This window comes from Salmo salar, chromosome 15, assembly GCF_965601325.2.
Source record: "Salmo salar chromosome 15, fSalSal1, whole genome shotgun sequence".
NCBI classification, from domain to species: domain Eukaryota; kingdom Metazoa; phylum Chordata; class Actinopteri; order Salmoniformes; family Salmonidae; genus Salmo; species Salmo salar.
The window spans coordinates 23,828,850-23,971,090 of NC_138305.1; the positions used below are offsets into that span (position 1 = coordinate 23,828,850).

Below are 142,241 nucleotides of genomic sequence, written 5' to 3' on the forward strand. Positions count from 1 at the left end.
ATTTGAGATTCATCAAAGTAGCTACTCTTTGCCTTGATGACAGTTTTGCACAACCTAGGCATTCTCTCAGGTAGTCACCTGGAATGCATTTCAATTAACAGGTGTGCCTTGTTAAAAGTTAATTTGTGGAATTTCTTTCCTTCTTAATGCGTTTGAGACAATCAGTTGTGTTGTGACAAGGTAGTGGTGGTATACAGACGATAGCCCTATTTGGACCAAGTCCACATTATGGCAAGAACAGCTCAAATAAGCAAAGAGAAACAACAGTCCCTCATTACTTTAAGATATGAAGGTCAGTCAATCTAGAACATTTCAATAACTTTGAAAGTTTCTCCAAGTGCAGTCGCAAAAACCATTAAGCGCTTTGATGAAACTGGCTCTCATGAGGACCACCACAGGAAAGGAAGACACAGAGTTACCTCTGCTGCAGAGGATAAGTTCATTAGATTTACCAGCCTTAGAAATTACAGCCCAAATAAATGCTTCACAGAGTTCAAGTAACAGACACATCTCAACATCAACTGTTCAGAGGAATCAGGCCTTTGTGGTCGAATTGCTGCAAAGAAACCACTACTCAAGGACACTAATAAGAAGAAGAGACTTGCTTGGGCCAAGAAACATGAGCAATGGACATTAGACCGGTGGAAATCTGGCCTTTGGTCTGATTTGTCCAAATTTGAGATTTTTGGTTCCAACCGCCGTGTCTTTGAGAGACGCAGAGTAGGTGTACGGATGATCTCCGCATGTGTGGTTCCCACCGTTAAGGATGGAGGAGTTGTGATGGTGTGGGGGTGCTTTGCTGGTGACACTGTATGTGATTTATTTAGAATTCAAGGCACACTTAACCAGCATGGCTACCACAGCATTCTGCAGCGATACACCATCCCATCTGGATTGCGCTTAGTGGGACTATCATTTGTTCTTCAACAGGACAATGATCCAAAACACACCTCTAGGCTGTGTAAGGGTTATTTGACCAAGGAGAGTGCTGCATCAGATGACCTGGCCTCCACAATCACCCGACCTCAACCCAATAGAGATGGTTTGGGATGAGTTGGACCGCAGAGTGAAGGAAAAGCAGCCAACAAGTGCTCAGCATATGTGGGAACTCCTTCAAGACTGTTGGAAAATCATTCCTCATGAAGCTGGTTGAGAGAATACCAAGAGTGTGCAAAGCTGTCGTCAAGGCAAAGGGTGGCTACTTTGAAGAATCTAAAATATAATTTGATTTGTTTAACACTTTTTGTTGGTTACTACATGATTCCATGTGTGTTATTTCATAGTGTTGATGACTTCACTATTGTTCTACAATGTAGAAAATAGTAAAAAAAATAAAAAATAAAAAACCCTTGAATGAGTAGGTGTGTCCAAACTATACAGTGACTGGTACTGTATATCTGAAGCATGTTTCTTCTATTTTGAAACAGGTTATATGAGTTAAAATAACTATTATTCATATCTTCTTACAGTGTCTAAAACATACTGTACCACCACCAGCCACCAGAAGGGGATTGCAGTCCAACTTGTGAGTAAGTTGCCTATTCCATTATCATCATCTTTATGAAAATGATCCGTCTGCTCCTTGTGAGATAACCAGTGTGTTATTACAGTCTGTTATTAGAGTTTACATCGCCTGGTTTCTCAATGTTTTACATGGTTGTTGGTGTTCCATCAGTGAAAGAAACAGTGTCATGAAGTTAATGTTGTCCTGGAAATGGCCTCAGTCACTGGATGCGTCTGAAATGGCACCCTATTCCCTATATTGGCACCCAATTCCCTATATAGCACCCTATTCCCTATATAGCACCCTATTCCCTATATAGCACCCTATTCCCTATATAGCACCCTATTCCCTATATAATAACCTATTCCCTATATAGCACCCTATTCCCTATATTGGCACCCAATTCCCTATATAGCACCCTATTCCCTATATAGCACCCAATTCCCTATATAGCACCCTATACCCTATATAGGACCCTATACCCTATATATAGCACCCTATTCCCTATATAGCACCCTATTCCCTATATAGCACCCAATTCCCTATATAGCACCTATTCCCTATATAGCACCTATTCCCTATATATAGCACCCAATTCCCTATATAGCACCCAATTCCCTATATAGCACCCAATTCCCTATATAGCACCCAATTCCCTATATAGCACCCAATTCCCTATATAGCACCCAATTCCCTATATAGCACCCTATTCCCTATTTATAGCACCCTATTCCCTATTTATAGCACCCTATTCCCTATTTATAGCACCCTATTCCCTATTTATAGCACCCAATTCCCTATTTATAGCACCCTATTCCCTATATAGCACCCCATACCCGATATAATAACCTATACCCTAATATAACACCCTAAATAACACCCTATACCCTAATATAGCACCCTATACCCTAATATAGCACCATATACCCTAATATAGCACCCTATACCCTAATATAACAGCCTATACCCTAATATAACAGCCTATACCCTAATATAGCACCCTATACCCTAATATAGCACCCTATACCCTAATATAGCATCCTATACCCTAATATAGCATCCTATACCCTAATATAGCACCCTATACCCTTAGTCTGGTTAGGTTTACATTAATACCCCGGCCTAACAGCCCCAGACTCTTCTACCATTAATACCCCGGCCTAACAGCCCCAGACTCTTCTCCCATCAATACCCCGGCCTAACAGCCCCAGACTCTTCTACCATCAATACCCGGCCTAACAGCCCCAGACTCTTCTACCATCAATACCCCGGCCTAACAGCCCCAGACTCTTCTACCATCAATACCCCGGCCTAACAGCCCCAGACTCTTCTACCATCAATACCCCGGCCTAACAGCCCCAGACTCTTCTACCATTAATACCCCGGCCTAACAGCCCCAGACTCTTCTACCATCAATACCCCGGCCTAACAGCCCCAGACCCTTCTACCATTAATACCCCGGCCTAACAGCCCCAGACTCTTCTACCATCAATACCCCGACCTAACAGCCCCAGACTCTTCTACCATCAATACCCCGGCCTAACAGCCCCAGACTCTTCTACCATCAATACCCCGGCCTAACAGCCCCAGACTCTTCTACCATTAATACCCCGGCCTAACAGCCCCAGACTCTTCTACCATCAATACCCCGGCCTAACAGCCCCAGACCCTTCTACCATTAATACCCCGGCCTAACAGCCCCAGACTCTTCTACCATCAATACCCCGACCTAACAGCCCCAGACTCTTCTACCATCAATACCCCGGCCTAACAGCTCCAACTTAACCCCTGCTCATTCTAACAGTATATATTAATTAGTGTGTTTGTGTGTTCCTATGAGTGTTTGTCTATGTGCATGCCTATGAGTGTGTGTTGAGGGGTTTAAATGCCCCAGTGCCTGGCTGCCTGCCCGGGCACATCCGTGGGATGGTTTCTGCGTATATTGAACACTGCTGTGGATTAATGGGGAGGGTTGGCGAGCCGACAGGCTACTAGGGCCGACGGGACCCGGACTGAACATCTCTCTCTGTCTCTCTCGCTCTCTGTCTCTCGCTCTCTGTCTCTCGCTCTCTCTGTCTCTCGCTCTCGCTCTCTGTCTCTCGCTCTCTCTGTCTCTCGCTCTCTCTGTCTCTCGCTCTCTCTGTCTCTCGCTCTCTGTCTCTCGCTCTGTCTCTCGCTCTCTGTCTCTCGCTCTCTATCTCTGTCTCTCGCTGTCTCTCGCTCTCTCTCTCTCTCTCTCTCTCTGTCTCTCTGGGTTTATTTTAAGTAGAAATGCCTTCCAGTGCCTTTCTCTTGGGAGAGATGGTAGCCAGGCTGCCTGCCTCGTTCCTCCCCTACATTAATGCATTGCAGCTATCCACACAACAACTGGATCTAGTTAACAGCTATCCACACAACAACTAGACCTAGTTAACAGCTATCCACACAACAACTGGACCTAGTTAACAGCTATCCACACAACAACTGGATCTAGTTAACAGCTATCCACACAACAACTGGACCTAGTTAACAGCTATCCACACAACAACTAGACCTAGTTAACAGCTATCCACACAACAACTAGACCTAGTTAACAGCTATCCACACAACAACTAGACCTAGTTAACAGCTATCCACACAACAACTAGACCTAGTTAACAGCTATCCACACAACAACTAGACCTAGTTAACAGCTATCCACACAACAACTAGACCTAGTTAACAGCTATCCACACAACAACTAGACCTAGTTAACAGCTATCCACACAACAACTAGACCTAGTTAACAGCTATCCACACAACAAGTAGACCTAGTTAACAGCTATCCACACAACAACTAGACCTAGTTAACAGCTATCCACACAACAACTGGACCTAGTTAACCGCTATCCACACAACTAGACCTAGTTAACAACTATCCACACAACTAGACCTAGTTAACAACTATCCACACAACAACTAGACCTAGTTAACAACTATCCACACAACAACTAGACCTAGTTAACAACTATCCACACAACAACTAGACCTAGTTAACAACTATCCACACAACAACTAGACCTAGTTAACAACTATCCACACAACTAGACCTAGTTAACAGCTATCCACACAACAACTAGACCTAGTTAACAGCTATCTACACAACAACTAGACCTAGTTAACAGCTATCCACACAACAACTAGACCTAGTTAACAGCTATCCACACAACAATTCGACCTAGCTAACCGCTATCCACACAACAACTAAACCTAGTTAACAGCTATCCACACAACTAGATCTAGTTAACAGCTATCCACACAACTAGACCTAGTTAACAGCTATCCACACAACAACTAGACCTAGTTAACAGCTATCCACACAACAACTGGACCTAGTTAACAGCTATCCACACAACAATTCGACCTAGCTAACCGCTATCCACACAACAACTAAACCTAGTTAACAGCTATCCACACAACCAGATCTAGTTAACAGCTATCCACACAACTGGACCTAGTTAACAGCTATCCACACAACAACTGGACCTAGTTAACAGCTATCCACACAACAACTGGACCTAGTTAACAGCTATCCACACAACAACTAGACCTAGTTAACAGCTATCCACACAACAACTAGACCTAGTTAACAGCTATCCACACAACAACTGGACCTAGTTAACAGCTATCCACACAACTAGACCTAGTTAACAGCTATCCACACAACAACTGGACCTAGTTAACAGCTATCCACACAACAACTAGACCTAGTTAACAACTATCCACACAACAACTAGACCTAGTTAACAACTATCCACACAACTAGACCTAGTTAACAGCTATCCACACAACAACTAGACCTAGTTAACAGCTATCCACACAACAACTAGACCTAGTTAACAGCTATCCACACAACAACTAGACCTAGTTAACAGCTATCCACACAACAATTCGACCTAGCTAACCGCTATCCACACAACAACTAAACCTAGTTAACAGCTATCCACACAACTAGATCTAGTTAACAGCTATCCACACAACTAGACCTAGTTAACAGCTATCCACACAACAACTAGACCTAGTTAACAGCTATCCACACAACAACTAGACCTAGTTAACAGCTATCCACACAACAATTCGACCTAGCTAACCGCTATCCACACAACAACTAAACCTAGTTAACAGCTATCCACACAACTAGATCTAGTTAACAGCTATCCACACAACTGGACCTAGTTAACAGCTATCCACACAACAACTGGACCTAGTTAACAGCTATCCACACAACAACTGGACCTAGTTAACAGCTATCCACACAACAACTAGACCTAGTTAACAGCTATCCACACAACAACTAGACCTAGTTAACAGCTATCCACACAACAACTAGACCTACTTAACAGCTATCCACACAACAACTGGACCTAGTTAACAGCTATCCACACAACTAGACCTAGTTAACAGCTATCCACACAACAACTGGACCTAGTTAACAGCTATCCACACAACAACTGGACCTAGTTAACCGCTATCCACACAACAACTAGACCTAGTTAACAGCTATCCACACAACAACTGGACCTAGTTAACCGCTATCCACACAACTAGACCTAGTTAACAACTATCCACACAACTAGACCTAGTTAACAACTATCCACACAACTAGACCTAGTTAACAACTATCCACACAACAACTAGACCTAGTTAACAACTATCCACACAACAACTAGACCTAGTTAACAACTATCCACACAACTAGACCTAGTCAACAGCTATCCACACAACAACTGGACCTAGTTAACAGCTATCCACACAACAAGTAGACCTAGTTAACAGCTATCCACACAACAACTAGACCTAGTTAACAGCTATCCACACAACAGCTGGAGTAGGAGCAGATCCTTGCCTAGTGCTATGGGCACATGGCAGTGTGTTTTCTTTGTCTCTAAGTCAATCCACATGGCATGTATAAACATTGGACAGAGGCTGAGACGGCCTAACCTAGATGGACAGTATGGAAGTGAACACCCAGAAGTGGAAGGGTGAAACCTATTTAAAACAAAAAAAAAATGTATGTAGTCTCTGGAACAACATATTTTATAGAAAAAGAAAAAGACAGAAAGCCATTGAGAGGTCATGAAACACCCTGAGACAGAAGCAACAGCTATAGAACTATATCACTTCCAGATGTCACCGTTCTTTTGTGAAGCGAAATAATTATATATATACACATGCTGCTATTGTGTTGTGACATTGCCTGATGTGTGACTATGGCTGTGTCCCAATTGGCACCCTATTCCCTACATATTGCACTACAGGTCACATAGGGCTGGTCAAAGAAAGGCCCCATAGGGCCCTGGTAAAAAAATAAAATCCCCATTAAGGCCCTAGTCAAGAAAAGTTCCCATAGGGCCCTGGTTAAGACACGTCCTGGTTAATTAAGAAAAGTTCCCATAGGGCCCTGGTTAAGACACGTCCTGGTTAATTAAGAAAAGTTCCCATAGGGCCCTGGTTAAGACACGTCCTGGTTAATTAAGAAAAGTTCCCATAGGGCCCTGGTTAAGACACGTCCTGGTTAATTAAGAAAAGTTCCCATAGGGCCCTGGTTAAGACACGTCCTGGTTAATTAAGAAAAGTTCCCATAGGGCCCTGGTTAAGACACATCCTGGTTAATTAAGAAAAGTTCCCATAGGGCCCTGGTTAAGACACGTCCTGGTTAATTAAGAAAAGTTCCCATAGGGCCCTGGTTAAGACACATCCTGGTTAATTAAGAAAAGTTCCCATAGGGCCCTGGTTAAGACACGTCCTGGTTAATTAAGAAAAGTTCCCATAGGGCCCTGGTTAAGACACGTCCTGGTTAATTAAGAAAAGTTCCCATAGGGCCCTGGTTAAGACACGTCCTGGTTAATTAAGAAAAGTTCCCATAGGGCCCTGGTTAAGACACGTCCTGGTTAATTAAGAAAAGTTCCCATAGGGCCCTGGTTAAGACACGTCCTGGTTAATTAAGAAAAGTTCCCATAGGGCCCTGGTTAAGACACGTCCTGGTTAATTAAGAAAAGTTCCCATAGGGCCCTGGTTAAGACACGTCCTGGTTAATTAAGAAAAGTTCCCATAGGGCCCTGGTTAAGACACGTCCTGGTTAATTAAGAAAAGTTCCCATAGGGCCCTGGTTAAGACACGTCCTGGTTAATTAAGAAAAGTTCCCATAGGGCCCTGGTTAGAAAAAGGTTAAATAGAAAATACAGACAGAACCACTGTGATTAATCAACATTGAAACTAGTTCATCTTGAATAATAGTTTAACAATTAAAACAAGTTTAAACACTTCACTTCAATGAATCAACACTTCACTACAAAATGTACAAATATGACAACGTGTATGTAAAGACTAGACATCCAGGTGTAAACAACGTTATAAATTGGGTCGTTCGAGTCCTGAATGGTATATATATATATTTGTGAGTATGACACAAATGGCTTGTTTACTGCTCTTATTACTTTGGTAACCAGTTTATAACAGCAATAAGGCACCTTGGGGGTTGTTGGTATATGACCAATATACCACAGCTAAGAGCTGTACTCCACGTTGCATTGTGCCTAACAGCCCTTAGCCATGGTATATTGGTCATATACCACCACCCCCTCGGACCTTATTGGTTAAATAGATCATTGAGTAGTAACAAATAGGGCTCTGTGGTGTAGGACAGTGTAGTGTAGGGCAGTGTAGTGAGGTGTAGTGTAGGACAGTGTAGTTTAGGCCAGTGTAGTGTAGGCCAGTGTAGTTTAGTGAGGTGTAGTGTAGGACAGTGTAGTGTAGGACAGTGTAGTTTAGGACAGTGGAGTGTAGGATAGTGTAGTGTAGGCCAGTGTAGTGTATTGTAGGCCAGTGTAGTGTAGTGAGGTATAGTGTAGGACAGTGTAGTGATGCGTAGTGTAGTGTAGGCCAGTGTAGTGTAGTGTAGTGTAGGACAGTGTAGTGTAGGACAGTGTAGTGTAGAACAGTGTAGTGTAGTGTAGGACAGTGTAGTGTAGTGTGGGACAGCGTAGTGCTGTTCTGTGCTCTTCTCTGCTCTGTTGTGGTTCATCTTGAGTCATTCAACTCATAGAAACGTGTGAGAAAAGAATACAGGATCTCAGCCCACAGCTTTCATTTCTCCTTCTTCTAACGGCCTCATCAGGCTTGATGTGCACGCAGCATGCATCCTTCCTCTGGCAGGCCCAGCGTTGAGAAACAAGCCTCTCAAAACCGTGTTCACTATGACTAAACCTTTCCATAATATTCATTACCAAATTTAAGCCTGGTCCCAGACCTGTTTGTATTGTCATGTATGAGTTGTCTGAGGCTATGACAGTCGCTATCATTAGCTATCATTAATAGATATCATTAGCCAAATGGTAGCCTGTCTGTGTGGTAGGGCGGTAGAAGGGATTGGTATTATTCATATTAGTGGAAATGTCTGGAACAGATCATGAGGACATTATGTAAGAGACTTCAGGATGGGTTAATATCCAAGATAGGTACTTCATTCATCTAGGGTGATCCTCCATCATTCATCCAGGGTGATCATTCATCATTCATCCAGGGTGATCATCCATCATTCATCCAGGGTGATCATCCAGGGTGATCATTCATCATTTGTCATCCAGGGTGATCATCCATCATCATCCAGGGTGATCATCCATCATTCACCCAGGGTGATTATCCATCATTCATCCAGGGTGACCATCCATCATTCATCCAGGGTGACCATCCATCATTCATCCAGGGTGACCATCCATCATTCATCCAGGGTGATCATCCATCATTCATCCAGGGTGATCATCCATCATTCATCCAGGGTGATCATCCATCATTCATCCAGGGTGATCATCCATCATTTGTCATCCAGGGTGATTATCCATCATTCATCCAGGGTGATCATCCATCATTCATCCAGGGTGATCATCCATCATCCAGGATGCGTGCTAAATGGTGCTCTATCTCCTATATAGTGCGCTACTGGGAATAGTATACCTTTTGGAACGCAGGCCGAGGATCATTGCAATTCACGTTTCAGTCAAATCCTGACTAAGTCGAGGCACCTGCAATGGGATCAGAAGCATCTAGACCAGCTGACTACTGCCACAAGCATTAGGTCATGAGTGGGTTAAATAACCACGGAGGAGCTGCATTCAAGTACGGACTAACCAGAACCCAGCCGCTGCAGTACAAGAATTCATGGAGTTCCCTGTACGCCTATACCACATAACCTTGGCTTTTCAAGCAATGCTAGAAATTAACACATTGGCCAACAGCCAGCGAAACATTGGCCAACAGCCTCTCCTCTCCTCTCCTCTCCTCTCCTCTCCTCTCCTCTCCTCTCCTCTCCTCTCCTCTCCTCTCCTCTCCTCTCCTCTCCTCTCCTCTCCTCTCCTCTCCTCTCCTCTCCTCTCCTCTCCTCTCCTCTCCTCTCCTCCCGTCAGTAGATGATGTAACACTGGCCAATAGCCTCTCCCCTCTCCTCTCCTCTCCTCTCCTCTCCTCTCCTCTCCTCTCCTCTCCTCTCCTCTCCTCTCCTCTCCTCTCCTCTCCTCTCCTCTCCTCTCCTCTCCTCTCCTCTCCTCTCCTCTCCTCTCCTCTCCATGTCAAACACACTATCTCTCTCTCTGACCAGAGTGGTGTGGTCAGTTGCAGCAAACATAAGTCAATGTCTAAGTCCAAAATGGCACTCTGTTCTCACATAGTGAACTACTCTTAACTAGGCAAGTCAGTTAAGAACAAATTCTTATTTACAATGACAGCATAGGAACACTGGGTTAACTGCCTTGTTCAGGGGCAGAACGACAGATTATTACCTTATCAGCTCGAGGATTCGATCCAGAAACCTTTTGGTTACTGGTCCAACACTCTAACCACTAGGTTCCCTGCCACTCTAAAAGACAGATAGTGTTTCTGTGTTGGTATTCTCAAATCAACATTTTCATTTTGTCTAGTTGTAAAATCTGAAATCTATTTTATTTGATTGTCACTCTTTGTCAGTATATCAGCTATCTGAACCCATTCTGTAGCTTATCCTATAGCATGCATCACCAATGCAGCCATAGGCCTACAGTGTGATGGCATTATTGGCCTAATGGTCATCTGTCATCTGAAGCAGAGAATAGCTAAACTCAGACATTGTTTACATGTTGAGCTCTATGTTGTCAATTTAAAATTATAACAGTAGACAATGTATGAGGCAAACCATATACCAGATTTTGTACATTCCTTTTAAGTTCTGACATATAAAATTGTTTAGTACAAATGCAACCCTTGTAATTTAGGTCCAGTATGAAAATAAGGAGATGACAATTAGGAAACAGGAAATGAGCATTCCAGTTAACATATATTATGAGGTAAATGTTATTTTATTCATTTTTTGCAATGTTGCTTGCAAAAAGGTTGCAGTTGTTCCCATAGTAGATAGACCAGGGGTATTCAACTCTTACCCTACCAGGTCCGGAGCCTGCTGGTTCTCTGTTCTACCTGATCATTAATTACACCCACCTGATGTCCCAGGTCTAAATCAGTCCCTGATTAGAGGGGGAATCACCCACCTGGTGTCCCAGGTCTAAATCAGTCCCTGATTAGAGGGGGAATCACCCACCTGGTGTCCCAGGTCGAAATCAGTCCCTGATTAGAGGGGAACAATAAAACAATTTAAAAAGCAGTGGAACTGACTTCGAGGTCCAGAGTTGAGTTTGGGGGAGACAGTGTATGGTTGCTCTATGTAGGCCTATCACTAAGTTTGAAGGTTGCTCTATGTAGGCCTACTGCTGACCCTGTATAAGCTAGATACTAGGCTAACAGTTTCCCGGATGTATCAAGAAAGGCCCACCACCCAAAGGACATCCAGCCAATTTCACACAACTTTGGGAAGCATTGGAGTCACCATGGGCCAGAATCCCTGTGGAACGCTTTCCACACCTTTTAGAGTTCATGTCCTGACGACTTGAGGCTTTTCTGAGGGTAAAAGGGGTGGGGTGTTCCTAATGTTTTGTACACTCAGTATGTGTATATATATATTTATATACACTGAGTGTACATGTGCCTGAGTGCACACACATACTTATGTACACAGACAGACAGACAGACAGACAGACAGACAGACAGACAGACAGACAGACAGACAGACAGACAGACAGACAGACAGACAGACAGACAGACAGACATGCTCACGCACCCACCTACACACACCCACGTGTCATATTTGATTGATCCTGGGCGTGTGCTTGCAGGACAGGACTTGCCTTGAGTGCAGTTCTATTTCCTAACTAATACATGCCATTTCCTCTCCCACCCAGACTGTGCTGTGTGTTTGGCTTCTCCTGAGGCCCCTTCCACTAGGCAGTGCTCTGCTCTGTTCTACTCTGCTCTGCTCTGTCCTACCCTGCTCTGCTCAGCTCTACCCTACTCTGCTCTGCTCTGTTCTACCCTGCTCTGTTCTACCCTGCTCGGCTCTACCCTGCTCTGCTCAGCTCTACCCTGCTCTGTTCTGTACTACCCTGCTATGCTCTGTTCTGTTCTACCCTGCTCTTCTCTACCCTGCTCTACTCTGCTCTGCTCTGTTCTACCCTGCTCTGCTCTGTTCTGCTCTACCCTGCTCTGCTCTACCCTGCTCTGCTCTACCCTGCTCAGCTCTACCCTGCTCAGCTCTACCCTGCTCTGCTCAGCTCTACCCTGCTCTGCTCTACCCTGCTCTGCTCAGCTCTACTCTGTTCTTCTCTACCCTGCTCTGCTCTGCTCTGTTCTACCCTGCTCTGCTCTGCTCTGTTCTACCCTGCTCTACTCTGCTCTGCTCAGCTCTACCCTGCTCTACTCTGCTCTGCTCTGTGCTACCCTACTCTGCTCTGTTCTGCTCTACCCTGCTCTGTTCTGCTCTGCTCTGTCCTACCCTGCTCTACTCTGCTCTGTTCTACATTGCTCTACTCTGCTCAGCTCTACCCTGCTCTACTCTGCTCTGTTCTGTTCTACCCTGCTCCTCTCTACCCTGCTCTGCTCTGTTCTACCCTGCTCTGCTCTACCCTGCTCTGCTCTGTTCTACCCTGCTATACTCTGCTCTTCCCTTGCTCTGTTATACCCTCTTCTGCTCTACCCTATTCATCCCTACCCTGCTCTGCTCTACCCTGTTCTGCTCTGCCTTGTTCTGCTCTAATTTCTCTACCCTGCTCTGCTCTACCCTGTTCTGCTCTACCCTGCTCTGCTCTGTTCTACCCTGTTCTGCTCTGTTTGGTTCTACCCTGTTCTGCTCTTCTATACCCTGCTCTGCTCTACCCTGTTCTGCTCTACCCTATTCTGCTCTGCTCTACCCTGTTCTGCTCTGCCCTGTTCTGCTCTGCCCTGTTCTTCTCTGCCCTATTCTGCTCTACCCTGCTCTGCTCTACCCTGTTCTGCTCTGCCCTATTCTTCTCTACCCGCACTACCCTGTTCGGTACTACCCTGATATACCCTGTTATTTTCTACCCTGTTTCGTTCTACCGTGTTCCGTTCTACCCTGCTATACCCTGTTCTACCCTGCTATACCCTGTTCTACCCTGCTCTTCTCTACCCTGTTATGCTCTGTTCTCCCCTGTTCTCCTCTGTTCTCCCCTGCCCTACCCTGTTCTACCCTGTTCTACCCTGCTATACCCTGTTCTACCCTGCTCTTCTCTACCCTGTTATGCTCTGTTCTCCCCTGTTCTCCTCTGTTCTCCCCTTCCCTACCCTGTTCTACCCTGTTCTACCCTGTTATGCTCTGTTCTCCCCTGTTCTCCTCTGTTCTACCCTGTTCTACCCTGTTCTACCCTGCTCTACCCTGTTATGCTCTGTTCTCCCCTGTTCTCCCCTGCCCTACCCTGTTATATCCTGTTGTGTTCTACCCTGTTCTGTGTGGCTGTCTTTGTCTGTCTGGTCTGGGTACAGTGCGGTGTGTGTGTGTGTGTGTGTGTGTGTGTGTGTGTGTGGTGTGTGTGTGTGTGTGTGTGTGTGTGTGTGTGTGTGTGTGTGTGTGTGTGTGTGTGTGTGTGTGTGTGTGTGTGTGTGTGTGTGTGTGTGTGTGTGTGTGTGTGTGTGTGTGTGTGTGTGTGTGCCAGCTGGCTGTTCTGCTTGACTGCAAGAACACAGAGAGGGTGTTGCATCATCAAACACTGATCCTGGGTAGCAGCCTGAGAAAGAGGAGAAAATATGGTAGTCTGTCAGACTACAGTAGGCCAGCTGGTCTAGGTAGCTGTATGTCTGGGGGTGATAGTCTGTCAGACTACAGTAGGCCAGCTGGTCTAGGTAGCTGTATGTCTGGGGGTGGTAGTCTGTCAGACTACAGTAGGCCAGCTGGTCTAGGTAGCTGTATGTCTGGGGGTGGTAGTCTGTCAGACTACAGTAGGCCAGCTGGTCTAGGTAGCTGTATGTCTGGGGGTGGTAGTCTGTCAGACTACAGTAGGCCAGCTGGTCTAGGTAGCTGTATGTCTGGGGGTGATAGTCTGTCAGACTACAGTAGGCCAGCTGGTCTAGGTAGCTGTATGTCTGGGGGTGGTAGTCTGTCAGACTACAGTAGGCCAGCTGGTCTAGGTAGCTGTATGTCTGGGGGTGGTAGTCTGTCAGACTACAGTAGGCCAGCTGGTCTAGGTAGCTGTATGTCTGGGGGTGGTAGTCTGTCAGACTACAGTTGGCCAGCTGGTCTAGGTAGCTGTTTGTCTGGGGGTGGTAGTCTGTCAGACTACAGTAGGCCAGCTGGTCTAGGTAGCTGTATGTCTGGGGGTGATAGTCTGTCAGACTACAGTAGGCCAGCTGGTCTAGGTAGCTGTATGTCTGGGGGTGGTAGTCTGTCAGACTACAGTAGGCCAGCTGGTCTAGGTAGCTGTATGTCTGGGGGTGGTAGTCTGTCAGACTACAGTAGGCCAGCTGGTCTAGGTAGCTGTATGTCTGGGGGTGGTAGTCTGTCAGACTACAGTAGGCCAGCTGGTCTAGGTAGCTGTATGTCTGGGGGTGGTAGTCTGTCAGACTACAGTAGGCCAGCTGGTCTAGGTAGCTGTATGTCTGGGGGTGATAGTCTGTCAGACTACAGTAGGCCAGCTGGTCTAGGTAGCTGTATGTCTGGGGGTGGTAGTCTGTCAGACTACAGTAGGCCAGCTGGTCTAGGTAGCTGTATGTCTGGGGGTGGTAGTCTGTCAGACTACAGTAGGCCAGCTGGTCTAGGTAGCTGTATGTCTGGGGGTGGTAGTCTGTCAGACTACAGTAGGCCAGCTGGTCTAGGTAGCTGTATGTCTGGGGGTGGTAGTCTGTCAGACTACAGTAGGCCAGCTGGTCTAGGTAGCTGTATGTCTGGGGGTGGTAGTCTGTCAGACTACAGTAGGCCAGCTGGTCTAGGTAGCTGTATGTCTGGGGGTGATAGTCTGTCAGACTACAGTAGGCCAGCTGGTCTAGGTAGCTGTATGTCTGGGGGTGGTAGTCTGTCAGACTACAGTAGGCCAGCTGGTCTAGGTAGCTGTATGTCTGGGGGTGGTAGTCTGTCAGACTACAGTAGGCCAGCTGGTCTAGGTAGCTGTATGTCTGGGGGTGGTAGTCTGTCAGACTACAGTAGGCCAGCTGGTCTAGGTAGCTGTATGTCTGGGGGTGATAGTCTGTCAGACTACAGTAGGCCAGCTGGTCTAGGTAGCTGTATGTCTGGGGGTGGTAGTCTGTCAGACTACAGTAGGCCAGCTGGTCTAGGTAGCTGTATGTCTGGGGGTGGTAGTCTGTCAGACTACTCTCTCTCTGTCTCTCTTTCTGGCTTTTTTTTATTTAGCTGAGAAAGGAACTACAGTCTTCCAGTGTCGTCAGTAAGGAACAGGGTACTGAGTCCCAAATGGCACCCTATTCTCTATATAGTGCACTATTTGACCAGGGCCTTATGGTCCCTACATCTGACCAGGGCTCTATGGTCCCTACATCTGACCAGGGCTCTATGGTTCCTATTTCGATATGGAATAGGGTTCCTTTTGGGACCCAGACAGGGAGTCAGCTGGTCAGCTCCACAAGCAGCACACAGTCAGCTGTCCTGTCCTGCTCACCTCACAATACACATCTTTGTTGGGTCTAGGCTGAGATGAGGGCTTTGTACAGAGAGGCCATAACCTTTTGATTCACTGCTTGATACTGAAAATACTGGTGTGTATTGGAGCCGAGGTGCATGTGAACTAGACATACGCCCATTGTATGGGAATTAAATACAGACAGTAGGGTTCAGATGCACCGTTCCATGAGCAACATTTGTTTTCTATTTGGCCATCAGGAGTTTTGGTTTTAACATGTTATTAGAGAAATGTCTTAACTGTGGGGCTGCTTTGTACAGCCTTTATTTCTCTCACAGAGGACTGTGACTGCATGTTTCTCTGAGACTCTCTCTCTCTGTCTCTCACTCTCTGTCTCTGTCTCTCTCACTGTCTCTCACTCTCTGTCTCTGTCTCTCTCACTGTCTCTCACTCTCTCTCTGTCTCTCACTCTCTGTCTCTCTCACTGTCTCTCACTCTCTCTCTGTCTCTCTCACTCTCTCTCTGTCTCTCTGCCTCTCTCTCTCTCTCTGCCTCTCACTCTCTCTCTGCCTCTCACTCTGTCTCTCTCACTCTCTCTCTCTCTCTGCCTCTCTCTCTCTGTCTCTCTCTCTCTCTCTCACTCTCTCTCTCTCTGTCTCTGTCTCTCACTCTCTGTCTCTCACTCTCTCTCTGTCTCTCTCACTCTTTCTCTCACTCTCTCTCTGCCTCTCACTCTCTCTGTCTCTCTCTCTCTCTCTCTCTCTCTCTCTCTCTCTCTCTCTCTCTGTCTCTCACTCTCTCTCTGCCTCTCACTCTCTCTCTCACTCTCTCTCACTCTCTCTGTCTCTGTCTCTCACTCTCTGTCTCTGTCTCTCTCTCGCTGTCTCTCTCTCTCGCTGTCTCTCTCTCTCGCTGTCTCTCTCTCTCTGTCTCTCTCTGTCCCTCACTGTCTCTCTCTCTCTCTCACACTCTCTCTCTCTCTCTCTCTCTCTCTCACTCTCTCTCTCACTCTCTCTCTCACTCTCTCTCACTCTCTCTCTGTCTCTCTCTGTCTGTCTCTCACTCTCTCTCTCTCTGTCTCTCACTCTCTCTCTCTCTCTCTCTCTCTCTCTGTCTCTCTCTCTCTCTCGCTCTCTCTCTCTGTCTCGCTCTCTCTCTGTCTCTCTCTCTCTGTCTCTCTCTCTCTCTCACTGTCCCTCTCTCACTGTCTCTCTCTCACTGTCTCTCTCTCTCTCTGTCGCTCTCTCTCTCTGTCTCTCTCTCTCTGTCTCGCTCTCTCTGATTGCAATAAGAAGTCCTGTGGTCAAACTCTTGATTTTTTTTTATTGCATACCACCCCTCTCTTTTTTTGTTCAGTGATTGTGGGCAAATCAATGCAATACATGATTAATCACAGGCTGAACATGGAGCCAAGATACTAGTGTAGATTAACATTCCAGTGTAGAATTCAGCTAAATCCAGTCTGCCAATTCCGTTAAATGGCTGTCTGTGGAGGATATTGGACAATAGCTTTTAAACTGGGTGGGAAAGGAAAATATCCTATGGTTGAAATTAAATTAACCTCCTTTTTCTTCTTCTTCTCCCTGTGTGGTTGGTTCTGATGTGACAAATAATGTTATTACATCAGTCATTGACAGGATGATTTTAATCTTAACCTCTCTCTCTCTCCCTCTCCCTTCCTCTCCTCTCTCTCCCTCTCCCTTCCTCTCCTCTCTCTCCCTCTCCCTTCCTCTCCTCTCTCTCCCTCTCCCTTCCTCTCCTCGCTCTCCCTCTCCCTTCCTTTCCCTTCTCTCTCTCTCTCTCTCTCTCCCTTCCTTTCCCTCCTCTCTCCCTCTCCCTTCATCTCGTTACTCTCCCTCTCCTCTCTCCCTCTCCCTTCCTCTCTCCTCTCTCTCTCCCTTCCTTTCCCTTCTCTCTCTCTCCCTCTCCCTTCCTCTCTCTCCCTCTCCCTTCCTCTCCTCTCTCTCTCTCTCTCCCTTCCTTTCCCTTCTCTCTCTCTTTCCCTTCCTTTCCCTTCTCTCTCCCTCTCTCTCTCCCTCTCCCTTCCTCTCCTCCCTCTCTCCCTCTCCCTTCCTCTCCTCGCTCTACCTCTCCTCTCTCCCTCTCTCTCCTTCCACAGCAGTGGTGTATGGTAGCTGGGTCTGACATGATGCCCGGTCAGATTCCTGACCCCTCCCTGACGGCTGGGTCCTTGCCCAGCCTGGGCCTTCTGGCCGGCATATCTGCCACCACGCTCACCGACCAGCTCAAACTGGCACAGGACTTTAGGAACCTGGGTGCCATGTTGTCACCGCTGCATATCCTGGGACGGCTGGGCAAGAGGCCGCTCACCGCTATCAAGGGAGAGGTGAGGAGGAGGAGGTGGAGGAAGAGGAGGATGAAGAGGAGGAATGGTGGTGGATGTTGATTTTTTCGAGGGATGCCAGGATCTGTTATTTTATGATCGACTGATTTTTAGATATTGTCAGCCTGTCTAACTTTTAGCTCCACCAAGTGGGCAATTTCAGAAGTAGTTTAGATGTTACACAACTTAAAGCGTCAATGCAGCCATTTTTATCTTTATATCAAATCCTTTCTGGGGAGCAATTAAGTACCTTACTGTGATTGTTTTCAATTAAAATGGTAAAACAAAACAGAACTTGCTTCTTAGCGTAGAGCAATTTCTCAAGCAAGATTTTTGCTCGGACTGTCTGGGAGTGGTCTGAGTGGGGAGGGGACAACTGAAAACTAGCTGTTATTGGAAGAGAGGTTTGGAACTATCTTTCTTATTGGTCTATTAACTAATTTACGGCCTGGAGATGAGGCAGGCCAAAACTCCATCCCACCAAAACAGGCTGAAATTTCAGGCGGTCTTTTCAAACAGCTCTTACTGTAAAAGGGCCTTTTACACAATTTCACAGTATTAATCCAACCTCATAGTGTGGAAATATATATATATATAAAACACAGGAAAATCATGTTTTTGACTCAGCCTTTAATCATTTCAATCTGGGTTCTCTGAAACTATTCACTTTTGCCTCCAAGATGGCAAGCACAGGTATCAAACTGAGACGTAGTAACTTGAAATTCCCAATAAAACAAAACTAGGAGTGAAACACTATTGTGTCAGGAGTATAAAATGCAGGAAAGATAGAACCCAAGGTTGGAATAACTATATTTAATAATATGTAGGCCTTGAATAAGGTCACCATTAGCTAATCACAATACTTCTTCTCCCTGCAGATGGACGAGGACGATGAGAGGAGGAGACGGAGGAGAGATAAGAACAAAGTGGCAGCAGCACGATGTCGGAACAAGAAGAAGGAGAGAACAGACTTCCTCCAAAGGGTCAGTCTCTTTTCTTTTTCAAAATGGCGGCTGAGTTCTTTATGTATACTCTGGTGTTCTTTATGTATACTCTGGTGTTCTTTATGTATACTCTGGTGTTCTTTATGTATACTCTGGTGTTCTTTATATATTCTCTGGTGTTCTTTATGTATACTCTGGTGTTCTTTATGTATACTCTGGTGTTCTTTATGTATACTCTGGTGTTCTTTATGTATACTCTGGTGTTCTTTATGTATACTCTGGTGTTCTTTATGTATACTCTGGTGTTCTTTATATATAGTCAGGGTTGGGTAGGTTCCTTTCTAAATGTAATCCATTAGTTACTAGTTACCCGTCCAAAATTACAATCGGTAACATAACTTTTGGATTACCCAAAGTAATCTGATTACTTCCAGTTACTTTTTAATAACTTTCAAGAAACATTAGAAGAAGACAAAAAATGTATATTACCAATTGAACAACATTTATTGCAGGATAAATCAACGTTAGCGTGTACATAGCTGGCCATAAATGTATGTCGCATTTTACTTTATGGGTTATGTAGGCTTATTCTAACCCATCGCTTTCTACTACATATAATAATATGATTAGGCTATATCTTTACATTAATAAACAAAGTCTGTCAGATTTCTAGTCATTCTAATTAGTTTAATACTCCTTGATCTTCAAGAATAGGACTTGGAAATATGGAAATATAGATTAGACTGAGCATAATTAGCCTACTCTGTTTATGATTTTGTTGTCATGGAGGACTGATTCGGCTCATTGCTTCCAGTTGAAAAATCAACTCTGGTCATGGAATGGCATATTTTGAGCACTACTGAAAAGTGCTATTTGCATGTTGCATTTGCTATAGTTTGCTATTGTTTAAGTTTTTGTTGGTGACACTTTAAATATCTTGATAATTTGCAGCTGTTTAAGTCTGTCAAAAGTGTGCATGTCTCTGTTAGGCGTATGGATTTTCAATAAATGTCCCACTTGTGGTCTTCTCAAATGAAACTTGTTTTTGACAGTATGGAGCCCAACACCACGGTGGGGTTTAGAAGGGAGGAACTCTCCTCAAACTTCTATTCCATAGGCTGGGATCCTCACTATGCAGCTGTTGCAAGAGAACATTTTTCACTGGCTGTCCACTGGTCGCAAAAACAATGAGCGATAGGCAGCTTAAACTTCTTCAATTCAACTATTACTGGCTTAAAATACACATATACTTTTGTGAACAGCCATCCACAACAACCACAACCCGTAAGGCGCAAAAAGTTAAATGACAGCGCAGCAGAGTGATTCACATCAATGTAGTTATCAATAATAATAGTTACATGACAGAGCAGCAGAGTGATTCACATCAATGTAGTTATCAATAATAATAGTTACATGACAGAGCAGCAGAGTGATTCACATCAATGTAGTTATCAATAATAATAGTTACATGACAGAGCAGCAGAGTGATTCACATCAATGTAGTTATCAATAATAATAGTTACATGACAGAGCAGCAGAGTGATTCACATCAATGTAGTTATCAATAATAATAGTTACATGACAGAGCAGCAGAGTGATTCACATCAATGTAGTTATCAATAATAATAGTTACATGACAGAGCAGCAGTGTGATTCACATCAATGCGCTACAGAGATTATCAATAATAAGTGATATCCGTATCGCCTGTAGACTACACCACTGCTGTCATCCTTACCTCCAAGCGTTTAATCAAGTTGGATCATCTCTGGATGTCGACAGCAGTCGCACCATTATAAGATATAGCTTGGACTGTAGTCTATAACAGCCTATTCCCGCTTTTTCCCCACAATCCAAACGCATTTGGTGTGTCATCATAGTGGTCTCTGATTGGTGGTCATCATTTGGTGTGTCATCATAGTGGTCTCTGATTGGTGGTCATCATTTGGTGTGTCATCATAGTGGTCTCTGATTGGTGGTCAGACTCGTTCAGGAAATAACAAATTTAAATTTGATACTTTTTTTTCAACACTGATTTGAATGAGAAAACAGAAAAGTGTCAAAGGTTTTTTTTTCGCAAACATCCTTTTTTTCTGAATTTAAAAGTAATCATTGGAGGTAATCATCCCGTTTTTCAAAAGTATATTTTTAATGCTGGTAAAGTAACGGATTACAGTTTTAATGCTGGTAAAGTAACAGATTACAGTTTTAATGCTGGTAAAGTAACGGATTACCGTTTTAATGCTGGTAAAGTAACGGATTACAGTTTTAATGCTGGTAAAGTAACGGATTACAGTTTTAATGCTGGTAAAGTAACAGATTACAGTTTTAATGCTGGTAAAGTAACGGATTACCGTTTTAATGCTGGTAAAGTAACGGATTACAGTTTTAATGCTGGTAAAGTAACGGATTACAGTTTTAATGCTGGTAAAGTAACGGATTACCGTTTTAATGCTGGTAAAGTAACAGATTACCGTTTTAATGCTGGTAAAGTAACGGATTACAGTTTTAATGCTGGTAAAGTAACGGATTACCGTTTTAATGCTGGTAAAGTAACGGATTACAGTTCATTTAAAAAAAGATCTGTTACATGTAATCCATTACATCCCAGTCCTGCTTATAGTTTGTTTAAAGTGGGACCTCAGGTCATTATTGTAAAAGAGAAAGTGTTCTCGATGACTTACCTGGTTAAATAAAGGCTAAATCAATGACCTTACAGTATACCCCCCTCCCCTCTCTGTCCTCCCTGTAGGAGTCGGAGCGTCTGGAGGTGGTGAACTCTGACCTAAAGGCCCAAATCGAGGAGCTGAGGATGGAGAGACAGACGCTAATGGTAATGCTCAACCTCCACCGCCCCACCTGCATCGTCCGCACCGACAGCGTCAAGACCCCTGAGAGCGAGGCCAACCCCCTGCTCGAACACCTGGCCGCTGAAAAGATGGAGGCCTCTAAGTGAAACCACAGACGGAAAAGTGAAACCCAAGGGTGGGAAGGAAGGAATCCACCGAGAGAGAGAGAGAGAAAAAACTGTCATCAATGATGACGAAATATTATTTTTTTTTTAAATCACCTGATGCATTTGTTGTTGAAGCACTTATGTACTGTCTCGAGCGCCAAGCTGGAGACTTTTGGAGACTCTTGTCTCTGTCTTTTCCCAAAAGACCACCGGAGGGTTGTTAGGGTTCCGTTGCCTCGGTAACACCTTGGTAACGTTACCTGATTGGGTTCTGAGGGAAGAGGGCGGAGCCTAATGCCCAACCCAGTTATCTCTGCATCATAATAAGTGTTTTGTTTTGAAACCCAAGTCAGTGCCACAACGTTTACTTACTGCAACCAACCACCATTACAATAAGGGACAGATGGAAGACGGTAGTGGAAACTATAATGTTGAAGAGGAAACACTAAGATCAATCACGATGGTGATCTGTTACCGACACTTCTTAACGACACTTCTTACCGACACTTCTTACCGGCACTTACCGACTCTGAGACAAACAAAGAGGTTGTTATTGTGATATTCTATAACGGTAGAGGCACACAGATGTAGCCAGCCAGTGTACTGTATACCATGTTGAAATACACAGCTGTAGCCAGCCAGTGTACTGTATACCATGTTGAAATACACAGGTGTAGCCAGCCAGTGTACTGTATACCATGTTGAAATACACAGCTGTAGCCAGCCAGTGTACTGTATATCATGTTGAAATACACAGGTGTAGCCAGCCAGTGTACTGTATACCATGTTGAAATACACAGGTGTAGCCAGCCAGTGTACTGTATACCATGTTGAAATACACAGGTGTAGCCAGCCAGTGTACTGTATACCATGTTGAAATATACAGGTGTAGTCAGCCAGTGTACTGTATACCATGTTGAAATACACAGGTGTAGCCAGCCAGTGTACTGTATACCATGTTGAAATATACAGGTGTAGTCAGCCAGTGTACTGTATACCATGTTGAAATACACAGGTGTAGCCAGCCAGTGTACTGTATACCATGTTGAAATTCACAGGTGTAGCCAGCCAGTGTACTGTATACCATGTTGAAATATACAGGTGTAGTCAGCCAGTGTACTGTATACCATGTTGAAATATACAGGTGTAGCCAGCCAGTGTACTGTATACCATGTTGAAATACACAGGTGTAGTCAGCCAGTGTACTGTATACCATGTTGAAATATACAGGTGTAGTCAGCCAGTGTACTGTATACCATGTTGAAATATACAGGTGTAGTAGTATTCTAGGATTTGTCCATTACATGCAAGTCCATTACCAAGTTGGAACATATTTTTATTTCATATTATAATGCTATTTTTTGTTGTTGTATATCCTCTGCCTTGACGATGGAAGTATCCGGTTGATCCGATTTGAGGTGACGCTGGCGTCATAAAGTAAAAGCACATATATATACTATATGAAATAATGTTTACACTCCTGTTGTTTATAAAAAAGGCATTGTTAATTCAAATGTCTGTATTTCAATATACTTATTTTATACTGCTTTATAATGTGTATGAAATGTGTATGAAGTGCCCTGTATTGTTGTAATCACTTGATGTGATTTTTTGCATTTGACATTAGTGTCCCGTTGTATTTTTCAATATTAAAAGGCCCAGAGCAGTCAAAAAAGTTATTTACCTGTGTTTTATATATATTTCCACACTATGAGGTTGGAATAATGTTGTTCCAAATCTCTCTGACAATAACAGCTAATTTTCCGTTTTCCCCTCCCCAACTCAAACCACTCCCAGACAGTCCTAGCAAAATTAATGCTTGAGAAATTGCTCTTTGCTAAGAAGCAATTTTTTTGTTATTTATTTTTGGACCACAGTAAGGTCCTTAAATTGTTACCCAGAAATGTTCACATGCCCCCTACTTTCATTTCAACACACCCACTCCTTTCCACATGCCCACTACTTTCACCTACTCGCCAATACTCCGGTCGCCATATTGGGAGGTAGCTACCCCCTTCTCTAAAAAGTTGAGCTCTACTGGATATTTGGACATAATGACGAGATACTCTACATGGCCAAAAGTATGTGGACACCTGCTAGTATAACATCTCATTTCAAAATCATGGGCATTAATATGGAATATCCAATTCATCCCAAAGGTGTTCAATGGGTTTGAGGTCAAGGCTCTGTGCAGGCCAGTCAAGTTCTTCCACACCGATCATGACAAAGCATTTCTGTCTGGACCTTGCTTTGTGCACAGGAAACAGGAATGGGCCTTCCTCAAACTGTTGACACATAGTTGGAAGCACCGAATCGTTAAGGTTTCCCTTCACTGGAACTAAGAGGCGGAGCCCAAACCGTGAACACTATTCCCAGATCATTATTCCTCCTCCACCAAACTTTACAGTTGACACTATGCATTCAGGTAGGTAGCGTCACTCCTGAGAAAGCGTTTCCACTGCTCCATAGTCCAATGGCGGCGAGCTTTACACCACTCCAGCCGACACTTGGTATTGTGCATGGTGATCTTAGGCTTGTGTGCGGCTGCTCGGCCATGGAAACCCATTTCATGAAGCTCCGTTCGAACAGTTATTGTGCTGACGTTGCTTCCACAGGCAGTTTGGAACTTGGTAGTGAGTGTTGCGACCGAGGACAAACTATTTTAAACGCGATACGTTCTTCAGCACTCGGCGGTCCCGTTCTGTGAGCTTGTGTGGCCTACCACTTTGTGGCTGAACCGTTGTTGCTCCTAGACGTTGCCACTGGTGGCATCCTATCACGGTGCCACGTTGAAATTCACTGAGCTCTTCAGTAAGGCCATTCTACAGCCAATGTTTGTCTATGGAGATTGCATGGCTGTGTGCAAAAGGTGAGGCTGAAATAGACAAATCCACTAATTTGAAGGGGTGTCCACATACTTTTGTAAATATAGTGTACCTATATCTCCACCCTAACAATGGGATTCGTTGTCCACTGAGCGGAATCGCGGGCTGCCAAGCTCCCGACTATTCCTCTCTTTGGATTGGTGGATACATCTCGTTATTTGAATAATGTTTTGAATATTCGTGTTTTGAATATTCGATGAGGGGTGTTGACATTAACCGCTTGTATTCAATGGAGAGAAACGCTGCACTACAAGCCTCATGTCATGAATATGCATAGCCATCTCGAGACAAGTACCATGTCGGTTTTTTTTCCTCCAAAGTTACCGGGATGTCACGTGACCTACGTATATCGGTAAACTTGTAACAACATAAGCATAGAGATAAATAGTTATGAGGTATTTTTGTAGGGACTAACTCCACCCTGGTTCTTTGGACAAAGCCTACGGAGAAAATGAATGGCGTTTTTTGTAAGGTTTTTGGATAAACGCCGATCTGATACGTTTTGTTCTATGAGAAAATCTTCATTAGCTAACGTCACTTTTTGTGAATTATTTATGTAATTATAAAAGCATGTAAAGTCTTCATAATTCATGAAGGTCATGTTAACTGACTGCTATTATCTCATTGAACAAAACGTATAAGATCTCCTAAACCTGTGTTAACCTTATTTTCGGCGTTTATTCCAAAACCCTATTTTTTCGCCATTCATTTTCCAAAAGGGATGGCTGAACATACCAGAGGTAGCTCAGCTATTACGAAACTTCTGATTTCTTCAAAACAACTCGGAACTCGTAAATCTCCGAACTCCGATTTTAGTTCGTCCAACTGTGAACTCGGAAAAACACGAGCTCCGACTCGGGAAAAATCATTTAGAACGGTCATCCAACTCGGGAACTTAGCCCCTTTCCAGAGCTTCGACTTTCCGACCTGAAATCAATGACATCATGATTTGACCTCGTATTTTTTTTCTTCTTCGAGTTAGCAGTTGTCTTGAATGCACCATTTTATTCGCTCAAATAAACCTCACGAAGCAAATAAGCCATTACATGTTTTGTTGTTGTTGACCAAATTCGACACTCATTGACCTCCATACAAAAACTCATTGCTCGGTGAGCACTGGATAATACATATATTTGTCCCGAGTTATGCCTCGCTTCTTCTTCTTCCTCCAGGTTTTATTGGCAGACTACATCCAAAAAGGTGTATTGCCACCACCCGCTGGGTGGGGTAAAAACAGAGACACTTAAATTTTTTTTTTTAAATACATATATTACAAATAAACCCCACTTCTAATATTCTCAAAAAGAAAAAAGTCAATGTACTCCTTCACTTACTCCCTACAGATCCTTACACAGGCTGGGGCCTGAGATGGGGAAGCATCTTCTGACAGAATTCCCTGCAATATTCCAGCCTGAAATCCTGGAGATCCAATCACCTGTTTTTAGTCTCTTTCACAATGATTTCCATGTACTTCTATTGTTTGTTAGTTTGTCCCGTACAATGAATCACCTGCGCAATAAACGCAAATAAAATCAACCTTTTTTTCACCGATTAGTGTTTCATGATCTCCCAACTGACTGACATCCACAGACTGTTTTGGGCATCCACTGCCATAGCTTCATCATCTCTACTCGCTGCTTCAATCATTCTCACTGCCTCTGTGTAACTGATGTGAAATGGCTAGTTAGTTAGCGGTGGTGCGCGCTAATAGCGTTTCAGTCAGTGACATCACTCGCTCTGAGACTTGAAGTAGGGTTTCCCCTTGCGTTGCAAGGGCCGTGGCTTTTGTGGTGCGATGGGTAACGATGCTTCGTGGGGTGTCAGTAGTTGATGTGTGCAAGGGTCCCTGGTTCGAGCCCAGGTTGGGGCGAAGAGAGGGACGGAACCTACACTGTTACACCAACAGTGCTATTCCGTTTGCAAACACTTGACACGTGACCAAACGTTTTTTACGTTTATGATATTTGAAGTGGCTTTTTGTACATACAATGCCATAAGTGACGTAAATCAACTATTCCTGGCCTATTTATCTTAATAAACCATGAAACCTCAATCTCTACCGAGACGTCAGATATGACACCCTTTTTATCAATGCCCTAGTCCGATATAATCATAGCATTCCACTTCATAAATGGATCATTTGTCCATCCGCTGTGCTTTCTCCTTTTGTTCTTTTGACACATGTGAAATCAACATCATACCACTCCTGGTCACTCGGACACACTCCACTTCTCCCAATGCATTCTTCACCATCTTTGTGACCGCAAATGGGTCCCCCCCCCCTCTTATGTCATGACATTGAAGATTAAAGCTCACTTCCTGTAAAATACATAGGCCTTCCTGTAAAATACATAGGCCTTCATGTAAAAATACATAGGCCTTCCTGTAAAATACATAGGCCTTCTTGTAAAATACATAGGCCTTCATGTAAAATACATAGGCCTTCATGTAAAATGCACCTGAATGGGTACTTTGGAGAAAGGAAATTGTGGCTTTGACTTGCAAACATTGCTGTGCAAATCTCTCTTCACCCACCATCAACACCAACAATCTTTGCAATCCTCCTCCGTGCTATTGACCTTCATTGACCTTCTGACCCCTCCTGTCTCAGCCTCCAGTATTTATGCTGCAGTAGCTTATGTGTCGGGGGGCTAGGGTCAGTCTGTTATATCTGGAGTATTTCTCCTGTCTTATCCGGTGTCCTGTGTGAATTTAAGTATGCTCTCTCTAATTCTCTCTTTCTCTCTTTCTTTCTTTCTTTCTCTCTCTTGGAGGACCTGAGCCATAGGACCATGCCTCAGGACTACCTGGCCTGATGACTCCTTACTGTCCCCAGTCCACCTGGCCGTGCTGCTGCTCCAGTTTCAACTGTTCTGCCTGCGGCTATGGAACCCTGACCTATTCACTGGACGTGCTACCTGTCCCAGACCTGCTGTTTTCAACTCTCTAGAGACAGCAGGAGTGGTAGAGATACTCTCAATGATCGGCTATGAAAAGCCAACTGACATTTACTCCTGAGGTGCTGACCTGTTGCACCCACGACAACTACTGTGATTATTATTATTTGACCATGCCGGTCATTTATGAACATTTTAACATCTTGGCCATGTTCTGTTATAATATCCACCCTGCACAGCCAAAAGAGGACTGGCCACTCCTCATAGCCTGGTTCTTCTCTAGGTTTCTTCCTAGGTTCTGGCCTTTCTAGGGAGTTTTTCTAGGGAGTTTTTCCTAGCCACTGTGCTTCTACACCTGCATTGCTTGCTGTTTGGGGTTTGAGGCTGGGTTTTTGTACAGCACTTTGAGATATCAGCTGATGTAAGAAGGGCTTTATAAATACATTTGATTGATTGATTGATTTTGTCTCTGTATTCTACAATAATTCTCAGCAAATAAACAAGGTCAAATGTTTTATTTAACTAGGCAAGTCAGTTAAGAACAAATTCTTATTTACAATGACGTCCTACCCCTGCCAAACCCTAACCACAGTGGGCCAATTGTGCCTATGGGACTCCCAATGGAATCAAACCAGGGTCTGTAGTGACACCTCTAGCACTGAGATGAAGTGATTTATACCACTGTGATACAGATGGAATCAAACCAGGGTCTGTAGTGACACCTCTAGCACAGAGATGAAGTGATTTAGACCACTGTGATACAAATGGAATCAAACCAGGGTCTCAAATTCCTGAAATTCATCCCCATTTCCATGTCCAGTTCGGTACCTAGAATACAAGGGTTGGATTTGCTTACTAATCAATTTCAAGTCAGAAAAATCATGTAGCAAATCTGTCTTACGGTTAGCCTCATATACATGATGTACTGCCATCAAACCCCAGCAACTTTGTCCAGAATGCTGCAGGCCGCCTGGTGTTTAACCATCCCAAGTTCTCCCATGTCACCCCGCTCCTCCACACTCTCCACTGGCTTCCACAAGAAGCTCACATCCACTACAAGACCATAGTGTTTACCTATGGAACAGCAAGAGGAACTACCCCTCCCTACCTTCAGGCTATGCTCAAACCCTACACCCCAACCCGAGCACGCCGTTCTGCCACCTCTCGTCTCTTGGCCCTCCCCCTCCTGACGTCATTAATCCCATGATGTCAGTAATCTTCAGGTCGGAAAGTTGGAGCTCTAGAAAGATGACCCAGTTTCCAACTTGGAATTCTGAGTAGGATGACCGTTCCAACAAACCAAAAAAAAAAATCCCAGTCGACCTCCTTTCTTTTCCTAGTTCCCAGTCGTCTTGAATGCACTGAAGTCAGAAGTCAGAGATTTCCGAGTTCCCAGTTGTCTTGAATGCGGCAATACAGTACATACCATACTGGTTCACCCATAACAAGTGTTCAGCATGGAAGAGACAAAACGAAATTTGAACACCGCTGTATTTCCATATGCCACCACAAGAGACCGCTGTACAATAATATATACCGTGTAATGCGTGGTGTGACGTCACGAATTTAACTTGAAATGCTTTAAAAATCCCCTCGTCTCTCGCCGGGTGCAGTGGCGTGCGCCTGTAATCCAAGTTGCTGGGAGGCTTAGGCTGGCGGATCGTTTGAGCTCAGGAGTTCTGAGCTCCAGTGGACTATGCCGATCGGGTGTCCGCACTAAGTTCGGTATCGATATGGTGCTCCTGGGGGAGCCCGGGACCACCAGGTCGTCTAAGGAGGGGTGCACCGGCCCAGGTCGGAAACGGAGCAGGCCAAAGCCCCCGTGCCGCTCAGTAGTGGGATCGCGCCTGTGAATAGACGCTGTAGTGCAGCCTGAGCAATACAGCGGGACACAGTCTTTTTGAGATGGATTTTTTGGTTTTTAAAAATGACATGTTCATTTTCCTCTTGTAAATCCGTTCGATGTTTTTTTCTTCTTCTAGCTTGAACACGTGTAAAGGAAATATATATATATATATATATATATATATATATATATATATATGTCCAGAACTGTCCATATAATGTGTGTGAAACGTTGGTGATATTACTTAATGTCTGTAGTATAATCAATGAACTGTAATTGTTTTCTGTTCGTTTCAGCTCACGAAACTACGGAAATAAATAAATGTTTCTTTATGGAAAGACGCCTCAAACACTGACTTCTATATCGCCTCCTACTGGAATAAAGGTGAAATAATCAGTATTATTAGAAAGCGTTACTTAAAATATCCAACAGGGGCCGCTGTTTGACCGTCGACTGGTAGAGACTTCTATGTGTGGGTTTGGCGGCTGGTGGTGTATCACAACAGGTTTTTTGATTGGTTATTGAGCTATTCACCCCTATATTTCATGATGCGCGTTTTGCACCTTATATCTTATTCTCATTAAAACGTTTTGTTTTAATAGTTTTTTATGTATGATGTGCCATTTTAGTGCTTTAAATTCAGCACAAGCAGTCATATACATTGTTTTTCTTAATTTATGCTGCAGTAGTCTGTTATATCTGGGGTATTTCTTCTGTCTTATCCGGTGTCCTGTGTGAATTTAAGTATGCTCTCTCTATTTCTTTCTTTCTTTCTTTCTTTCTTTCTTTCTTTCTTTCTTTCTTTCTTTCTTTCTTTCTTTCTTTCTTTCTTTCTTTCTCGGAGGACCTGAGCCATAGGACAATGCCTCAGGCCACGCTGCTGTATGAGCCAGGTGCCCCATTCAAAACCCTAAGGCTTAGTCAGCTCAAAACAAAAGTGACAGAGTGACTAGTTTGAAAATTTTAAAAATATATATTGTAAGTATTTTTATCTGGACAATGCATCATGCTTCCTTGACAACATGGCCGAGCGTCGCAGATTACTGTTCCGGTGGAGAGGGCGCTCCTCCGTTGCGGCTTTTTCCCGGTGGTTCAACCATGTCACGGGTGAAAATGTATTGGTTGCAGGGTTTTTTTGGGGCTACTTCTGAATTGCTCCGCGACCATTGTGGCGTTTCAACAACAAAACCATCTATTTCACTGTGAGTACCAGGCTGTTGCTGAGTACCAGGCTGTTGCTGAGTACCAGGCTGTTGCTGAGTATCAGGCTGTTGCTGAGTACCAGGCTGTTGCTGAGTACCAGGCTGTTGCTGAGTATCAGGCTGAGTACCAGGCTGTTGCTGAGTACCAGGCTGTTGCTGAGTACCAGGCTGCTGCTGAGTACCAGGCTGTTGCTGAGTATCAGGCTGCTGCTGAGTACCAGGCTGTTGCTGAGTATCAGGCTGAGTATCAGGCTGCTGCTGAGTACGCGCAGGAATTGACAACTTTTCACCAGTTGTAGGTTATTTTAGATTGTCTTTATGGAGACACGAATTAAAGTCGAACCCTTTTCCCATAAAACATTACCACGATAGAACTGATGTGCGTCAAGAAATAACCACAACAAAGTACTGGAAAACGACTTTAGTTTAAACCGCATTCTAATGTGGACTTTACTTCTGGAAAACGACTTTAGTTTAAACCGCATTCTAATGTGGACTTTACTTCTGGAAAACCACTTTAGTTTAAACCGCATTCTAATGTGGACTTTGCTTCTGGAAACCCACTTTAGTTTAAACTGCATTCTAATGTGGACTTTACTTCTGGAAACCCACTTTAGTTTAAACCGCATTCTAATGTGGACTTCTGTAAAACGTCTTTAGTTTAAACCGTCTGTTATGGGGCGAAAAGTTCAGAATAAAACTGACATTAAATGTGGAGAAAGATAGGCTACATTTGCATCTGTTGGCCATTAAGTAGCATATTCATTTCTATGCCAGTGTAGGCTACTGTAGCCTAAAATGTTATGCAATAAATGTGTTGAAATGACGATATGACTAGTCATTGCAAATCAATTTGTGCCACTTGCAAACGGATTAAATTAATAGGCTATATCTTCAGTTTATTGTTGTTGTGTAAATTGTGTAAATTATACAATAATTAATGACCATGTTTAGTTAATTCAATTGGAAGTTTATTAATTGTGATCATGCATGGCCACAGCTCTATCACGATTGCTGATCAGCTGTTGTTTGAAGGCATTAGATAGAAGGTGTCAGTCGGATTAGGCTAGAGGTAAAACAAATACAAAAATAACCTGGCTATTGTTGACACATTTATTCAGAATATCCATATTATATACAGTACCAGTCAAAGGTTTGGACACACCTACATTGTAGAACAATAGCGAAGACATCAAGTCTATGAAATAAAAAAAAGTGTTAAACAAATCAAAATATATTTTATATTTGAGATTCTTCAAAGTAGCCACCCTTTGCCAAGATGACAGCTTTGCACACTCTTGGAATTATCTCAACCAGCTTCATGAGTTAGTCACCTGGAATGCGTTTCAATTAACAGGTGTGCCTTGTTAAAAGTTAATTTGTGGAATTTGTGTTGTGACAAGGTAGGGTTGGTTTACAGAAGATAGCCCTATTTGGTAAAAGACCAAGTCCATATTATGGCAAGAACAGCTCAAATAAGCAAAGAGAAACGACAGTCCATCATTACTTTAAGACATGAAGGTCAGTCAATCTGGAAAATTTCAATAACTTTGAAAGTTTCTTCAAGTGCAGTTGCAAAAACCATTAAGCGCTATGATGAAACTGGCTCACATGAGGACCGCTACAGGAAAGGAAGACCCAGAGTTACCTCTGCTGCAGAGGACAAGTTCATTAGTTAACTGCACTTCAGATTTCAGCCCAAATAAAATCTTCATAGAGTTCAAGTAACGGACACATCTCAAAATCAACTGTTCAGAGGAGACTGCGTGAATCAGGCCTTCATGGTCGAATTTCCGCAAAGAAATCACTACTAAAGGACACCAATAAGACAAAGAGACTTGCTTGGGCCAAGAAACACGATCAGTGGACATTAGACCAGTGGAAATCTGTCCTTTGGTCTGATGAGTCCAAATGAGAGATTTTTGGTTCCAACCGCTGTGTCTTAGTGAGACGCAGAGTAGGTGAATGGATGATCTCCGCATGTGAAGCATGGAGAAGGTGGTGTTATGGTGTGGGGGTGCTTTTCTGGTGACACTGTGATTTATTTAGAATTCAAGGCACACTTAACCAGCATGGCTACTACAGCGATACGCTATCCCATCTGGTTTGGGCTTAGTGGGACTTTGTTTTTCATCATTTGTTTTTCAACAGTGACCTAACACACCTCTAGGCTGTGTAAAGGCTATTTAACCAAGGAGAGTGATGGAGTGCTGCATCAGATGACCTGGCCTCCACAATCACCCGACCACAACCCAATTGAGATGGTTTGGGACGAGTTTTTATTTATTTATTTATTTTATTTATTTATCTCACCTTTATTTAACCAGGTAGGCCAGTTCTCTTTACAACTGCGACATGGCCAAGATAAAGCAAATCAGTGCGACAAAAACAACACAGAGTTACACATAAACAAATGTACAGTCAATAACACAATAGAAAAATCTATGTACAGTGTGCAAATGTAGAAGATTAGGGAGGTAAGGCAATAAATAGACCACAGAGGCGAAATAATTACAATATAGCATTAACACTGGAGTGATAGATGTGCAGATGATGATGTGCAAGTAGAGATACTGGGGTGCAAAAGAGCAAGAGGATAAATAACAATATGAGGATGAGGTAGTTGGATGGGCTATTTACAGATGGGCTGTGTACAGGTACAGTGATCGGTAAGCTGCTCTGACAGCTGATGCTTAAAGTTAGAGGGAGATATAAGACTCCAGCTTCAGTGATTTTTGCAATTCGTCCCAGTCTTTGGCAGCAGAGAACTGGAAGGAAAGGCGGCCAAAGGAAGTGTTGGCTTTGGGGATGACCAGTGAAAGATACCTGCTGGAGCATGTTCTACGGGTGGATGTTGCTATGGTGACCAGTGAGCTGAGATAAGGCAGGGCTTTACCTAGCAAAGACTTATAGATGACCTGGAGCTAGTGGGTTTGGCGACGAATATGTAGTGAGGGCCAGCCAACGAGAGCATACAGGTCGCAATGGTGGGTAGTAAGAAGGGCCAGATGTATACATAATGGTGTCGTCTGCGTAGAGGTGGATCAGAGAATCACCAGCAGCAAGAGCGACATCATTGATAAATAAAGAGAAAAGAGCCGGCCTGAGAATTGAACCCTGTGGTACCCCCATAGAGACTGCCAGAGGTCCGGACAACAGGTCCTCCGATTTGACACACTGAACTCTATCTGAGAAGTAGTTGGTGAACCAGGCGAGGCAGTCATTTGAGAAGCCAAGGCTATTGAGTCTGCCGATAAGAATACGGTGATTGACAGAGTCGAAAGCCTTGGCCAGGTCGATGAAAACGGCTGCACAGTACTGTCTTTTATCGATGGCGGTTATAATATCGTTTAGGACCTTGAGCGTGGCTGAGGTGCACCCATGACCAGCTCTGAAACCAGATTGCATAGCGGAGAAGGTACGGTGGGATTCGAAATGGTTGGTGATCTGTTTGTTAACTTGGCTTTTGAAGACTTTAGAAAGGCAGGGCAGGATGGATATAGGTCTATAACAGTTTGGGTCTAGAGTGTCTCTCCCTTCGAAGAGGGGGATGACTGTGGCAGCTTTCCAATCTTTGTGGATTTTAGATGATACGAAAGAGAGGTTGAATAGGCTAGTAATAGGGGTTGTAACAATTTCGGCGGATAATTTTAGAAAGAGAGCATCCAGATTGTCTAGCCCAGCTGATTTGTAGGGATCCAGATTTTGCAGCTCTTTCAGAACATCAGCTGTCTGGATTTGTGGATGTGTGTGTGGGGGGGGGGGGGGGGGGGGGGGGGGGGGGGGGCAAGTTTCTGCAAGGGGTGCTGAGACGTTGGCCGGGGTAGGGGTAGCCAGGTGGAAAGCATGAGCAGCCGTAGAAAAATGCTTATTGAAATGATCGATTATCGTAGATTTATCAGTGGTGACAGTGTTTCCTAGTGCAGTGGGCAGCTGGGAGGAGATGCTCTAATTCTCCATGGACTTTACAGTTGGACCGCAGAGTGAAGGAAAAGTGCTCAGCATATGTGGGAACTCCCTCAAGACTGTTGGAAAAGCATTCCAGGTGAAGCTGGTTGAGAGAATGCCAAGAGTGTGCAAAGCTGTCATCAAAGCAAAGGGTGGCAACTTTGAAGAATCTAATATCTAAAATCTATTTTGGTTTGTTTAACACTTTTTTTCGGTTACTATATGATTCCATATGTGTTATTTCATAGTTTTGATGTCTACACTTTTATTCTACATTGTAGAAAATAGTAAAAATAATGAAAAACCCTTGAATGAGTAGGTGTTCTAAAACTTTTGACCGGTACTGTACACATATATACACATACTTACATACATACATATACATACATATATATTTATATATATTTTAAATATATTTTCCTTTATTACCCTCAAACCCTACCACCCCTCCCCCAATTGGAGCAAACTAGTGAACAACAACACTTAGGCCTGTATTTCCAGCATATTCATACTATATACATTTTACAGACAGTCTATTTTACAGTAGTTCTATTTTGTTTGTTTTTACTCCTGTACTTCTTCTACCCTCAACCTCTCCCATCTATTTCTGAAGTCCTTCCTCTACCCTCAACCTCTCCCATCTATTACTCCTGTCCTTCCTCTACCCTCAACCTCTCCCATCTATTACTGATGTCCTTCCTCTACCCTCAACCTCTCCCATCTATTACTGATGTCCTTCCTCTACCCTCAACCTCTCCATCTATTACTGATGTCCTTCCTCTACCCTCAACCTCTCCCATCTATTACTGATGTCCTTCCTCTAGCCTCAACCTCTCCCATCTATTACTGATGTCCTTCCTCTACCCTCAACCTCTCCCATCTATTACTGATGTCCTTCCTCTACCCTCAACCTCTCCCATCTATTACTGATGTCCTTCCTCTACCCTCAACCTCTCCATCTATTACTGATGTCCTTCCTCTACCCTCAACCTCTCCATCTATTTCTGATGTCCTTCCTCTACCCTCAACCTCTCCCATCTATTACTGATGTCCTTCCTCTACCCTCAACCTCTCCCATCTATTACTGATGTCCTTCCTCTACCCTCAACCTCTCCATCTATTTCTGATGTCCATCCGGTTTGATTTCTATTTGCCATATCTTTCAAACTGTGCTCTTTCACCAAAGTTCTTAACCTGTACACGTTTTACAGACACAGTATGTTTTACATTAGTACATCTTGTTATTATTAGTTGTTATTAGTCCCAACTTTCAGCTCCATTCAACCTCTCTCATATATCTCTTAACACCATCCATATTGGATTTCTATTTGCCATATATTTTTCAACTGTGATGTTTCACAAAAGTTCTGAACCTTTCTATTCTCATTGCTTCTACAGATTGTACATTGAAATGTTGTTGTTGTTGCTAAAAGTATTATTATATTATAGATTGATTGACTAGGACTTTTCAGATCACCCAGTATTGCTATCTGCAGGGTTAGCTCCAGGTAAATATTGCAATTCTTCAGCCGTTGCTGTACCTGTGACCAAAAACAAGCTAAATATGGACAGCACCAAAACAAATGATCTAATGATTCTGCCTCTTCGCTGCAAAATCTGCAGAGCTGAGAAGGTTGTATTCCCCATATAAACAACATTCTATTGGGTTGCAGGAATTTTGTCGAATAATTTAAATTGAAAAATTCTAAATTTGGAATCCGGCATCGTTTTGCGTATCAGTTCATAAACCATGTGCCATGGAATCGGTACGTCAAAAATCTCTTCCCGACTTTTTTGCAATATATATGTTACGGCTGTCAATTTTTTTGGTCCTTAAATTAAACTGGTTACCTTTTTTATTTATCACAATTTTGTTAGTATTAATGCATGTATTGATGTCTACATTCGTTTTTGCCACGTCTATTCTATTACAGACACCTTACAGACTTTAATTATATCATGAAAGCTTAACTGCTCCTTCTGGGGAGTGCCAAAATAGCTGACCGGTGGCTTTGAAGCCTCTCAATGGCCAATACATAGCATCATCAATCCAGGGCTTAAATACATCATTGATTGGGATGCATTCTGGTCTTGTCCTTGAAGCTCTTCAGAACATGTTTCTGTGTTGGAGGCTCTTCTGCCAGGCAGAAGGTGTTTAGGTCTGCCCTTTCTTCAGGCGTACAATGATTATTTTCTTGATCTTATGACACCAAATGCAACAAAAACAACAACAATAACTTCAAAATGGTGGCTACATTATGAAGAGAAACCTTCCATGTAAAGTTACATGTTGCCTATGTACTAGACTAGAGGACATAGACAAATATTTCATGGTTTCTGATGAAATACACAGGAACAGCGAGCGCCATCTTCACAAAATAAAACGATCAGAAAACCCTGAAAGACAGGAGACATACACAAGGCTATTTCTGTATTCACCAATATAGTCTGTACACTCCCCTCTACACTAACTGGAAAAGTGATACATAAAATCAAAACAAATTTAAATAATGTCCTGACTTTCATGTTGATGTTCACTACATGACCAATGATGTGGACACCTGCTCGTCAAACATCTCATTCCAAAATCATGGGCATTAATATGGAGTTGGACCCCCCCTTTGCTGCTAGGCTTTTCACTACATGTTGGAACATTGCTGCAGGGACTTGCTCCATTCAGCCACAAGAGCATTAGTGAGGTCGGGCACTGATGTTGGGCGATTAGGCCTGGCTCGCAGTCGGCATTCCAATTCATCCCAAAGGTACTCGATGTGGTTGAGGTCAGGGCTCTGTGCAGGCCAGTCAAGTTCTTCCACACTGAACTCGACAAACCATTTCTGTATGGACTTCGCTTTGTGCACGGGGGCCTTGTCATGCTGAAATAGAAAAGGGCCTTCTCAAAACTGTTGCCACGAAGTTGGAAGCCCAGAATCGTCTAGAATGTAATTGTATGCTGTAGCGTTAAGATTTCCCTTCATTGGAACAAAGGGGCCCGAACCATGAAAAACAGCCCCAGACCATTATTCCTCCTCCACCAAACTTTACAGTTGGCACTATGCATTCGGGTAGGTAGCGTTCTCTCCAAACCCAGATTCTTCCGTCGGACTGCCAGATGGTGAATCGTGATTCATCACTCCAGAAAGTGTGTTTCCACTGCTCCAGAGTCCAATGGCGGCGAGTTTTATATCACTCCAACCAACGCTTGGCATTGCACATGGTGAACTTAGGCTTGTGTGCGGCTGCTCGGCCATGGAAACCCATTTCATGAAGCTCCCTGCGAACAGTGCTTGTGCTGACGTTGCTTCCAGAGACAGTCAGCACTCAGCGATCCCGTTCTGTGATCTTGTATGGCCTACCACTTCGTGGCTGAGCCGTTGTTGCTCCTAGTTGACCAGGGGCAGCTCTAGCAGGGCAGAAATTTGATGAACTGACTTGTTGGAAAGGTGGCATCCTGTGACGGTGCCACATTGAAAGTCACTGAGCTCTTCAGTAAGGCCATTCTATTGCCAATGTTTGTCTATGGAGATTGCATGGCTGTGTGCTCGATTTTATACACCTGTCAGCAACAGGTTTGGCCGAAATAGCCAAATTCACTAATTTGAAGGGGTGTCCACATACTTTTGTATATATAGTGTAACTTCCAGTTACCTTACACATCGCCCATTATAGTAAAGCTGAGTGGAGTTTTTGACCGGGATGGTTGACTGGGTGGTTGATTGGATGGTTGACTGGATGTTTGACTGGGTACTTCTGACAGGGAGCAATAGGTCTCACCCCCTGTGACTATCCCCCTGAGGCTGGTGAGGTGCTGAGATGGGAGTAGTGTAGGCTGGTAGAAACCACAAAGCTATGTGCTAATGTGTGAGACTCAGTCATCCGTTAAGAGTTTCTGTCTAAACTGCAGTACGGTAGATCCTCTGCCCCAGTCATCCATTAACCTCTACGGCATCGGTGTCCCCCCCCCTCCCCTGTAGTCAGATGAAAATAAATCTAATTTCATAATCACCATCTCTCTCTATGAAACTGTGTGTAACAGTGTCTCATTTTACCTCCAGTACAAAAAAAAAAAAGAATGCATGAAATGAAATGTATGAAATGCATGAAATGTATGCATTCACTACTGTAAGTCGCTCTGGATAAGAGCGTCTGCTAAATGACTAAAATGTAAATGTCTAATATACCAATCAGGCTAATTCCAGGATCAGCGTATGATATATACTGCTCAAAAAAAATAAAGGGAACACTTAAACAACACATCCTAGATCTGAATGAAAGAAATAATCTTATTAAATACTTTTTTCTTTACATAGTTGAATGTGCTGACAACAAAATCACACAAAAATAATCAATGGAAATCCAATTTATCAACCCATAGAGGTCTGGATTTGGAGTCACACTCAAAATTAAAGTGGAAAACCACACTACAGGCTGATCCAACTTTGATGTAATGTCCTTAAAACAAGTCAAAATGAGGCTCAGTAGTGTGTGTGGCCTCCACGTGCCTGTATGACCTCCCTACAACGCCTGGTCATGCTCCTAATGAGGTGGCGGATGGTCTCCTGAGGGATCTCCTCCCAGACCTGGACTAAAGCATCCGCCAACTCCTGGACAGTCTGTGGTGCAACGTGGCGTTGGTGGATGGAGCGAGACATGATGTCCCAGATGTGCTCAATTTGATTCAGGTCTGGGGAACGGGCGGGCCAGTCCATAGCATCAATGCCTTCCTCTTGCAGGAACTGCTGACACACTCCAGCCACATGAGGTCTAACATTGTCTTGCATTAGGAGGAACCCAGGGCCAACCGCACCAGCATATGGTCTCACAAGGGCTCTGAGGATCTCATCTCGGTACCTAATGGCAGTCAGGCTACCTCTGGCGAACACATGGAGGCCCCCCAAAGAAATGCCACCCCACACCATGACTGACCCACTGCCAAACCGGTCATGCTGGAGGATGTTGCTGGCAGCAGAACGTTCTCCACGGCGTCTCCAGACTCTGTCACGTCTGTCACATGTGCTCAGTGTGAACCTGCTTTCATCTGTGAAGAGCACAGGGCGCCAGTGGCGAATTTGCCAATCTTGGTGTTCTCTGGCAAATGCCAAACGTCCTGCACGGTGTTGGGCTGTAAGCACAACCCCCACCTGTGGACGTCGGGCCCTCATACCAGCCTCATGGAGTCTGTTTCTGACCGTTTGAGCAGACACATGCACATTTGTGGCCTGCTGGAGGTCATTTTGCAGGGCTCTGGCAGTGCTTCTCCTGCTCCTCCTTGCACAAAGGCGGAGGTAGCGGTCCTGCTGCTGGGTTGTTGCCCTCCTACGGCCTCCTCCACGTCTCCTGATGTACTGGCCTGTCTCCTGGTAGCGCCTCCATGCTCTGGACACTACGCTGACAGACACAGCAAACCTTCTTGCCACAGCTCGCGTTGATGTGCCATCCTGGATGAGCTGCACTACCTGAGCCACTTGTGTGGGTTGTAGACTCCGTCTCATGCTACCACTAGAGTGAAAGCACCGCCAGCATTCAAAAGTGACCAAAACATCAGCCAGGAAGCATAGGAACTGAGAAGTGGTCTGTGGTCCCCACCTGCAGAACCACTCCTTTATTGGGGGTGTCTTGCTAATTGCCTATAATTTCCACCTGTTGTCTATTCCATTTGCACAACAGCATGTGAAATTTATTGTCAATCAGTGTTGCTTCCTAAGTGGACAGTTTGATTTCACAGTGTGATTGACTTGGAGTTACATTGTGTTGTTTAAGTGTTCCCTTTATTTTTTTGAGCAGTGTATATTCCCCCTGTAAATAGAAGAATGGACTTACTGTGGGGTTTACTTGGTAGTAGATATGCCCCCTATAGGTTGATACCGCTATGCAAACTTTCCAAGGGTCATGTGACTTCCAGTTCTGTGTCACTAACCCAGTTTTACCAGAAACCACATCAAACACTGGCTGCTAATTAGACAGTGTGTGTGTGTGTGTGTGTGTGTGTCAGTGAGTAAGAGAGGAAAGGAGGGCGGGAGAGTAATAGAAGAGAGAGAGAGAGAAAGAGTTCTTACTCATTAAGCGATCGACCAAGTTCAGCTAAGCCCACACTTTCTCTCTCTCTGCTGCACACACACACACACGCTCGCTCACACAGCGGTACACACACATCGATACAGACACAAACAGAAAGCAGAAGTGGAGAGAGGCTCTGGATTTGGGGCGACGTGGTTGGTTATGGCTCATGGTCCTGACAGTAATGATTCCAGTTATGCCAAGTCCCCTTCGCCAGCGAGCAGCAGGCAGGTACGGAGATCCTCTCTCTCTCTCCCCACCTTTCCTTTTCTCCCTTATTATTTTGTATTTTCTTTCACTGTTGTTGCAGTGTGTATTCAGTCAGGAAGTGTTATCATTAGGATATTAACACATAGACAGGTATCCTCTTCTGTCTGTCTGTCTGTCTGTCTGTCTGTCTGTCTGTCTGTCTGTCTGTCTGTCTGTCTGTCTGTCTGTCTGTCTGTCTGTCTGTCTGTCTGTCTCTGTGTCTCTGTCTGTCTGTCTCTGTGTCTCTGTCTAGACTGTCTGTCTCTGTGTCTCTGTCTCTCTCTCATAACATGTATTCGGTCATGAAGTGTTATCATTGGTATGTTGAGACATGGTAGATGATTGTTATTGTTTTGTACATCAGCTCGGATGGGGCATTATAATCACCTTTTCAATAACATATTGTTGAGGTTTCATACATCACCATCGCACGACTGGTCATTTAAGACAGGTTTGGGGTGCACGTTTTGTTTTTTGTCCCTGGCATTACACAGCTGATTCAAATAATGAACTCATCGTCAAGCTTTGATTATTTGATTCAGCTGTGTAGTGCTAGAGCAAAAAAACAAAAGGTGCATCCCTTGGGTTCCCCAGGACAGAGTCTGTGTTCTTCCATAGTGTTTAGATTTGGATTGGAATGTAGAATCATGTAGAATCACGTAGAATCATGGAGAATCATGTAGAATCATGTAGAATCACGCAGAATCGTGTAGAATCACATAGAATCACGTAGAATTGTGTAGAATCACGTAGAATCGTGTAGAATCATGTAGAATCACGTAGAATCACGTAGAATCACATTGAATCACGTAGAATCATGTAGAATCATGCATGACAACACTGAAGAGTTTTCTTGATGACAATGACTTGTGTAGTTAGGTGTGGCCTGGGAATCAAGGCCGTTTGATGAGCTGATAGACACCTGCTGAGAAAGGATGGGTCGGGTGGGTCTGACTCGTCAGTTAACACATCACCTCAGATCACGCCTTGTTTCATGTCCTGATCGAGGTATCAGAACAGCTTTGTAGAAATGATGCGTCAGTCAAGTCATACATCAAAGAGATGTCTCATCCTAGAACTGTCTCAATATTGTTAAGCATGATTATACATTTTCAATCTACAATATCTACTGTATATATTGGAATGAACCTTAATACTCCACCCATTAGTGTAAGTTAGTTAAGGTGAGCAACAGTTAGCGTCCTGTCAGGAAGATGACTTCCCCGTGTCTCTCCCCAGGGCTCCTCAGACAACATAAAGAAAGTAATGAGAAGAGAAAAGAACCGTATCGCTGCCCAGAAGAGCAGGATGAGACAGACCCAGAAGGCAGACAGTCTACACCTGGTGAGGATGACTACCCACAATGCAACACACCGATGCATGCACCATGTCTGGCTATGAGTTAGGCTGACTACCCACAATGCAACACACCGATGCATGCACCATGTCTGGCTATGAGTTAGACTGACTACCCACAATGCAACACACCGATGCATGCACCATGTCTGTCTATGAGTTAGGCATGGCATGAGCAGTGAATCAATTGAGGATGATTATCCACAAGGCCTAATGTATGATATCATATCCCAGCACGACTGGATCTGGCATGAGCAATTTAGCAGTGAGTCAGTTGTGGCCTGAATGATAACAAATAAACATTTCACCCATACAGGAATCTTATAGTGTTTCAAAAAAGACTGTCTCCTTCTATAGCCTGGTCCCAGATCTGTTATATCCTCCTATAGTCTGGTCCCAGATCTGTTGTCTCCTTCTATAGCCTGGTCCCAGATCTGTTGTCTCATTCTATAGCCTGGTCCCAGATCGGTTGTCTCCTTCTATAGCCTGGTCCCAGATCTGTTGTCTCCTTCTATAGCCTGGTCCCAGATCTGTTTGTGCTCTTGCCAACTCCATTGCTCATGGTCAAGCAAAACAAGGAGTGGGCATGATAGCACAAACAGACTGGTACTCAGGCTACAAGTCAGTAACCGACTGGTTATGTAGTAATCAAACATTTTCAAGTCCTTCAAATCGCGGGGACCATTTCTCCAGTGAACTACCACGATAAGGCTGTGTTGTTGGGAATCTGTGTTGGTCTGTGTTGGTCTGTGTGAGATGATATTGACACGGTGCTGCTGATGGACCATGTGGCGATGTGTCATCATGGCTTCTGTTGGGCTCAACACTTGGGCTTGAGTCCCAGATAGCTCCTTACTCCCTATATGGTGCACTACTTATGATTCTGATAGCTACGAACTCTGGTCAAAAAATACGTGCACTGAATAGGGAATAGGGTGTCATTTGAGACGCCGCCGTGGCCAGATCTCTGCCTATGTGTTTGCTGTAGTGCTGAGAGTATTCATTATCACGTGTGGGCGTCAGCAACCCAGAGACCAGCACTAATGATTATTGCACTGAATATTAACATCAGAAATGGGTGTTTTTCCTCCTGTTTTTACCTAGAATTCTCCACCGTGACAGTAGTTCTCTGTAGTGGTAGGCTGGTAGGCTGGTAGCAATACGGCTCTACTCCAGTAGTTCTCTGTAGTGGTAGGCTGGTAGGCTGGTAGCAATACGGCTCTACTCCAGTAGTTCTCTGTAGTGGTAGGCTGGTAGGCTGGTAGCAATACGGCTCTACTCCAGTAGTTCTCTGTAGTGGTAGGCTGGTAGGCTGGTAGCAATACGGCTCTACTCCAGTAGTTCTCTGTAGTGGTAGGCTGGTAGGCTGGTAGCAATACGGCTCTACTCCAGTAGTTCTCTGTAGTGGTAGGCTGGTAGGCTGGTAGCAATACGGCTCTACTCCAGTAGTTCTCTGTAGTGGTAGGCTGGTAGGCTGGTAGCAATACGGCTCTACTCCAGTAGTTCTCTGTAGTGGTAGGCTGGTAGGCTGGTAGCAATACGGCTCTACTCCAGTAGTTCTCTGTAGTGGTAGGCTGGTAGGCTGGTTGCAATACGGCTCTACTCCAGTAGTTTTCTGCACCAGAGTAGCAGTAGCGATGTGGCACGTGACTGGAGGTACTTGAGGTATAGTCAAAGTGAAAAAGCACAGTCACTTTCATTTCAACGTCTCTTTCTGTTGATCGACTGGCTGGCTGCAGAGTCGAGGTTTTAGTCACTGCCTTTCACTACTGTCGCTTGGTACAGTCTAGTAGAGAACACCTATTTCCGTTTTTAGATGCTACAAATAAATGTAGCTTTAGCGGTTAGTGTTGCAGAAGAGAGGAGAGATTATAAATGGGATGCCATGCAGTTCAGCTGGGGACACTTTCTTCATAAGGTCTAGGGTGTCATGTCAAAATCAATGCATTTACAGTTGATAGAAGACACCCATTCAACTCTAACTATCGACAAAATATGTCTGTCATTTAATAGAATGTGGGTCGGATATAGTTTTTTACATTTTTCAGTGGTTTAGAAAGACAATAACATTGTCTGAGGTCCTCATGTACGTATGTAGATGTTCCATTACAGTGTGGGCCTGCACAGGGCCAGATGAGCTTTGCGTGTTCGTGGGTGACGATGGCCTTTTGCTCCCAGAGGTGTAGGAAGCTAAACAGGTTAGACAGAAATGTTCCACTTATTGGTTCCTCTAAAGGTCGAGAGAGGGCCAGGCTTAGAGGAGGGAAGATAGACAGTGTTAGACTGTGTAGTATTACTGTCAGAGACAGGTATTACTGTCAGAGAGACAGGCATTACTGTCAGAGACAGGCATTACTGTCAGAGACAGGCCTGGGTAAATCCCAGTGCTCACGTCACTTAGGCTATCAACCCACTGACACGGGTCCTTTACCAGAAATGACTGCCGTTCTCTCCCCTCCTGCCCACGGATTTCTACTATAGCTAATTTGAGAGAGAGAGAGAGAGAGAGAGAGAGAGAGAGAGAGAGAGAGAGAGAGAGAGAGAGAGAGAGAGAGAGAGAGAGAGACACAGAAAGAGAGAGAGAGACTTCTGAATGACTTCTACTAAGGAAACCTGTCACAGTGAGGGAAATTGAACTTCCTGTTTATCAAGCAAGTTGAAGTAACCATACAACCACAGAATACGCTGAGCCAACACTGGCGTGTCCCCCCCCCCTCATGCTCTAGTAAGGCCTTGGGCTGAGCCAATACTGGTCTGTCCCCCATCATGCTCTGGTGAGGTCTGGGCTGAGCCAACACTGGTCTGTCACCCCTCATGCTCTAGTGAGGTCTGGGCTGAGCCAACACTGGTCTGTCCCCCATCATGCTCTAGTGAGGTCTGGGCTGAGCCAACACTGGTCTGTCACCCCTCATGCTCTGGTGAGGTCTGGGCTGAGCCAACACTGGTCTGTCACCCCTCATGCTCTGGTGAGGCCTTGGGCTGAGCCAACACATGGATAAGGCTCACAGAACTAGACCAGGTGGGATGGTTTACAGATAATGTAATCACACAGACTGGACACAGACCAACCACCATCACCCACTTCAATCACACAGACCAACCACCATCACCCACATCCTAGGTTTCCACATTGACACTGAAATGCCATTTCTGTGAAAAGAAATTGGAAGATCTCTTTTAAAAAATTGGGGATCTCTTTTACAGTTTTAAACTTGTTTTAAAACGCTAAGAAAACAAATGTCATGTTTTTTTCTAGGTCTAAACTCTCAGTTATAAACACTTTTGTAATCACTAGCTTGGATGGTACTCAAATCAAACAGGTCTCTGCATATACATATTTAGGGGTATGGTTAGATGATAGGCTTTCTTTAAAAAAACATGTTACTGAATTGGGAAAAAAGCTCAAATTCAAGATAGGGTTCCTTTACAGAAACAGGGCTTGTCTGTCCTCCGTAAATAGAAAACAAATTGTGCAGGCTACTTTTATGTCCGTTTTAGATTATGGTGATATTATCTATATGCATTCATCAGCAAACACAGTAAAACCACTGGATGCTATTGACCATTGTACCATTTACCACTCAGGTTTATCACGGGTGATAGTTACAAAACTCATCACTGTGTCCTATATCAACATGTGGGTTGGGCCTCTCTATCTGTGAGGCGAGAGCAACATGCTCTCTTGTTTATTTATAAAGCGCTTCTTTTAAAACTACCTCCATATATATCATCATTCATTTCCACTAGATATACTAATTTTAAAACCAGATCACAGATGTGGATTACATTAGAGACTCCTGCGGTCTCCACAGAGTTGGGTAGGACTGCCTTTAGTTCCTTTGCACCTTATTTATGGAACAAACTGCAGATCCAACTTAAGTTAAACACTCTGGTGTCCCTTGCCCATTTCAAAAATGTTATGGAGGATCAATATGATGTTGTCTGTGATTGTTTCTGTTGAATTGTGTCTTTGTTTTGTATGTTTGAAATGTTCTTGTCTGTATGCCTAAAACTGTACATGTCAACATGTTTACACAGGGCACAGCCGTAAAAGAGAGCCAGGTCTCAGTCTGTTTTCCCTGTTAAAATAAAGATTTAAAAATAGATAATTTGTTGACAAATGAATGAAATTGTCTGGGGATTTCTTTTCTTTGAAGTTACAGAGCTACAGACTGATGATGCATCGGTTGTTTAAAAAAAAACAAGGTCGATGTCCGTGCCCCCGCGGAAATCTAATTAGCATAATACAAAAATCCCCATAAAAATCTGTCAGTTTAAACTAGAGGTATCTTTTTTGTTGTTGTTGTATTGGAATCGTTTCAATCCACCACATCCGCCTATGTCGCACTTCCACATCTGCAGTGAAAGGTGACGGAGCTAGAGCAATGTTTGTCAGACCATGAGACATCCAGAAAATTGGTCTTCTCACAAAATCGTATGTAGCGTTTCGAATGGAAAGATGAGACTCTCACGAACACAATGGTGTTCTCTGTTTTGCTCTACGTCTCGGGTCCCGTCTGAAGTCGGTACAGCCGATCTGCCAACTTCTGTCTGTAGCGTCCCAACACTTTGAGCTACCACGCTCATATGACCCCTCTGTGGAAAGGTGAGGCTCTCAGGAACACGTACATGTTGGTTTTGCTCTAAGACATCCTCAGGCCTCACCAGACTTGTCTGAAGGTCCCTTGGTACCAGTAGAAAAAAATGAATGGAAGTATATATGGAAACTGGTCCCTGTAATAAAAAATAAAAAAGGGGGGTTAAATACATGTAAAAAGGACAAATAAATGTTTTTATCAAATCGGTTTTTCTATATTTTTGGGGGATACTTTCAGGGGTCTTAAAATTCTAAATCAAATAGCAAAATGATCCTTGGTGTGACCTTCTTAAAACATCTTATGGCTTGAATCCCGTTAGCGGGATCGATATGAGGACAGCCAGTGAAAGTGCACGGCGGCAAATTCCAAACAAAACAAATCTCATAATTAAAATTTCTCAAACATACAAGTATTATACACCATTTTAAAGATAAGATTCTCGTTAATCTAACCACAGTGTCCGATTTCAAAAAGGCTTTACGGCGAAAGCAAAACATTAGATTATGTTAGGACAGCACCTAAACAAGAAAAACCACACAGACCATTTTCCAAGCAAGGAGAGGCGTCACAAAAACCAGAAATACAGCTAAAATTAATTACTAACCTTTGATGATCTTCATCAGATGACACTCCCAGGACACAATGTTACAAAATACATGTATGTTTTGTTCGATAAAGTTCATATTTATAACCATAAACCCCATTTTACATTGGCGCGTGATGTTCAGAAAATGAATTCCCACCAAAACCTCCAGTGAATGAGCACATCAATTTACAAAAATACTCATCATAAACGTTGACAAAATTTACAACAGTTATTGAAAGAATTATAGATATACTACTCCTTAATTTAATGCAACCGCTGTGTCAGATTTTAAAATAGCTTTTCGGCGAAAGCACATTTTTCAATATTCTGAGTACAGAGCTCAGCCATCAAAGCAAGCTATACAGTTACCCGCCAAGTTCTGGAGTCAACTAAACTCAGAATTAGTATTATAAATCTTCCCTTACTTTGCTGATCTTCGTCGGAATGCACTCCCAGGACTCCTACTTCCACAAGAAATGTTATTTTTGTTCGAAATACTCCATATTTATGTCCAAATACCTCCGTTTTGTTCGCACATTCAGTTCACTATCTAAAGGCATAATGCGTGAGCGTAAAACCAGAGACAAAAAGTAAAATAGTTCCATTACCGTTCGTAGAAACATGTCAAACGATGTTTACAATCAATCCTTAGGGTCTTTTTAACATAAAACGTCGATAATATTCCAACCGGACAATAGCGTATTCATTACAGAATAAAAAGAAGGAACGGCGCGCCAAATGTGCCTGCGCAGTAAACAACTCACTGCTCCCAGGCAGTCCACTGATTGACTGAACTCCTATTCTCTGCCCAGTAATAGTAGACGGATGAAACAAGTTTCTAAAGGCTGTTGACAGCCAATGGAAGCCTTAGGAAGTGCAAAATGACCACACAGACACTGTAGTTTGAACAGGGATTAGATAGAAAAACTACAAGTCACTTCCTGGTTGGATTTTTTCTCAGGTTTTTGCCTGCCATATGAGTTCTGTTATACTCACAGACATCATTCAAGCACGTTTAGAATCTTCAGAGTGTTTTCTATCCAAATATACTAATAATATGCATATCTTAGTTTCTGGGAGTGAGTAGCAGGCTGTTTACTCTGGGCACGTCAGTCATCCAAGCGACTCAATACTGCCATCATCCATAAGAAGTTAAAACCATTATATATAGCTTACTAGAACACCCCTCTGACTGTTTAGTTCCAAAAAGAAGGGCTTAAATACATGTATAAAAAAACATGTTTCCTGATCTTATATTTTTGGAGGTGACTTACTGTAAAGCAGGCTGAGTTACTGTAAAGCAGGCTGGGTTACTGTAAAGCACTTTTGATACCTAGTGATGTAAAGCAGCATTTCTACATACATTTGATTGATTGATTCGTTTCTGTGGTTTCAGGAGAGTGAGAACCTAGAGAAGGAGAACGCAGCTCTGAGGAAGGAGGTGAAGAGACTAACAGAAGAGGCCAAGTATCTCTCCTCCGTCCTGACTACCCATGAGCCTCTCTGCACCGGCCTGGCCCCTCAGACGACCCATGACCTTCTGTACTCCCCCCACCACCACGGGAGCAGTGCCTTCCACCACCAGCACAGTATTGCTGTGTCTCACTACCAGCACTGATAACCACAGATCAACAAGGGGGACTGGAGAGAAGCTGGAGAAGTTTAGTGACCTTGGTACACTATGGCACCCTATTTCCTTAGTAGTGCACTACTTTTTACCAGATGTGTCAAAAAGTCGTGTACTATATAGAGCCACTTGAACAGAATGGGTAGAGTATGGAGTAAAGACTGGCGTTTGAAACGGCACAGAACAAGCAGCAATTAGGAATGGTTTCTTGGTGTAAAATAACAGATTTTCTTATTTTGAAAAGATGACAAAAGGCAGTTTGATATAAAATGACTTCCAAACCCATCTCTATGACGTGACTGTAGAATCAATCAATGCATGGACAATGCAAATAGTCCATATCTAACTGTAGGACAGAAAACCAACATGATCGCGATACCAGACCAGTTTTTGGAAATGTTTCTTGTCCTCTATTCATACAATGATGAATGATAAAAATGATTCAGTTTTATGTTTTTTTTTTTTTATTTATTTTTTTATCTTTCGTATATAACCTTTGATCCCTTCAATCTTGGAGGTTACAGTGTTTTTGTGCATTGCTCTTGTGTCAGTTGTAGATTTTACCTTTTTAAATATTTGAAGTAACGCTGAACTGTATCACTGTTCCTACATTTTTCAACAGTTTTGTTATTTTAGTGTTTATTGGCCTAAAAAAGAAAAAGTGTAATAGTGCAATTGTTTTACTGGAAATACTCAGGATACAATCCCACATCGTAGACGATAACAACAGGCTATTTGTGATGGAGGTCGAAGGGTATTTGATAAATTGTGCTTTAATGACTCCAGTAATGTTGAAAATATTCTTGTCGAAAAACAAACAATGCTGCTTTTCTATTTTGATACCAACAAAAAATGTATTATCTGCATCATGTAAAGTGCTATATCTCTGACAACCAGACAATCACTTTGATAACGAAATCATCATGTTAATCTATCTGGTCGCTAGGTGGCGCTGTGTACCTATAAGTAACCTATAAGTAACGGTAAGGTACGGTAAAGCATTGTCTCTATTGTTAATCTATGTGGTCGCTAGGTGGCGCTGTGTACCTATAAGTAACGGTAAGGTACGGTAAAGCATTGTCTCTATTGTTAATCTATGTGGTCGCTAGGTGGCGCTGTGTACCTATAAGGTACTCTATTGTTAATCTATGTGGTCGCTAGGTGGCGCTGTGTACCTATAAGGTACTCTATTGTTAATCTATATGGTCGCTAGGTGGCGCTGTGTACCTATAAGTAAAGGTAAGGTACGGTAAAGCATCGTATGCTCCAATATGAATGTTTCTCTAATTGCACTGAGACAGGACAGCACTGAGACAGGACTTACACTGTCTTTAGTTTACCATAAGTAGTATTGTGATTGTACTTTTAAAAATATATATATTTTCTGTTTTATTGAAACGTTTTTTTTTTTATTTGTTTTAATAAATATATATATATGTTGTCTTACTGTACATTTAGAAATAAAGTTAACGGAAGAAAAAAAAACAAATAGTGAAGTTGAGATGTGAGCCTCATGTTTTTAGGCCAAGGCTTACATTTTCATGTGAAATGTTTTGTTGTTGCATTGTGGAGAAGGAACCTGGAAGTCAGCATTTCGTTGGACGTGTAAACCACGTGTATGCTGTGCGTACGAGTCGACTAATGAAACGTGAAAGTAACACGATCAATTATATTGTAATTCCAGAACCATATTCTATTATATTCTCGGGTCAGTGCTTTGAATATGTGTGTTGTGTAACTTATGCCACCAACAACAAAAACAGCATTTTGGCATTGATAGTGGAATAATTTAGTCTGTAATTTTAGTTTGTAGAATATATATATATATATAAAATATTACAGACTAAATGATTCCACTATCAATGCCAAAATTGTATTTTTCTATGTATATATGAGGGCGGGGGAGCCAGTGCCACATTTCAACACAGACGGCGGTGAGGGGGGTCAGTGTGAAGGGGGTCACTGTGAAGGGGGGCTGTATGAGGGTGTCACTATGAGGGGGTCGGCACCACGTGGTGACGTAAAACCGGCCTTTACATTGGACAATTGATACTTCGCGCGTCAATACGCGTTATTTTCAGCCATTTTTCGGTGTAAATAGTTGTGTATGTTGAGTTTGAAGTGCTTGTGAAAGCAGGCTAGTGTTTTGTCAACTCCAGCCCACTAGGAAGTGAAGCTGTGTAGGCTAACTCGTAATGTAGCTAGGCTGTCTTCAAAAAAAACCTTTACACGAATTTCGAATCATTTCCTGGTTTCTCTAACTAACTTTCATTTTTATCTCAGGGAATGTATTTTCTTTAAACGACTTTTTTGTTTGTTATACTAACGTGGCAATAATAAGTAGAAGCTGGTGTGATTTTTGTAGTTTTATCCGCGAGCTTGGTTTTCTATCTTGGCGCTGTCACAGATAAAGTTAGTCAGGCTACTCTGACCTCTCACTAAAATGTAACACAAATACGTGTCCTGTATCGTAGTCACCAGCACGTCGTTGAATCAACGTCAACTACATTATGAGCAGCGGAAAACCCTCCTTGGTTATTAATGGCGAAATCAACGATAATGAAAATGTGTCGGATTTGGAAAAAAATAAAATGATGTTGTCTCCCGGTGACGGAGAGGAGACGCGCACCGATAACAATATACATCTCAACCGGAACGGAGACGATACAACCCAAACCATCAAACTATATAAACGGCGATGGTTCATCGTGTTGCTATTCAGCTCGTATTCTCTCTGTAACTCTTTCCAATGGATCCAGTACGGAAGCATCAACAACATTTTCATGAGGTTTTACGGTGTCGAGTCTTTCACTATAGATTGGATGTCTATGATATACATGTTGACTTACATTCCCTTCATATTCCCGGTCACCTGGTTACTGGATAAGAAAGGTCTCCGTATTATTGCGCTGGTGGCTACGGCCATGAATTGTACGGGGACTTGGATCAAGGTGACAAGCGTGAGACCGGATTTGTTTGCGGTGACCATGCTCGGACAGTTCTGCTGTTCCCTTGCGCAGGTATTTATCCTCGGGATGCCGTCGAAGATCGCCTCGGTGTGGTTCGGATCGGAGGAAGTGTCCACCGCTTGTTCCATCGGGGTCTTTGGAAACCAGGTATGTTATCTAGTCCAAGGTCCAATAAGTTTAAAAAAAAAGAAGAAAAAAAAAGTAATTGCTAATATAGCCATTTGATTATGCAATTACAATTTGATGTGTTATTGATTTTGTCAGTTATCTGAATGTCTATTTGACCCAGTTGCGTAATTACGCATGACTCCCAAGCCACTGGTCAGTTGGTTATCTCTCATCCTCGGCCCTCAAAGGTGAAAGGTCAGTGTCATCATACATAGTGTCTTCAGAGAGTCTTCACACCCCTTCGACTTTTTCCACATTTTGTTGTGTTTTACAGCCTGAATTTAAAATGGATTAAATTGAGATCTTGTGTTACTGGTTTACACACAATAACCTCATAATGTCAAAGTGGAATTATGTTTTTAGAAATGTTTACAAATTAATTGAAAATGAAAAACTGAAATGTCTTGACTTAATAGGTATTCAACCCCTTTTTTATGGCAAACCTAAATAAATTCAGGAGTAAAAATGTGCTTAACAATTTCACATAATAAGTTGCATGGACTCACTGTGTGCAATAATAGTGTTTAATATGATTTTGTAATGACTACCTCATCTCTGTACCCCACACATACAATTTATCTGTAAGGTCCTTCTGTCCAGCGATGACTTCTGTCGAGCAGTGAATTTCAAACACAGATTCAACCACAAAGACCAGGGAGGTTTTCCAATGCCTCGCAAAGAAGGGCACCTATTGGCACCTATTGGTAGATGGGTAAAAATAAAAAAGCAGACATTGAATATCCCTTTGAAGGTATTTTTTTATATATATATTTTTTAACCCCTTTTTCTCCCCAATTTCGTGGTATCCAATTGGTAGTTACAGTCAGTGGTGTAAAGTACTTAAGTAAAAATACTTTAAAGTACTACTTAAGTAGTTTTTGTGGTATCTGTACTTTACTATTTATATTTTTGACTACTTTTACTTCACTACATTCCTAAAGAAAATAAGGTAGTTTTTACTCCATACATTTTCCATGACACCCAACGTACTGTTGGGTGTCATGGAAAATGTATGGAGTAAAAACTACCTTATTTTCTTTAGGAATGTAGTGAAGTAAAAGTAGTCAAAAATATACATTTCTAATGCTTAGCAGGACAGGAAAATTGTCCAATTCACCCACTTATCAAGATAACACGCGGTCATCCCTACTGCCTCTGCTCTGGCAGACTCACTAAACACATGCATCATTTGTAAATGAGGACTGAGTGTTGGAGTGTGTCCCTCTGACTATCTGTAAATTAAAAACACAAAAACAAGAGAATGGTGCCATCTGGTTTGCTTAATATAAGGACTTTGAAATTATTTATACTTTTGATACTTAAGTATATTTAGAACCAAATACTTTGACTTTTACTCAAGTAGTATTTTACTGGGTGACTTACTTGAGTAACTTTCTATTAAGGTGTCTATACTTTTACTCAAGTATGAAAAATTGGGTACTTTTTCCACCATTGGTTAGTCTTGTCTCAGCTCTGCAACTCCCGTACGGACTCGGGAGAGGCGAAGTTCGAGAGCCGTGCATCCTCCGAAACACAACCCAGCCAAGCCGCACTGCTTCTTGACACAATGCCCGCTTAACCCGGAAGCCAGCCACACCAATGTGTCGGAGGAAACACCGTACACCTGGCGACCGTGTCCGCGTGCATTGCGCCCGGCCCATCACAGGAGTCGCTAGTGCGCGACGGGACAAGAACATCCCTGTCGGCCAAACCCTCCCCTAACCCGGACGATGCTGGGCCAATTGTGCGCCGCCCCATGGGTCTTCCGAACGCGGCCAGCTGAAACAGTGCCTGGACTCGAACCAGGATCTCTAGTGGCACAGCTAAACTAAGGATGGATCAACAACATTGTAGTTACTCCACAATACTAACCTAACTGACAGGGTGAAAGTTAAAATAAAAATATTCCAAAACATGCATCCTGTTTGCAAGAAGGCACACCACTAGGCTACCTGGGGTGGCGTTGGACTAGTAACTGAAAGGTTGCAAGATCGAATCCCCGAACTGACAAGGTAAAAATGTCGTTCTGCCCCTGAACAAGGCTGTTCCTAGGCCGTCATTGAAAATAAGAATTTGTTCTTAACTGACTTGCCCAGTTAAATAAAGCTTAAATAAATAAATAAAACTGCAAAAATGTGGCAATAAATTAACTTTATGTCCTGAAATCAAAGTGTTCTGTTTGGGGCAAATCCAACACATCACTGAGTACCACTCTTCATATTTTCAAGCATGGTGTTGGCTGCATCATGTTATGGGTATTCTTGTCATCGGAAGGGACTTGTGAGTTTTTTTAATGATAAGAAACGGAATAGAGCTAAGCACAGGCAAAACTCTAGACGGAAACCTGGTTCAGTCTGCTTTCCATCAGACCCTGGGAGATGAATTCACCTTTCAGCAGGATAATAACCTAAAACACAAGGCCAAATCTACACTGAAGTTGATTGCCAAGACAACATTGAATGTTCCTGAGTTGCCTAGTTACAGTTTTGACTTAAAATCACCTTGTAAATCTATGGCAAGATTTGAAAATGGCTGCCTAGAAATGATCAAAAACCAACTTCACATAGCTTGAAATCGTCGGCAACATTTTCATGCGTTTCTACAACATCGATGAGCTAGCCCTCGATTGGTTATGATCTACTCCCTGTCTTACATCAAATCTAACTTTATTTGTCGCATGCGCTGAGTACAACAATTGTAGACCTTACTGTGAAATGCTTACTTACAAGCCCTTAACTCTTCTTGAATTGCACTGTTGGTTAAGAAAATATTTACCAAGTAGACTAAAGTAAAAAGTAATAGTAAAAAGTAACACAATAAGAATAACAATAACGTGGATATATACAGGGTTTACCGGTACTGAGTCAGCGTGCAGGGGTACAGGCTAGTTGAGGTACATGTAGGTAGGGGTGAAGTGACTATGCATAGATAATAAACGAGTAGCAGCAGTGTACAAAGGGGGTTGGGGGGGGCAAATGTAAATAGTCCGGTGACGATTGTATTAATTGTTCAGCAGTCTTATGGCTTGGGGGTAGAAGCTGTTGAGGAGCCTTTTGGTCCTAGACTTGGCGCTCCGGTACCACTTGCCGCACGGTAGCAGAGAACACAGTCTATAACTTGGGTGACTGAAGTCTCTGACAATTTTATGTCTTTCCTGTGACATCACCTATTATATAGGTCCTGGATGGCAGGAAGCTTGGCTCCAGTGATGCACTATGCCGTACACACTACCCTCTGTAGCGCCTTACGGTCAGATGCCGTACAGTTGCCATACTAGCTGGTGTTGCAACCGGTCAGGATGATCTCGATTAGAGGTCGACCGTCTATGATTTTTCAATGCCGATACCGATTATTGGAGGACCAAAAAAAGCCGATACCGATTAATCGGCCGATCGGCTAAATTGATTTTGTTCATGTATTATATTAAGTTAAAATAAGTGTTCATTCAGTATTGTTGTAATTGTCATTATTACAAAAAAAAAAAATAATAATAATAATGTAAAAAAAAATAGACCGATTTAATCGGTATCGGCTTTTTTGGCCCTCCAATAATCGGTATCGATAACGGCGCTGAAAAATCATAATCGGTCGACCTCTAGTCAGAACATAGAGATTTGTAGAGGAATACAAATATCTGGGTGTCCTCTTGGACAATAAGCTTCAGTGGACTAAATGTACAGACCTGATCTACAAAAAGAGCCAACAGAGACTGTACTTTTCAAAAAGCTGGGATCTTTTAATGTTGACTGTACAAATCTTTCATTGAGAGTATTTGAACTTGTTGTATTGTTTGTGGGTTTGGCAATGCCACTTTCAGCCAGACAAGCATTCTGAGAAGGATTATCACCACAGCAAGCAAGGTAAATGTGACTCCGGCTGCGTTTACTTTTGACCAATCACATCAGATCTTTTGACATCAGATTTTTTTTTCAGAGCTCATTCATCTGATTGGTCAAAATACCAATTTAGTGAAAACAAATATCAGATTTGGGCTGCCTGTCTAAATGCAGCATTAGTATCCCTGGCAGTCTGCTACTCTAGTTGACATATTCCTGTTTTCTCTGAAGCCTCCGGTCCGTGAGGCTGGGCAGGTGTTCCTCTGAAGCAGCCTCCAGTTCGTGAGGTTGGGCAGGTGTTTTCTCTGAAGCCTCCGGTTCGTGAGGCTGGGCAGGTGTTCGTCTGAAGCCTCCTCCGGTCCGTCAGGTTGGGCAGGTGTTCCTCTGAAGCCTCCTCCGGTCCGTGAGGTTGGGCAGGTGTTCCTCTGAAGCCTCCGGTCCGTGAGGCTGGGCAGGTGTTTTCTCTGAAGCCTCCGGTCCGTGAGGCTGGGCAGGTGTTTCTCTGAAGCCTCCAGTCCGTGAGGCTGGGCAGGTGTTTTCTCTGAAGCCTCCGGTTCGTGAGGCTGGGCAGGTTTTTTCTCTGAAGCCTCCGGTCCGTGAGGCTGGGCAGGTGTTCCTCTGAAGCCTCCTCCAGTCCGTGAGGCTGGGCAGGTGTTCCTCTGAAGCAGCCTCCGGTCCTTGAGGCTGGGCAGGTGTTTCTCTGAAGCCTCCGGTCCGTGAGGCTGGGCAGGTGTTCCTCGGAAGCCACCGGTCCGTGAGGCTGGGCAGGTGTTCCTCTGAAGCAGCCTCCGGTCCGTGAGTCTGGGCAGGTGTTCCTCTGAATCCTCCAGTCCGTGAGGCTGGGCAGGTGTTCCTCTGAAGCCTCCGGTCCGTGAGGCTGGGCAGGTGTTCCTCTGAAGCCTCCAGTCCGTGAGGCTGGGCAGGTGTTCCTCTGAAGCCTCCGGTCCGTGAGGCTGGGCAGGTGTTCCTCTGAAGCAGCCTCCGGTCCGTGAGGCTGGGCAGGTGTTCCTCTGAAGCCTCCGGTCCGTGAGGCTGGGCAGGTGTTCCTCTGAAGCAGCTTCCGGACGGTGAGGCTGGGCAGGTGTTCCTCTGAAGCAGCCTCCGGTCCGTGAGGCTGGCAGGTGTTCCTCTGAAGCAGCCTCCGGTCCGTGAGGCTGGGCAGGTGTTTCTCTGAAGCCTCCTCCAGTCCGTGAGGCTGGGCAGGTGTTCCTCTGAAGCCTCCGGTCCGTCAGGCTGGGCAGGTGTTCCTCGGAAGCCACCGGTCCGTGAGGCTGGGCAGGTGTTCCTCTGAAGCAGCCTCCGGTCCGTGAGTCTGGGCAGGTGTTCCTCTGAATCCTCCGGTCTGTGAGGCTGGGCAGGTGTTCCTCTGAAGCCTCCGGTCCGTGAGGCTGGGCAGGTGTTCCTCTGAAGCAGCCTCCGGTCCTTGAGGCTGGGCAGGTGTTCCTCTGAATCCTCCGGTCCGTGAGGCTGGGCAGGTGTTCCTCTGAATCCTCCGGTCCGTGATGCTGGGCAGGTGTTCCTCTGAAGCCTCCGGTCTGTGAGGCTGGGCAGGTGTTCCTCTGAAGCAGCCTCCGGTCCGTGAGGCTGGGCAGGTGTTCCTCTGAAGCCTCCGGTCCGTGAGGCTGGGCAGGTGTTTTCTCTGAAGCCTCCGGTCCGTGAGGCTGGGCAGGTGTTCCTCTGAAGCAGCCTCCAGTTTGTGAGGCTGGGCAGGTGTTTTCTCTGAAGCCTCCAGTCCGTGAGGCTGGGCAGGTGTTTCTCTGAAGCCTCCGGTCCGTGAGGCTGGGCAGGTGTTCCTCTGAAGCAGCCTCCGGTCCGTGAGGCTGGGCAGGTGTTCCTCTGAAGCCTCCGGTCCGTGAGGCTGGGCAGGTGTTCCTCTGAAGCCTCCAGTCCGTGAGGCTGGGCAGGTGTTCCTCTGAATCCTCCTCCGGTCCGTGAGGCTGGGCAGGTGTTCCTCTGAAGCAGCCTCAGGTCCATGAGGCTGGGCAGGTGTTCCTCTGAAGCCTCCGGTCCGTGAGGCTGGGCAGGTGTTCCTCTGAAGCATTCTCCGGTCCGTGAGGCTGGGCAGGTGTTTTCTCTGAAGCCTCCGGTCCGTGAGGCTGGTCAGGTGTTCCTCTGAATCCTCCTCCGGTCCGTGAGGCTGGGCAGGTGTTCCTCTGAAGCAGCCTCCGGTCTGTGAGGCTGGGCAGGTGTTCCTCTGAAGCAGCCTCCGGTCCTTGAGGCTGGGCAGGTGTTCCTCTGAATCCTCCGGTCCGTGAGGCTGGGCAGGTGTTCCTCTGAATCCTCCGGTCCGTGATGCTGGGCAGGTGTTCCTCTGAAGCCTCCGGTCTGTGAGGCTGGGCAGGTGTTCCTCTGAAGCAGCCTCCGGTCCGTGAGGCTGGGCAGGTGTTCCTCTGAAGCCTCCGGTCCGTGAGGCTGGGCAGGTGTTTTCTCTGAAGCCTCCGGTCCGTGAGGCTGGGCAGGTGTTCCTCTGAAGCAGCCTCCAGTTTGTGAGGCTGGGCAGGTGTTTTCTCTGAAGCCTCCAGTCCGTGAGGCTGGGCAGGTGTTTCTCTGAAGCCTCCGGTCCGTGAGGCTGGGCAGGTGTTCCTCTGAAGCAGCCTCCAGTTCGTGAGCCTGGGCAGGTGTTCCTCTGAAGCCTCCTCCAGTCCGTGAGGCTGGGCAGGTGTTCCTCTGAAGAAGCCTCCGGTCCTTGAGGCTGGGCAGGTGTTTCTCTGAAGCCTCCGGTCCGTGAGGCTGGGCAGGTGTTCCTCGGAAGCCACCTGTCCGTGAGGCTGGGCAGGTGTTCCTCTGAAGCAGCCTCCGGTCCGTGAGTCTGGGCAGGTGTTCCTCTGAATCCTCCAGTCCGTGAGGCTGGGCAGGTGTTCCTCTGAAGCCTCCGGTCCGTGAGGCTGGGCAGGTGTTCCTCTGAAGCATTCTCCGGTCCGTGAGGCTGGGCAGGTGTTTTCTCTGAAGCCTCCGGTCCGTGAGGCTGGTCAGGTGTTCCTCTGAATCCTCCTCCGGTCCGTGAGGCTGGGCAGGTGTTCCTCTGAAGCAGCCTCCGGTCCGTGAGTCTGGGCAGGTGTTCCTCTGAATCCTCCAGTCCGTGAGGCTGGGCAGGTGTTCCTCTGAAGCCTCCGGTCCGTGAGGCTGGGCAGGTGTTCCTCTGAAGCAGCCTCCGGTCTGTGAGGCTGGGCAGGTGTTCCTCTGAAGCAGCCTCCGGTCCTTGAGGCTGGGCAGGTGTTCCTCTGAATCCTCCGGTCCGTGAGGCTGGGCAGGTGTTCCTCTGAATCCTCCGGTCCGTGATGCTGGGCAGGTGTTCCTCTGAAGCCTCCGGTCTGTGAGGCTGGGCAGGTGTTCCTCTGAAGCAGCCTCCGGTCCGTGAGGCTGGGCAGGTGTTCCTCTGAAGCCTCCGGTCCGTGAGGCTGGGCAGGTGTTTTCTCTGAAGCCTCCGGTCCGTGAGGCTGGGCAGGTGTTCCTCTGAAGCAGCCTCCAGTTTGTGAGGCTGGGCAGGTGTTTTCTCTGAAGCCTCCAGTCCGTGAGGCTGGGCAGGTGTTTCTCTGAAGCCTCCGGTCCGTGAGGCTGGGCAGGTGTTCCTCTGAAGCAGCCTCCAGTTCGTGAGCCTGGGCAGGTGTTCCTCTGAAGCCTCCTCCAGTCCGTGAGGCTGGGCAGGTGTTCCTCTGAAGCAGCCTCCGGTCCTTGAGGCTGGGCAGGTGTTTCTCTGAAGCCTCCGGTCCGTGAGGCTGGGCAGGTGTTCCTCGGAAGCCACCTGTCCGTGAGGCTGGGCAGGTGTTCCTCTGAAGCAGCCTCCGGTCCGTGAGTCTGGGCAGGTGTTCCTCTGAATCCTCCAGTCCGTGAGGCTGGGCAGGTGTTCCTCTGAAGCCTCCGGTCCGTGAGGCTGGGCAGGTGTTCCTCTGAAGCATTCTCCGGTCCGTGAGGCTGGGCAGGTGTTTTCTCTGAAGCCTCCGGTCCGTGAGGCTGGTCAGGTGTTCCTCTGAATCCTCCTCCGGTCCGTGAGGCTGGGCAGGTGTTCCTCTGAAGCAGCCTCCGGTCTGTGAGGCTGGGCAGGTGTTCCTCTGAAGCAGCCTCCGGTCCTTGAGGCTGGGCAGGTGTTCCTCTGAATCCTCCGGTCCGTGAGGCTGGGCAGGTGTTCCTCTGAATCCTCCGGTCCGTGATGCTGGGCAGGTGTTCCTCTGAAGCCTCCGGTCTGTGAGGCTGGGCAGGTGTTCCTCTGAAGCAGCCTCCGGTCCGTGAGGCTGGGCAGGTGTTCCTCTGAAGCCTCCGGTCCGTGAGGCTGGGCAGGTGTTTTCTCTGAAGCCTCCGGTCCGTGAGGCTGGGCAGGTGTTCCTCTGAAGCAGCCTCCAGTTTGTGAGGCTGGGCAGGTGTTTTCTCTGAAGCCTCCAGTCCGTGAGGCTGGGCAGGTGTTTCTCTGAAGCCTCCGGTCCGTGAGGCTGGGCAGGTGTTCCTCTGAAGCAGCCTCCAGTTCGTGAGCCTGGGCAGGTGTTCCTCTGAAGCCTCCTCCAGTCCGTGAGGCTGGGCAGGTGTTCCTCTGAAGCAGCCTCCGGTCCTTGAGGCTGGGCAGGTGTTTCTCTGAAGCCTCCGGTCCGTGAGGCTGGGCAGGTGTTCCTCGGAAGCCACCTGTCCGTGAGGCTGGGCAGGTGTTCCTCTGAAGCAGCCTCCGGTCCGTGAGTCTGGGCAGGTGTTCCTCTGAATCCTCCAGTCCGTGAGGCTGGGCAGGTGTTCCTCTGAAGCCTCCGGTCCGTGAGGCTGGGCAGGTGTTCCTCTGAAGCCTCCAGTCTGTGAGGCTGGGCAGGTGTTCCTCTGAAGCCTCCGGTCCGTGAGGCTGGGCAGGTGTTCCTCTGAAGCAGCCTCCGGTCCGTGAGGCTGGGCAGGTGTTCCTCTGAAGCCTCCGGTCCGTGAGGCTGGGCAGGTGTTCCTCTGAAGCAGCTTCCGGACGGTGAGGCTGGGCAGGTGTTCCTCTGAAGCAGCCTCCGGTCCGTGAGGCTGGGCAGGTGTTCCTCTGAAGCAGCCTCCAGTTCGTGAGCCTGGGCAGGTGTTCCTCTGAAGCCTCCTCCAGTCCGTGAGGCTGGGCAGGTGTTCCTCTGAAGCAGCCTCCGGTCCGTGAGTCTGGGCAGGTGTTCCTCTGAATCCTCCGGTCTGTGAGGCTGGGCAGGTGTTCCTCTGAAGCCTCCGGTCCGTGAGGCTGGGCAGGTGTTCCTCGGAAGCAGCCTCCGGTCATTGAGGCTGGGCAGGTGTTCCTCTGAATCCTCCGGTCCGTGAGGCTGGGCAGGTGTTCCTCTGAATCCTCCGGTCCGTGATGCTGGGCAGGTGTTCCTCTGAAGCCTCCGGTCTGTGAGGCTGGGCAGGTGTTCCTCTGAAGCAGCCTCCGGTCCGTGAGGCTGGGCAGGTGTTCCTCTGAAGCCTCCGGTCCGTGAGGCTGGGCAGGTGTTTTCTCTGAAGCCTCCGGTCCGTGAGGCTGGGCAGGTGTTCCTCTGAAGCAGCCTCCAGTTTGTGAGGCTGGGCAGGTGTTTTCTCTGAAGCCTCCAGTCCGTGAGGCTGGGCAGGTGTTTCTCTGAAGCCTCCGGTCCGTGAGGCTGGGCAGGTGTTCCTCTGAAGCAGCCTCCGGTCCGTGAGGCTGGGCAGGTGTTCCTCTGAAGCCTCCGGTCCGTGAGGCTGGGCAGGTGTTCCTCTGAAGCCTCCAGTCCGTGAGACTGGGCAGGTGTTCCTCTGAATCCTCCTCCGGTCCGTGAGGCTGGGCAGGTGTTCCTCTGAAGCAGCCTCAGGTCCATGAGGCTGGGCAGGTGTTCCTCTGAAGCCTCCGGTCCGTGAGGCTGGGCAGGTGTTCCTCTGAAGCATTCTCCGGTCCGTGAGGCTGGGCAGGTGTTTTCTCTGAAGCCTCCGGTCCGTGAGGCTGGTCAGGTGTTCCTCTGAATCCTCCTCCGGTCCGTGAGGCTGGGCAGGTGTTCCTCTGAAGCAGCCTCCGGTCTGTGAGGCTGGGCAGGTGTTCCTCTGAAGCAGCCTCCGGTCCTTGAGGCTGGGCAGGTGTTCCTCTGAATCCTCCGGTCCGTGAGGCTGGGCAGGTGTTCCTCTGAATCCTCCGGTCCGTGATGCTGGGCAGGTGTTCCTCTGAAGCCTCCGGTCTGTGAGGCTGGGCAGGTGTTCCTCTGAAGCAGCCTCCGGTCCGTGAGGCTGGGCAGGTGTTCCTCTGAAGCCTCCGGTCCGTGAGGCTGGGCAGGTGTTTTCTCTGAAGCCTCCGGTCCGTGAGGCTGGGCAGGTGTTCCTCTGAAGCAGCCTCCAGTTTGTGAGGCTGGGCAGGTGTTTTCTCTGAAGCCTCCAGTCCGTGAGGCTGGGCAGGTGTTTCTCTGAAGCCTCCGGTCCGTGAGGCTGGGCAGGTGTTCCTCTGAAGCAGCCTCCAGTTCGTGAGCCTGGGCAGGTGTTCCTCTGAAGCCTCCTCCAGTCCGTGAGGCTGGGCAGGTGTTCCTCTGAAGCAGCCTCCGGTCCTTGAGGCTGGGCAGGTGTTTCTCTGAAGCCTCCGGTCCGTGAGGCTGGGCAGGTGTTCCTCGGAAGCCACCTGTCCGTGAGGCTGGGCAGGTGTTCCTCTGAAGCAGCCTCCGGTCCGTGAGTCTGGGCAGGTGTTCCTCTGAATCCTCCAGTCCGTGAGGCTGGGCAGGTGTTCCTCTGAAGCCTCCGGTCCGTGAGGCTGGGCAGGTGTTCCTCTGAAGCATTCTCCGGTCCGTGAGGCTGGGCAGGTGTTTTCTCTGAAGCCTCCGGTCCGTGAGGCTGGTCAGGTGTTCCTCTGAATCCTCCTCCGGTCCGTGAGGCTGGGCAGGTGTTCCTCTGAAGCAGCCTCCGGTCTGTGAGGCTGGGCAGGTGTTCCTCTGAAGCAGCCTCCGGTCCTTGAGGCTGGGCAGGTGTTCCTCTGAATCCTCCGGTCCGTGAGGCTGGGCAGGTGTTCCTCTGAATCCTCCGGTCCGTGATGCTGGGCAGGTGTTCCTCTGAAGCCTCCGGTCTGTGAGGCTGGGCAGGTGTTCCTCTGAAGCAGCCTCCGGTCCGTGAGGCTGGGCAGGTGTTCCTCTGAAGCCTCCGGTCCGTGAGGCTGGGCAGGTGTTTTCTCTGAAGCCTCCGGTCCGTGAGGCTGGGCAGGTGTTCCTCTGAAGCAGCCTCCAGTTTGTGAGGCTGGGCAGGTGTTTTCTCTGAAGCCTCCAGTCCGTGAGGCTGGGCAGGTGTTTCTCTGAAGCCTCCGGTCCGTGAGGCTGGGCAGGTGTTCCTCTGAAGCAGTCTCCAGTTCGTGAGCCAGGGCAGGTGTTCCTCTGAAGCCTCCTCCAGTCCGTGAGGCTGGGCAGGTGTTCCTCTGAAGCAGCCTCCGGTCCTTGAGGCTGGGCAGGTGTTTCTCTGAAGCCTCCGGTCCGTGAGGCTGGGCAGGTGTTCCTCGGAAGCCACCTGTCCGTGAGGCTGGGCAGGTGTTCCTCTGAAGCAGCCTCCGGTCCGTGAGTCTGGGCAGGTGTTCCTCTGAATCCTCCAGTCCGTGAGGCTGGGCAGGTGTTCCTCTGAAGCCTCCGGTCCGTGAGGCTGGGCAGGTGTTCCTCTGAAGCCTCCAGTCTGTGAGGCTGGGCAGGTGTTCCTCTGAAGCCTCCGGTCCGTGAGTCTGGGCAGGTGTTCCTCTGAAGCAGCCTCCGGTCCGTGAGGCTGGGCAGGTGTTCCTCTGAAGCCTCCGGTCCGTGAGGCTGGGCAGGTGTTCCTCTGAAGCAGCTTCCGGACGGTGAGGCTGGGCAGGTGTTCCTCTGAAGCAGCCTCCAGTTCGTGAGCCTGGGCAGGTGTTCCTCTGAAGCCTCCTCCAGTCCGTGAGGCTGGGCAGGTGTTCCTCTGAAGCAGCCTCCGGTCCTTGAGGCTGGGCAGGTGTTTCTCTGAAGCCTCCGGTCCGTGAGGCTGGGCAGGTGTTCCTCGGAAGCCACCTGTCCGTGAGGCTGGGCAGGTGTTCCTCTGAAGCAGCCTCCGGTCCGTGAGTCTGGGCAGGTGTTCCTCTGAATCCTCCAGTCCGTGAGGCTGGGCAGGTGTTCCTCTGAAGCCTCCGGTCCGTGAGGCTGGGCAGGTGTTCCTCTGAAGCCTCCAGTCTGTGAGGCTGGGCAGGTGTTCCTCTGAAGCCTCCGGTCCGTGAGGCTGGGCAGGTGTTCCTCTGAAGCAGCCTCCGGTCCGTGAGGCTGGGCAGGTGTTCCTCTGAAGCCTCCGGTCCGTGAGGCTGGGCAGGTGTTCCTCTGAAGCAGCTGCCGGACGGTGAGGCTGGGCAGGTGTTCCTCTGAAGCAGCCTCCGGTCCGTGAGGCTGGCAGGTGTTCCTCTGAAGCAGCCTCCGGTCCGTGAGACTGGGCAGGTGTTTCTCTGAAGCCTCCTCCAGTCCGTGAGGCTGGGCAGGTGTTCCTCTGAAGCCTCCGGTCCGTCAGGCTGAGCAGGTGTTCCTCGGAAGCCACCGGTCCGTGAGGCTGGGCAGGTGTTCCTCTGAAGCAGCCTCCGGTCCGTGAGTCTGGGCAGGTGTTCCTCTGAATCCTCCGGTCTGTGAGGCTGGGCAGGTGTTCCTCTGAAGCCTCCGGTCCGTGAGGCTGGGCAGGTGTTCCTCTGAAGCAGCCTCCGGTCCTTGAGGCTGGGCAGGTGTTCCTCTGAATCCTCCGGTCCGTGAGGCTGGGCAGGTGTTCCTCTGAATCCTCCGGTCCGTGATGCTGGGCAGGTGTTCCTCTGAAGCCTCCGGTCTGTGAGGCTGGGCAGGTGTTCCTCTGAAGCAGCCTCCGGTCCGTGAGGCTGGGCAGGTGTTCCTCTGAAGCCTCCGGTCCGTGAGGCTGGGCAGGTGTTTTCTCTGAAGCCTCCGGTCCGTGAGGCTGGGCAGGTGTTCCTCTGAAGCAGCCTCCACTTTGTGAGGCTGGGCAGGTGTTTTCTCTGAAGCCTCCAGTCCGTGAGGCTGGGCAGGTGTTTCTCTGAAGCCTCCGGTCCGTGAGGCTGGGCAGGTGTTCCTCTGAAGCAGCCTCCAATTCGTGAGCCTGGGCAGGTGTTTCTCTGAAGCCTCCAGTCCGTGAGGCTGGTCAGGTGTTCCTCTGAAGCCTCTGGTCCGTGAGCCTGGGCAGGTGTTCCTCTGAAGCAGCCTCCGGTCCGTGAGGCTGGGCAGGTGTTCCTCTGAAGCAGCCTCCGGTCCGTGAGGCTGGGCAGGTGTTCCTCTGAAGCCTCAAGTCTGTGAGACTGGGCAGGTGTTCCTCTGAATCCTCCTCCGGTCCGTGAGGCTGGGCAGGTGTTCCTCTGATGCAGCCTCAGGTCCATGAGGCTGGGCAGGTGTTCCTCTGAAGCCTCCGGTCCGTGAGGCTGGGCAGGTGTTCCTCTGAAGCATTCTCCGGTCCGTGAGGCTGGGCAGGTGTTTTCTCTGAAGCCTCCGGTCCGTGAGGCTGGTCAGGTGTTCCTCTGAATCCTCCTCCGGTCCGTGAGGCTGGGCAGGTGTTCCTCTGAAGCAGCCTCCGGTCTGTGAGGCTGGGCAGGTGTTCCTCTGAAGCCTCCGGTCCGTGAGGCTGGGCAGGTGTTCCTCTGAAGCAGCCTCCGGTCCTTGAGGCTGGGCAGGTGTTCCTCTGAATCCTCCGGTCCGTGAGGCTGGGCAGGTGTTCCTCTGAATCCTCCGGTCCTTGAGGCTGGGCAGGTGTTCCTCTGAATCCTCCGGTCCGTGAGGCTGGGCAGGTGTTCCTCTGAATCCTCCGGTCCGTGATGCTGGGCAGGTGTTCCTCTGAAGCCTCCGGTCTGTGAGGCTGGGCAGGTGTTCCTCTGAAGCAGCCTCCGGTCCGTGAGGCTGGGCAGGTGTTCCTCTGAAGCCTCCGGTCCGTGAGGCTGGGCAGGTGTTTTCTCTGAAGCCTCCGGTCCGTGAGGCTGGGCAGGTGTTCCTCTGAAGCAGCCTCCAGTTTGTGAGGCTGGGCAGGTGTTTTCTCTGAAGCCTCCAGTCCGTGAGGCTGGGCAGGTGTTTCTCTGAAGCCTCCGGTCCGTGAGGCTGGGCAGGTGTTCCTCTGAAGCAGCCTCCAGTTCGTGAGCCTGGGCAGGTGTTTCTCTGAAGCCTCCAGTCCGTGAGGCTGGTCAGGTGTTCCTCTGAAGCCTCTGGTCCGTGAGCCTGGGCAGGTGTTCCTCTGAAGCAGCCTCCGGTCCGTGAGGCTGGGCAGGTGTTCCTCTGAAGCAGCTTCCTGTCCGTGAGTCTGGGCAGCTGTTCCTCTGAAGCAGCTTCCGGTCCATGAGGCTGGGCAGGTGTTCCTCTGAATCCTCCTCCGGTCCGTGAGGTTGGGCAGGTGTTTTCTCTGAAGCCTCCAGTCCGTGAGGCTGGGCAGGTGTTCCTCGGAAGCCTCCAGTCCGTGAGGCTGGGCAGGTGTTCCTCTGAATCCTCTTCCGGTCCGTGAGGCTGGGCAGGGGTTTCTCTGAAGCAGCCTCCGGTCCGTGAGGCTGGGCAGGTGTTCCTCTGAATCCTCCGGTCCGTGAGGCTGGGCAGGTGTTCCTCTGAAGCCTCCGGTCCGTGAGGCTGGGCAGGTGTTTTCTCTGAAGCCTCCGGTCCGTGAGGCTGGGCAGGTGTTCCTCTGAGGCAGCCTCCGGTCCGTGAGGCTGGGCAGGTGTTCCTCTGAAGCCTCCAGTCCGTGAGGCTGGGCAGGTGTTCCTCTGAAGCCTCCAGTCCGTGAGGCTGTGCAGGTGTTCCTCTGAAGCCTCCAGTCCGTGAGGCTGGGCAGGTGTTCCTCTGAAGCCTCCAGTCCGTGAGGCTGGGCAGGTGTTCCTCTGAAGCCTCCAGTCCGTGAGGCTGGGCAGGTGTTCCTCTGAAGCAGCCTCCGGTCCGTGAGGCTGGGCAGGTGTTCCTCTGAAGCCTCCGGTCTTTGAGGCTGGGCAGGTGTTCCTCTGAAGTATTCTCCGGTCCGTGAGGCTGGGCAGGTGTTTTCTCTGAAGCCTCCAGTCCGTGAGATTGGGCAGGTGTTCCTCTGAAGCCTCCAGTCTGTGAGGCTGGGCAGGTGTTCCTCTGAAGCAGCTTCCGGTCCTTGAGGCTGGGCAGGTGTTCCTCTGAATCCTCCGGTCCGTGAGGCTGGGCAGGTGTTCCTCTGAATCCTCCGGTCCGTGAGGCTGGGCAGGTGTTCCTCTGAAGCCTCCGGTCTGTGAGGCTGGGCAGGTGTTCCTCTGAAGCAGCCTCCGGTCCGTGACGCGGGGCAGGTGTTCCTCTGAAGCCTCCGGTCCGTGAGGCTGGGCAGGTGTTTTCTCTGAAGCCTCCGGTCCGTGAGGCTGGGCAGGTGTTCCTCTGAAGCAGCCTCCAGTTCGTGAGGTTGGGCAGGTGTTTTCTCTGAAGCCTCCGGTTCGTGAGGCTGGGCAGGTGTTTTCTCTGAAGCCTCCGGTCCGTGAGGTTGGGCAGGTGTTCCTCTGAAGCCTCCGGTCCGTGAGGCTGGGCAGGTGTTCCTCTGAAGCAGCCTCCAGTTCGTGAGGCTGGGCAGGTGTTTCTCTGAAGCCTCCAGTCCGTGAGGCTGGGCAGGTGTTCCTCTGAAGCCTCCAGTCCGTGAGGCTGGGCAGGTGTTCCCTCTGAAGCCTCCAGTCCGTGAGGCTGGTCAGGTGTTCCTCTGAAGCCTCCAGTCCGTGAGGCTGGGCAGGTGTTCCTCTGAATCCTCCAGTCCGTGAGGCTGGGCAGGTGTTCCTCTGAAGCCTCCTCCGGTCCGTGAGGCTGGGCAGGTGATCCTCTGAAGCAGCCTCCGGTCCGTGAGGCAGGGCAGGTGTTCCTCTGAAGCCTCCAGTCCGTGAGGCTGGGCAGGTGTTCCTCTGAAGCCTCCAGTCCGTGAGGCTGGGCAGGTGTTCCTCTGAAGCCTCCAGTCCGTGAGGCTGGGCAGGTGTTCCTCTGAAGCCTCCAGTCCGTGAGGCTGGGCAGGTGTTCCTCTGAATCCTCCGGTCCGTGAGGCTGGGCAGGTGTTCCTCTGAAGTCTCCTCCGGTCCGTGAGTCTGGGCAGGTGTTCCTCTGAAGCAGCCTCCGGTCCGTGAGGCTGGGCAGGTGTTCCTCTGAAGCCTCCAGTCCGTGAGGCTGGGCAGGTGTTCCTCTGAATCCTCCGGTCCGTGAGGCTGGGCAGGTGTTCCTCTGAATCCTCCGGTCCGTGAGGCTGGGCAGGTGTTCCCACTTTGATGTCACTATAACACTTACAGTATAGTAGGTCCTGTATGGCCCATGGCCTGTTATGGTCTTATTACACATGCTGCATCATGGCTTCCTCCATCAACTGGCTGTTTAATGTTTCCACTTATATCACTTAGTGTGGACTGGCCACTCACTCAGAGCCTGGTTCCTCTTTTCTTCTAGGGAGTTTTTCCTAGACACCAGGCTTCTTCTAGGGAGTTTTTTCCTAGCCACCATGCTTCTACATCTGCATTGCTTGCGGTTTGGGTTTCAGGCCGGGTTTCTGTATAAGCACTTTGTCACATCTGCTGATGTAAAAATGTCTTTATAAATACATTTTGATTTGATCACTGGGACCTCTGAAGGGATGGCCCAACATGCACTGTCGTTCAGCCAGTTTGAGTTCAATTTGTACTACAATGAATGAATGCCCTCTGTCTACAACAGCCACCCCTATTGGCTATCTCCAGCCTCTCTGTCTCCCAACATGCATCTCTAATAAGGGTGGTCGTTGTCTCTGCAGTTTTTTTTTTTAAAGCTATGCTGTCTGTTTCTTCTCTTCCAGTTGGGTATAGCCATTGGGTTCTTGGTCCCTCCCATCCTGGTGCCTAACGTTGAGGACATGGATCAGCTGGCCTATCACATCAGTATAATGTTCTACATCACAGCAGGAGTTGCTACACTGCTCTTCATACTGGTTGTCATAGGTAACATGTTTATTATTATACTATAAATATAAACATCACATCATCAAACTCTTACTAATGCATATATAACCCCTTGACCTTTTAAACATTTTGTTGTGTGAAAGTGGGATTAAAATGGATTGAAATTCAAACTTTTTATTTATAAAAAAAAAAAAATTACAATCTGAGACAATACATGGTAGAATCACCTGCGATAGTGATTACAGCTATGAGTCTTTCTGGGTACGTCTCTTCTACCTGCGATAGTGATTACAGCTATGAGTCTTTCTGGGTACGTCTCTAAGATTTTTTCACACCTGGATTGTACAATATTTGCAGAATATTATTTTTTAAATTCTTCAATCTCTGTCAGGATGGTTATTGATCATTGCTGACAGCCATTTTCAAGTTTTATCATAGATTTTCAAGCTGATGTAAGTCAACATAGTAACTAGGCCCCTCAGGAACATTCAATGTCTTCTTGGTAATCAACTCCAGTGTAGATTTGGCCTTGTGTTTTAGGTTATTGTCCTGCTGAAAGGTGAATTAATCTCCCAGTGTCTGGTGGAAAGCAGATTGAACCAGGTCTTCCTCTAGGATTTTCCTCTGCTTAGCTCTATTCCGTTTCTTTTTATCCTAAAAAACTCCCTAGTCCTTGCCAATGACAAGTATACCCATAACATGATGCAGCCATCAATATTCTTCAAAATATGAAGAGGGGTACTCAGTGATGTGTTGGATTTGCCCCAAACATAATGCTTTGTATTCAGGACATAAAGTGCATTTCTTTGCCACATTTGTTTTTCTTCAGTTTTACTTTAGTGCCTCATTGCAAACAGGATGCATGTTTTGGAATATTTTTATTCTGTGGAGACTTCCTTCTTTTCACTCTATCATTTAGGTTAGTATTGTGGAGTAACTACAATGTTGTTGATCCATCCTCAGTTTTCTCCTATCACAGCCATGAATCTCTGGAACTGTTTTAAAGTCACCATTGGCCTCATGGTGAAATCCCTGAGCGGTTTCCTTCCTCTCCACCAACTGAGTTAGGAAGGACTAGGGCTGTTACGGTGACCATAATCACGCTGACATCAATGCTAATGTAATGGAAAATCTAATCGAACACTTCATGAGAGCCCATGAGCTCATGTTACACCACATTTCTATAGGGTATGTCATTGCGTGAGAAAACAGAGTGATGGCCTCTATTAAAAAGAGGAGGATCCCATCAGATTTCTTTTGGCTAGGCCTACTATATTTATTTCTCAACTTTCCTAATATTTAACACATTGCTTATTGTTACAACAGGAGTATAGCCTACCTGGCTGGCATGAACATGAATTGCGGGAAAAGCGTCCTCTATTCCCTATTCAAGTGCATATGGTTGACATGTATTTCCCCCTGTTCTGACAGACGCATAATGGTCCAATCTAAATCAAAACTAATTTCACTAATTTCACACATTATTTATTTATTACCAGATTAAATTGAGAATAGTCAGTCTGGTGAGTGACAATATTATCACTTGTGAATGATGTGTGTGCAGTCTGAGGCAGTCAGCTTTTTCAAATCATAGTAGCATGCATCATGTAATCTAGTCTATAGACCTATATGTTTTGATCAGGTTGGTATCACAACTAAAGTGGCCAAAATACTTAAAATGTAGCCTATAGGCTTAGGACCCCTGGAACAGGGTTGGAGAACCCAGAGCCTACAGAGCCTAGTGAAACAAGACCTCTGGAACAGGGTTGGAGAACCCAGAGCCAAGACCTCTGGAACAGGGTTGGAGAACCCAGAGCCTACAGAGCCTAGTGAAACAAGACCTCTGGAACAGGGTTGGAGAACCCAGAGCCAAGACCTCTGGAACAGGGTTGGAGAACCCAGAGCCTAGTGAAACAAGACCTCTGGAACAGGGTTGGAGAACCCAGAGCGTAGTGAAACAAGAACCCTGGAACAGGGTTGGAGAACCCAGAGCCTAGTGAAACAAGACCTCTGGAACAGGGTTGGAGAACCCAGAGCCTAGTGAAACAAGACCTCTGGAACAGGGTTGGAGAACCCAGAGCCTAGTGAAACAAGACCTCTGGAACAGGGTTGGAGAACCCAGAGCCTAGTGAAACAAGACCTCTGGAACAGGGTTGGAGAACCCAGAGCCTAGTGAAACAAGACCTCTGGAACTGGGTTGGAGAACCCAGAGCCTAGTGAAACAAGACCTCTGGAACAGGGTTGGAGAACCCAGAGCCTACAGAGCCTAGTGAAACAAGACCCCTGGAACAGGGTTGGAGAACCCAGAGCCTACAGAGCCTAGTGAAACAAGACCCCTGGAACAGGGTTGGAGAACCCAGAGCCTACAGAGCCTAGTGAAACAAGACCCCTGGAACAGGGTTGGAGAACCCAGAGCCTACAGAGCCTAGTGAAACAAGACCCCTGGAACAGGGTTGGAGAACCCAGAGCCTAGTGAAACAAGACCTCTGGAACAGGGTTGGAGAACCCAGAGCCTACAGAGCCTAGTGAAACAAGACCCCTGGAACAGGGTTGGAGAACCCAGAGCCTAGTGAAACAAGACCTCTGGAACAGGGTTGGAGAACCCTTAGCCTACAGAGCCTAGTGAAACTTGTGTTCCCAGTCACTGTGCAGTTGTGTGTGAAAACAGAGTTTTTACTGGCCTCTATTGAAAAGAGTATCTCAGCTTTCTCCTGTGTTTATTGCTCATGTTATATTAAGCACATTAATCCGCTTTACAACCGGTGTAGCCTGCCTAGCGTATATAGGCTGCGCATTAGTTTCAAGTTTGGGGAAGCACATTTTTACCATAGAAAAGCACCTGTATAATAAAGCATTCCATGCATCATCGCATTTAAATTCACTGCTTGACTGAGGGATCTTACACATAATTGTATGTGTGGGGTACAGAGATGAGGTAGTCATTACAAAAATCATGTTAAACATTATTATTGCGTACAGAGTGAGTCCAACCTTATGTGATTTAAGCACATGTATACTCCTGAACTTGTTTAAGCTTACCATAACAAAAGGGTTAAATAGTTATTCTGAATGACATATCAAATTATTCAGGCTTTTGTTGTTCTTCCTCTTTCTTGCTCATACTTCCCCCTTTTGAAGCATCTGGCCTGTATGTCAGTTATGTAAAGTGTGTGTGTGTTGGGTTCATAGTGGGGTGTGTGTGTGTGTGTGTGTGTGTGTTGGCGCATAGGTACGCCTGTCCACTTGTGATGTAATTTAGGACACTCAGGCTTTTACCATGAACATACGAAACATTGACAAAGGGAGAATTAGTAGACTTGACTTTATAATTCCAGAACTTTCCCTCCAGAGGAGATTGTAGAATGTCTGTCATTGTGAGAGTATGCTGGAAAGAGGTATTTGTTTAGGTACTTCATTAGCGTTCTATGAACAGTAAACGCCTCAATACAGTTTTGGACAACACACCGATTTCTTAAGTGTGCTTTCTGACTTAGAAAAGTTAGGGGAGCGCTCTGAGTGGGAGAAGGGCTGCGTTCTGTAGGAAGTGACCCGTTACTACAGACAGGAAATGTGTCAGCACAAAGACCCTCCGCTCTCTCTTCGTCTCTGTCTCTCTCTCTCTCTCTCCCCACTCTCGTCTGTCTGTATTTCTGTGTCTCCCCTCTTCTTATTGCTTTCTGTTTATCCCATAAACTCTGTTTTATTTCTCATAACAAGCACAGACATGCAAAAGCAGATATTTTTGCCGTGGCCAAGAAGCAACTGTTTTCAGCACTGAAACAAACTGGTTTAACTGATTTATTGCTGACACGTGTAGGAGTGGCCGCAGACTGTAGGGAACCGTGTCATCACGGTGTGACATACAAGTCACCCACTCAGAGGGCCGGGTCACGAGTTGTAGAGCGGAACACAACGGATGAAAACACCATTGTCTTGTTGCTGGGGGGAGTGGTTATTATGCTCATTGTGAAAAACAAAAGGACATTTGTAACACCATTCTCTAGTGGTACTGTAGTGAGGTTAACACCATTCTCTAGTTGTACTGTAGTGAGGTTAACAGGTTAACTCCCGCCCTCTCTCCATCCCCCCTCCCTCTCTCCATCTCCCCCTCCCTCTCGCCATCTCCCCTCCCTCTCTCCATCCCCTCTCCATCTCCCTTCCCTCTCTCCATCCCCCCCTCCCTCTCTCCATCTCCCCTCCCTCTCTCCATCTCCCCTCCCTCTCTCCATCCCCCCTCCCTCTCTCCATCCCCCCTCCCTCTCTCCATCTCCCCCTCCCTCTCTCCATCCCCCCTCCATCTCTCCATCTCCCCTCCCTCTCTCCATCCCCTCTCCATCTCCCTTCCCTCTCTCCATCCCCCCTCCCTCTCTCCATCTCCCCTCCCTCTCTCCATCTCCCCTCCCTCTCTCCATCCCCCCTCCCTCTCTCCATCCCCCCTCCCTCTCTCCATCTCCCCCTCCCTCTCTCCATCCCCCCTCCATCTCTCCATCCCCCCTCCATCTCTCCATCCTCCCCTCCCTCTCTCCATCCCCTCTCCATCTCCCTTCCCTCTCTCCATCCCCCCCTCCCTCTCTCCATCTCCCCTCCCTCTCTCCATCTCCCCTCCCTCTCTCCATCCCCCCTCCCTCTCTCCATCCCCCCTCCCTCTCTCCATCTCCCCCTCCCTCTCTCCATCCCCCCTCCATCTCTCCATCCTCCCCTCCCTCTCTCCATCCCCCCTCCCTCTCTCCATCTCCCCTCCCTCTCTCCATCCCTCCCTCCCTCCCTCTCTCCTCCCTCTCTCCATCCCCCCTCCCTCTCTCCATCTCCCCCTCCCTCTCTCCATCCCCCCTCCCTCTCTCCATCCCCCCTCCCTCTCTCCATCTCCCCCTCCCTCTCTCCATCCCCCCTCACTCTCTCCATCCCCCCCTCCCTCTCTCCATCCCCCCTCCCTCTCTCCATCCCCCCCTCCCTCTCTCCATCTCCCCTTCCTCTCTCCATCCCCCCCTCCCTCCCTCTCTCCATCTCCCCTCCCTCTCTCCATCCCCCCTCCCTCTCTCCTCTCTCCATCCCCCCTCCCTCTCTCCATCCCCCCTCCCTCTCTCCATCTCCCCTCCCTCTCACCATCTCTCCATCTCTCCCTCCCTCTCTCCATCCCCCCCTCACTCTCTCCCTCTCACCATCTCTCCATCTCTCCCTCTCACCATCTCTCCATCCCCCCACCCTCTCTCCATCTCCCCTCCCTCTCACCATCTCTCCATCTCTCCCTCCCTCTCTCCATCCCCCCCTCCCTCTCTCCATCTCCCCTCCCTATCACCCCTCCCTCTTTCCATCTCTCCACCCCCCCTCTTTTCATCTCCCCTCCCTCTCTCCCTCTCTCCATCTCCCCTCCATCTCTCCATCCCCCCTCCATCACTCCATCTCCCCTCCCTCTCTCCATCTCTCCATCCCCCCTCCCTCTCTCCATCTCTCCCTTCCTCTCTCCACAGTGTTCCAGGAGCGTCCGGAGCTTCCTCCCACCCAGGCCCAGGCCACAGCTCGCTGCATCCCTCCAGAACAGTACTCTTACACAGCCTCCATCCTCAGGCTGCTCCGAAACAAACCCTTCCTCCTCCTTATCCTCACATACGGTTAGTACACCACCCTGGTAATCACTATTGTAACTATTCTACCACACTATTGAACCGAGCCAATCTGAACCATGCCAAGCTGAGCTGAGCCATGCTGTACTGGGCTTCAGTACTTGGTGATCGGCCATTCTGGGGAGGCAGGGTAGCCTAGTGGTTAGCGTGTTGGACTAGTAACTGAAAGGTTGCAAGTTCAAACCCCCCGAGCTGACAAGGTACAAATCTGTCGGTCTGCCCCCTGAACAAGGCAGTTAACCCACAGGCTGTCATTGAAAATAAGAATTTGTTCTTAACTGACTTGCCTAGTTAAATAAATAATAAAATTCTATTACAAGCAAAGAAGGTTATTCTGGAGCCAGGAGGAAGCGTGATAAATGCTAGGGTTATAAAAGTCTGATAACCTCTCTACGTAACAGCCAGTGGAATCCTGTGGCGCGTTATTCAAATACCTTAGAAATGCTATTACTTCAATTTCTCAAACATATGACTATTTTACACCATTTTAAAGACAAGACTCTCGTTAATCTAACCACACTGTCCGATTACAAAAAATGCTTTACAACGAAAGCAAAACATTAGATTATGTCAGCAGAGTACCCAGCCAGAAATAATCAGACACCCATTTTTCAAGCTAGCATATAATGTCACATAAACCCAAACCACAGCTAAATGCAGCACTAACCTTTGATGATCTTCATCAGATGACACACCTAGGACATTATGTTATACAATACATGCATGTTTTGTTCAATCAAGTTCATATTTATATCAAAAACCAGCTTTTTACATTAGCATGTGACGTTCAGAACTAGCATACTAGCATACTAGCAAACTTCCGGTGAATTTACTAAATTACTCACGATAAACGTTCACAAAAAACATAACAATTATTTTAAGAATTATAGATACAGAACTCCTCTATGCACTCGCTATGTCCGATTTTAAATTAGCCTTTCGGTGAAAGCACATTTTGCAATATTCTAAGTAGATAGCCCGGCATCACAGGGCTAGCTATTTAGACACCCACCAAGTTTAGCCCTCACCAAAGTCAGATTTACTATAAGAAAAATGTTATTACCTTTGCTGTTCTTCGTCAGAATGCACTCCCAGGACTTCTACTTCAATAACAAATGTTGGTTTGGTTCAAAATAATCCATAGTTATGTTCAAATATCCTCTGTTTTGTTCGTGCGTTCAAGACACTATCCGAAGTGTAAAGAAGGGTGACGCGCACGACGCGTTTCGTGACAAAAAAATTCTAAATATTCCATTACCGTACTTCGAAGCATGTCAACCGCTGTTTAAAATCAATTTTTATGCCATTTTTCTCGTAAAAAAGCGATAATATTCCGACCGGGAAAGCGTGTTTACGTTCAAAGAGAGAGAAAATAAAAACATGGGATCCCCTCGTGCACGAGCCTCAGTCTGATGGTCCTCTGATCGACCACTTACCAAAGGCGCTAATGTGTTTCAGCCTGGGGCTGGAATTACATCATTCAGCTTTTTCCCGGGTTCTGAGAGCCTATGGGAGCCGTAGGAAGTGTCACGTTACAGCAAAGATCCTCAGTTTTCAATAAAGAGAGCCAAGAAGCCCAAGGAATGGTCAGAGAGGGCACTTCCTGTACAGAATCTTCTCAGGTTTTTGCCTGTCATATGAGTTCTGTTATACTCACAGAAACCATTCAAACAGTTTTAGAAACTTTAGGGTGTTTTCTATCCAAATCAAACAATTATATGCATATTCTAGTTACTGGGCAGGAGTAGTAACCAGATTAAATCGGGTACGTTTTTTATCCGGCCGTGCAAATACTGCCCCCTAGCCCTAACAGGATAATGATCGTCACTGTCAGTCTGATCTACCACAGTAGAACGACCAGTTGAGTCTTTAGTTGTCAGGTGGTTATTGGTGCGTTCGGATGGTACTAAGGAACTCCTACCTCCACTTGACCGTATGGGTTAACCGAGCTACGTGTTTGTTACTATCTTTTGGTTCCGAAAGGTAAAATGTCAGTGATGAAACGTCACAAACTGGTCATCATTCTGAACCCGGGTTTCCCACTAGGAAGGACGTTCTAGTGGTTACTTCCGAATTCTCTCCAAGTTTCCGTTTTTAGTATCCGACGCACCATATTTCCCACACTGCATCACAGGTACACCGTTAATGTATTATCCTATGGGAAAGGACTTTGTGCTGGCTAGGATGCTATTGGCTGTCCCAAACAGAGGAAGTGTTATGCTCTCATATTCCTTTCATTATTTGATCTAAATTCATGTCAGGCTTATTGGCTGTTTAACACTCAGATGTTACACGTTTTTGACCCGAAAGGTTAAACGTTTATTGATAATTCAATTGTTATCATGGGCTAAATGTATTTTGCTCTATAGTAGTGCACTATATAGGGAATAGGGCCCTGGTCTATAGTAGTGCACTATATAGGGAATAGGGTTCTGGTCTAAAGTAGTGCACTATAAAGGGAATAGGGCTCTGGTCAGAGGTAGTGCACTATATAGGGAATAGGGCTCTGGTCTAGTAGTGCACTATATAGGGAATAGGGCTCTGGTCTATAGTAGTACCACTATATAGGGAATAGGGCTCTGGTCTATTGTAGTCCACTATATAGGGAATAGGGCTCTGGTCTATTGTAGTGCACTATATAGGGAATAGGGCTCTGGTCTATAGTAGTGCACTATATAGGGAATAGGGCTCTGGTCTATAGTAGTACCACTATATAGGGAATAGGGCTCTGGTCTGTAGTAGTACCACTATATAGGGAATAGGGCTCTGGTCTGTAGTAGTGCACTATATAGGGAATAGGACTCTGGTCTATAGTAGTGCACTATATAGGGAATAGGGCTCTGGTCTATAGTAGTGCACTATATAGGGAATAGGGCTCTGGTCTATAGTAGTACCACTATATAGGGAATAGGGCTCTGGTCTGTAGTAGTGCACTATATAGGGAATAGGGCTCTGGTCTATAGTAGTACCCCTATATAGGGAATAGGGCTCTGGTCTATAGTAGTGCACTATATAGGGAATAGGGCTCTGGTCTATAGTAGTACCACTATATAGGGAATAGGGCTCTGGTCTGTAGTAGTGCACTATATAGGGAATAGGGCTCTGGTCTATAGTAGTACCCCTATATAGGGAATAGGGCTCTGGTCTATAGTAGTGCACTATATAGGGAATAGGGCTCTGGTCTATAGTAGTACCACTATATAGGGAATAGTATCAGCTTGGTTCTGTCTCCTCTCCTGACCTCTCTGATATGGGTTAGGGTCATTCTCTGGGCAAGGTGGATAATGGTGTCCTTGTTGTGTACCAGGACATGAAACTAAACTGCTAAGGCCATGGTGTGTGTGTGTGTGTGTGATACCATGTGTCTCTACACCGTGTGTGTGTGTGTGTGTGATACTGTGTGTCTCTACACTGTGTGTGATACTGTGTGTCTCTACACTGTGTGTGATACTGTGTGTCTCTACACTGTGTGTGATACTGTGTGTCTCTACACTGTGTGTGATACTGTGTGTCTCTACACTGTGTGTGATACTGTGTGTCTCTACACTGTGTGTGATACTGTGTGTCTCTACACTGTGTGTGATACTGTGTGTCTCTACACTGTGTGTGTGATACTGTGTGTCTCTACACTGTGTGTGTGATACTGTATGTCTCTACACTGTGTGTGATACTGTGTGTCTCTACACCGTAAGTGTGTGATACTGTGGTTAAATCCCCTGCTACATGCGTTTCCCCCTGGCCTGGTTTCACTACTAGAGCTGTTGCGGTCACGACATTTCGTCTGCCGATGATTGTCAAGCAAATAACTGTCGGTCTCGTGGTAATTTACAGCACGTGAGTTTCAAGTTTGTGGAAGACAATTTTCACCATTTAAAAATGCACCTTTTATAATAAAAGCTTAACGCTCATAATTTCATTTGTGGTCACTTTAGATACTGGTGTTTTTCCAGCTAAAGGAGCATTTGCAGTTATAGCCTACTGCCATGTGAGCATTGCTGCGCTTGTAATGTGAAGAAATAGCCTAATAATTTCTCAAAACATTTTTGCTAAACGTTCTGATCTTAATCAATCAAATTTATTTATAAAGCCCTTTTTACATCAGCTGATATCTCAAAGTGCTGTACAGAAATCCAGCCTAAAACCCCCAAACAGCAAGCAATACAGGGGTAGAAGCATCTGATGCATCAGCCTCATTGCTTTTAAAGGTTTTTGGGATGCCAGTGTTTGTATTAATTTGGGATCTATCACATCCTACAACTGTCCCAGACCATGTTCTGGAATATTTATTTCTCGCACAGAATAGGTCGACTTTTGTACTAATGGGGGATAATAGATTTACATAGACTAGTGCTTTTCCTTTTTTTCTCGTTAGGCCTACTCATCTTGTTGGCTGACGACAAAGTAAATGTGGACAGTTCTTCCAATATCTTAAAATATGCACCTCGGAATTGGATAAGGATGTGTCCCCGACGTGTCTGTCTTCACTTGTAGCCTGTGAGAAAGACCCGATCACCTGATGCAGAGCCATGTGAGTGAGAGGTGCTTCGGAACGGAATTCAGGAAGAAGGGCTGCAAAAGGCATGGATTTTTTTTTGGGGGGGGGGGTGCATTATGGCCGCACAAAGGGGATGTGAGGCAGTATCAAGTGCTTCTCTGATTTAAAAAAAAAATTAAATATGTAGGAGGACCTATTTCATTAACATTAACACAGTTAGTATCTCCTGGCTTCCACACACAGACAACAAGCCACTGATTCAGACCTTTTGGAACGTCTACATTTTAAAAAGTCTAATAAATCCATGTAATATAGTCTACACCATCACAATAAATCCATGTAATATAGCCTCCACCTTCACAATAAATCCATGTAATATAGCCTCCACCTTCACAATAAATCCATTATTTATTTTAGACAGGTCTAAAGGAACAGGATATGAAGAATATGTAGTCTATTTCAGAAGAACAGAATAGCATACTCTGAGTTGTCCTGATGTGGCTATGCCATATGGCTGTGGGGCTACACTAGTTCATTTAGCAGGTCCTGATGTGGCTATGCCATATGGCTGTGGGGCTACACTAGTTCATTTAGCAGACAAGATTTGCTTAGAATTCCGTGGCATTATTTTATAGTATGAAGAATACAATCGAACAAAGAAATAGGTTGAGTTAGGCTCTACACCCCTTGTAAAGTGGATTAACCTGTTGGGGATAGGGGGCAGTATTTGCACCGCCGGATAAAAAACGTACCCGATTTAATCTGGTTACTACTCCTGCCCAGTAACTAGAATATGCATATAATTGTTTGATTTGGATAGAAAACACCCTAAAGTTTCTAAAACGGTTTGAATGGTGTCTGTGAGTATAACAGAACTCATTTGGCAGGCCAAAACCTGAGAACATTCCAAACAGGAAGCGCTCTCTCTGACTATTTCTTGGCCTTCTTGATCATCTCTAACCAAAACAGGGGATCTCTGGCATAACGTGACATTTTCTAACGCTCCCATAGGCTCTCAGAAGGCGCCAGAACGATGAATGGTGGCTTTGCAGGCCATGGCTGAAAAACAGTAGCGCATTTGGATAGTGGTCGATCTGAGGACAATGAGACTGAGGCGTGTGCACGAGGCGACACCATGTTTTTATTTTTTCGTCTTTGAACTAAAACAGGGTTTCCCGGGCGGAATATTATCGCTTTTTTTATGAGAAAAATCGCATAAAAATTGATTTTAAACAGCATTTGACATGCTTCGAAGTACGGTAATGGAATATTTTGAATTTTTTTGTCACGAAACGCGTCGGGCGCGTCACCCTTCTTTACCCTTCGGATAGTGTCTTGAACGCACAAACAAAACGCCGCTATTTGGATATAAATATGTATTATTTTGAACCAAACCAACATTTGTTATTGAAGTAGAAGTCCTGGGAGTGCATTCTGACGAAGAACAGCAAAGGTAATCACATTTTTCTTATAGTAAATCTTAGTTTGGTGAGTGACACACTTGGTGGGTGTCAAAATAGCTAGCCTGTGATGCCGGGCTATCTACTCAGAATATTGCAAAATGTGCTTTCACCGAAAAGCTATTTTAAAATCGGACATAGCGATTGCATAAAGGAGTTCTGTATCTATAATTCTTAAAATAATTGTTATGTTTTTTTGTGAACGTTTATCGTGAGTAATTTAGTAAATTCACCGGAAGTGTTCGGTGGGAATGCTAGTCACATGCTAGTCACATGCTAATGTAAAAAGCTGGTTTTTGATATAAATTTGAACTTGATTGAACAAAACATGCATGTATTGTGTAACAAAATGTCCTAGGTGCGTCATCTGATGAAGATCATCAAAGGTTAGTGCTGCATTTAGCTGTGGTTTTGGTTTTTGTGACATTATATGCTAGCTTGAAAAATGGGTGTCTGATTATTTCTGGCTGGGTACTCTGCTGACATAATCTAATGTTTTGCTTTCGTTGTAAAGCCTTTTTGAAATCGGACAGTGTGGTTAGATTAACGAGAGTCTTGTCTTTAAAATGGTGTAAAATAGTCATATGTTTGCGAAATTGAAGTAATAGGATTTCTAAGGTATTTGAAAATCGCGCCACGGGATTCCACTGGCTGCAAGCGTCCCACCTAGCCCATAGAGGTTAATGCGCTTCATTTTAAGAAGTTATTTGGCCACTTTAGTTGTGATACAAACCTTATCAAAACATATAGGCCGATGAGCTAGGCTACATGAGAAGTGTGCGACTATGATTTATAAAAAGTCACCAAAAAAGGCATTGTTTCTTACGCTGGGCATCATTCACAAGTGATAGGCTAATATTGTCACCCATCAGACTATTCTTGGTTTAATCTTGTCATTTACATATACTAAATAATGTATGTGTGACATTAGTTTTTATTTAGAATGGACCATTATCATGCACCTGTCTGAAACAGGTCAGGGGGAAAAATACATGTCATCTCTGCACTTAAATAGCGAATGGAGGACACTTTTCCCCGTGGTTCATTTTCATACCAGCCAGGTAGGCTATACTCCTGTTGTAAAGAGAAGCAATATGCTTAACATTAGGAAAGTTAAGAAATAAATATAGTAGGCCTAGCCTATAGAAAGCTGATGGGATCCTCCTCTTTTTAATAGAGGCCATCACTCTGTTTTATCACGCAATTGCATAACCTATAGAACTCATAGGCTCTCATGAAGTGTTTGATTAGATTTTCCATGACATTTACTGTAATTTCCGGACTATAAGCCGCAACTTTTTTCCCAGGCTTGGAACCTCGCGGCTTAAACAATGACGCTGCTAATATATGGATTTTTTCCCGCTTTCAAATTTTTTGTTACAAGCCGTGTTTCGTTAAAGCCTGTGTAAAGTTCATTTGTTTCAATGTACCGGTAGGCACCTGCGGCTTATAGACATTATGTTCAAGATATATATATTTTTTTAATTCAGTGGGTGCGGCTTATATTCAGGTGCGCTCAATAGTCCGGAAATTACAGTACATTGATGTCAGAGTGATTAGATGGACAATAGAGTGCTGAGTACCAGGCAGTTAGCAAGTTTGTTAGGCTAATGACCAGCAGCAGCATCAGAGCTCGGAGAAACCTAATTACAGTGACTAAACGGTCACGTGGAATTTGACTGCAATCATGACTCGTGGCCGCCGGCGTGGCGGTAATACGGTCACCGTAACAACCCTAACCACTACCTCTCTCTCTCTCCTGACTCACTGATCCCCTTTGCCTCTGTTAATACTGTTATCAACCACGGACGGGCGACCTACCTCTAACGTCAACCCTTATTGGCTGCTCTCCGAGTGTGCCGAGTCCCTATTGGCTGTATCTCACTGTGTCTCTCTCCCACAGGACTGAACGTGGGCTGCTTCTATGCTGTTGGCACACTGCTGAACCGCATGATCATCGAGCATTACCCTGTAAGTTCTGCCCTTCTTTCCTCTACACACTGTGTGGACCACATGAGGCTGCTGAAGGGAGGACGGCTCACAACAATGTCTGAGAATGGAGCAAATGGAACGACATCAAACACCTGGAAACCATGTCTTTGTATTTGTTACTATTCCACGAGCCCATCCTCCCCAATTAAGGCGCCACGAGCCTCCTGTGGTGTATTTACAATTACGTTCTGACCCTGTTGGCTCTACAGTGCAGTATGGGAACACTGGAACTAAGTTCTGACCCTGTTGGCTCTACAGTGCAGTATGGGAACACTGGAACTCAGTTCTGACTCTGTTGGCTCTACAGTGCAGTATGGGAACACTGGAACTAAGTTCTGACTCTGTTGGCTCTACAGTGCAGTATGGGAACACTGGAACTCAGTTCTGACCCTGTTGGCTCTACAGTGCAGTATGGGAACACTGGAACTCAGTTCTGACCCTATTGGCTCTACAGTGCAGTATGGGAACACTGGAACTCAGTTCTGACTCTGTTGGCTCTACAGTGCAGTATGGGAACACTGGAACTCAGTTCTGACCCTGTTGGCTCTACAGTGCAGTATGGGAACACTGGAACTCAGTTCTGACTCTGTTGGCTCTACAGTGCAGTATGGGAACACTGGAACTAAGTTCTGACCCTGTTGGCTCTACAGTGCAGTATGGGAACACCGGAACTAAGTTCTGACCCTGTTGGCTCTACAGTGCAGTATGGGAACACTGGAACTAAGTTCTGACCCTGTTGGCTCTACAGTGCAGTATGGGAACACTGGAACTAAGTTCTGACCCTGTTGGCTCTACAGTGCAGTATGGGAACACTGGAACTCAGTTCTGACCCTGTTGGCTCTACAGTGCAGTATGGGAACACTGGAACTCAGTTCTGACCCTATTGGCTCTACAGTGCAGTATGGGAACACCGGAACTAAGTTCTGACCCTGTTGGCTCTACAGTGCAGTATGGGAACACTGGAACTCAGTTCTGACTCTGTTGGCTCTACAGTGCAGTATGGGAACACTGGAACTCAGTTCTGACCCTGTTGGCTCTACAGTGCAGTATGGGAACACTGGAACTAAGTTCTGACCCTGTTGGCTCTACAGTGCAGTATGGGAACACTGGAACTAAGTTCTGACCCTGTTGGCTCTACAGTGCAGTATGGGAACACTGGAACTCAGTTCTGACCCTGTTGGCTCTACAGTGCAGTATGGGAACACTGGAACTCAGTTCTGACCCTATTGGCTCTACAGTGCAGTATGGGAACACCGGAACTAAGTTCTGACCCTGTTGGCTCTACAGTGCAGTATGGGAACACTGGAACTCAGTTCTGACCCTGTTGGCTCTACAGTGCAGTATGGGAACACTGGAACTCAGTTCTGACCCTATTGGCTCTACAGTGCAGTATGGGAACACTGGAACTAAGTTCTGACCCTGTTGGCTCTACAGTGCAGTATGGGAACACTGGAACTAAGTTCTGACCCTGTGGGATCTACAGTGCAGTATGGGAACACTGGAACTAAGTTCTGACCCTGTGGGATCTACAGTGCAGTATGGGAACACTGGAACTAAGTTTCTGACCCTGTTGGCTCTAACAGTGCAGTATGGGAACACTGGAACTACGTTCTGACCCTGTTGGCTCTACAGTGCAGTATGGGAACACTGGAACTAAGTTCTGACCCTGTGGGATCTACAGTGCAGTATGGGAACACTGGAACTAAGTTCTGACCCTGTCTACAGTGCAGTATGGGAACACTGGAACTAAGTTCTGACCCTGTTGGCTCTACAGTGCAGTATGGGAACACTGGAACTAAGTTCTGACCCTGTGGGATCTACAGTGCAGTATGGGAACACTGGAACTATTCATTGAAAACAGTGCAACTACAGCTGGAGCGAGTCTCATTTAGATCACAATAGACACATTGTTGTCCTTCCCTCTTCTGCTGTACCCTATAGCATGTCCTGATCGCTCTGATCTTTAATGCAGCCCGTGGGCACTGAAACACTACAGTCAAACAGCATTGAAATATTGGAACAAGAATAATTTGAGTAACAATACAGGCTTTATGCCAAGTAGCCTACAGTATATGATAAATGATAAGGAGAGACGACTCGATGACTACCCTGTAAGTCCTGATCTCTTCCCTGTATGTGGGGATATAAAGACCAGCAGGAACATTTACAGTAGACCCCACTCCAGACATTATCGTCCTTCCCTCATTTACTGTACCCTGTAAGTCCGATCCTCTTTATGTGGCAACTGGAACATGACCGTATTATTAGGTTAACAATGGATACATTATTCTACAAGTAGAGTAAAAGGTTAAAAGACATTACTGTAAGTGATTTGAACCAAGACTCTTTATCTAACACGGCCCCGGTGTTTCCCCCTTTACCTAACATGGCCCCGGTGTTTCCCCCTTTACCTAACATGGCCCCGGTGTTTCCCCCTTTACCTAACATGGCCCCGGTGTTTCCCCCTTTACCTAACACGGCCCCGGTGTTTCCCCCTTTACCTAACATGGCCCCGGTGTTTCCCCCTTTACCTAACATGGCCCCGGTGTTTCCCCCTTTACCTAACATGGCCCCGGTGTTTCCCCCTTTACCTAACATGGCCCCGGTGTTTCCCCCTTTACCTAACATGGCCCCGGTGTTTCCCCCTTTACCTAACACGGCCCCGGTGTTCCCCCCTTACCTAACACGGTGTTCCCCCCTTACCTAACACGGCCCCGGTGTTTCCCCCCTTACCAAACACGGCCCCGGTGTTTCCCCCCCTTACCAAACACGGCCCCGGTGTTTCACCCCTTACCAAACACGGCCCCGGTGTTCACCCCTTACCTAACACGGCCCCGGTGTTCCCCCCTTACCTAACACGGTGTTCACCCCTTACCTAACACGGCCCCGGTGTTCACCCCTTACCTAACACGGCCCCGGTGTTCACCCCTTACCAAACACGGCCCCGGTGTTCCCCCCTTACCTAACACGGTGTTCACCCCTTACCAAACACGGCCCCGGTGTTCACCCCTTACCTAACACGGCCCCGGTGTTCCCCCCTTACCTAACACGGTGTTCACCCCTTACCAAACATGGCCCCGGTGTTCCCCCCTTACCTAACACGGTGTTCACCCCTTACCTAACACGGCCCCGGTGTTCACCCCTTACCTAACACGGCCCCGGTGTTCCCCCCTTACCTAACACGGTGTTCACCCCTTACCAAACACGGCCCCGGTGTTCCCCCCTTACCTAACACGGTGTTCACCCCTTACCTAACACGGCCCCGGTGTTCACCCCTTACCAAACACGGTGTTCACCCCTTACCTAACACGGTGTTCCCCCCTTACCTAACACGGCCCCGGTGTTCCCCCCTTACCTAACACGGCCCCGGTGTTCACCCCTTACCTAACACGGCCCCGGTATTCCCCCCTTACCTAACACGGTGTTCACCCCTTACCTAACACGGCCCCGGTGTTTACCCCTTACCTAACACGGTGTTCACCCCTTACCTAACACGGCCCCGGTGTTCACCCCTTACCTAACACGGTGTTCACCCCTTACCTAACACGGCCCCGGTGTTTACCCCTTACCTAACACGGTGTTCACCCCTTACCTAACACGGCCCCGGTGTTCACCCCTTACCTAACACGGCCCCGGTGTTCACCCCTTACCTAACACGGCCCCGGTGTTCACCCCTTACCACCCTTGCCTTTCACTGCTCTGGCAGTACGTGGGGAGAGAGGGTGGTCACCGGGTGGCAGTACGTGGGGAGAGAGGGTGGTCACCGGGTGGCAGTACGTGGGGAGAGAGGGTGGTCACGCCCCTCACCTGGTTGTCTAGGTCACTGATTATTAAGGAACTTCTCTCACCTGGTTGTCTAGGTCACTGATTATTAAGGAAATCCCCTCACCTGGTTGTCTAGGTCACTGATTATTAAGGAACTCCCCTCACCTGGTTGTCTAGGTCACTGATTATTAAGGAACTTCTCTCACCTGGTTGTCTAGGTCACTGATTATTAAGGAACTTCTCTCACCTGGTTGTCTAGGTCACTGATTATTAAGGAACTCCCCTCACCTGCTTGTCTAGGTCACTGATTATTAAGCACCTCCCCTCACCTGGTTGTCTAGGTCACTAATTAGTAAGGAACTTCTCTCACCTGGTTGTTTAGGTCACTGATTATTAAGGAACTTCTCTCACCTGGTTGTTTAGGTCACTGATTATTAAGGAACTTCTCTCACCTGGTTGTCTAGGTCACTGATTATTAAGGAACTTCTCTCACCTGGTTGTCTAGGTCACTGATTATTAAGGAACTTCTCTCACCTGGTTGTCTAGGTCACTGATTATTAAGGAACTTCTCTCACCTGGTTGTCTAGGTCACTGATTATTAAGGAACTTCTCTCACCTGGTTGTCTAGGTCACTGATGATTAAGGAACTTCTCTCACCTGGTTGTTTAGGTCACTGATTATTAAGGAACTTCTCTCACCTGGTTGTTTAGGTCACTGATTATTAAGGAACTTCTCTCACCTGGTTGTCTAGGTCACTGATTATTAAGGAACTTCTCTCACCTGGTTGTCTAGGTCACTGATTATTAAGGAACTTCTCTCACCTGGTTGTCTAGGTCACTGATTATTAAGGAACTTCTCTCACCTGGTTGTCTAGGTCACTGATTATTAAGGAACTTCTCTCACCTGGTTGTCTAGGTCACTGATGATTAAGGAACTTCTCTCACCTGGTTGTTTAGGTCGTAGTTGAAAAGAAATACCAAAAACCTGCAGAGACTCTGCCCTCCGTGGAGTTTGACCCCCCTGCTGTATAGCATCACATTTATCTCATTACTCTGTTCAACACTGAAGACAGCTCTCAGAAACCTTTCCGGTATAGTCACCAGTTGGTTAGTGCAGGTTGTTCCCAAACTTTTTCACTCAGGCCCCCCCCCCCACCTTCCAAACTGTTCACACCCCCCTTGTTGGCGGAGAGAAGAAGTTTGCAGGTTTTACATTTCCTGCAATAATACACATTTTGCAATGGGTTGCAGATAATTTGCTAATTATTTTCTTGCAATTCTACACATGTTGCCATGCCTTATGTGTGTTCATGGGATGTTTGAGTGACTCAAACATTTACAACCAAAATCTATGGGCTAAAAAAAGCTAGCTAAAGCTAGCTGACTTGGGCTAGTTGATCTGGACATTACTGACCAGTTATAAATATCTCTCTAACGTCTGAAGTAACATGACAAGAGGAACTGATGATGCACTACCCAATTTTTTAAAATCTACTATTACAAGTTTTTTTTGGGGGGGGGGGGGGCCTTGCCAACCCCTTGCGCCCCACAGTTTGGGAACCACTGGGTTAGAGTAGCATGCACAAGGGTAACCCTGAGACATGGGATGCGTCCCAATGGCACAGAATTCCCTATATAGCGTACTACGCTTGACCTGAGCTACACAGACACACTGACACTAACCCTACTGTCGTCTGCCTGTCTGTTCTGACCCGCAGGGTGAAGAGTTGAATGCAGGGAGGATAGGCCTCACCATCATTATCGCTGGCATGGTGGGGTCGCTGATCTGTGGTATCTGGCTGGACAGCACCAAAACATACAAGTAAGTAAAGTCTAGGTTATTTAACGTGCATTTCTCGTGGGTCACTACTAGGGTTGCAAAATTCTGGGAACTTTCAATAAATTCCCTGGTTTTTCCCAGAATTCCTGGTTGGAGAATTCCAGATTTCCTGCTTATTCTGGGAAATCTCCAACTGGGACTTCAGGAAAACCAGGGAATTTATTGAAAGTTCCTGGAATTTTGCAACCCTAGTAACTACAGTACATTTTACATCATTAAAGGAATTTGAAGTGACTCTGGACAGGGGGACGGGGGACAGGGCGACAGGGGGACAGGGGGACGGGCGACAGAGGGACGGGCGACAGGGGGACGGGCGACAGGGGGACGGGGGACAGGGCGACAGGGGGACAGGGCGACAGGGGGACGGGACGGGCGACAGAGGGACGGGCGACAGGGGCACGGGCGACAGGGGCACGGGCGACAGGGGGACGGGCGACAGGGGGACGGGCGACAGGGGGACGGGCGACAGGCGACAGGGGGGACGGGCGACAGGGGGACAGGGCGACGGGGACGGGCGACAGGGGGACGGGCGACGGGCGACAGAGGGACGGGCGACAGGGGCACGGGCGACAGAGGGACGGGCGCAGGGGCACGGGCCACAGGGGGACGGGCGACAGGGGGACAGGGCGACAGGGGGACAGGGCGACAGGGGGACGGGACGGGCGACAGAGGGACGGGCGACAGGGGCACGGGCGACAGGGGCACGGGCGACAGGGGGACGGGCGACAGGGGGACGGGCGACAGGCGACAGGGGGGACGGGCGACAGGGGGACAGGGCGACGGGGACGGGCGACAGGGGGACGGGCGACGGGCGACAGAGGGACGGGCGACAGGGGCATGGGCGACAGAGGGACGGGCGACAGGGGCACGGGCCACAGGGGGACGGGCGACAGGGGCACGGGCGACAGGGGGACGGGGGACAGGGGGACGGGCGACAGGGGGACGGGCGACAGGGGGGACAGGGCGACAGGGGACAGGGGGACGGGCGACAGGGGGATGGGGGACAGGGGGTATGGAGATGTGGAATAAGATACAGTATTCCCATATGTTTCCTTGTCTAATTTCAAAACACTGTCTGGAACCGACCCACTGGACAAAGCTGGTTTCATAGATTTTTTTCAACCAGTTTTGAACGCTGGGAAAGAAACTCACTGAGCAACTCTCACCAATGGATTTGTGTGATGCTATTGTCTTGCGTTCTGTACTGTCCATGTTTTATCCTTTTCATGTTGTTGACCAGCTGTGTGTGACTTCCGTCTACTTGACTATACAGGATGTTGATTAGCATTGTTTCTTCTTCTTGGCTGGCCTTGTTTCATGTTGTTTGCTGTTTCATGTCGTGTTTTTTTAATTTTTTTATTTCACCTTTATTTAACTAGGCAATTCAGTTAAGAACAAATTCTTATTTACAATGACGGCCTACAAAAAGGTAAAAGGCCTGCGAGGACGGGGGCTGGGATTAAAAATAATATACTATAGGACAAAACGGCATACTGACTCACTCATGACATCCAGTTTTTTTTAAATTCACTGTTACGGCTTGATTTGGGTGATAGAACCGCTTGGTCTGTGAAACTATTTAATATGCCAACTCAACTCTGTCTTTATCTTAGATATTAAATGGGCACATGATGTCAATTTTAAAGGGTGCGTTCGTAAATTCACTCTGGCTATCTACTCCGATATCAGAGCACTCTCGCTGCAGCACAGAATAACTGATGAATTTACTAACGCTCAACACCCGTTGAATCTGGCCGGTGTCAGTAAACGTTGGCAAAAAAGCGTAATGAAATAGTTGCCAGCAGCACAGGTACAGTCACCAATGCTCTGGATAACATGAAAACAGCCTAACCAGCTCTGCTAGGGAGAGTAAAATGGTCAGTGTGAGCTGTTCTCTCATTATGTGTCTGGAAGTAGCTAGCAAGCTAGCCAACGTTAGCCATGTTAGCTTGGGTGCTTGACTGCCGTTGTGAGGTCAGAACGCTCAGGTCAACCCAGCTCCTCGTTCAGAGGAGCGTCCAGTGTGCGCTATGAACGCTTCAGAGAGCGAAGCGGACAATCTTGACAACGTTCTGAATTTTTCAAAAGCCCAGAGTGCACTGTGAGCACCCTCTGGCACTCCAGTATGAATATACGAACACACCACGAGTTGACATTGATCTAGAACCCTAGGTAAGATGATGTCATAGAGGCCATTTTTAGCTGAGGTCTGCTCTGGTTGGTTCATCAGAATCCCTGTCTACGGTTGACATCAGTCCCAATAACTGGCAGTCAACCAGTCTCCTGAGCCAATCAGCCCCATCACCGACATTGTCTGTTTACGTGACCTTGTTTCCTGCCCCACTCCGTCCTCTCAGTTCAACAGACGGAGACATCCGTAAGTGTTGTTCACGATCAGTTCATTGGTTGGCAATCGCTGTCTAAAGACGTACACAACACATGTATCGTCCAAAAAGTTGTTATACTTTTGACTCGTCTGTCCATAGAACATTCTTCCAAGAGTATTGGTGGTCATCCAGATGCTTTCTGGAAAACTTGAGTCAACTTTTTGGATGACATAGGTCCTATTATGTCTGGTGAAAACCAAACACTGCAATTCCACAGTAAGAACCTCATACCAACAGCATGGTAGTGGTAGTGTGATGGTTTGGGGATGCTTTGCTGCCTCAGGACCTGGACGACTTGCCTTAATAGAAGGAACCATGGAATTCTGCTCTGTATCAGAGAATTCTACAGGAGAATGTCAAGCCCATCCGTCTGTGAGCTGAAGCTGAGGCACAGCTGGGTCACGCAGCAAGACAATGATCCCAAAAAACACAATCAATTCTACATGAGAAGTCCAGACCTATTCCCAATTGAGATGTTGTGGCAGGACTTGAAACGGCCAGTTCATGTTTGAAAACCCACAAATGTCTCTGAGTTAAAGCAGTTCTGCATGGAAGAGTGGGCCAGAATTCCTCCACAGTGATATGAGAGACTGATCAACAACTACAGGAAGTGTTTGTTTAGAGTCATAGCAGCTAAAGGTGGAACAACCAGTTAGAGTGTAACGGGCAATTACTTTTCACACAGGGGAATTGGGTGTTGCATAACTTTTTGTTAATTAAATAAAGTAATTATTTTGTTATTTTTTTATTTTTATTTTTTATTTTATATTGTTAAAAAAAATATATATCTCATTGATTGTGTCTTTCAGACAGACTACCCTGGCTGTCTACCTCATGTCCTTCGTAGGGATGTTGGTCTACGCCTTCACCCTCAGTCTGGGTCATCTCTGGGTAGTCTTCCTCACCGCTGGAGCTCTGGGGTAAGACCTCCGTCTGTCTGTTTCTGTCTGTCTCTCTCTCTGTCTCTTTGTCTCTTTGTGTCTCGGTTTATGGCCAGATAGCATTCCAATTTGCTCTGTTTTTTGGTTGATTCTTTCCAGTGTGGAATATAGTAATATGTTTGCTTTCTCATCATTTGGTCGCTGTCTCTCTCTCTCGCTGTCTCTCTCTCTCGCTGTCTCTCTCTCTCTCGCTGTCTCTCTTTTTCTCTCTCTCTCTCTCTCTCTCTCTCTTTCTCGGTCTCTCTTTCTCTCACTGTCTCTCTCTCTGTCTCTCTCTTTCTCTGTCTGTCTCTCTTTCTGTCTCTCTCTCTTTCTGTCTCTTTCTCTGTCTGTCTCTCTCTCTGTCTCTCTCGCTCTTTCTCTCGCTGTCACTTCTTTCTCTCTCTCTCTGAAACACCTGAGCTGCTACCTCTGCCTTTTACACACACTGACCAACATCCTCACATTTCTGAAGCCATCTGTCAACCCAGGCTATTCTGGTAGTTACAGTAGGCTAAGTATGAGGGAAAAAAGTATTTGATCCCCTGCTGATTTTGTACGTTTGCCCACTGACAAAGAAATGATCAGTCTATCATTTTAATGGTAGGTTTATTTGAACAGTGAGAGACAGAATAACAACAAAAAAATCCAGAAAAACGCATGTCAAAAATGTTATAAAATGATTTGCATTTTAGTGAGGGAAATAAGTATTTGACACCCTCTCAATCAGAAAGATTTCCTTGTTGACTGTGTGGTGTCTCTCGGTATGAATATACACACGTCTCCTTTCTCCTTGTTAACTTTGGCATCTCTAGGCATCAATATACACGTCTCCTTTCTCCTTGTTTACTGTGGTGTCTCTAGGCATCAATATACACGTCTCCTTTCTCCTTGTTTACTGTGGTGTCTCTAGGCATCAATATACACGTCTCCTTTCTCCTTGTTTACTGTGGTGTCTCTAGGCATCAATATACACGTCTCCTTTCTCCTTGTTTACTGTGGTGTCTCTAGGCATCAATATACACGTCTCCTTTCTCCTTGTTTACTGTGGTGTCTCTAGGCATCAATATACACAGTGTCTAGCAGAAGTATTCATACCCCTTCAATTTCTTTACATTTTATTGTTACAAAGTGGGATTAAAAGTGGGATTATTGTTACAAAGTGGGATCGAAATGGATTTAATTGTAAATTGCCAACAATCTACACCACATTCTCTGTCAAAGTGGATTTTTTTCATGTATTTAAAAAAAAAGACTAATAGAAATTAAATAAAGGTAAAAAATTAATAAAATAACTAAAATATAGTCATTACATAAGTATTCACGGGGGGGCCAATACAAAAAAAAAAATATACATTTTTTTTTTTTTTAATGTATGAAATGTATACATTCACTACTGTAAGTCGCTCTGGATAAGAGCGTCTGCTAAATGACTAAAATGTAAATGTAAATGTATTCAGCTCCCAGAGTCAATACACGTTAGATTCACCTTTTGGCAGCGATTACAGTTGTGAGTTTTATTGGGTACGTCTCTACTCACCTGGATTGTACAATATTAACCCATTTATTCATTTCATAATTCTTCAAGCTCTGTCAAGGCATATACAGTTTTGACTTAAATATAACTTGGCCACCCAGGAACATTCACTGTGTTCTTGGAAAGCAACTCCAGTGTAGATTTGGCCTTGAGTTCTAGGTTATTGTCCTGCTGAAAGGTGAATTTGTCTCCCAGTGATTGGTGTAAAGCAGACTGAAGCAGGTTTTCCTCTAGGATTTTGCCTGTGCTGCGCTCCATCCTGTTTCTTTTTACTCTGAAAACCCTCCGTCTTTTCTGATGTCAAGTATACACATACCGTGGTCCAGCCACCATCATGCCTGAAAATAACAAGACAGTTAATCAGTGATGTGTTGTTGGATTTACCCCCAAACATAAGGCTTTGCATTTAGGCCAAAAAGTTTATTCCTGTGTTTTTTTACAGTATTACTTTAATGCCTTGATTCTGTATATTTGTATTCTATTCACTCTGTCATTTAGGTCATTATTGTGGACAATGTTGTTGATCCATCCTCAGTTTTCTACCATCAGACATCGAACTCTGCAGCTGTTTTAAAATCACCAATGGCCTCATGGTGAAATCCCTGAGCAGTTTCCTTCCTGTCCTGCAGCTCAGTTCAGTTCCGAAGGACGACTGTATCTTTGACTTGTCTCGGGGGGGGGTTAATACGTCCACAGCATAATTATTAACTTGACCATGCCTAAAGACATATTCAATGTCTGATTTGTTATTGTTAACCTTCTACCAATCACTGGCCTTTTTTTGTGAGGCTTTCGACAGGCTCCCTGGTCTTTTGGAGTTGAATCTGTGCTTGAAATTACAGAATGACCTTACAGATGTTGTATGTATGGGGGACAGAGGAAGGGGTAGTCATGCAAAAAATCATGTCAACCCCTATTATTTCACACACAGTGAGTCCATGTCAATGATGTGATTTGTTAAGTCAAATGTTATTCCTGAATTAGTTTAGGCTTGCATAAACAAATGGGCTGGATATTTATGCAATGACTATATTTTAGTTATTCCATTTTTATTAATCTTTTTAACAAATGTTCACATTTTTCTTCCACTTTGAGTATTTTGGGTAGATTTGTTGATTTTATTTTTTCAATTCTATAAATTTGAATCCCACTTTGTAACAGAAAGATGTTTCCTACTAGAATCACTGTGCTTCTACACCTGCATCGCTTTGCTCTCTGGGGGTTTAAGCTGCTGGGTTTCTGTATAAGCACTTTGATTTTAATAATATGTGAATAAATACAAGAGGTCTGAATACTTTTGCAAGGCGCCGTATTACCACAGAATTAAATAGAAGACTAGAGTGAACATTTTGGTATCCTACCGTCATGGTCAAGAAAATGTTTCCCACTATATGGTCAAGCTACAAAAGTAAAAAATTTCTAGATTGTAAAAATGTATGATATTTATTTATTTTAGTTGCTTTTTTTGGTCTTCATTTAAGGTTAGGCATAATGTTAGCGGTTTAGGTAAGGTTAGGGTTTGATTTAAATCAGATTTTAAGAAGAGAAATTGTTAAACTATACCCCATACTTCTGATTTTTACAACTTGGCCAAATAGTGATGAGACATCATTTTTTGTTTTATGTAGGAACTGAATTCTACGATCCCTATGTACACTGACTATACCAAACATTAAGAACACCTTCCTAACATTGAGTGTGGAGAGAAAAAAAAAACTGTTGAGCGTGAAAAAAAACAGCAGCGTTGCAGTTCTTGACACAAACCGGTACGCCTGGCATCTACTACCATACCATGTTTTAAGGAACTTCATATTTTGTCTTGCCCATTCACCCTCTGAATGGAACACCATTCACAATCCATGTCTCAAGGCTTAAAAATCCTTCTTTAACCCGTCTCCTCCCCTTCATCTACACTGATTTTGAAGTGGATTTAACAAGTGACTTCAATAAGGAATACAACACTGTGTTGTATTTCTATGTCTATAGATTCTTCATGACAGGCTATCTTCCCCTGGGCTTTGAGTTTGGTGTGGAGCTAACCTACCCCGAGTGTGAAGGCACCTCTTCAGGCCTGCTCAACTGCTCTGCACAGGTGAACACACTGTTGCTGCTTCTGACAGTTGACAGATCAAAGCTTTTCATATCCATGGGATAATAGAGAACCATAACAGAATGGGAAAATGTTGGGGTATGTTTGTGTATATATTGTGTTTGTGAAAATATACGTGTGCCTGGCTGTCTAGACGCCTGTCTGTGTGCCTGGCTGTCTAGACGCCTGGCTGTCTGTGTGCCTGGCTGTCTAGACGCCTGGCTGCCTAGACGCCTGGCTGCCTAGACACCTGGCTGGTTGGCTGTCTAGACGTCTGCCTGGCTGGCTGGCTGGCTGTCTAGACGGCTGCCTGGCTGGCTGGCTGTCTAGACGTCTGCCTGGCTGGCTGGCTGTCTAGACGTCTGCCTGGCTGGCTGGCTGGCTGTCTAGACGTCTGCCTGGCTGGCTGGCTGGCTGTCTAGACGTCTGCCTGGCTGACTGGCTGGCTGGCTGGCTGGCTGGCTGTCTAGACATCTGCCTGGCTGGCTGGCTAGACGTCTGCCTGGCTGCCTGGCTGCGTATATCGATACAACCTGTCTCTCCCTATACAGGTGTTTGGTATCATCTTCACTATCTGCCAGGGGAAGATTATAGATAACTACGGGACGCTGGCAGGAAACATCTTCCTCTGTGTCTTCCTCTTCATCGGATCGGTCCTCACAGGTACGGACCCTTTACATTTTTACGTGAGGAGACTATTATGTACTTAAATAGACAGAGGGAGAAACAGATTGAAAAGGATGAGCACTGTAAAACACAGGAGTCAAGCTGGTTTTCACTCCTCCCTTGTACTTGATTGATCTATTAAGGTCACTGATTAGTCAGGAACTCCCCTCACCTGGTTGTTTATGACTTATTTGGACCCGAAAGGAAATGACAAAAACCAGCAGACACACAGCCCTCCAAGGAAGGAGTTTGACACCCCTGGTGTAGAATCTAGCAGAAAGGGGATTCAATCCCCAGACCGGATTCTGCGCAAGGGCCGAAGACGACCGGGCGCTGCGCAAGGGCCGAAGACGACTGTGTTGACCACTAAGCTCTTGGGCTCCCGAGTGGCGCAGCGGTCTAAGGCACTGCATCTGTGCTTGAGGCGTCACTACAGACACCCTGGTTCGATTCCAGGCTGTATCACAAACGGACGTGATTGGGAGTCCCATAAGGCGGTGCACAATTGGCCCAGCGTCGTCCGTGTTTGGCCGGGGTAGGCCGTCATTGTAAATAAGAATTTGTTCTTAACTGACTTGCCTAGTTAAATAAAGGTTTGATAAAAATTAAATAAGCTGATCTCTGGCAGACTCTCTTCACTCTTTTTATTATTAAAATGTCAATAATATGTAGATAAACTTTTCAATTCACATTTGCAATGTCACAGCTCATATGTACTGTAAATGTTACAATTAGCCAGTAGGCTAAGCATGTAAACTATTCAACTAGCTAGTTCCTAGCTCACTTTATGCAAGAAACTTTTCATGCATCTACCGTATTACACTCCTGATTTAATGGAAATAATTCACAAGCATGTGCAGACATCTAAAGGGTTTCTTTTTTTAGTTAGTTGCAAGACAGACAGACAAAGTGGCACAGCTGCTAGCTAACGTTAGCGAACAACATTTACTTCATCAAGTAACTTCATTAAAAAAAAAATGGACGTTTACCCCTCTCATATGAATATCAAAGTACAGTAACGTTATCATACTGTCATTCGTATTATACAAAGCTAGGTAGCTAGCAAGCTAAACAAAATGTCTGCACCCATTAGCTTACTAGTTAGCCGAATGCTAGGTTGAAGATGACAATGGGATTCTAATATTCCATAACTCATTATAACAACGGGACTAGCGTTGCTATGTAGCAACGGGGTTGGTAGTTAGCAACTGCGCTGGTCCCAGATTAGTGACGACGTTGTCTTAACCTGTATATCTTCAACCTAGGCTAAATGCTAACGTCAGCTAATGTTAGCTAAACAATAGATAGATTGCATTTCGACCTACCTTAGAACAAAACATGCTAAATTTCATAAAGATCATGCAAATCATTACATTGTTAATTCATTGGGCTTTTGCATTAAAATAAATGATGTTATGAAGATTCCCATACTGCAATATCAGATTAAAAAAAAAAAAAATGAAATAAATGAAGTCTCTAATAAGGAAAATGCCTATACATTTCAGCTGTTTCAAAAACATTGCTCTGCTAACGATACAATTCTGTTTAAACTGTCCTGCTTGGAGGGGGGGGGGGACTGTCTAGCAAGTGTCGTGTGTGTGTGTGTGACCTCCGGAGGAAATGAGCAAGTGTACATTTTTATTAATGTCTCAAGAATCAAAATCTCGTTAACTCTCGTCAATGTGAAAAGAGCCTAAACTCATGTACCTAGACCCTATTCACACTATGGTGCCGAATCCGATCTGAACCCTTCTGCTGGCTCCGATAGTTCCTTTCCTACATGGTTCCAGCAACACTCGAGTGGATGTGTAACCAGGCCCAGCACTGTACAGCTCAGCTCAGTTTGAGTGAAAAGTATATCACTTCCTTTTTACGAAAAAGATTTATTTCAGTCAGAGTGCAGTAATAACTGCAGTACAATGCCGTATAACAGCAGTTGTTCTGTAATTACTGCGTCCAAAAAATACCACAGTCGACTGCAGTTACTGCATAATTTTTTTCTTCTTCTAAGGGTTTATGTGCAGTCCATAGTTAATGTTCAGTCGACATGGGTTTTTGTTACGGGGGCAATAATGTTTTCCTGCAACATCTTGAGCTCTTGGAATGTGTCTGTGTCGTCGTGGTTACTGTGTAACAACCTAACTGTATTATTTGAAGGTTACAAAGCAGTAGCAGAAATGGCATGTTGAGGTGCTGGGTACCGGGTGGGGAAGGCCCACCTCAGGCCGTACTTCAACATTACACAGAGAGAGAGAGAGAGAGTTAATACCCAGGTCCTCTGATTTGCACCATAAACTTCCCAATGGCGGTTACAATAAAAAAATAAAAATAAAAACATATTGTGTGTGTGTGTGTGTGTACCAAATAGCACCCTGTTCCCTACGTAGTGCACTACCTATATGGACTCTGGTCAAAAGTAGTGCACTACCTATATGGACTCTGGTCAAAAGTAGTGCACTACCTATATGGACTCTGGTCAAAAGTAGTGCACTACATAGGGAATAGGGTGCCGTTTGGGATGTAGCCGTTGGCTACTGAAGTCCAGGGCTGTGAGACAACTTTTAGATGACCTGTTGACCTGACTGTTAATGATGGGTCTATACGATTTAAGGGTCAGTCTAGAGAGCTACTGTGTTATAATGACATACATAATGGCTACTACAGACCAGGGCTGAAGTCCACGTTCACCCACATGAGAGCTCTGCTAGACGGTTATGTTAACGAGATGGGTCAGCCCAGCTGGCTACTGTGCAGTATTTAGGAACTGACTTCATACTGTATGGTCTATCATTGTGTTAGTAGTGCCCCCTAGTGGAAGTTGTACCTTACTGTCTTTTGCAATGGAATATTCTGACTATTCTGACTTTTTTTTTGACTGGCAACAGTATGTTGTCTTTCTAAGACATGTATTTCTGTTTCTCCAGGCTTCATCAAGTCAGACCTGCAGAGACAGAAGGCTAACCAGTTGGCCAAGGCAGCTGTAAGTATGGGTAGATGTGGACGGGGATTAGGGCAGTGGGTGGTTTTGTGTGTGTGTGGGGGAGAGGATAGTGAAAGAAGGAAAGTTGTACCTCATGGGGACATTTCCCACATCCCCTTGAGGACAAAGGCTATTTTAAATTTAGGGTTAAGGTAAGGGTTAGGTTTAGGGTTAAGGATTAAGGTAAGGGCTAGGTTTAGGGTTAAGGTAAGGTTTAGGGTTAAGGTAAGGGTTAAGGTAAGGGTTAGGGTTAAGGTAAGGGTTAGGTTTAGGGTTAAGGTAAGGGTTAGGTTTAAGGAAAGGGCTAGGTTTAGGGTTAAGGTAAGGGTTGGGTTAAGGTAAGGGTTGGGTTAAGGGTTAAGGTAAGGGTTAGGTTTAGGGTTAAGGGGTTGGGTTAGGTTAAGGGTTAGGTTAAGGGTTAGGTTAAGGGGTTAGGTTTAGGGGTTAGGTTTAGGGTTAAGGTAAGAGTTAGGGTTAAGGTTAGGGTTAAGGTTAGGGTTGGGTTAAGGGTTAAGGTGAGGGTTAGGTTTAGGGTTAAGGTAAGGGTTAAGTTTAGGGTTAAGGGTTAGGGTTAAGGTAAGGATTAGGTTTAGGGTTAAGGTAAGGGTTAGGTTTAGGGGTAAGGTTTAGGGTTAAGGTAAGGGTTAGGTTTAGGGTTAAGGTAAGGGTTAGGTGTAGGGTTAAGGTAAGGGTTAGGTTTAGGGGTAAGGTTTAGGGTTAAGGTAAGGGTTAGGTTTAGGGTTAAGGTAAGGGTTAGGTTTAGGGTTAAGGTAAGGGTTAGGTTTAGGGTTAAGGTAAGGGTTAGGTTTAGGGGTAAGGTTTAGGGTTAAGGTAAGGGTAAGGTTTAGGGTTAAGGTAAGGGTTAGGTTTAGGGTTAAGGTAAGGGTTAGGTTTAGGGTTAAGGTAAGGGTTAGGTTTAGGGTTAAGGTTAAGGTAAGGGTTAGGTTTAGGGTTAAGGTAAGGGTTAGGTTTAGGGTTAAGGAAAATAGTATTTTGAATATAAATTCATTTTAGGTCCATACGAGGATATAAGAACATTTTTATTTTTTATTTCACCTTTATTTAACTAGGCAAGTCAGTTAAGAATAAATTCTTATTTACAATGACGGCCTAGGAACATTGTGTGTGTGATATACGTAGCTGAGTATTTCTGGTGTGCAGCATGCTCCCAAAGTCACCTAACAGTCCTTTGATGTTGTTCCTAGAATAACTTGTCTCCTCTTTTGTCTGTTTGATGTTGTCTGTTTGATGTTGTCTGTTGTCTGTTTGATGTTCTGTCTGTCTGATGTTCTGTCTGTCTGTTTGATGTTCTGTCTGTTTGATGTTCTGTCTGTCTGTTTGATGGTCTGTCTGTCTGTTTGATGGTCTGTCTGTCTGTTTGATGGTCTGTCTGTCTGTCTGATGGTCTGTCTGTCTGATGTTCTGTCTGTCTTTGATGTTCTGTTTGATGTTCTGTTTGATGTTCTGTCTATCTGTTTGATGTCTGTCTATCTGTGTTTGATGTCCACTGTTGCCTGAGGTCAAATTTGATGACTTCTGACTGGAGAAAGAGTTGATCATACAGACCGATGCCATTTCCATTGTACAGTCTTGGCCAAAAGTTTTGAATGACACAAATATTAATTTCCACGAAGTTTGCTGCATCAGTGTCTTTAGATATTTTTGTCAGATATTACTATGGAATACTGAAGTATAATTACAAGCATGTCATAAGTGTCAAAGGCTTTTATTGACAATTACATGAAGTTGATGCAAAGAGTCAATATTTGCAGTGTTGACCCTTCTGGGCCACATCCTGACTGATGGCAGCCTATTCTTGCATAATCAATGCTTGGAGTTTGTCAGAATTTGTGGGTTTTTGTTTGTCCCACCCGCCTCTTGAGGATTGACCACAAGTTCTCAATGGGATTAAGGTCTGGGGAGTCTCCTGGCCATGGACCCAAAATATTGATGTTTTGTTCCCCGAGCCACTTAGTTATCACTTTTGCCTTATGGCAAGGTGCTCCGTCATGCTGGAAAAGGCATTGTTCGTCACCAAACTGTTCCTGGATGGTTGGGAGAAGTTGCTCTCGGAGGATGTGTTGGTACCATTCTTTATTCATAGCTGTGTTCTTAGGCAAAATTGTGCGTGAGCCCACTCCCTTGGCTGAGAAACAACCCCACACATGAATGGTCTCAGGATGCTTTACTGTTGGCATGACACAGGACTGATGGTAGCGCTCACCTTGTCTTCTCCGGACAAGCTTTTTTCCGGATGCCCCAAACAATCGGGAAGGGGATTCATCAGAGAAAATGACTTTACCCCAGTCCTCAGCAGTCCAATCCCTGTACCTTTTGCAGAATATCAGTCTGTCCCTGATGTTTTTCCTCGAGAGAAGTGGCTTCTTTGCTGCCCTTCTTGACACCAGGCCATCCTCCAAAAGTCTTTGCCTCACTGTGCGTGCAGATGCACTCACACCTGTCTGCTGCCATTCCTGAGCAAGCTATGTACTGGTGGTTCCCCGATCCCACAGCTGAATCAACTTTAGGAGATGGTCCTGGCGCTTGCTGAACTTTCTTGGGTGCCCTGAAGCCTTCTTCACAACAATTGAACCGCTCTCCTTGAAGTTCTTGATGATCCGATAAATGGTTGATTTAGGTGCAATCTTACTGGCAGCAATATCCTTGCCTGTGAAGCCCTTTTTGTGCAAAGCAATGATGATGGCACGTGTTTCCTTGCAGGTAACCATGGTTGACAGAGGAAGAACAATGATTCCAAGCATCACTCTCCTTTTAAAGCTTCCAGTCTGTTATTTGAACTCAATCAGCATGACAGAGTGATCTCCAGCCTTGTCCTCGTCAACACTCACACCTGTGTTAACGAGAGAATCACTGAGATGATGTCAGCTGGTCCTTTTGTGGCAGGGCAGAAATGCAGTGGAAATGTGTTTTTGGGGATTCAGTTCATTTGCATGGCAAATAGGGACTTTGCAAGTAATTGCTAATCATCTTATCACTCTTCTTAACATTCTGGAGTATATGCAAATTGCCATCATACAAACTAAGGCAGCAGACTTTGTGAAAATTAATATTTGTGTCATTCTCAAAACCTTTGGCCATGACTATACGCTAACCTCCAGTAACTGTCATCAGTTGTAATTATTATTTTTTATTTTTTATTTTCTAATTCTATTGAGATTGTATCTGTTGCACCGCAGAATGTTGAATCCTATGATCACGTGCTTGTCTCACTTCCGGTAAAATTGCTGTGAGATATATAAAAAAAAAGGAGAAAGCAAAAAACATGAACAAGAGGTCAGAGAAAGCAAGAAAGAGATTGTATCAATAGACAGATATATTTGAGACAGTTAGCCATGAGAGCAGTGTTAACCAGAGGTGACTGACAAGACCTTGTGGCTGATCGAAGGGTTGAAGAGAGCGTCATTCTTGACCTTTGCCCCCAGGCCTCAGACTAGCGTTCCGTTTGGGACATAGTCTGTTGACGGGCAGATCTGAGATAGTTGATCAGGTTTTCCTATTGAGGTTTAAAACACCTAAGATAAGATATCGTCACTCTCGGGGAAAGAAAACTTTTTAACTCCATTTTTGGCCCCCTTTTTTAAATTGTTACAATGTATTGGAAGTAAGCAATCCCATCGATGTAATCGGAACATTTCATGACTCTAGTCTAGAACCAAGGAAAACGTTTTCAAAATAACTTCTGAAGTTTCATAAATGTATGTTCATTAATGGTCAAACATGGATGTTCTTTTCCTTTTTCCTGAAAATATGGTTTTAGACAGCGATGATAATATAGCACTTTCTTACCCCTTGACCGTATATAAAGGTCAATAAAAAAAAAAAACTATGTTCCAGGCAGACGGACAGCTCTCTGGACAGCAGCAGGGCTACGGGGCCACGACTCTAATCAAGAGACAGGACAGCCCTTCTGATTCTTCTCAGGCTTGATCACTAACCCCTACCCCCCCTAACCCTTTACACTCTTAGCTCGAACCTCAGACGAGCCAAGGTAGGGGCACAGCAAACCGAACCAACAATCACCACATGCTTCTCTGTCCATTATTCTCTTAGGGGTGAATCCTAACTTCTATTTGAGTCAGATTAAAATGTAGTCTCCCCATTTTGACATTAGTGCATAAACAAGTCGAAGTTAGGATTCCCTCTATCTGTACCTCTTTCACCTTTGACCAGGGTTTGAGATTTCCTGGAAGATTTATTTTATTACTAAGATTTGTCTTTTCTATTGGCTAAAGAATGGACTTCACATGATTTTGAAGTTTTCTTGAAAAACGTTACCTCTCACCCTGCACCCCTCAAACCTCTTCTTCCATCTTCACTTTCTACCTCACACTCCAGATTCCATGATTTATGCACAGCTTCTGATCTTTTCACCTGTATGTAGTATCTCTGTAGTATAATAGGATGTATGTAGTATCTCTGTAGTATAATAGGATGTATGTAGTATCTCTGTAGTATAATAGGATTTATGTAGTATCTCTAGTATAATAGGATGTATGTAGGATCTCTGTAGTATAACAGGATGTATGTAGTATCTCTGTAGTATAATAGGATTTATGTAGTATCTCTGTAGTATAATAGGATGTATGTGGTAACTCATATTTGTGTAGTGGGTCTATAATACACTGAGTGGACAAAACATTAAGAACACCTTCCTAATATTGAGTTGCACCCCCTTTTGCCCTCACAACAACCTCTGTTTTTGGCGTTCCACAGGGATGCTGGCCCATGTTGACTCCAATGCTTCCCACAGTTGTGTCAAGTTGCAGTTCTTAAGTTGTCAAGTTGTACTTCTTGACACACTCAAACCGGTGTGCCTGGCACCTACTACCATACCCCGTTCAAAGGCACTTAAATATTTTGTCTTGCCCATTCACCCTCTGACTGGCACATATACGCAATCCATGTCTCAATTGTTTCGAGGCTTAAAAATCCTTCTTTAACCTGTCTCCTCCCCTTCATCTACACTGATTGAAGTGGATTGAACACAAGGGATCCTAGCTTTCACCTGGATTCACCTGGTCTATGTCCCTCAGACTAATCTCTGGACCTTGAAGCCAGTTCCATTGCATTTTTTTCATTGTTCCCCTTTAATCAGGGACTGATTTTTAGACCTGAGACACCAGGTGTGTGTGCAATTCATTATTAGGTAGGATAGAAAACTGGCACCTCGTAGGGTGAGCTGAATACCCCTGGTCTATGTCATGGAAAGAGCCGGTGTTCCTAATGTTTTGTACACCCAGTGTACATCCTTGTATTTATGTAGCGTATTATGTTTATTTGTACTTTAGTTTTTCCGTTATGTTGCCAGGGATACTAAAACAGTTGGTCTACTTGTTTTTGTAATATTATTTGCATCAGGTTTAGGGTTGCAAAATTCTTGTTTCGAGGAAAGAAAATTCAGTTTCCAGAAATCCTGGTTGTAAGATTCCTGGAATCGGAAGGAAATAAGCAGGATTTATGGAAAACCTGGAAATGTTGGGAAAGAACTTTGCAACTCTTATCGGGATCGTCTTAAGCTGGAACGTGATTGACATTTTTTGTTGTTGATTGACAGGTCCCTTCAGATCCCGAGGATGGGAACCTCCCTGCCTCCGCAGTCCTCGAAGGAACCAGGTTTTAGAGACAGACGATCTGCTGGACACACACACACAGTAAATCACCAGCATCTCCCACTCTGTGGAATGTGAAGTTTAGGGGAGGAGCACAATCAGGAAGTGTTTACGACCACTTCCCTTTAACACTGTCCAAAAAGACATCCAATATTTATGCAACAACAAATTATTTCTGTATAATTTCTAGATGTGCCATATCTAATCTACAAAATGTTTACTGTCCAGAATTAGCACAAATAATACTGTCGTTTTACAGTATACACTGAGTATAGAAAAGGTTAACCCCTGCTTGTTGCATTACATAGACTGACCAGGTGAAAGCTATGATCCCTTATTTATGTCACTTGTTAAATCCACTTCAATCTGTAGATGAAGGGGAGGAGACAGGTTAAAGAAGTATTTTTAAGCCTTGAGACATTTGAGACATGGATTATGTATGTATGGGCAAGACAAAAGATTTATGTGCCTTTGAATGGTGTATGGTAGTAGGTGCCAGGCGTACCGGTTTGTGTCAACAACTACAATGCTGCTGGGTTTTTCATGGTCAACAGTTTCCTGTGTGTATCAAGAATGGTCCACCACCCAAAGGACATCCAGCCAACTTGACACAACTGTGGGAAGCATTGGAGTCAACATGGGCCAGCATCCCTGTGGAACACTTTCGACACCTTGTAGAGTCCATGCCCCGAAGAATTTGAGGCGTTTCTGAGGGCAAAAGGGGGAATGCTAGTCTCAAAGTATCATTTAGCTTTTTTTAAGACCCAAATCTAAAGTTTTTTGAGGATCCATACACTATTTTTTATTTTATATATTTTTTTACTAACCCCAATCCTCGTTGTGCAGTACGGGGGCTCTGAAAAAACGAACAAATGTGCCCAAAACATTCAAATGCGTCCTTTTAGAAATCGTTAGATGTTGTACAGATGAAATTGTGTCATTCTGAACTTTTATCCACTACATTATATTTAATTTTGTGGCGACTGAAGCGTCACTTCTTTGTTCATTCTAGCAGCAGACTATACAGAGAATGGAACAGCTGGATGGGGGAAATGGCTTGAGTTGCACAAAATGGAATATAACGTTTGCGGATAAAGTTCGGAAGGACACAATGTCATGTGTACAACATGAAAAGACCTGCAGCACTATACTGAGTGCGTTTCCATTTCTAAAAGGACGTATTTGGGTGTTTTTGGAGCGATTAAAAAAAAAATACAAATAAAAAATAATCTTTATATATATTTTTTTCAGAGCACCCGTACTACACAACGAGGAAGTGAATCGCAGGTTTGGGTAATTTTCTCAAAAACAAGTGGAAGAAAATAGAGATTTAGTTGTATAAAAAAAAGCTAACTTATCCTTTTTTAATGTTTCAGTTGCAAAGAAAGCACTACTAAAACACCCACAAAGACAGTTTCCAATATGTAGCCATTGAACTTTATTGTTTTTGCTATTCTTTGTCATTAAAATAAACTTTTTTTTTTTTTTATTAATCTTTGAAAGAATGCACAAGTATCTTGGAGAAATGTTTTTATAAATACTGATTGATTTGTAAAACGATCAATTGATGACGTAGGGAAAAAAAAGCTGGGAAGGTATGTTATGTTGTCGTGTCACACTAATGAAGGGTAGAGTACTTTTGTAAGATAATTTTATACTACCTGAATCTATGAAGTGTTTTTTTTCCCCGTCACTTTTCTAGAAACACAGATTTATAGTTCTGTATAACAGTCCATGTTGTTCTGTAAATGTCACATCTATTTAACAAACAGGTACATGTCTGTTTGTTGAAATAAAGAATGGTTTCCTAAAAGTATTTAAGCGATTTCAATGTTGAATCTGTAACATCTGTTTTTCTCATCATCACATCCTGCTAGCATAGCATGCCCACTTTGACTGGCCCTTTACAGAGCACCTACCTCCATAGACCTCATCACATCCTGCTAGCATAGCATGCCCTGTCAGACTGGCCCTTTACAGAGCGCACCTACCTCCATAGACCTCATCACATCCTACTAGCATAGCATGCCCACTGTCATACTGGCCCTTTACAGAGCACACCTACCTCCATAGATCTCATCACATCCTGCTAGCATAGCATGCCCACTTTGACTGGCCCTTTACAGAGCACCTACCTCCATAGACCTCATCACATCCTGCTAGCATAGCATGCCCTGTCAGACTGGCCCTTTACAGAGCGCACCTACCTCCATAGACCTCATCACATCCTGCTAGCATAGCATGCCCACTTTGACTGGACACTTTACAGAGCACACCTACCTCCATAGACCTCATCACATCCTGCTAGCATAGCATGCCCACTGTCATACTGGCCCTTTACAGAGCACACCTACCTCCATAGACCTCTACACATCCTGCCAGCATAGCATGCCCACTGTCATACTGGCCCTTTACAGAGCACACCTACCTCCATAGACCTCTACACATCCTGCCAGCATAGCAAGCCCACTGCCAGACTGGCCCTTTACAGAGCGCACCGACCTCATAGACACTAGGTGGTGACATTGTCAAGAATTCTGTGAACCAATATTTGAGTTTTTTTTCCCCCAGGTAGCATTGGGCTGATGATAAAACCACGTCATTAACATCATGCAGTAAGTCAGGCGAAGGTAATTGTGAGTGTTTAACATCGTCTTCCACAGTGCAGTGACTTGACGGGAGAGACGCTATGGGTGTGGAGGAAGGTGATGTCAACTGGCAGCATATGATTTCAATGGCGTTGCTCGCATCTACATTTACATTTACGTCATTTAGCAGACGCTCTTATCCAGAGCGACTTACAAATTGGTGCATTCACCTTATGATATCCAGTGGAACAACCACTTTACAATAGTACATCTATATCTTTTTTGGGGGTGGGGGTTAGAAGGATTACTATATCCTATCCCAGGTATTCCTTAAAGAGGTGGGGTTTCAGGTGTCTCCGGAAGGTGGTGATTGACTCCGCTGTCCTCGCATCTCATCTGATTTGTGCAGTGTTGCGTGATGGTTACTGTTGGGGCTACAGGTTAGCAATGAACCCCGAGTCGGGATTGCTAACAAGGCTGGAAATTCAAAACATCAAAAATCTAATAATTTCAATTTTTCAAACAATCAACTATTTTACACAATTTAAAAGATAAACATCTCCTTAATCTAACCACATTGTTCGATTTTCAAAGAGGCTTCACGGCAAAAGCATAAAGTTAGATTATGTTAGGACAGTACATAGCCACAAAAGTACAAACATCCATTTTCAATTCAAGGTCAGGCGTCACCAAAAGCAGAAACCAGCTAGAATTATGCACTAACCTTTGTCAATCTCCATCAGATGACACTCCTAGGACATTATGTTATACAATACATGCATTTTTTGTTCCATCAAGTTCATATTTATATCCAAAAACAGCATTTTACAGTAGCGTGAAATTCAGATTTTTTTCTTCTCTGAAATGCTTCCGGTGAACATAACAAAATTACTATTCGAAAACATTGGTAAATTATAATATTGTCATTCAAAGAATAATATATTATCATCTCGTAATTGCTACCGAATGGCCAGATCTCAAAATAACTTTACTGGGAAATCACATTTTGCAATAAACGGGGTGCTATGCTAAGAACAATAAGCTATGCTATACAGTTAGCATCATCTAATATCGATAATAACATTGTAAATATCCCCTTACCTTTGATTATCTCCATCAGAAGGCACTGCCAGGAATCCCAGGTCCGGAACAAATGTGGTTTCTTTTGACAAAGTTCATAATTTATGTCCAAATAACACCAAGTAGTTAGCGTTCATTATGCTCCCACAAAACGTGGTGGGGGGGGGGGTTGTAAAATCACGCCGAAAAGCTAAAAAAACCTAGTAAATAATCTATTTACGTTCGTTCAAACATGTCAAACGTTGTTTAGCATTAATCTTTTGGTCCATTTTTAACGTTAAACATCAGTAATATTTTCACACAACCTATCCTATGTCTTGATAAACAATTAATGACAAACTCACGCTTCTCAGATTTATGCGCAGGCGCAAAAAATGAAGTGACGACATGTCAACTTCCTTGCATTCTAATTTGCTCTCTGTTTATCATAGACGCTTCAAACAACTTTATAAAGATCGTTGACATCTAGTGGAAGCCGTAGGTGTTGCGAAATGAATCCTTTCTCACTATGGTATCTATAAAACAATGACACTAAATAGTACAGTCACAAAATTCACATTTTTTAAAATCTATTTTTCACAGGTTTTTGCCTGCAATATGAGTTTTGTTATACTTACAGACACCATTCAAACTGTTTTAGAAAATTCAGAGTGTTTTCTATCCGAATGTGTTAATAATATGCATATCCTAGCTTCTGAGTTGGTGTAGGAGGCAGTTAAAAATGGGCACATATTTTTTTCAAAATGTCTCAATACTGCCCCCGAGCCCCAACAGGTTTTAAGTCCAGCCTCCTCAGGACTGATTCCATCTCTATTTTGGTTCTTCTCAGATATCGGTACCCCGTCACACACACACAAATAAAGGATGTATCCTGGTAGAAGAGCTCTGTGGTGGTGGAGCTGGACTGGACTGGACTGGACTGGCATAGAGCCAGAGGGAGCTCTGTGGTGGAGGAGCTGGACTGGACTGGCATAGAGCCAGAGGGAGCTCTTGGGTGGAGGAGCTGGACTGGAATGGCATAGAGCCAGGGGGAGCTCTGTGGTGGAGGAGTTGGACCGGCATGGCACAGAGCCAGAGGTAGCTCTGTGGTGGTGGAGCTGGACTGGACTGGACTGGCACAGAGCCAGAGGGAGCTCTGTGGTGGAGGAGCTGGACTGGACTGGCATAGAGCCAGAGGGAGCTCTGTGGTGGAGGAGCTGGACTGGAGTGGCACAGAGCCAGAGGGAGCTCTGTGGTGGAGGAGCTGGACTGGACTGGCATAGAGCCAGAGGGAGCTCTGTGGTGGAGGAGCTGGACTGGCACAGAGCCAGAGGGAGCTCTGTGGTGGAGGAGCTGGACTGGACTGGCACAGAGCCAGAGGGAGCTCTGTGGTGGTGGAGCTGGACTGGACTGGACTGGCACAGAGCCAGAGGGAGCTCTGTGGTGGAGAAGCTGGACTGGACTGGACTGGCACAGAGCCAGAGGGAGCTCTGTGGTGGAGGAGCTGGACTGGACTGGCACAGAGCCAGAGGGAGCTCTGTGGTGGAGGAGCTGAACTGGACTGGCACAGAGCCAGAGGTAGCTCTGTGGTGGAGGAGCTGGACTGGACTGGCATAGAGACAGAGGGAGCTCTGTGGTGGAGGAGCTGGACTGGACTGGCATAGAGCCAGAGGGAGCTCTGTGGTGGAGGAGCTGGACTGGACTGGACTGGCACAGAGCCAGAGGGAGCTCTGTGGTGGAGGAGCTGGACTGGACTGGACTGGCACAGAGCCAGAGGGAGCTCTGTGGTGGAGGAGCTGGACTGGACTGGCATAGAGCCAGAGGGAGCTCTGTGGTGGAGGAACTGGACTGGCATGGCACAGAGCCAGAGGGAGCTCTGTGGTGGTGGAGCTGGAATGGACTGGACTGGCACAGAGCCAGAGGGAGCTCTGTGGTGGAGGAGCTGGACTGGACTGGCATAGAGCCAGAGGGAGCTCTGTGGTGGAGGAGCTGGACTGGACTGGACTGGACTGGCACAGAGCCAGAGAGAGCTCTGTGGTGGAGGAGCTGGACTGGACTGGACTGGACTGGCATAGAGCCAGAGGGAGCTCTGTGGTGGTGGAGATGGACTGGACTGGACTGGCATAGAGCCAGAGGGAGCTCTGTTGTGGTGGAGCTGGACTGGACTGGACTGGCATAGAGCCAGAGGGAGCTCTGTGGTGAAGGAGCTGGACTGGACTGGACTGGCACAGAGCCAGAGGGAGCTCTGTGGTGGTGGAGCTGGGCTGGACTGGCACAGAGCCAGAGGGAGCTCTGTGGTGGTGGAGCTGGACTGGACTGGCACAGAGCCAGAGGGAGCTCTGTGGTGGAGGAGCTGGACTGGACTGGACTGTCACAGAGCCAGAGGGAGCTCTGTGTTGGTGGAGCTGGACTGGACTGGCACAGAGCCAGAGGGAGCTCTGTGGTGGAGGAGCTGGACTGGACTGGCACAGAGCCAGAGGTAGCTCTGTGGTGGAGGAGCTGGACTGGACTGGCATAGAGCCAGAGGGAGCTCTGTGGTGGAGGAGCTGGACTGGACTGGCATAGAGCCAGAAGGAGCTCTGTGGTGGAGGAGCTGGACTGGACTGGCACAGAGCCAGAGGGAGCTCTGTGGTGGAGGAGCTGGACTGGACTGGCACAGAGCCAGAGGGAGCTCTGTGGTGGAGGAGCTGGACTGGACTGGCATAGAGCCAGAGGGAGCTCTGTGGGGGAGGAGCTGGACTGGCATGGCACAGAGCCAGAGGGAGCTCTGTGGTGGTGGAGCTGGACTGGACTGGACTGGCACAGAGCCAGACGGAGCTCTGTGGTGGAGGAGCTGGACTGGACTGGCATAGAGCCAGAGGGAGCTCTGTGGTGGAGGAGTTGGACTGGCATGGCACAGAGCCAGAGGGAGCTCTGTGGTGGTGGAGCTGCACTGGACTGGACTGGCACAGAGCCAGAGGGAGCTCTGTGGTGGAGGAGCTGGACTGGACTGGCATAGAGCCAGAGGGAGCTCTGTGGTGGAGGAGCTGGACTGGAGTGGCACAGAGCCAGAGGGAGCTCTGTGGTGGAGGAGCTGGACTGGACTGGCATAGAGCCAGAGGGAGCTCTGTGGTGGAGGAGCTGGACTGGCACAGAGCCAGAGGGAGCTCTGTGGTGGAGGAGCTGGACTGGACTGGACTGGCACAGAGCCAGAGGGAGCTCTGTGGTGGTGGAGCTGGACTGGACTGGACTGGCACAGAGCCAGAGGGAGCTCTGTGGTGGAGAAGCTGGACTGGACTGGACTGGCACAGAGCCAGAGGGAGCTCTGTGGTGGAGGAGCTGGACTGGACTGGCACAGAGCCAGAGGGAGCTCTGTGGTGGTGGAGCTGGACTGGACTGGACTGGCACAGAGCCACAGAGAGCTCTGTGGTGGTGGAGCTGGACTGGACTGGCACAGAGCCAGAGGGAGTTCTGTGGTGGAGGAGCTGGACTGGACTGGCACAGAGCCAGAGGTAGCTCTGTGGTGGAGGAGCTGGACTGGACTGGCATAGAACCAGAGGGAGCTCTGTGGTGGAGGAGCTGGACTGGACTGGCATAGAGCCAGAGGGAGCTCTGTGGTGGAGGAGCTGGACTGGACTGGACTGGCACAGAGCCAGAGGGAGCTCTGTGGTGGAGGAGCTGGACTGGACTGGACTGGCACAGAGCCAGAGGGAGCTCTGTGGTGGAGGAGCTGGACTGGACTGGAATAGAGCCAGAGGGAGCTCTGTGGTGGAGGAGATGGACTGGCATGGCACAGAGCCAGAGGGAGCTCTGTGGTGGTGGAGCTGGAATGGACTGGACTGGCACAGAGCCAGAGGGAGCTCTGTGGTGGAGGAGCTGGACTGGACTGGCATAGAGCCAGAGGGAGCTCTGTGGTGGAGGAGCTGGACTGGACTGGCACAGAGCCAGAGAGAGCTCTGTGGTGGAGGAGCTGGACTGGACTGGACTGGACTGGCATAGAGCCAGAGGGAGCTCTGTGGTGGTGGAGCTGGACTGGATTGGACTGGCATAGAGCCAGAGGGAGCTCTGTGGTGGAGGATCTGGACTGGACTGGACTGGCATAGAGCCAGAGGGAGCTCTGTGGTGGTGGAGCTGGATTGGACTGGACTGGCACAGAGCCAGAGGGAGCTCTGTGGTGAAGGAGCTGGACTGGACTGGACTGGCACAGAGCCAGAGGGAGCTCTGTGGTGGTGGAGCTGGGCTGGACTGGCACAGAGCCAGAGGTAGCTCTGTGGTGGAGGAGCTGGACTGGACTGGCATAGAGCCAGAGGGAGCTCTGTGGTGGAGGAGCTGGACTGGACTGGCATAGAGCCAGAGTGAGCTCTGTGGTGGAGGAGCTGGACTGGACTGGCACAGAGCCAGAGGGAGCTCTGTGGTGGAGGAGCTGGACTGGACTGGACTGGCACAGAGCCAGAGGGAGCTCTGTGGTGGAGGAGCTGGACTGGACTGGCATAGAGCCAGAGGGAGCTCTGTGGGGGAGGAGCTGGACTGGCATGGCACAGAGCCAGAGGGAGCTCTGTGGTGGTGGAGCTGGACATGACTGGAAATGCACAGAGCCAGAGGGAGCTCTGTGGTGGAGGAGCTGGACTGGACTGACATAGAGCCAGAGGGAGCTCTGTGGTGGAGGAGCTGGACTGGAGTGGCACAGAGCCAGAGGGAGCTCTGTGGTGGAGGAGCTGGACTGGACTGGACTGGCACAGAGCCAGAGGGAGCTCTGTGGTGGAGAAGCTGGACTGGACTGGCACAGAGCCAGAGGTAGCTCTGTGGTGGAGGAGCTGGACTGGACTGGCATAGAGCCAGAGGGAGCTCTGTGGTGGAGGAGCTGGACTGGACTGGCATAGAGCCAGAGGGAGCTCTGTGATGGAGGAGCTGGACTGGACTGGACTGGCACAGAGCCAGAGGGAGCTCTGTGGTGGAGGAGCTGGAATGGACTGGACTGGACTGGCACAGAGCCAGAGGGAGCTCTGTGGTGGAGGAGCTGGACTGGACTGGCATAGAGCCAGAGGGAGCTCTGTGGTGGAGGAGGTGGACTGGACTGGCATAGAGCCAAAGGGAGCTCTGTGGTGGAGGAGCTGGACTGGACTGTCATAGAGCCAGAGGGAGCTCTGTGGTGGAGGAGCTGGACTGGACTGGACTGGCACAGAGCCAGAGGGAGCTCTGTGGTGGAGGAGCTGGACTGGACTGGACTGGCACAGAGCCAGAGGGAGCTCTGTGGTGGAGGAGCTGGACTGGACTGGCATAGAGCCAGAGGGAGCTCTGTGGTGGAGGAGCTGGACTGGCATGGCACAGAGCCAGAGGGAGCTCTGTGGTGGTGGAGCTGGACTGGACTGGACTGGCACACAGCCAGACGGAGCTCTGTGGTGGAGGAGCTGGACTGGACTGGCATAGAGCCAGAGGGAGCTCTGTGGTGGAAGAATTGGAGTGGCATGGCACAGAGCCAGAAGGAGCTCTGTGGTGGTGGAGCTGGACTGGACTGGACTGGCACAGAGCCAGAGGGAGCTCTTTGGTGGAGGAGCTGGACTGGCATGGCACAGAGCCAGAGGGAGCTCTGTGGTGGTGGAGCTGGACTGGACTGGACTGGCACAGAGCCAGAGGGAGCTCTGTGGTGGAGGAGCTGGACTGGCATGGCACAGAGCCAGAGGGAGCTCTGTGGTGGTGGAGCTGGACTGGACTGGACTGGCACAGAGCCAGAGGGAGCTCTTTGGTGGAGGAGCTGGACTGGACTGGCATAGAGCCAGAGGGAGCTCTGTGGTGGAGGAGCTGAACTGGACTGGCATAGAGCCAGAGGGAGCTCTGTGGTGGAGGAGCTGGACTGGATGGACTGGTACAGAGCCAGAGGGATCTCTGTGGTGGAGGAGCTGGACTGGACTGGACTGGACTGGCACAGAGCCAGAGGGAGCTCTGTGGTGGAGGAGCTGGACTGGACTGGCATAGAACCAGAGGGAGCTCTGTGTTGGAGGAGCTGGACTGGCATGGCACAGATCCAGAGGGAGCTCTGTGGTGGTGGAGCTGGACTGGACTGGACTGGCACAGAGCCAGACGGAGCTCTGTGGTGGAGGAGCTGGACTGGACTGGACTGGACTGGCACAGAGCCAGAGGGAGCTCTGTGGTGGAGGAGCTGGACTGGACTGGCATAGAGCCAGAGGGAGTTCTGTGGTGGAGGAGCTGGACTGGCATGGCACAGAGCCAGAGGGAGCTCTGTGGTGGTGGAGCTGGACTGGACTGGACTGGCACAGAGCCAGACGGAGCTCTGTGGTGGAGGAGCTGGACTGGACTGGCATAGAGCCAGAGGGAGCTCTGTGTTGGTGGAGTTGTACTGGCATGGCACAGAGCCAGAGGTAGCTCTGTGGTGGTGGAGCTGGACTGGACTGGCACAGAGCCAGAGGGAGCTCTGTGGTGGAGGAGCTGGACTGGACTGGCATAGAGCCAGAGGGAGCTCTGTGGTGGAGGAGCTGGACTGGAGTGGCACAGAGCCAGAGGGAGCTCTGTGGTGGAGGAGCTGGACTGGACTGGACTGGCACAGAGCCAGAGTGAGCTCTGTGGTGGAGGAGCTGGACTGGACTGGCATTGAGCCAGAGGGAGCTCTGTGGTGGAGGAGCTGGACTGGCACAGAGCCAGAGGGAGCTCTGTGGTGGAGGAGCTGGACTGGCATGGCACAGAGCCAGAGGGAGCTCTGTGGTGGAGAAGCTGGACTGGACTGGACTGGCACAGAGCCAGAGGGAGCTCTGTGGTGATGGAGCTGGACTGGACTGGACTGGCACAGAGCCAGAGGGAGCTCTGTGGTGGAGGAGCTGGACTGGACTGTCATAGAGCCAGAGGGAGCTCTGTGGTGGAGGAGCTGGACTGGACTGGACTGGCACAGAGCCAGAGGGAGCTCTGTGGTGGAGGAGCTGGACTGGACTGGACTGGCACAGAGCCAGAGGGAGCTCTGTGGTGGAGGAGCTGGACTGGACTGGCATAGAGCCAGAGGGAGCTCTGTGGTGGAGGAGCTGGACTGGCATGGCACAGAGCCAGAGGGAGCTCTGTGGTGGTGGAGCTGGACTGGACTGGACTGGCACAGAGCCAGACGGAGCTCTGTGGTGGAGGAGCTGGACTGGACTGGCATAGAGCCAGAGGGAGCTCTGTGGTGGAAGAATTGGAGTGGCATGGCACAGAGCCAGAAGGAGCTCTGTGGTGGTGGAGCTGGACTGGACTGGACTGGCACAGAGCCAGAGGGAGCTCTTTGGTGGAGGAGCTGGACTGGCATGGCACAGAGCCAGAGGGAGCTCTGTGGTGGTGGAGCTGGACTGGACTGGCACAGAGCCAGAGGGAGCTCTGTGGTGGAGGAGCTGGACTGGCATGGCACAGAGCCAGAGGGAGCTCTGTGGTGGTGGAGCTGGACTGGACTGGACTGGCACAGAGCCAGAGGGAGCTCTTTGGTGGAGGAGCTGGACTGGACTGGCATAGAGCCAGAGGGAGCTCTGTGGTGGAGGAGCTGAACTGGACTGGCATAGAGCCAGAGGGAGCTCTGTGGTGGAGGAGGTGGACTGGACTGGCATAGAGCCAAAGGGAGCTCTGTGGTGGAGGAGCTGGACTGGACTGGCATAGAGCCAGAGGGAGTTCTGTGGTGGAGGAGCTGGACTGGCATGGCACAGAGCCAGAGGGAGCTCTGTGGTGGTGGAGCTGGACTGGACTGGACTGGCACAGAGCCAGACGGAGCTCTGTGGTGGAGGAGCTGGACTGGACTGGCATAGAGCCAGAGGGAGCTCTGTGTTGGTGGAGTTGTACTGGCATGGCACAGAGCCAGAGGTAGCTCTGTGGTGGAGGAGCTGGACTGGCATGGCACAGAGCCAGAGGGAGCTCTGTGGTGGTGGAGCTGGACTGGACTGGACTGGCACAGAGCCAGAGGGAGCTCTGTGGTGGAGGAGCTGGACTGGACTGGCAAAGAGCCAGAGGGAGCTCTGTGGTGGAGGAGCTGGACTGGACTGTCATAGAGCCAGAGGGAGCTCTGTGGTGGAGGAGCTGGACTGGACTGGACTGGCACAGAGCCAGAGGGAGCTCTGTGGTGGAGGAGCTGGACTGGACTGGACTGGCACAGAGCCAGAGGGAGCTCTGTGGTGGAGGAGCTGGACTGGACTGGCATAGAGCCAGAGGGAGCTCTGTGGTGGAGGAGCTGGACTGGCATGGCACAGAGCCAGAGGGAGCTCTGTGGTGGTGGAGCTGGACTGGACTGGACTGGCACAGAGCCAGACGGAGCTCTGTGGTGGAGGAGCTGGACTGGACTGGCATAGAGCCAGAGGGAGCTCTGTGGTGGAAGAATTGGAGTGGCATGGCACAGAGCCAGAAGGAGCTCTGTGGTGGTGGAGCTGGACTGGACTGGACTGGCACAGAGCCAGAGGGAGCTCTTTGGTGGAGGAGCTGGACTGGCATGGCACAGAGCCAGAGGGAGCTCTGTGGTGGTGGAGCTGGACTGGACTGGCACAGAGCCAGAGGGAGCTCTGTGGTGGAGGAGCTGGACTGGCATGGCACAGAGCCAGAGGGAGCTCTGTGGTGGTGGAGCTGGACTGGACTGGACTGGCACAGAGCCAGAGGGAGCTCTTTGGTGGAGGAGCTGGACTGGACTGGCATAGAGCCAGAGGGAGCTCTGTGGTGGAGGAGCTGAACTGGACTGGCATAGAGCCAGAGGGAGCTCTGTGGTGGAGGAGCTGGACTGGATGGACTGGTACAGAGCCAGAGGGATCTCTGTGGTGGAGGAGCTGGACTGGACTGGACTGGACTGGACTGGCACAGAGCCAGAGGGAGCTCTGTGGTGGAGGAGCTGGACTGGACTGGCATAGAACCAGAGGGAGCTCTGTGTTGGAGGAGCTGGACTGGCATGGCACAGATCCAGAGGGAGCTCTGTGGTGGTGGAGCTGGACTGGACTGGACTGGCACAGAGCCAGACGGAGCTCTGTGGTGGAGGAGCTGGACTGGACTGGACTGGACTGGCACAGAGCCAGAGGGAGCTCTGTGGTGGAGGAGCTGGACTGGACTGGCATAGAGCCAGAGGGAGTTCTGTGGTGGAGGAGCTGGACTGGCATGGCACAGAGCCAGAGGGAGCTCTGTGGTGGTGGAGCTGGACTGGACTGGACTGGCACAGAGCCAGACGGAGCTCTGTGGTGGAGGAGCTGGACTGGACTGGCATAGAGCCAGAGGGAGCTCTGTGTTGGTGGAGTTGTACTGGCATGGCACAGAGCCAGAGGTAGCTCTGTGGTGGTGGAGCTGGACTGGACTGGCACAGAGCCAGAGGGAGCTCTGTGGTGGAGGAGCTGGACTGGACTGGCATAGAGCCAGAGGGAGCTCTGTGGTGGAGGAGCTGGACTGGAGTGGCACAGAGCCAGAGGGAGCTCTGTGGTGGAGGAGCTGGACTGGACTGGACTGGCACAGAGCCAGAGTGAGCTCTGTGGTGGAGGAGCTGGACTGGACTGGCATTGAGCCAGAGGGAGCTCTGTGGTGGAGGAGCTGGACTGGCACAGAGCCAGAGGGAGCTCTGTGGTGGAGGAGCTGGACTGGCATGGCACAGAGCCAGAGGGAGCTCTGTGGTGGAGAAGCTGGACTGGACTGGACTGGCACAGAGCCAGAGGGAGCTCTGTGGTGATGGAGCTGGACTGGACTGGACTGGCACAGAGCCAGAGGGAGCTCTGTGGTGGAGAAGCTGGACTGGACTGGACTGGCACAGAGCCAGAGGGAGCTCTGTGGTGGAGGAGCTGGACTGGACTGGCACAGAGCCAGAGGGAGCTCTGTGGTGGTGGAGCTGGACTGGACTGGACTGGCACAGAGCCAGAGGGAGCTCTGTGGTGGCGGAGCTGGACTGGACTGGCACAGAGCCAGAGGGAGCTCTGTGGTGGAGGAGCTGGACTGGCATAGAGCCAGAGGGAACTCTGTGGTGGAGGAGCTGGACTGGCATGGCACAGAGCCAGAGGGAGCTCTTTGGTGGAGGAGCTGGACTGGACTGGCATAGAGCAAGATGGAGCTCTGTGGTGGAGGAGTTGGACTGGACTGGACTGGCACAGAGCCAGAGGGAGTTCTGTGGTGGAGGAGTTGGACTGGACTGGCATAGAGCCAGAGGGAGCTCTGTGTTGGAGGAGTTGGACTGGCATGGCACAGAGCCAGAGGTAGCTCTGTGGTGGAGGAGCTGGACTGGACTGGCATTGAGCCAGAGGGAGCTCTGTGGTGGAGGAGCTGGACTGGCATGGCACAGAGCCAGAGGGAGCTCTGTGGTGGAGAAGCTGGACTGGACTGGACTGGCACAGAGCCAGAGGGAGCTCTGTGGTGGAGGAGCTGGACTGGACTGGCACAGAGCCAGAGGGAGCTCTTTGGTGGTGGAGCTGGACTGGACTGGACTGGCACAGAGCCAGAGGGAGCTCTGTGGTGATGGAGCTGGACTGGACTGGCACAGAGCCAGAGGGAGCTCTGTGGTGGAGGAGCTGGACTGGCATAGAGCCAGAGGGAACTCTGTGGTGGAGGAGCTGGACTGGCATGGCACAGAGCCAGAGGGAGCTCTGTGGTGGTGGAGCTGGACTGGACTGGACTGGCACAGAGCCAGAGGGAGCTCTTTGGTGGAGGAGCTGGACTGGACTGGCATAGAGCCAGATGGAGCTCTGTGGTGGAGGAGTTGGACTGGACTGGACTGGCACAGAGCCAGAGGGAGTTCTGTGGTGGAGGAGTTGGACTGGACTGGCATAGAGCCAGAGGGAGCTCTGTGTTGGAGGAGTTGGACTGGCATGGCACAGAGCCAGAGGTAGCTCTGTGGTGGTGGAGCTGGACTGGACTGGCACAGAGCCAGAGGGAGCTCTGTGGTGGAGGAGCTGGACTGGACTGGCATAGATCCAGAGGGAGCTCTTAGGTGGAGGAGCTGGACTGGAGTGGCACAGAGCCAGAGGGAGCTCTGTGGTGGAGGAGCTGGACTGGACTGGACTGGCACAGAGCCAGAGTGAGCTCTGTGGTGGAGGAGCTGGACTGGACTGGCATTGAGCCAGAGGGAGCTCTGTGGTGGAGGAGCTGGACTGGCACAGAGCCAGAGGGAGCTCTGTGGTGGAGGAGCTGGACTGGCATGGCACAGAGCCAGAGGGAGCTCTGTGGTGGAGAAGCTGGACTGGACTGGACTGGCACAGAGCCAGAGGGAGCTCTGTGGTGATGGAGCTGGACTGGACTGGACTGGCACAGAGCCAGAGGGAGCTCTGTGGTGGAGAAGCTGGACTGGACTGGACTGGCACAGAGCCAGAGGGAGCTCTGTGGTGGAGGAGCTGGACTGGACTGGCACAGAGCCAGAGGGAGCTCTGTGGTGGTGGAGCTGGACTGGACTGGACTGGCACAGAGCCAGAGGGAGCTCTGTGGTGATGGAGCTGGACTGGACTGGCACAGAGCCAGAGGGAGCTCTGTGGTGGAGGAGCTGGACTGGCATAGAGCCAGAGGGAACTCTGTGGTGGAGGAGCTGGACTGGCATGGCACAGAGCCAGAGGGAGCTCTGTGGTGGTGGAGCTGGACTGGACTGGACTGGCACAGAGCCAGAGGGAGCTCTTTGGTGGAGGAGCTGGACTGGACTGGCATAGAGCCAGATGGAGCTCTGTGGTGGAGGAGTTGGACTGGACTGGACTGGCACAGAGCCAGAGGGAGTTCTGTGGTGGAGGAGTTGGACTGGACTGGCATAGAGCCAGAGGGAGCTCTGTGTTGGAGGAGTTGGACTGGCATGGCACAGAGCCAGAGGTAGCTCTGTGGTGGTGGAGCTGGACTGGACTGGCACAGAGCCAGAGGGAGCTCTGTGGTGGAGGAGCTGGACTGGACTGGCATAGAGCCAGAGGGAGCTCTTAGGTGGAGGAGCTGGACTGGAGTGGCACAGAGCCAGAGGGAGCTCTGTGGTGGAGGAGCTGGACTGGACTGGACTAGCACAGAGCCAGAGTGAGCTCTGTGGTGGAGGAGCTGGACTGGACTGGCATTGAGCCAGAGGGAGCTCTGTGGTGGAGGAGCTGGACTGGCACAGAGCCAGAGGGAGCTCTGTGGTGGAGGAGCTGGACTGGCATGGCACAGAGCCAGAGGGAGCTCTGTGGTGGAGAAGCTGGACTGGACTGGACTGGCACAGAGCCAGAGGGAGCTCTGTGGTGATGGAGCTGGACTGGACTGGACTGGCACAGAGCCAGAGGGAGCTCTGTGGTGGAGAAGCTGGACTGGACTGGACTGGCACAGAGCCAGAGGGAGCTCTGTGGTGGAGGAGCTGGACTGGACTGGCACAGAGCCAGAGGGAGCTCTGTGGTGGTGGAGCTGGACTGGACTGGACTGGCACAGAGCCAGAGGGAGCTCTGTGGTGGAGGAGCTGGACTGGACTGGCATAGAGCCAGAGGGAGCTCTGTGGTGGAGGAGCTGGACTGGAGTGGCACAGAGCCAGAGGGAGCTCTGTGGTGGAGGAGCTGGACTGGACTGGACTGGCACAGAGCCAGAGTGAGCTCTGTGGTGGAGGAGCTGGACTGGACTGGCATTGAGCCAGAGGGAGCTCTGTGGTGGAGGAGCTGGACTGGCACAGAGCCAGAGGGAGCTCTGTGGTGGAGGAGCTGGACTGGCATGGCACAGAGCCAGAGGGAGCTCTGTGGTGGAGAAGCTGGACTGGACTGGACTGGCACAGAGCCAGAGGGAGCTCTGTGGTGATGGAGCTGGACTGGACTGGACTGGCACAGAGCCAGAGGGAGCTCTGTGGTGGAGGAGCTGGACTGGACTGGACTGGCACAGAGCCAGAGGGAGCTCTGTGGTGGAGGAGCTGGACTGGACTGGCATAGAGCCAGATGGAGCTCTGTGGTGGAGGAGTTGGACTGGACTGGACTGGCACAGAGCCAGAGGGAGTTCTGTGGTGGAGGAGTTGGACTGGACTGGCATAGAGCCAGAGGGAGCTCTGTGGTGGTGGAGCTGGACTGGACTGGCACAGAGCCAGAGGGAGCTCTTAGGTGGAGGAGCTGGACTGGAGTGGCACAGAGCCAGAGGGAGCTCTGTGGTGGAGGAGCTGGACTGGACTGGACTGGCACAGAGCCAGAGTGAGCTCTGTGGTGGAGGAGCTGGACTGGACTGGCATTGAGCCAGAGGGAGCTCTGTGGTGGAGGAGCTGGACTGGCACAGAGCCAGAGGGAGCTCTGTGGTGGAGGAGCTGGACTGGCATGGCACAGAGCCAGAGGGAGCTCTGTGGTGGAGAAGCTGGACTGGACTGGACTGGCACAGAGCCAGAGGGAGCTCTGTGGTGATGGAGCTGGACTGGACTGGACTGGCACAGAGCCAGAGGGAGCTCTGTGGTGGAGAAGCTGGACTGGACTGGACTGGCACAGAGCCAGAGGGAGCTCTGTGATGGAGGAGCTGGACTGGACTGGCACAGAGCCAGAGGGAGCTCTGTGGTGGTGGAGCTGGACTGGACTGGACTGGCACAGAGCCAGAGGGAGCTCTTTGGTGGTGGAGCTGGACTGGACTGGCACAGAGCCAGAGGGAGCTCTGTGGTGGAGGAGCTGGACTGGCATAGAGCCAGAGGGACCTCTGTGGTGGAGGAGCTGGACTGGCATGGCACAGAGCCAGAGGGAGCTCTGTGGTGGTGGAGCTGGACTGGACTGGACTGGCACAGAGCCAGAGGGAGCTCTTTGGTGGAGGAGCTGGACTGGACTGGCATAGAGCCAGATGGAGCTCTGTGGTGGAGGAGTTGGACTGGACTGGACTGGCACAGAGCCAGAGGGAGTTCTGTGGTGGAGGAGTTGGACTGGAATGGCATAGAGCCAGGGGGAGCTCTGTGGTGTAGGAGTTGGACTGGCATGGCACAGAGCCAGAGGTAGCTCTGTGGTGGAGGAGCTGGACTGGACTGGCACAGAGCCAGAGGGAGCTATGTGGTGGTGGAGCTGGACTGGACTGGACTGGCACAGAGCCAGAGGGAGCTCTGTGGTGGAGAAGCTGGACTGGACTGGCACAGAGCCAGAGGGAGCTCTGTGGTGGAGGAGCTGGACTGGACTGGCACAGAGCCAGAGGGAGCTCTGTGGTGGTGGAGCTGGACTGGACTGGCACAGAGCCAGAGGTAGCTCTGTGGTGGAGGAGCTGGACTGGACTGGCATAGAGCCAGAGGGAGCTCTGTGGTGGAGGTGCTGGACTGGACTGGCACAGAGTCAGAGGGAGCTCTATGGTGGAGGTGCTGGACTGGACTGGACTGGCACAGAGCCAGAGGGAGCTCTGTGGTGGACGAGCTGGACTGGACTGGACTGGACTGGCACAGAGCCAGAGGGAGCTCTGTGGTGGAGGAGCTGGACTGGCATGGCACAGAGCCAGAGGGAGCTCTGTGGTGGTGGAGCTGGACTGGACTGGACTGGCACAGAGCCAGAGGGAGCTCTGTGGTGGAGGAGCTGGACTGGACTGGCAAAGAGCCAGAGGGAGCTCTGTGGTGGAGGAGCTGGACAGGACTGGCATAGAGCCAGAGGGAGCTCTGTGTTGGAGGAGTTGGACTGGCATGGCACAGAGCCAGAGGTAGCTCTGTGGTGGTGGAGCTGGACTGGACTGGACTGGCACAGAGCCAGAGGGAGCTCTGTGGTGGAGGAGCTGGATTGGACTGGCATAGAGCCAGAGGGAGCTCTGTGGTGGAGGAGCTGGACTTGAGTGGCACAGAGCCAGAGGGAGCTCTGTGGTGGAGGAGCTGGACTGGACTGGACTGTCACAGAGCCAGAGTGAGCTCTGTGGTGGAGGAGCTGGACTGGCATTGAGCCAGAGGGAGCTCTGTGGTGGAGGAGCTGGACTGGCACAGAGCCAGAGGGAGCTCTGTGGTGGAGGAGCTGGACTGGCATGGCACAGAGCCAGAGGGAGCTCTGTGGTGGAGGAGCTGGACTGGACTGGACTGGCACAGAGCCAGAGGGAGCTCTGTGGTGGAGGAGCTGGACTGGACTGGCACAGAGCCAGAGGGAGCTCTGTGGTGGTGGAGGTGGACTGGACTGGACTGGCACAGAGCCAGAGGGAGCTCTGTGGTGGAGAAGCTGGACTGGACTGGACTGGCACAGAGCCAGAGGGAGCTCTGTGGTGGAGGAGCTGGACTGGACTGGCACAGAGCCAGAGGGAGCTCTGTGGTGGTGGAGCTGGACTGGACTGGACTGGCACAGAGCCAGAGGGAGCTCTGTGGTGGTGGAGCTGGACTGGACTGGCACAGAGCCAGAAGGAGCTCTGTGGTGGAAGAGCTGGACTGGACTGGCATAGAGCCAGAGGGAACTCTGTGGTGGAGGAGCTGGACTGGCATGGCACAGAGCCAGAGGGAGCTCTGTGGTGGTGGAGCTGGACTGGACTGGACTGGCACAGAGCCAGACGGAGCTCTGTGGTGGAGGAGCTGGACTGGACTGGCATAGAGCCAGAGGGAGCTCTGTGTTGGTGGAGTTGTACTGGCATGGCACAGAGCCAGAGGTAGCTCTGTGGTGGTGGAGCTGGACTGGACTGGCACAGAGCCAGAGGGAGCTCTGTGGTGGAGGAGCTGGACTGGACTGGCATAGAGCCAGAGGGAGCTCTGTGGTGGAGGAGCTGGACTGGAGTGGCACAGAGCCAGAGGGAGCTCTGTGGTGGAGGAGCTGGACTGGACTGGACTGGCACAGAGCCAGAGTGAGCTCTGTGGTGGAGGAGCTGGACTGGACTGGCATTGAGCCAGAGGGAGCTCTGTGGTGGAGGAGCTGGACTGGCACAGAGCCAGAGGGAGCTCTGTGGTGGAGGAGCTGGACTGGCATGGCACAGAGCCAGAGGGAGCTCTGTGGTGGAGAAGCTGGACTGGACTGGACTGGCACAGAGCCAGAGGGAGCTCTGTGGTGATGGAGCTGGACTGGACTGGACTGGCACAGAGCCAGAGGGAGCTCTGTGGTGGAGAAGCTGGACTGGACTGGACTGGCACAGAGCCAGAGGGAGCTCTGTGGTGGAGGAGCTGGACTGGACTGGCACAGAGCCAGAGGGAGCTCTGTGGTGGTGGAGCTGGACTGGACTGGACTGGCACAGAGCCAGAGGGAGCTCTGTGGTGGCGGAGCTGGACTGGACTGGCACAGAGCCAGAGGGAGCTCTGTGGTGGAGGAGCTGGACTGGCATAGAGCCAGAGGGAACTCTGTGGTGGAGGAGCTGGACTGGCATGGCACAGAGCCAGAGGGAGCTCTGTGGTGGTGGAGCTGGACTGGACTGGACTGGCACAGAGCCAGAGGGAGCTCTTTGGTGGAGGAGCTGGACTGGACTGGCATAGAGCCAGATGGAGCTCTGTGGTGGAGGAGTTGGACTGGACTGGACTGGCACAGAGCCAGAGGGAGTTCTGTGGTGGAGGAGTTGGACTGGACTGGCATAGAGCCAGAGGGAGCTCTGTGTTGGAGGAGTTGGACTGGCATGGCACAGAGCCAGAGGTAGCTCTGTGGTGGTGGAGCTGGACTGGACTGGCACAGAGCCAGAGGGAGCTCTGTGGTGGAGGAGCTGGACTGGACTGGCATAGAGCCAGAGGGAGCTCTGTGGTGGAGGAGCTGGACTGGAGTGGCACAGAGCCAGAGGGAGCTCTGTGGTGGAGGAGCTGGACTGGACTGGACTGGCACAGAGCCAGAGTGAGCTCTGTGGTGGAGGAGCTGGACTGGACTGGCATTGAGCCAGAGGGAGCTCTGTGGTGGAGGAGCTGGACTGGCATGGCACAGAGCCAGAGGGAGCTCTGTGGTGGAGAAGCTGGACTGGACTGGACTGGCACAGAGCCAGAGGGAGCTCTGTGGTGATGGAGCTGGACTGGACTGGACTGGCACAGAGCCAGAGGGAGCTCTGTGGTGGAGAAGCTGGACTGGACTGGACTGGCACAGAGCCAGAGGGAGCTCTGTGGTGGAGGAGCTGGACTGGACTGGCACAGAGCCAGAGGGAGCTCTGTGGTGGTGGAGCTGGACTGGACTGGACTGGCACAGAGCCAGAGGGAGCTCTGTGGTGGAGGAGCTGGACTGGACTGGCATAGAGCCAGAGGGAGCTCTGTGGTGGAGGAGCTGGACTGGAGTGGCACAGAGCCAGAGGGAGCTCTGTGGTGGAGGAGCTGGACTGGACTGGACTGGCACAGAGCCAGAGTGAGCTCTGTGGTGGAGGAGCTGGACTGGACTGGCATTGAGCCAGAGGGAGCTCTGTGGTGGAGGAGCTGGACTGGCACAGAGCCAGAGGGAGCTCTGTGGTGGAGGAGCTGGACTGGCATGGCACAGAGCCAGAGGGAGCTCTGTGGTGGAGAAGCTGGACTGGACTGGACTGGCACAGAGCCAGAGGGAGCTCTGTGGTGATGGAGCTGGACTGGACTGGACTGGCACAGAGCCAGAGGGAGCTCTGTGGTGGAGGAGCTGGACTGGACTGGACTGGCACAGAGCCAGAGGGAGCTCTGTGGTGGAGGAGCTGGACTGGACTGGCATAGAGCCAGATGGAGCTCTGTGGTGGAGGAGTTGGACTGGACTGGACTGGCACAGAGCCAGAGGGAGTTCTGTGGTGGAGGAGTTGGACTGGACTGGCATAGAGCCAGAGGGAGCTCTGTGGTGGTGGAGCTGGACTGGACTGGCACAGAGCCAGAGGGAGCTCTTAGGTGGAGGAGCTGGACTGGAGTGGCACAGAGCCAGAGGGAGCTCTGTGGTGGAGGAGCTGGACTGGACTGGACTGGCACAGAGCCAGAGTGAGCTCTGTGGTGGAGGAGCTGGACTGGACTGGCATTGAGCCAGAGGGAGCTCTGTGGTGGAGGAGCTGGACTGGCACAGAGCCAGAGGGAGCTCTGTGGTGGAGGAGCTGGACTGGCATGGCACAGAGCCAGAGGGAGCTCTGTGGTGGAGAAGCTGGACTGGACTGGACTGGCACAGAGCCAGAGGGAGCTCTGTGGTGATGGAGCTGGACTGGACTGGACTGGCACAGAGCCAGAGGGAGCTCTGTGGTGGAGAAGCTGGACTGGACTGGACTGGCACAGAGCCAGAGGGAGCTCTGTGATGGAGGAGCTGGACTGGACTGGCACAGAGCCAGAGGGAGCTCTGTGGTGGTGGAGCTGGACTGGACTGGACTGGCACAGAGCCAGAGGGAGCTCTTTGGTGGTGGAGCTGGACTGGACTGGCACAGAGCCAGAGGGAGCTCTGTGGTGGAGGAGCTGGACTGGCATAGAGCCAGAGGGACCTCTGTGGTGGAGGAGCTGGACTGGCATGGCACAGAGCCAGAGGGAGCTCTGTGGTGGTGGAGCTGGACTGGACTGGACTGGCACAGAGCCAGAGGGAGCTCTTTGGTGGAGGAGCTGGACTGGACTGGCATAGAGCCAGATGGAGCTCTGTGGTGGAGGAGTTGGACTGGACTGGACTGGCACAGAGCCAGAGGGAGTTCTGTGGTGGAGGAGTTGGACTGGAATGGCATAGAGCCAGGGGGAGCTCTGTGGTGTAGGAGTTGGACTGGCATGGCACAGAGCCAGAGGTAGCTCTGTGGTGGAGGAGCTGGACTGGACTGGCACAGAGCCAGAGGGAGCTATGTGGTGGTGGAGCTGGACTGGACTGGACTGGCACAGAGCCAGAGGGAGCTCTGTGGTGGAGAAGCTGGACTGGACTGGCACAGAGCCAGAGGGAGCTCTGTGGTGGAGGAGCTGGACTGGACTGGCACAGAGCCAGAGGGAGCTCTGTGGTGGTGGAGCTGGACTGGACTGGCACAGAGCCAGAGGTAGCTCTGTGGTGGAGGAGCTGGACTGGACTGGCATAGAGCCAGAGGGAGCTCTGTGGTGGAGGTGCTGGACTGGACTGGCACAGAGTCAGAGGGAGCTCTATGGTGGAGGTGCTGGACTGGACTGGACTGGCACAGAGCCAGAGGGAGCTCTGTGGTGGACGAGCTGGACTGGACTGGACTGGACTGGCACAGAGCCAGAGGGAGCTCTGTGGTGGAGGAGCTGGACTGGCATGGCACAGAGCCAGAGGGAGCTCTGTGGTGGTGGAGCTGGACTGGACTGGACTGGCACAGAGCCAGAGGGAGCTCTGTGGTGGAGGAGCTGGACTGGACTGGCAAAGAGCCAGAGGGAGCTCTGTGGTGGAGGAGCTGGACAGGACTGGCATAGAGCCAGAGGGAGCTCTGTGTTGGAGGAGTTGGACTGGCATGGCACAGAGCCAGAGGTAGCTCTGTGGTGGTGGAGCTGGACTGGACTGGACTGGCACAGAGCCAGAGGGAGCTCTGTGGTGGAGGAGCTGGATTGGACTGGCATAGAGCCAGAGGGAGCTCTGTGGTGGAGGAGCTGGACTTGAGTGGCACAGAGCCAGAGGGAGCTCTGTGGTGGAGGAGCTGGACTGGACTGGACTGTCACAGAGCCAGAGTGAGCTCTGTGGTGGAGGAGCTGGACTGGCATTGAGCCAGAGGGAGCTCTGTGGTGGAGGAGCTGGACTGGCACAGAGCCAGAGGGAGCTCTGTGGTGGAGGAGCTGGACTGGCATGGCACAGAGCCAGAGGGAGCTCTGTGGTGGAGGAGCTGGACTGGACTGGACTGGCACAGAGCCAGAGGGAGCTCTGTGGTGGAGGAGCTGGACTGGACTGGCACAGAGCCAGAGGGAGCTCTGTGGTGGTGGAGGTGGACTGGACTGGACTGGCACAGAGCCAGAGGGAGCTCTGTGGTGGAGAAGCTGGACTGGACTGGACTGGCACAGAGCCAGAGGGAGCTCTGTGGTGGAGGAGCTGGACTGGACTGGCACAGAGCCAGAGGGAGCTCTGTGGTGGTGGAGCTGGACTGGACTGGACTGGCACAGAGCCAGAGGGAGCTCTGTGGTGGTGGAGCTGGACTGGACTGGCACAGAGCCAGAAGGAGCTCTGTGGTGGAAGAGCTGGACTGGACTGGCATAGAGCCAGAGGGAACTCTGTGGTGGAGGAGCTGGACTGGCATGGCACAGAGCCAGAGGGAGCTCTGTGGTGGTGGAGCTGGACTGGACTGGACTGGCACAGAGCCAGACGGAGCTCTGTGGTGGAGGAGCTGGACTGGACTGGCATAGAGCCAGAGGGAGCTCTGTGTTGGTGGAGTTGTACTGGCATGGCACAGAGCCAGAGGTAGCTCTGTGGTGGTGGAGCTGGACTGGACTGGCACAGAGCCAGAGGGAGCTCTGTGGTGGAGGAGCTGGACTGGACTGGCATAGAGCCAGAGGGAGCTCTGTGGTGGAGGAGCTGGACTGGAGTGGCACAGAGCCAGAGGGAGCTCTGTGGTGGAGGAGCTGGACTGGACTGGACTGGCACAGAGCCAGAGTGAGCTCTGTGGTGGAGGAGCTGGACTGGACTGGCATTGAGCCAGAGGGAGCTCTGTGGTGGAGGAGCTGGACTGGCACAGAGCCAGAGGGAGCTCTGTGGTGGAGGAGCTGGACTGGCATGGCACAGAGCCAGAGGGAGCTCTGTGGTGGAGAAGCTGGACTGGACTGGACTGGCACAGAGCCAGAGGGAGCTCTGTGGTGATGGAGCTGGACTGGACTGGACTGGCACAGAGCCAGAGGGAGCTCTGTGGTGGAGAAGCTGGACTGGACTGGACTGGCACAGAGCCAGAGGGAGCTCTGTGGTGGAGGAGCTGGACTGGACTGGCACAGAGCCAGAGGGAGCTCTGTGGTGGTGGAGCTGGACTGGACTGGACTGGCACAGAGCCAGAGGGAGCTCTGTGGTGGCGGAGCTGGACTGGACTGGCACAGAGCCAGAGGGAGCTCTGTGGTGGAGGAGCTGGACTGGCATAGAGCCAGAGGGAACTCTGTGGTGGAGGAGCTGGACTGGCATGGCACAGAGCCAGAGGGAGCTCTGTGGTGGTGGAGCTGGACTGGACTGGACTGGCACAGAGCCAGAGGGAGCTCTTTGGTGGAGGAGCTGGACTGGACTGGCATAGAGCCAGATGGAGCTCTGTGGTGGAGGAGTTGGACTGGACTGGACTGGCACAGAGCCAGAGGGAGCTCTGTGTTGGAGGAGTTGGACTGGCATGGCACAGAGCCAGAGGTAGCTCTGTGGTGGTGGAGCTGGACTGGACTGGCACAGAGCCAGAGGGAGCTCTGTGGTGGAGGAGCTGGACTGGACTGGCATAGAGCCAGAGGGAGCTCTGTGGTGGAGGAGCTGGACTGGAGTGGCACAGAGCCAGAGGGAGCTCTGTGGTGGAGGAGCTGGACTGGACTGGACTGGCACAGAGCCAGAGTGAGCTCTGTGGTGGAGGAGCTGGACTGGACTGGCATTGAGCCAGAGGGAGCTCTGTGGTGGAGGAGCTGGACTGGCATGGCACAGAGCCAGAGGGAGCTCTGTGGTGGAGAAGCTGGACTGGACTGGACTGGCACAGAGCCAGAGGGAGCTCTGTGGTGATGGAGCTGGACTGGACTGGACTGGCACAGAGCCAGAGGGAGCTCTGTGGTGGAGAAGCTGGACTGGACTGGACTGGCACAGAGCCAGAGGGAGCTCTGTGGTGGAGGAGCTGGACTGGACTGGCACAGAGCCAGAGGGAGCTCTGTGGTGGTGGAGCTGGACTGGACTGGACTGGCACAGAGCCAGAGGGAGCTCTGTGGTGATGGAGCTGGACTGGACTGGCACAGAGCCAGAGGGAGCTCTGTGGTGGAGGAGCTGGACTGGCATAGAGCCAGAGGGAACTCTGTGGTGGAGGAGCTGGACTGGCATGGCACAGAGCCAGAGGGAGCTCTGTGGTGGTGGAGCTGGACTGGACTGGACTGGCACAGAGCCAGAGGGAGCTCTTTGGTGGAGGAGCTGGACTGGACTGGCATAGAGCCAGATGGAGCTCTGTGGTGGAGGAGTTGGACTGGACTGGACTGGCACAGAGCCAGAGGGAGTTCTGTGGTGGAGGAGTTGGACTGGACTGGCATAGAGCCAGAGGGAGCTCTGTGTTGGAGGAGTTGGACTGGCATGGCACAGAGCCAGAGGTAGCTCTGTGGTGGTGGAGCTGGACTGGACTGGCACAGAGCCAGAGGGAGCTCTGTGGTGGAGGAGCTGGACTGGACTGGCATAGAGCCAGAGGGAGCTCTTAGGTGGAGGAGCTGGACTGGAGTGGCACAGAGCCAGAGGGAGCTCTGTGGTGGAGGAGCTGGACTGGACTGGACTGGCACAGAGCCAGAGTGAGCTCTGTGGTGGAGGAGCTGGACTGGACTGGCATTGAGCCAGAGGGAGCTCTGTGGTGGAGGAGCTGGACTGGCACAGAGCCAGAGGGAGCTCTGTGGTGGAGGAGCTGGACTGGCATGGCACAGAGCCAGAGGGAGCTCTGTGGTGGAGAAGCTGGACTGGACTGGCACAGAGCCAGAGGGAGCTCTGTGGTGATGGAGCTGGACTGGACTGGACTGGCACAGAGCCAGAGGGAGCTCTGTGGTGGAGAAGCTGGACTGGACTGGACTGGCACAGAGCCAGAGGGAGCTCTGTGGTGGAGGAGCTGGACTGGACTGGCACAGAGCCAGAGGGAGCTCTGTGGTGGTGGAGCTGGACTGGACTGGACTGGCACAGAGCCAGAGGGAGCTCTTTGGTGGTGGAGCTGGACTGGACTGGCACAGAGCCAGAGGGAGCTCTGTGGTGGAGGAGCTGGACTGGCATAGAGCCAGAGGGAACTCTGTGGTGGAGGAGCTGGACTGGCATGGCACAGAGCCAGAGGGAGCTCTGTGGTGGTGGAGCTGGACTGGACTGGACTGGCACAGAGCCAGAGGGAGCTCTTTGGTGGAGGAGCTGGACTGGACTGGCATAGAGCCAGATGGAGCTCTGTGGTGGAGGAGTTGGACTGGACTGGACTGGCACAGAGCCAGAGGGAGTTCTGTGGTGGAGGAGTTGGACTGGAATGGCATAGAGCCAGGGGGAGCTCAGTGGTGTAGGAGTTGGACTGGCATGGCACAGAGCCAGAGGTAGCTCTGTGGTGGAGGAGCTGGACTGGACTGGCACAGAGCCAGAGGGAGCTATGTGGTGGTGGAGCTGGACTGGACTGGACTGGCACAGAGCCAGAGGGAGCTCTGTGGTGGAGAAGCTGGACTGGACTGGCACAGAGCCAGAGGGAGCTCTGTGGTGGAGGAGCTGGACTGGACTGGCACAGAGCCAGAGGGAGCTCTGTGGTGGTGGAGCTGGACTGGACTGGCACAGAGCCAGAGGTAGCTCTGTGGTGGAGGAGCTGGACTGGACTGGCATAGAGCCAGAGGGAGCTCTGTGGTGGAGGTGCTGGACTGGACTGGCACAGAGCCAGAGGGAGCTCTGTGGTGGAGGTGCTGGACTGGACTGGACTGGCACAGAGCCAGAGGGAGCTCTGTGGTGGACGAGCTGGACTGGACTGGACTGGACTGGCACAGAGCCAGAGGGAGCTCTGTGGTGGAGGAGCTGGACTGGCATGGCACAGAGCCAGAGGGAGCTCTGTGGTGGTGGAGCTGGACTGGACTGGACTGGCACAGAGCCAGAGGGAGCTCTGTGGTGGAGGAGCTGGACTGGACTGGCAAAGAGCCAGAGGGAGCTCTGTGGTGGAGGAGCTGGACAGTACTGGCATAGAGCCAGAGGGAGCTCTGTGTTGGAGGAGTTGGACTGGCATGGCACAGAGCCAGAGGTAGCTCTGTGGTGGTGGAGCTGGACTGGACTGGACTGGACTGGCACAGAGCCAGAGGGAGCTCTGTGGTGGAGGAGCTGGATTGGACTGGCATAGAGCCAGAGGGAGCTCTGTGGTGGAGGAGCTGGACTTGAGTGGCACAGAGCCAGAGGGAGCTCTGTGGTGGAGGAGCTGGACTGGACTGGACTGGCACAGAGCCAGAGTGAGCTCTGTGGTGGAGGAGCTGGACTGGACTGGCATTGAGCCAGAGGGAGCTCTGTGGTGGAGGAGCTGGACTGGCACAGAGCCAGAGGGAGCTCTGTGGTGGAGGAGCTGGACTGGCATGGCACAGAGCCAGAGGGAGCTCTGTGGTGGAGGAGCTGGACTGGACTGGACTGGCACAGAGCCAGAGGGAGCTCTGTGGTGGTGGAGGTGGACTGGACTGGACTGGCACAGAGCCAGAGGGAGCTCTGTGGTGGAGAAGCTGGACTGGACTGGACTGGCACAGAGCCAGAGGGAGCTCTGTGGTGTTGGAGCTGGACTGGACTGGACTGGCACAGAGCCAGAGGGAGCTCTGTGGTGGTGGAGCTGGACTGGACTGGCACAGAGCCAGAAGGAGCTCTGTGGTGGAAGAGCTGGACTGGACTGGCATAGAGCCAGAGGGAACTCTGTGGTGGAGGAGCTGGACTGGCATGGCACAGAGCCAGAGGGAGCTCTGTGGTGGTGGAGCTGGACTGGACTGGACTGGCACAGAGCCAGAGGGAGCTCTTTGGTGGAGGAGCTGGACTGGACTGGCATAGAGCCAGATGGAGCTCTGTGGTGGAGGAGTTGGACTGGACTGGACTGGCACAGAGCCAGAGGGAGTTCTGTGGTGGAGGAGTTGGACTGGAATGGCATAGAGCCAGGGGGAGCTCTGTGGTGTAGGAGTTGGACTGGCATGGCACAGAGCCAGAGGTAGCTCTGTGGTGGAGGAGCTGGACTGGACTGGCACAGAGCCAGAGGGAGCTCTGTGGTGGTGGAGCTGGAATGGACTGAACTGGCACAGAGCCAGAGGGAGCTCTGTGGTGGAGAAGCTGGACTGGACTGGCACAGAGCCAGAGGGAGCTCTGTGGTGGAGGAGCTGGACTGGACTGGCACAGAGCCAGAGGGAGCTCTGTGGTGGTGGAGCTGGACTGGACTGGACTGGCACAGAGCCAGAGGGAGCTCTGTGGTGGTGGAGCTGGACTGGACTGGCACAGAGCCAGAGGGAGCTCTGTGGTGGAGGAGCTGGACTGGACTGGCACAGAGCCAGAGGTAGCTCTGTGGTGGAGGAGCTGGACTGGACTGGCATAGAGCCAGAGGGAGCTCTGTGGTGGAGGAGCTGGATTGGACTGGACTGGCACAGAGCCAGAGGGAGCTCTGTGGTGGACGAGCTGGACTGGACTGGACTGGACTGGCACAGAGCCAGAGGGAGCTCTGTGGTGGAGGAGCTGGACTGGCATGGCACAGAGCCAGAGGGAGCTCTGTGGTGGTGGAGCTGGACTGGACTGGACTGGCACAGAGCCAGAGGGAGCTCTGTGGTGGAGGAGCTGGACTGGACTGGCAAAGAGCCAGAGGGAGCTCTGTGGTGGAGGAGCTGGACTGGCATGGCACAGAGCCAGAGGGAGCTCTGTGGTGGTGGAGCTGGACTGGACTGGACTGGCACAGAGCCAGAGGGAGCTCTTTGGTGGAGGAGCTGGACTGGACTGGCATAGAGCCAGAGGGAGCTCTGTGGTGGAGGAGCTGGACTGGAGTGGCACAGAGCCAGAGGGAGCTCTGTGGTGGAGGAGCTGGACTGGCGTGGCACAGAGCCAGAGGGAGCTCTGTGGTGGAGAAGCTGGACTGGACTGGACTGGCACAGAGCCAGAGGGAGCTCTGTGGTGATGGAGCTGGACTGGACTGGACTGGCACAGAGCCAGAGGGAGCTCTGTGGTGGAGAAGCTGGACTGGACTGGACTGGCACAGAGCCAGAGGGAGCTCTGTGGTGGAGGAGCTGGACTGGACTGGCACAGAGCCAGAGGGAGCTCTGTGGTGGTGGAGCTGGACTGGACTGGACTTGCACAGAGCCAGAGGGAGCTCTGTGGTGGTGGAGCTGGACTGGACTGGCACAGAGCCAGAGGGAGCTCTGTGGTGGAGGAGCTGGACTGGCATAGAGCCAGAGGGAACTCTGTGGTGGAGGAGCTGGACTGGCATGGCACAGAGCCAGAGGGAGCTCTGTGGTGGTGGAGCTGGACTGGACTGGACTGGCACAGAGCCAGATGGAGCTCTGTGGTGGAGGAGTTGGACTGGACTGGACTGCCACAGAGCCAGAGGGAGTTCTGTGGTGGAGGAGTTGGACTGGAATGGCATAGAGCCAGGGGGAGCTCTGTGGTGTAGGAGTTGGACTGGCATGGCACAGAGCCAGAGGTAGCTCTGTGGTGGAGGAGCTGGACTGGACTGGACTGGCACAGAGCCAGAGGGAGCTCTTTGGTGGAGGAGCTGGACTGGACTGGCATAGAGCCAGATGGAGCTCTGTGGTGGAGGAGTTGGACTGGACTGGACTGGCACAGAGCCAGAGGGAGTTCTGTGGTGGAGGAGTTGGACTGGACTGGCATAGAGCCAGAGGGAGCTCTGTGTTGGAGGAGTTGGACTGGCATGGCACAGAGCCAGAGGTAGCTCTGTGGTGGTGGAGCTGGACTGGACTGGCACAGAGCCAGAGGGAGCTCTGTGGTGGAGGAGCTGGACTGGACTGGCATAGAGCCAGAGGGAGCTCTGTGGTGGAGGAGCTGGACTGGAGTGGCACAGAGCCAGAGGGAGCTCTGTGGTGGAGGAGCTGGACTGGACTGGACTGGCACAGAGCCAGAGTGAGCTCTGTGGTGGAGGAGCTGGACTGGACTGGCATTGAGCCAGAGGGAGCTCTGTGGTGGAGGAGCTGGACTGGCATGGCACAGAGCCAGAGGGAGCTCTGTGGTGGAGAAGCTGGACTGGACTGGACTGGCACAGAGCCAGAGGGAACTCTGTGGTGATGGAGCTGGACTGGACTGGACTGGCACAGAGCCAGAGGGAGCTCTGTGGTGGAGAAGCTGGACTGGACTGGACTGGCACAGAGCCAGAGGGAGCTCTGTGGTGGAGGAGCTGGACTGGACTGGCACAGAGCCAGAGGGAGCTCTGTGGTGGTGGAGCTGGACTGGACTGGACTGGCACAGAGCCAGAGGGAGCTCTGTGGTGATGGAGCTGGACTGGACTGGCACAGAGCCAGAGGGAGCTCTGTGGTGGAGGAGCTGGACTGGCATAGAGCCAGAGGGAACTCTGTGGTGGAGGAGCTGGACTGGCATGGCACAGAGCCAGAGGGAGCTCTGTGGTGGTGGAGCTGGACTGGACTGGACTGGCACAGAGCCAGAGGGAGCTCTTTGGTGGAGGAGCTGGACTGGACTGGCATAGAGCCAGATGGAGCTCTGTGGTGGAGGAGTTGGACTGGACTGGACTGGCACAGAGCCAGAGGGAGTTCTGTGGTGGAGGAGTTGGACTGGACTGGCATAGAGCCAGAGGGAGCTCTGTGTTGGAGGAGTTGGACTGGCATGGCACAGAGCCAGAGGTAGCTCTGTGGTGGTGGAGCTGGACTGGACTGGCACAGAGCCAGAGGGAGCTCTGTGGTGGAGGAGCTGGACTGGACTGGCATAGAGCCAGAGGGAGCTCTTAGGTGGAGGAGCTGGACTGGAGTGGCACAGAGCCAGAGGGAGCTCTGTGGTGGAGGAGCTGGACTGGACTGGACTGGCACAGAGCCAGAGTGAGCTCTGTGGTGGAGGAGCTGGACTGGACTGGCATTGAGCCAGAGGGAGCTCTGTGGTGGAGGAGCTGGACTGGCACAGAGCCAGAGGGAGCTCTGTGGTGGAGGAGCTGGACTGGCATGGCACAGAGCCAGAGGGAGCTCTGTGGTGGAGAAGCTGGACTGGACTGGCACAGAGCCAGAGGGAGCTCTGTGGTGATGGAGCTGGACTGGACTGGACTGGCACAGAGCCAGAGGGAGCTCTGTGGTGGAGAAGCTGGACTGGACTGGACTGGCACAGAGCCAGAGGGAGCTCTGTGGTGGAGGAGCTGGACTGGACTGGCACAGAGCCAGAGGGAGCTCTGTGGTGGTGGAGCTGGACTGGACTGGACTGGCACAGAGCCAGAGGGAGCTCTTTGGTGGTGGAGCTGGACTGGACTGGCACAGAGCCAGAGGGAGCTCTGTGGTGGAGGAGCTGGACTGGCATAGAGCCAGAGGGAACTCTGTGGTGGAGGAGCTGGACTGGCATGGCACAGAGCCAGAGGGAGCTCTGTGGTGGTGGAGCTGGACTGGACTGGACTGGCACAGAGCCAGAGGGAGCTCTTTGGTGGAGGAGCTGGACTGGACTGGCATAGAGCCAGATGGAGCTCTGTGGTGGAGGAGTTGGACTGGACTGGACTGGCACAGAGCCAGAGGGAGTTCTGTGGTGGAGGAGTTGGACTGGAATGGCATAGAGCCAGGGGGAGCTCAGTGGTGTAGGAGTTGGACTGGCATGGCACAGAGCCAGAGGTAGCTCTGTGGTGGAGGAGCTGGACTGGACTGGCACAGAGCCAGAGGGAGCTATGTGGTGGTGGAGCTGGACTGGACTGGACTGGCACAGAGCCAGAGGGAGCTCTGTGGTGGAGAAGCTGGACTGGACTGGCACAGAGCCAGAGGGAGCTCTGTGGTGGAGGAGCTGGACTGGACTGGCACAGAGCCAGAGGGAGCTCTGTGGTGGTGGAGCTGGACTGGACTGGCACAGAGCCAGAGGTAGCTCTGTGGTGGAGGAGCTGGACTGGACTGGCATAGAGCCAGAGGGAGCTCTGTGGTGGAGGTGCTGGACTGGACTGGCACAGAGCCAGAGGGAGCTCTGTGGTGGAGGTGCTGGACTGGACTGGACTGGCACAGAGCCAGAGGGAGCTCTGTGGTGGACGAGCTGGACTGGACTGGACTGGACTGGCACAGAGCCAGAGGGAGCTCTGTGGTGGAGGAGCTGGACTGGCATGGCACAGAGCCAGAGGGAGCTCTGTGGTGGTGGAGCTGGACTGGACTGGACTGGCACAGAGCCAGAGGGAGCTCTGTGGTGGAGGAGCTGGACTGGACTGGCAAAGAGCCAGAGGGAGCTCTGTGGTGGAGGAGCTGGACAGTACTGGCATAGAGCCAGAGGGAGCTCTGTGTTGGAGGAGTTGGACTGGCATGGCACAGAGCCAGAGGTTGCTCTGTGGTGGTGGAGCTGGACTGGACTGGACTGGACTGGCACAGAGCCAGAGGGAGCTCTGTGGTGGAGGAGCTGGATTGGACTGGCATAGAGCCAGAGGGAGCTCTGTGGTGGAGGAGCTGGACTTGAGTGGCACAGAGCCAGAGGGAGCTCTGTGGTGGAGGAGCTGGACTGGACTGGACTGGCACAGAGCCAGAGTGAGCTCTGTGGTGGAGGAGCTGGACTGGACTGGCATTGAGCCAGAGGGAGTTCTGTGGTGGAGGAGTTGGACTGGAATGGCATAGAGCCAGGGGGAGCTCTGTGGTGTAGGAGTTGGACTGGCATGGCACAGAGCCAGAGGTAGCTCTGTGGTGGAGGAGCTGGACTGGACTGGCACAGAGCCAGAGGGAGCTCTGTGGTGGTGGAGCTGGAATGGACTGAACTGGCACAGAGCCAGAGGGAGCTCTGTGGTGGAGAAGCTGGACTGGACTGGCACAGAGCCAGAGGGAGCTCTGTGGTGGAGGAGCTGGACTGGACTGGCACAGAGCCAGAGGGAGCTCTGTGGTGGTGGAGCTGGACTGGACTGGACTGGCACAGAGCCAGAGGGAGCTCTGTGGTGGTGGAGCTGGACTGGACTGGCACAGAGCCAGAGGGAGCTCTGTGGTGGAGGAGCTGGACTGGACTGGCACAGAGCCAGAGGTAGCTCTGTGGTGGAGGAGCTGGACTGGACTGGCATAGAGCCAGAGGGAGCTCTGTGGTGGAGGAGCTGGATTGGACTGGACTGGCACAGAGCCAGAGGGAGCTCTGTGGTGGACGAGCTGGACTGGACTGGACTGGACTGGCACAGAGCCAGAGGGAGCTCTGTGGTGGAGGAGCTGGACTGGCATGGCACAGAGCCAGAGGGAGCTCTGTGGTGGTGGAGCTGGACTGGACTGGACTGGCACAGAGCCAGAGGGAGCTCTGTGGTGGAGGAGCTGGACTGGACTGGCAAAGAGCCAGAGGGAGCTCTGTGGTGGAGGAGCTGGACTGGCATGGCACAGAGCCAGAGGGAGCTCTGTGGTGGTGGAGCTGGACTGGACTGGACTGGCACAGAGCCAGAGGGAGCTCTTTGGTGGAGGAGCTGGACTGGACTGGCATAGAGCCAGAGGGAGCTCTGTGGTGGAGGAGCTGGACTGGAGTGGCACAGAGCCAGAGGGAGCTCTGTGGTGGAGGAGCTGGACTGGCGTGGCACAGAGCCAGAGGGAGCTCTGTGGTGGAGAAGCTGGACTGGACTGGACTGGCACAGAGCCAGAGGGAGCTCTGTGGTGATGGAGCTGGACTGGACTGGACTGGCACAGAGCCAGAGGGAGCTCTGTGGTGGAGAAGCTGGACTGGACTGGACTGGCACAGAGCCAGAGGGAGCTCTGTGGTGGAGGAGCTGGACTGGACTGGCACAGAGCCAGAGGGAGCTCTGTGGTGGTGGAGCTGGACTGGACTGGACTTGCACAGAGCCAGAGGGAGCTCTGTGGTGGTGGAGCTGGACTGGACTGGCACAGAGCCAGAGGGAGCTCTGTGGTGGAGGAGCTGGACTGGCATAGAGCCAGAGGGAACTCTGTGGTGGAGGAGCTGGACTGGCATGGCACAGAGCCAGAGGGAGCTCTGTGGTGGTGGAGCTGGACTGGACTGGACTGGCACAGAGCCAGATGGAGCTCTGTGGTGGAGGAGTTGGACTGGACTGGACTGCCACAGAGCCAGAGGGAGTTCTGTGGTGGAGGAGTTGGACTGGAATGGCATAGAGCCAGGGGGAGCTCTGTGGTGTAGGAGTTGGACTGGCATGGCACAGAGCCAGAGGTAGCTCTGTGGTGGAGGAGCTGGACTGGACTGGACTGGCACAGAGCCAGAGGGAGCTCTGTGGTGATGGAGCTGGACTGGACTGGACTGACACAGAGCCAGAGGGAGCTCTGTGGTGGAGAAGCTGGACTGGACTGGACTGGCACAGAGCCAGAGGGAGCTCTGTGGTGGAGGAGCTGGACTGGACTGGCACAGAGCCAGAGGGAGCTCTGTGGTGGTGGAGCTGGACTGGACTGGCACAGAGCCAGAGGGAGCTCTGTGGTGGTGGAGCTGGACTGGACTGGCACAGAGCCAGAGGGAGCTCTGTGGTGGAGGAGCTGGACTGGCATGGCACAGAGCCAGAGGGAGCTCTGTGGTGGTGGAGCTGGACTGGACTGGACTGGCACAGAGCCAGAGGGAGCTCTTTGGTGGAGGAGCTGGACTGGACTGGCATAGAGCCAGATGGAGCTCTGTGGTGGAGGAGCTGGACTGTACTGGCATAGAGCCAGATGGAGCTCTGTGGTGGAGGAGTTGGACTGGACTGGACTGGCACAGAGCCAGAGGGAGTTCTGTGGTGGAGGAGTTGGACTGGACTGGCATAGAGCCAGAGGGAGCTCTGTGTTGGAGGAGTTGGACTGGCATGGCACAGAGCCAGAGGTAGCTCTGTGGTGGTGGAGCTGGACTGGACTGGCACAGAGCAAGAGGGAGCTCTGTGGTGGAGGAGCTGGACTGGACTGGCATAGAGCCAGAGGGAGCTCTGTGGTGGAGGAGCTGGACTGGAGTGGCACAGAGCCAGAGGGAGCTCTGTGGTGGAGGAGCTGGACTGGACTGGACTGGCACAGAGCCAGAGTGAGCTCTGTGGTGGAGGAGCTGGACTGGACTGGCATTGAGCCAGAGGGAGCTCTGTGGTGGAGGAGCTGGACTGGCACAGAGCCAGAGGGAGCTCTGTGGTGGAGGAGCTGGACTGGCATGGCACAGAGCCAGAGGGAGCTCTGTGGTGGAGAAGCTGGACTGGACTGGACTGGCACAGAGCCAGAGGGAGCTCTGTGGTGATGGAGCTGGACTGGACTGGACTGGCACAGAGCCAGAGGGAGCTCTGTGGTGGAGAAGCTGGACTGGACTGGACTGGCACAGAGCCAGAGGGAGCTCTGTGGTGGAGGAGCTGGACTGGACTGGCACAGAGCCAGAGGGAGCTCTGTGGTGGTGGAGCTGGACTGGACTGGACTGGCACAGAGCCAGAGGGAGCTCTGTGGTGATGGAGCTGGACTGGACTGGCACAGAGCCAGAGGGAGCTCTGTGGTGGAGGAGCTGGACTGGCATAGAGCCAGAGGGAACTCTGTGGTGGAGGAGCTGGACTGGCATGGCACAGAGCCAGAGGGAGCTCTGTGGTGGTGGAGCTGGACTGGACTGGACTGGCACAGAGCCAGAGGGAGCTCTTTGGTGGAGGAGCTGGACTGGACTGGCATAGAGCCAGATGGAGCTCTGTGGTGGAGGAGTTGGACTGGACTGGACTGGCACAGAGCCAGAGGGAGTTCTGTGGTGGAGGAGTTGGACTGGACTGGCATAGAGCCAGAGGGAGCTCTGTGTTGGAGGAGTTGGACTGGCATGGCACAGAGCCAGAGGTAGCTCTGTGGTGGTGGAGCTGGACTGGACTGGCACAGAGCCAGAGGGAGCTCTGTGGTGGAGGAGCTGGACTGGACTGGCATAGAGCCAGAGGGAGCTCTTAGGTGGAGGAGCTGGACTGGAGTGGCACAGAGCCAGAGGGAGCTCTGTGGTGGAGGAGCTGGACTGGACTGGACTGGCACAGAGCCAGAGTGAGCTCTGTGGTGGAGGAGCTGGACTGGACTGGCATTGAGCCAGAGGGAGCTCTGTGGTGGAGGAGCTGGACTGGCACAGAGCCAGAGGGAGCTCTGTGGTGGAGGAGCTGGACTGGCATGGCACAGAGCCAGAGGGAGCTCTGTGGTGGAGAAGCTGGACTGGACTGGCACAGAGCCAGAGGGAGCTCTGTGGTGATGGAGCTGGACTGGACTGGACTGGCACAGAGCCAGAGGGAGCTCTGTGGTGGAGAAGCTGGACTGGACTGGACTGGCACAGAGCCAGAGGGAGCTCTGTGGTGGAGGAGCTGGACTGGACTGGCACAGAGCCAGAGGGAGCTCTGTGGTGGTGGAGCTGGACTGGACTGGACTGGCACAGAGCCAGAGGGAGCTCTTTGGTGGTGGAGCTGGACTGGACTGGCACAGAGCCAGAGGGAGCTCTGTGGTGGAGGAGCTGGACTGGCATAGAGCCAGAGGGAACTCTGTGGTGGAGGAGCTGGACTGGCATGGCACAGAGCCAGAGGGAGCTCTGTGGTGGTGGAGCTGGACTGGACTGGACTGGCACAGAGCCAGAGGGAGCTCTTTGGTGGAGGAGCTGGACTGGACTGGCATAGAGCCAGATGGAGCTCTGTGGTGGAGGAGTTGGACTGGACTGGACTGGCACAGAGCCAGAGGGAGTTCTGTGGTGGAGGAGTTGGACTGGAATGGCATAGAGCCAGGGGGAGCTCAGTGGTGTAGGAGTTGGACTGGCATGGCACAGAGCCAGAGGTAGCTCTGTGGTGGAGGAGCTGGACTGGACTGGCACAGAGCCAGAGGGAGCTATGTGGTGGTGGAGCTGGACTGGACTGGACTGGCACAGAGCCAGAGGGAGCTCTGTGGTGGAGAAGCTGGACTGGACTGGCACAGAGCCAGAGGGAGCTCTGTGGTGGAGGAGCTGGACTGGACTGGCACAGAGCCAGAGGGAGCTCTGTGGTGGTGGAGCTGGACTGGACTGGCACAGAGCCAGAGGTAGCTCTGTGGTGGAGGAGCTGGACTGGACTGGCATAGAGCCAGAGGGAGCTCTGTGGTGGAGGTGCTGGACTGGACTGGCACAGAGCCAGAGGGAGCTCTGTGGTGGAGGTGCTGGACTGGACTGGACTGGCACAGAGCCAGAGGGAGCTCTGTGGTGGACGAGCTGGACTGGACTGGACTGGACTGGCACAGAGCCAGAGGGAGCTCTGTGGTGGAGGAGCTGGACTGGCATGGCACAGAGCCAGAGGGAGCTCTGTGGTGGTGGAGCTGGACTGGACTGGACTGGCACAGAGCCAGAGGGAGCTCTGTGGTGGAGGAGCTGGACTGGACTGGCAAAGAGCCAGAGGGAGCTCTGTGGTGGAGGAGCTGGACAGTACTGGCATAGAGCCAGAGGGAGCTCTGTGTTGGAGGAGTTGGACTGGCATGGCACAGAGCCAGAGGTAGCTCTGTGGTGGTGGAGCTGGACTGGACTGGACTGGACTGGCACAGAGCCAGAGGGAGCTCTGTGGTGGAGGAGCTGGATTGGACTGGCATAGAGCCAGAGGGAGCTCTGTGGTGGAGGAGCTGGACTTGAGTGGCACAGAGCCAGAGGGAGCTCTGTGGTGGAGGAGCTGGACTGGACTGGACTGGCACAGAGCCAGAGTGAGCTCTGTGGTGGAGGAGCTGGACTGGACTGGCATTGAGCCAGAGGGAGCTCTGTGGTGGAGGAGCTGGACTGGCACAGAGCCAGAGGGAGCTCTGTGGTGGAGGAGCTGGACTGGCATGGCACAGAGCCAGAGGGAGCTCTGTGGTGGAGGAGCTGGACTGGACTGGACTGGCACAGAGCCAGAGGGAGCTCTGTGGTGGTGGAGGTGGACTGGACTGGACTGGCACAGAGCCAGAGGGAGCTCTGTGGTGGAGAAGCTGGACTGGACTGGACTGGCACAGAGCCAGAGGGAGCTCTGTGGTGTTGGAGCTGGACTGGACTGGACTGGCACAGAGCCAGAGGGAGCTCTGTGGTGGTGGAGCTGGACTGGACTGGCACAGAGCCAGAAGGAGCTCTGTGGTGGAAGAGCTGGACTGGACTGGCATAGAGCCAGAGGGAACTCTGTGGTGGAGGAGCTGGACTGGCATGGCACAGAGCCAGAGGGAGCTCTGTGGTGGTGGAGCTGG

General features: G+C 49.5%; 3 protein-coding genes across 7 annotated transcripts in view; all 3 read left to right on the forward strand.

Annotated features, from left to right (window-relative positions):
• The window catches only part of LOC106571029 (jun dimerization protein 2), a 24,585-nt gene extending 1,199 nt beyond the window's left edge, over window positions 1-23,386 (forward strand). The window contains exons 2-5 of one of the 3 annotated variants that reach the window (XM_045695533.2): window positions 1,470-1,529; window positions 17,588-17,812; window positions 18,688-18,792; window positions 21,504-23,386. In XM_045695533.2, the coding sequence (XP_045551489.1) occupies window positions 17,594-17,812; window positions 18,688-18,792; window positions 21,504-21,707 (528 nt within the window). In that variant the 5' untranslated portion in view covers window positions 1,470-1,529; window positions 17,588-17,593 and the 3' untranslated portion in view covers window positions 21,708-23,386. Of the gene's footprint in view, window positions 1-1,469; window positions 1,530-17,584; window positions 17,813-18,687; window positions 18,793-21,503 lie in introns of all 3 variants that reach the window. The other 2 variants (XM_045695530.2, XM_045695532.2) reach the window with 2 other exon arrangements.
• A 17,064-nt stretch (window positions 23,387-40,450) lies between these two features.
• LOC106571033 (basic leucine zipper transcriptional factor ATF-like) lies at window positions 40,451-50,446 on the forward strand. Its single transcript, XM_014143666.3, has 3 exons — window positions 40,451-40,773; window positions 42,031-42,135; window positions 48,728-50,446. The coding sequence occupies exons 1-3, from the start codon at window positions 40,705-40,707 to the stop codon at window positions 48,947-48,949; spliced, it is 396 nt and encodes a 131-aa protein (XP_013999141.1). The 5' UTR covers window positions 40,451-40,704; the 3' UTR covers window positions 48,950-50,446.
• A 492-nt stretch (window positions 50,447-50,938) lies between these two features.
• LOC106571030 (choline/ethanolamine transporter flvcr2b) lies at window positions 50,939-105,903 on the forward strand. Of its 3 annotated transcripts, XR_006759132.2 has the most exons (11): window positions 50,942-52,074; window positions 68,604-68,745; window positions 74,175-74,315; window positions 82,186-82,253; window positions 87,757-87,860; window positions 91,075-91,185; window positions 94,709-94,814; window positions 95,363-95,474; window positions 98,402-98,457; window positions 102,313-102,466; window positions 104,033-105,903. XR_006759132.2 is itself a non-coding variant. In XM_045695537.2 (10 exons), exons 1-10 carry the CDS (start codon window positions 51,469-51,471, stop codon window positions 104,096-104,098), a joined length of 1,512 nt encoding a protein of 503 aa, XP_045551493.1. In that variant the 5' UTR covers window positions 50,942-51,468; the 3' UTR covers window positions 104,099-105,903. The 3 variants fall into 3 exon arrangements, 2 of the variants coding, with proteins under 2 accessions (XP_045551491.1, XP_045551493.1); XM_045695537.2 differs by lacking the exon at window positions 102,313-102,466; XM_045695535.2 differs by lacking the exons at window positions 98,402-98,457; window positions 102,313-102,466; window positions 104,033-105,903 and adding an exon at window positions 95,682-96,088 and having other exon boundaries at window positions 50,939-52,074.
• Window positions 105,904-142,241: the final 36,338 nt, after the last annotated feature.

What these genes read in the sequence shown, in the direction of transcription:
- LOC106571033 (XM_014143666.3), top strand. Translation starts at nt 40,705, where the DNA reads ATGGCTCATGGTCCTGACAGTAATGATTCCAGTTATGCCAAGTCCCCT. An exon ending in CGCCAGCGAGCAGCAGGCAG is followed by an intron (nt 40,774 to 42,030) that starts GTACGGAGATCC and finishes GTCTCTCCCCAG; the next exon opens with GGCTCCTCAGACAACATAAA. An exon ending in AGGCAGACAGTCTACACCTG is followed by an intron (nt 42,136 to 48,727) that starts GTGAGGATGACT and finishes CTGTGGTTTCAG; the next exon opens with GAGAGTGAGAACCTAGAGAA.
- LOC106571030 (XM_045695535.2), top strand. Translation starts at nt 51,469, where the DNA reads ATGAGCAGCGGAAAACCCTCCTTGGTTATTAATGGCGAAATCAACGAT. An exon ending in TCGGGGTCTTTGGAAACCAG is followed by an intron (nt 52,075 to 68,603) that starts GTATGTTATCTA and finishes CTTCTCTTCCAG; the next exon opens with TTGGGTATAGCCATTGGGTT. An exon ending in CTCACCGCTGGAGCTCTGGG is followed by an intron (nt 91,186 to 94,708) that starts GTAAGACCTCCG and finishes CTATGTCTATAG; the next exon opens with ATTCTTCATGACAGGCTATC.